At 36.0% G+C, this 144,179-nt stretch overlaps 1 protein-coding gene across 1 annotated transcript; it reads right to left on the minus strand.

Moving 5' to 3' along the window:
- Positions 1 to 2,972: 2,972 nt before the first annotated feature.
- On the minus strand, positions 2,973 to 84,281 carry LOC105749262 (chondroitin sulfate proteoglycan 4-like). Its single transcript, XM_031965015.1, is given in 15 exon segments — positions 2,973 to 6,043; positions 8,343 to 8,526; positions 31,508 to 31,674; positions 40,458 to 40,589; positions 44,035 to 44,233; positions 55,599 to 55,775; positions 59,545 to 60,012; positions 62,286 to 65,831; positions 67,274 to 67,437; positions 83,740 to 83,838; positions 83,841 to 83,876; positions 83,879 to 83,905; positions 83,908 to 84,005; positions 84,007 to 84,052; positions 84,055 to 84,281. Coding segments are annotated over 15 exon segments (7,500 nt in total). The 5' UTR covers positions 84,191 to 84,281; the 3' UTR covers positions 2,973 to 4,022.
- Positions 84,282 to 144,179: the final 59,898 nt, after the last annotated feature.

The raw sequence follows: 144,179 nt of genomic DNA on the forward strand, positions 1-144,179 counted from the left end.
CTTGGATACACTATCTTGTATAATCTTTGCAATGATCCTGAGTATTCTAGATATTATTATCCTCATTTTAGAGAAGAAAATTGAGGCTTGGGGAGGTTGACTTATCCACAGTCACATAACTAGTAAATTATTGAAGATGGTATCGGAATTCAGTTCATTTCTATCCATTAATGTGAGTCAAATCTACATCTACAAAGAAACAGAGAACTAGACATTTTCTTTGTATTTGAGTAATGTCTTGTGTCTAGAGCCTCAGACTCCTAATTTCCCATTTAAAGAGCATTTGTATAACATGTTGACCAAACTCTGTTTGCTCCCTTCAGAAAAGTGTCACAAGACCCAAACTCAGAGGGGTTTGAAGAAGGTTGACCACCACTTAGAAAATATAGCAATGACAGAGAGATGCACTCCTGAAAGAACCCTAAGGCTGTCTGCCTCTGGAAATATTGCTTTCTGGAGGTACATGCCATCAGAATCTAAGGAGTGCAAATCCTTCTCACAGCAAGAAAATACTTTTACTTTTCCCTGATTTGTTATTCTATTCTCCAAAAAGATTGTTTAAAATCTTTTCTCCTTAAACTTCTAAAACTATCCATTCTTTCTGCCTTCTCAGTTGAGGAACTAGAAACATATTTTATTGAGAAAATAGAAAGATGGCAGAGTGGAGAAAGCAGCAGACCTGAAGTGGGAGATCTCTTCCTAAATTCAAATCTGGCCTCAAATACTTGTAAGTTGTGTGATCTCAAGTCACTTAACCCCATTTGCCTCATTTCCTCATCTATTGAATTAGCTGAAGAAGGAAATGACAAACTACTCCTGTTTCTTTGCCAAGAAAACCCCAAATGGGGTCATGAAGAGTTGAATATAATTGCAAGGACTGAACAACATCTTCCATTACTTCATTCCACTTCTGAGAAAAGAGGGAAAAAAAGAAGCAAGTTTTAATTAAGTGCCTACTATGTGCCAGGCAGCATTTCAAGTGCTTTACAAACATCATCTCATTTGATCCTTACAATAATCTGGAGCATTAGGTCCTATTATTCCCATTTTAGAGCTGAGCCCTATAGAGCATGTTGGAGACTGGATTTAAACTAAGGTTTTCCTGACAGTAGGTATAGTTAGCACTCTATCCACTATCCCTCTTTTTAGTCTCTTCCCTAGGCCAGCCCTTTTCCATCTTTTCATCTTCTCTGGGAGATTGCCCTGAAAACCATTCTGCCTCTAATCTTCAATCTCTTGCTTCCTACTGGTTCCTTTCCAACTATCTTCAACAAGTCCCTCAGCTTAAAAAAAGAAAAAAGCCGAGATTCGCTACACACTGCTATCTTGTTAAATGATTACCGATTTCTATCCTCCATTTGTAGCTAAATGCTAAGAGTCAATTATTCTATTTTCCTCTACTTCTCCTCTCACTAACTGGTGCCATTATGTTCTATTTCTCTCATCAAAATGAATGAAAAAAATAAAATCCTCTTCTCCACTTTTTAAGGGTCTCCAAAGGTCTCATTAAGATGTAAAACTGTCTTGGAAACTTCATTAATAAACAGAGATGAAAGGTTCTGTGTGCTGGGTGGGGGACAACACCACTTCCCTATTTTATTTTATGGTTTTTTTTAGCTTTTTATTTTCAAAATATATGCAAAGATAGTTTTCAACATTCACTCTTTCAAAACCTGTTCCAAATTCTTTCTCCCTCCCTTTGATGGCAAGTAATCCAATATATATTAAACATATGCCATTCTTCTATATATATTCCCACAATTATTATGCTAAGCAAGAAAAATCAGATCAAAAAGGGGAGAGAAAGAAAACAAAAAGCAAGAAAATAATAACAAAAAGATGAAAATATCATGTTGTGATACACATTCAGTCTCCAAAGTTTTCTCTCAGGATGCAGATGGCTCTCTCCATCACAAGTCTATTGGAATTGGCCTGAATCACCTCCTTGTTGAAGAGAACTACGTCCACCAGAATTGATCATTGTATAATCTTTTTGTTGCTGTGTAAAATGATTTCCTGGTTCTGCTCATTTCACTTAGCATCAATTTATGTAAGTCTCCCCACGCCTTTCTGAAATCATCCTGCTGTTCATTTCTTATAGAACAATAATATTCCATAACATTCATATACCATAACTTATTCAGCCATTCTCCAACTGATGGGCATCCACTCAGTTTCCAGTTTCTGGCCACTACAAAGAGGGCTGCCACAAACATTTTTCCACATGTGAGTCCCTTTCCCTCCTTTATGATCTCTTTGGGATATAAGCCCAGTAGAAACACTGCTGGATCAAAGAGTTTGCACACACTCCCCTATTTTAAAGGTAACTACAGCTGACATGACATCTGTTAGTCTATGTGAGAATAGAAACTTGAGGTATTATTGCCTTATCCTTGTATCCCCTGCCTTATACAGAAAGGCCCTGAGGCTCCCTGAGACTTTGAGTGTGATGTCTCTCAACCATCTTTTCCAGTTTTCCTGCATCTTCTCACTTACAAAGCATGGAAACCAAGCTGTAATACATATTATTCTCCAATTGATTTTGTAAATTATGCATGTTGTCTCTCAAAATGGATGAGTTTAAACAGCTCTGGCTGTTTAACAGAGTTAAATAACTGGCTAGGATGCAAAGGCAGAAGTGCTGAAAAGAAAGGGGGGAAAAGTAATTTCCATATGGAGTATACCTGGGTGGGTCAAGGGATACTTTTAGAGGACCCCACCCCATCTCTGTAAATATTCCTATCAAGTATCTTTTTTTTAATGTGCTCCACCAGCTAACAAAGGGCTTCTCAGTTCTTTGACCTACTCTTTCGAAATGTCTGTATGTTAAAAATTTAAGGGACATTAATGTAATTCACCAAAAAAACTGCTTATAGTTAGCATTCTGGAGACAAGTTTTAAAACATACTACTGTGGAATTTCCAACCCCTCCCTTTTGTGGTATGCTACAAAGTACACTTTACACATATACTCAATAGCAAGTTTATTCATCTTTCACAGTGTATACAAAGGGAGGGAACTTTTCACTAGTTTATACAAAACAGATCAAAATATAAAACTGATACATTCAACAAGCCTCAGATCTAAAAGCTCAAAGGAAAAATTTCTGGCCTACATGTTGTTATTCTCATTTTACTTTGGGAGAAACTGAGGCTTAGAGAGTCTGAAATAGAATATTTCTTCCCTCTACCAGACCACTTAAATAATAATGTTGGCAATACAAAACATTTCACATAGTCAAAGGCACAGGTAATGCAGTGTTAACTTGTGAAATCAATCCACAAAAAGTCTCAATTTTGTTTTAACTTTGTGATTTTGTTTAACTTTTAAAGTGAAGTGTGCTATAAAGTCTTGGTTTGTAATAGAAACTAGCAGATATTTCTAGATGTGTACATAAAGTCTGTAGAAAATGTCCCAAATGGGTAGCCAGTCCTGCTGGCCTTCTCTCCCAAACTATGGATGATAATAGAGACATTTATTGCATTAAGAAATGAACAAAGTCTGTCTAAAAGTTGTAGCTCAAGGTTGAAAGAAACAAAGCAAATTTTAAAATAAACAACATAGAAACAGGTTCAATGTTTCAACAGATTCTCCTGCTTACTGAAAAGGTCCTTGTATTTCCAACTGATTCATTGGGAGTGAATCCATTTAGAAAAAACCCCAAAACATCATAGTTTTCTTGCATTTTCTTACAGCTTCCAAACAGACAAATGAATTGATTTGAGAGAAGAGTTGCTTGGAAGAAAAATATTTAATCACTTTCACCAGTATTGAAAAATTCAGATGGAGAAGTTGCAAAAGAGTTACAAAAGAATTCTTTAGTAAGGGGTTTATACAAATAGACTTTTCTGTTTCAAAGAAAATACACTGTGAATAAGCTCCATCTTCCTTTTCAGGAACACAGAACCTCTTATAGAAGATACACAAAAATAAATAACATTAAAAACTAGCTAAGGACGCTACCACAGATTTTTTTTGCAGATGATGGGAACTCACACCACTTTGCAAATTTTCATGCCTGTCTAGACCCAATACTGATTGCGCCTGAGCATTGGGTTGGTCTTTCGGCAGTGCTGGACCATTTCTGGATCCAGATTCCTCCAGGCATCCCAGAGAGAGATTTTTTCCACTGGCTTAGCCCCTGGGGCAAGCAATTGCTGACATGTTGGGGCCAGAGAAGGGCTAAGTGCTGGGCTGCTGGAGCTTCTTAAAAGGGGTGTCACTGTGACCGAGGGGATGGTCAGACTCCTCTCTGGACTCAGGGTGGGAGTCCTGGGCTCCGGACTAGTCTGAGAGTTGACAGAGGGGCTAGCTTTTTTTACCTTGCGGCACATCAGGCAGATACAGAGTGACATCACAGCCACTATTAACAGAAAGGTGGCAACAGCAAGGGGTAAGATGACCATGAGGGGATTGCTGCTTTCTCTGGGCTGAGCTCTGGCTGTCCTTGAGCCGGTTTCAGTAGAGATCTTTGGCCAGGCAAACTGGGTTACAGGAGCTGCCAGGTCTCCTCCTTGCTGATTTCTCCAGAGATCTGAATCCAATCTCCTTGTCTTCCTGGGGCCTTCAGTCTGTGCTGTGTGTCCTTTGGAAATCACAGACTTCTCTTGGGAATCTGGAGATGTCCTCAGGGCATCCGACAATGGTACTTCTGCAGTAACATTTTGTACAAACAAGGGATTGGACATAACAATAGTATAGGGAAAGTAGCCTACAGCTGGCTGCACGTGGTCTGCCTTGAGCGTGAAGGTGAAAGAATCATTAATCACATCCACACCAGTCATGTTAGCATGGGGATCGAGCATCAACATGCCTTGGTCAATGTCCATTTGGGTAAAGAGATCAATCCCTTCTGGCTCAGCATGGCGACTGACTCTTTTTATAAGTCTGCCGTGGACAGGTGGCTCAGTGACTTCAAATGTGGGAACACTCTTTGTTAAATGAGCAAGTTCAGTAGCATCCAGGTCCTTCCGTCTCAACTGATAAATCATCCTATTGGGAATCTCCAGGCTAGATGAGACTCGCAGCAAAGGCTGCACTCGGATGTGGAGGGTCTGGTCTGTCAGATTATTCTCAGTTGTAAACAACATGAACTGCAACTCGTCCTGGGAGGCGGTGAGATTTGTCATGTGGTAAGACAGTTTTCCAGAAAATAAATCTTCCTGTTTGAAGTGAGTGACCTGCTCATTTTCCATGACCAGGTAGCCGTGCTGGAGGGGCTGGATTAGTTTGTAAATAATCTCGGTACTTTTCCCGTTGGTCATGGCTGACAGATGTACATTAGTGAGGGAGATAGAGGTCTGGCCTTGGGGAAGGAGCAGATCAGTCAGATTCACAAGGGTGACAGAGATAGGTATAACCTCTAGGTGGAAGAGTTTATATAGTGGACGGTGTTTGCCATCTGTTACACTAAAGTAAAACACCCCAGACACTGGACTTCCATCTTGCACGAACCACACCTGGCCACTGTCAATGTCTGCCTGGGTAAATTGATGAATGGGGAAGTCTAGATAGGGAGCTCTTGCTAAAAAGCCATTGGTAGGGCTGCTGATGATTGTGTATCCGATCTCTTCTGGGGAGTTGTCCAAATCTTCCACTTTCAGATTGTCTGGTCCCAATCTGAACATATTGCCCTGAAGCACTTTCAGAGAAGGTCCTTTTGTCTTCAACTTGGGTGCTTGGTCATTCACAGGAGAGACCGTGATATTAAATACCTCTTCGAGAAAGTTGGCCTCTGGTTTTGTGGCAGATTTACTCTTCTGATTCAACCAAACTGAGAAAGTAAAATTATCAGCTAGGGATTCAGAGTCATCATGCTGATAAGTGATGCCATATTTATTAATTATGTACTGTGAGAAATAGGGTTTTTCTTTGGTAATATTCCTCTCTCCAACTACAATTGTACCATGGTGGGGAAGAGATGTAACCTGGTACCAGACTTCATATGTAGCTCGCTGAGATTCAGGTAATTTAACGAGGAGATTCGATGCATCTAACTTAGATCTATCAATTAAGACATTCCTTCCTTCCTGGACAACAGCTCCTATAAGAAGAAAAGAACAGTATTTTACTGAAACAAATTTGTATGTGATAAATTGACTACCTCCCTATTCAGACATGGTCTGAATAAGGAATTTCTTTGTTTCTTAGGCATTTTCATTATCTTTGCTGTCTGATATATTAGATTCATCCAAATACTTAAAATATGCGGATCAAATCATACTATCAAATTAGCATTTCAATTTCAAAACAGTTTTTCTGGTTTTGTTGCTGAGTTTCTTTCACTTTAGTTTCAGAAGATCTGATTTCCTCAGTGTAGTTGTGTTCTCCATTAAATCAGTCACAACAACAAGGCTGATTATAAGATCACAGATTTAGAGCAAGAGTCACCCAGTCCAAGCCAAGTCCTTCATCTTATAGATGAAGAAACAGAGACCTGGTTTGCTTAAGAGACTGCCTCATGGCCATACAACTGCATGTGAGAGACCCAGAATTTGTATATATATTTGCATATGTATATATATATATATATATGTGTGTGTGTATATATAAATATATATGACTCAAGGCCCGCTAACATTCCACTGTACCATGCTGCTTTTCCTGCATGAATTGTTGTGGCTCCCACAATCAATCACTAGGGGTTGAACCTCTCTGAATTAGGCTAGGCTGGTTCTTTGGTGACAAATGCAAAGTAAGCCACCAGCTCATAACTGAAACCTTTTCAGCTTGCTAAGGTCCATAAACTCTATGCTCCACAGGCTGAGAACTCTAGGTCCTTTCCATGAGTTTGCATACTACTCCGAGTGGGACTGTTGTGGAGGAATCTTAGTTTAGGGGATTTTAATTTCCTGATCTATCTTCTTACACTAAACACAGATTTAGGTGCAAATTTCCAAAGCCAATCAATCAGCAATTGTTTATTAAAAGTGTTTTATGTGGCAGACACTGTGCTGAATATTGAATGTGCTGTCCCTGCTTTCAAGGAGCATACATTCTAATGAAAACCAGGGGAGAAGATTTTATATGTGTGTGCATGTGTGTATATACATATATATATATATATACACATATGATATATATAGTATGTATGTGTATATATGTATATACATATAGAGTATATGTATATGTGTATACATATATGTATATATATAAATATATAGTATGTATGTATATATGTATCAGAGCAGATAAAATTCAGAGTAAGTGAAAGGTAATCTTAGATGTCACTAAGCTGGGGTGAACAGGAAAGGTAGAAAAAGTGAGGTTTGAGGTGAGTTTTTAAAGGAAGCAAATGAGTCTATGAGTTGGAGATTGGGAGGGAAAAGGGGACCAGCTAGTCCAAAAGCATGGATGCAGAAGATGGAAGTACTGTGTGTAGGAACTAGCATAACTGAAGGCTAATATGAATGAAAAAGCCACATAAAACTATTCTGTCATTTGCCACAGGGAAGTTATATGCCTGAGGTGGGGGGGGGGGGGAAGCACTAGACTCTGGTTCAAGTTCCAGGTCTATGACTTTAATACCATGGATTTTCAGTTTCCTGATTTATAAAACAAAAGATTAATATCCACAAAAACTTCACAGAGGTGTTGTGAAGACCCAATGAAAAAATCTTTGCAATGTATTTTAAAACATAAGGCTTCTATGTATTCTTCTTTCCTATTATTATTTTGGGAATTTTAGGTTAAGGGTATATCATTAAATGCTTTTTAGATCTTTATAATAAAGAGTAAAAAGTTATCTAAAATTTTTTTCTTTTCTAATAACTATATCCACTGGCACAGTGGATCTAGAGTACTGATCTTGGAATTAGGAAGACTCATCTTAATGAGTACAAATCTAGCCTCAGACATTTACTAGCTCAGACCCTGAGCAAGTCACTTAAGCCTGAATGCCTCAGTTTCCTCATCTGCAAAATGAGCTGGAGAAGAAAATAGCACACCATGCCAGTATTTTTACAAGGAAAACCTTAAATGGGGTCATGGAAAGTCAGACACCACTGAAAAGTGACTTAATAACAACAACAACAAAAACAACCCTGTTATTCATTGTCTCTCAGCAACAGCTGTTACATAATGTCCTATTTAGTCCTAATGATTTCTAAAAATTTTTCACAAAAGAAAACAAAACAGGTTTGGACAAAGCCCCCAGTTAAGGAGATTGATAGTAACGTACAAAAGAACCCTAATTACATATACCAAAAATATCGAGGTTAATATCATTAGTGTGATTAAAAAGCCAAAGGGAGAGATTCTGAGCCATGCTTTTTCTTCCCACTCACAATATTGGCCACAGCTAATCATAAAAACAAAACAGCCTCACATTTTAATTACTATACCTGTGTTTGCAAGCAGGTGACTGTGCTGGCCAGGCTCATTAATATCATATGAGATTATAATAGGAAACACCTGGGGTTCTAAAATAGTTGGAGGTGAGGACACTGTGAACGTAAAAGAGTCTTCTGCATTCCAGACTTGAATTTCACTGTTCATATGCTTGTATAATATCAGGCCTTCATTAACCTGTTGAAAATTAAAGAAAAAAGCAATCATTGGCTTCAAAAAAGGTAGGAACAAGAAAGACAATTAAACTAAAAGAAACGATGTCCATGAATTTTATTCACATTAATCTTCTTTTGTATTCTGATTATTGCAAAATCTCCTGCCTTAAGAGGGACTTCAAGGGCCATTTGGTCCAGCTCATACTTGAGCAAGAATCCCTTCTACATCACACACCTGACATGCTGCTTTTGCCAATAACTAGATTTATGCTTTGAACAATTCAGTTCAATTCAATTCCATTCAATTAAGTCAAGTAAGCATTTATTAAACACTTGTTAGATGACAAGCATTGTGTTAAGTGCTGATGATTCAAAGACACCAATGAAAAAAGATCTTGACTTCAAGGAACTTAATACTCTATTGAAAAACCTCACAGATGATTAATCAGTCAATATTTATTAAGCACTTGCTGGGGTATCATGTCCTGTGTTATATGCCTTTTATTATGCTTATCACGAGACATAAACAAAAATCATACAAAAATGAATGTCTAATGTGTCTCAATATCAGTACATGATGCCATTTTGTTTCTCAAAGACTATTTGATAAAGTACAATGTCTTGAAAAGATATCCCTATCATATGTAATCCAAATCTATTGTTTGGATTAAGTAACACCATCTGAAATGCCAACATGGAAAGCACATTGGTTCTGGAGTCAGAGGACATGAATTCAAATCCAAGCTTTTCCATGAACAAATCCAAGCTTTTCTATTAACTATTTCTATGTCCTTAAGTAAGCCATCTTACTTATCTGGCTCAGTTCCCCATCTTCAAAATATGAAAGCTGGATCAGATGAGCTCTAAAATCCTTTTTAAAATATTAAAGTTCTCTGATCTTAAAATTAAATAATGTTTAGAATAAAGAGAATTATTATAGCTTCTTGGGTCTAGATTACAATATTTTGGCCTTGTCATAATTTTAGCCCATTAGAATTAAGAGGTTAGGGTGTTTTAGCTCTGATCCAGCCTTCTGTAGGTAAAATTTATAAAATTAGGGAGTTGGACTAGGTGACTTCTGGAGTCCCTTCTGGCTCAAGAGCTAAAATCTAATGTTCCTATGCATTCTGATGTTTTTGGTTAGGAGTATGTACAAGTAGTGAGATAACATGGTAGGTAGAGTGCCATTACTGGAGTCAGTATGAGTTCAAATCCAGTCTCACATACTAACTAATTGTGTGACCCTGGGTAAGTCATGTAACAGGTTTATCTCTGTTTCTTTATGTATAAAATGAGTTGGAGAAGGAAATGACAAGCCAATTCACTATCCTTGTTAAGAAAACCCAAAATGGGGTCACAGAGAGTTGTACATAATTAAACAACAACAAATAAATTAATTAAACCCACATATGGGTTTTTTCAGTGACTTACACAAAAATTATATGAGGCAAGGTGTGGTCCAGTTACAATAATATGCTGTAAAATACACTTCACTGAATTCATATCATAGCCCACGTGCAGAAAATCGTTCTTACCAAGCAGAATGCTGGTTTTTTTTGAAGATGCATTAGCCCTAATAAGACACAACAAGGGTCTCTATTATATTATTTAAAGCTTTTCAGGTTTTCGATTTTGTAAATTTCCTCAAAAGAAGATCTCAGGGATAAGCATTTGCCTTTTCCCTGGGCTGAAAAAAACTCCAAAAGGGGAAAATGACAACAAAGTATGGATGTTGAGCTGGAGAGCTAGCTGGATTCCATGAGAGAGGAAATCTCCAATAAAAACATGTGGAGCAATACAACTTCATCAGGAAATAATTTTACTGGTTAGTAACTGGAATTTTTATAAAAACATTCAGATTACTACCTTCAGGTTCCTAGGTAGATGACCCATTAGGAGGGAGTCCCAATATAGATCCACCTTGCATATGTAAAAACAAGTTTACATAATAGTGCCGGTTATTGGTTGGGGTTTAGGGAAAGTTAAGTGGCTGTCCCATGGATTGCAAACAATGGTTAAATGAGATATTTGTGTCTGGTGCATATTAGGCATTAATGAAAATCTTATCCCTTTCCCCACCCCAAACATTAGGAAGTCAATTCAACAAGCATTTATTAAGTATCTACTATGTATGAGGAATTATGCTAAGCACTATAAATACTGAGAAAGGCAAACAAAAATCCCTGCCCCAGAGCAGCTCACAGTAAAAATGACAGACAGCATGGAAAAAAAAAAAACTTTGTATAAACAAGATATTTGGTATATATTAGAATAATCAACAGAGAGAAGGCACTAGCATTAAGGAGGATTAGGAAAAGCTTCTTACAGAAAATAATATTTTAACTGGCACTTGAAAGAAGCCAAGGAATCCAGAAGGGAGAGAATTCCAGTATGAGAGACAATGAATGAAAATGCTTGGAAGGAAAAGATGAAGTATCTTGCTTGAGGAAGAATAGGAAGTCCAATGTCACTAGAACTCAGAATATAGAGGTTATAGCATATAAGAAGACTGAAAAGGTAAGAAGGGGCCATACAAAGGATTTTATATTTGCTTCTGGAGGTAATATGAAACCACTGGAGTTGACTGTGGTGGAGTGGGGGTGATGATGATGGTGGTAGTGCTTCTCTTTAGAAGAAAGTTTTTTAAATCTGAAAATCTGGTTATCCAGTTCCTGTAGGGATTGTACTTTTGAATAGTAAAGTAAACTTAGCTTTCTCAAAGCAGAAGGGATATAGTTTGCTAGCAAGAGAAAGGAGTTATTTTGGATATTGGTTGATCTTTGATATTTATATCAATGGAGGGAAAGAGCTATTATTAATGAAATATGAGATACATAACCACCCCCTGTAAAAATATATGAAGACTTTCCAACCATTACATCAAAGATTCTTAAACTTTTTTGTGTGTCATAATATAACATAATATAATATATGTAACCACTCCCTATAAATATATATATACTTTCCAACCTTGACATCAAATATTGTTAAACTTTTTTGTCATAATATAAGACAATATACATAACATAATATATATAATACTCCCTGTAAATATATATAAAGACTTTCCAACCTCTACACCAGAGATTGTTAAACTTTTTTGTGTCATAAGCCTTTTTACAATCTATAACCTACAGACCCCTTCTCAGAATATATATATATATATATATATATATATATATGTATATATAAATAAATTCAGAAATGCTAAAATTTTGATTAAAAGTTAATGAAAATAAAGATGTCAATTTTTTCCCATGCAAGTTCACAGACCCACTAAAATTTATCCAAGAGCTCTAGGAAAATAAAAATGTAATTTTTTCCCCATGCAAGTTCAGACCCACTAAAATTTATCCAAAGACCCCAGGTTAAGAACTCTTGCTTTAGAAAGAATTTGAACTTATGAAGGAAAGAATGTTTCAAAAGAACCCTTCCCAAATAGATAAATGGTCAAAAAACATACATAAGCTGCTTTCGGAAGTGTGTATCACATTTTCATATGCTTGTTTTTGGTTTGTGTTTTCTTACAATCTAAAACAACTTGGAGGTTTCACTTCATACCTACCAGGTTTGCAAACTTTATAATACTAAATATAGAAGTGATAATTTAATCCACAGGATCAAATAAAATTATCATAGAAAAGAGTATAGAGAGAAAAAAGAAGAGGGTCCAGACATAAGGTTTGAGGAATGGCCCCTGAAGGGGTAGAAAACAAATGATGAACTGGTAAAGGATAATGTCGAATGGTATAAAAAGAGAAAAGAGAAGCAGGAGAGAGAAATCCCACATTGGTCAAGAGAAAGGAGAGTATTCTAGGAGAGACGGTTGTCAACAATTATAAAAGGCTGAAGAGAGATCAAGGAAGATGAGGACTGAGGAAAACCCACTGGATTTAGCAATTAAATACATCAATGGGTACCTTTAAGAGATTCTGCTTCCTGCCAGAGCAGTGATTATATCTGAACAGTTATATAATTTATAATTATTTCTTAATCACTAAAAGATCCAGATCTGTCAGATCAGGGTCTAGTCTGGTTCCATTCTTGCCTATAAAATATGTTACACTGGATGTGTTACAGAGGCTATATAAAGACCATGGATTCCACTAGTCTTTGAATGCAAAGTTAGAATTATATAGGGGACTGGAGGCTCCATTTCTCTGGGCCTTAATCTTTCGAGTTATTTTTAGCTTAAGCCAGAAGTAAGCTAATTTTCTTTCCTTTCTAGGGGAAAATGTTACTGGATTAAAGTTCCTTTAGGACACTGACTATTTCTTATTCATATGTCTATTTCCCTTAAGACCTAGAACAGTGCATAGTCAGCTTATTATCAATTTTTTTAAAAAGTGAGCATGGAATATGGTAGATGCAAATGGAGCACCTATGAACCTAGAAGAATCATCAGAAGGGTTAGTTGAAAGTCCCCATGGTGTAGTTATTATAATCTAGTATTATAATACTAGATTTAGACTCTGGAAGTTCTGGGTTCAAGTGTCATCTCAGTGTGATTCTAGATGAGTCATTTAACTTTTTTGAGACTTAGAGTGACAAAGCTGACCCAAAAAAGGAAAATGACAGATGTTTAAGGGGATATAGGAAAATAGAAACATTTATGCCCTCATGGTGGAGATGTGAATTGGAATAGTCATTCTAGAAAAGTTTGGAACTATGTTCTAAAAGTTACTTTACTTCATACACCTTTTGACCCATCAATACCATCTATACCCTTAAGAGATCAAAGAAAGAGAAAATGGACGCACATGCAGAAAAATCTTTATAGCAGCTCTTTTTGGCAAAGAACTGGAAAGCAAGTGAGTATTCATCAATTAAGGGAAAGGCTAAATAAATCATGGTACAGGAACTTAGTGAGATACTGTAAGAAATAACAAAAGGGATGATTTCAGAAAAACCTGCAAGACTGATATGAACTATTCAAGAGTAAAATTAACAAAATCTAGAGAACAATTTGTCTAATAACAGTAAAAGTGTAAGGACAAACAAGTGTGATAGACAAGAACTCTGATCACTCCAATAATCAACAATCATCATAGGGAGTCAGAGATGAAACATGCTACCTATCTCCTAACAAACCTAGTAGATTCAGGATGCAAAATTAGACATATTTTTGGACAGGGTCAATGTGGGATTTGGTGACTATGCATATAATATTACAAGAGTTTTGGTTTTCTTTTTCACTGGAGGCCCTGGGATAGCTGTGAAGTGGGATAGAAAGAAAATAAATGATTGTTACTTGAAAAAAAAAGTTTAAAGAATGAAAAGGGTTATAATATAAATCTGTATCTGATTAATATGGAGGATCATATAAATTTCTAACACTGATGAATGACTATTAAATCAATGAGGTATCAAGGTGAATTGAACTATGCTACAATTAACAGAAAATGTTATTACTAATGTGTATAACCTGGAGTAGGGATGAGGGGAAAGGAAGCATGCTAAATGGTATTTGAGGTTCCTTCCAGGTGTATATTTATGATTTCTTCAATGAAATATTAAAAGTCAACTGCAAAGCCAAAGCATTTTAAAGAATTCTCTAGTAATAGTGACATAAGTCCTAGTTGCTCAAACTATGGGTCACAACCCTATATGGGATCTTGTAATTGAATTTAGGGGTTGTGAAATTATGATTTATTATCAGTAAATGTATTATTTGTATGTCTATTTTATCTACACACCCAGGATCACATAAAAATTTCTCAGGCTAAAAAGAGTCACAAATGGAAAAAGTTTAAGAAGCCCTGATATAAATAAACAAATAATGAAATCCACTATAAGTTATTTGGAGATTGCATGGCACAGTGATAGAATGCTGGAGTTGGAAGCATTAAGAGCTGGGCTCAAATTCAAATTGCTCACTTGCAACATGGCCTTGGGCAGGTTAGTTAACCTATCTGAGCCTCAGTTTCCTCATGTGTAAAATGAAGAAGTTGCCTAGAACTCTAAAGCTCCTCCTAGCTCTGAATCTAGGCTTCCATGACACTTCTGCTACCGACATGCTTGAAAGACAGAAGGCAGAGTACTAATGGTTTCAAACAGCCAACCCACTTGCAAATATCCATCTGCTCATATATGGCCTAGTTTCTGCATATGGTCTATAACTCACAAGCAATGAATTTTAAAGGTAAACTATATTTGTTGAAAGAATGAACTGAAATAGGATTCAACCCCTACTATACCCCATCTGCTGATAAGTGCTCTCAAAATAGGGAAGAACCAGTCAAAATCAAAGGATCTTTTTCTGGATTCTAATTCATACAATTAAAACACAAAGGATTTAATGATCACATTATACTCTCTATTAACTCTGACTAAACTGATTCCTCTCCAAATTTTGTAATTTACTTTCTTCATTACTATACCCAAGCTTTGAAAATCTGCAGACTAATTTCCTTCAAGCTTGAATAATTTTTCAGTTTTAATTTGCAATGGAAAATAAATGTTGCATACTTTTTTTCACTTTTAGTATTGTAAAGTGACATATTAACAAAAGAAAAGAAAGGAGGGAATACATGAACAATAAATGTAATGAAATTTCTACTTTATGGAAAAGAAAAAAGGGCCAGGCATCATCAACCACAAAACCAGAACACTTCATTTTTAACTGCTCAATCAATCTAAATGAGACCAGCAATTACTGGAGGGGGGAGGGAAGGGAGAGAAGGAAAGGAAGGGAGGAAGGGGAGAGGAAATCAATTAATCTAGTCCTATACATGGAAGTGATTAGAGATGCTATGAATTGGAATCTTTTTTGACTCATTCATTATTTCTAGATAATAAGATATATCCCTTTTTAAAAGCTCAAATTCCATTTTTGTAGTCTGATCATTTTACTTATTCTCTGTGCTTGAAATGCTCAGTTCTTTAGTATACAATTTTTTTTTAGCACAAATTCTTAAGATTTTCTCATTTGTGCATGTAACATGACAATTATAATTATTTCTTTTAAAATGATATGGTAGTGTGAAAAAATTGAAAATTGATTTTAAGATAAGAAACTACTTATAATAAACTTGTTATATTTATTTCATATAAGCATAATATTTATTAATTCCATAGGCTTTTATTAAGGCCCTATTCACCACATGCCACCCAATGTACTAGGCAGTGTAAATACAAAGAAAAAAAAAACAATAACTATATAGTTGTACCCTCAAGAAACTTTTGAGGGGTTATGTTAAAAAAAGCATTTATAATTAAATTAATATAATTATAATTAAAGTAATTAACTTTACTGATTTCCAATGGTTAAAGACAATTGACAGGTTCTAAGGGAAGAGAGCTATTGGGGAAAATCTCAAAGTACAGTAAAAAAGTAAATCTGGATTACAGAGAAGGATGGGAAGACTTATAAGAACTGATAAATAAAATAAGCAGAACCAAGAAAACCATATATTCATAGATTACAACAGTATTTATGGAAAGAATAACACTAAAACAAACCGACTGCTGGGAAACTGAATACACTAGCATAAGCTTAAAGAAAAGAGAGAAGGCACTCCTCTCTCATCCCCCTGCTTCTTTTTTATTTATTAATAACATTTTATTAAATATTAATTTTAAAATAAATCTAAAAAATCTTTATCAATAAATATTTTTATTAATAAATTTTATTTTATCATTAATTTACCTGATAAACATTAATTTATTGATTTTCATTAATTTTTATTGATAGATTTTATGAACTAGTATTTTAAATTTAATTTTATTAATAAATAAATCATTTAAGTGTTTACTGTATGTCTGCTACTATTCCTTCTAAGATGTTGACATTCCTTTTTTTTTTTTTTAGGTTATGCTCGTACAATCATGATAAACGTATTTCCATATCAGTCATATTGTGAAAGAAATAGAAGAAAAAATAAAAACCATAAGAAAGAAAAAACGAAAGAAGGGAAAATAGTATATTTTGATCTGCATTCAGATTCCATTATTTTTTTCTCTACATGTAGATAGCATTTTCCATCACAAATGTTTTGGAATTGTCTTCCATCATTGTGTTGCTAAATAGAGCTAAGACTATCAAAGCTAATCATCACATAATGTTGCTATTACTGTGTACTATACTTTACTGATACTATACTATACAGTACTATACTAAAGTACTGATACTTTATTCAGCATCAGTGCATATAAATCTTTCCAGATTTTTCTGAAATCAGCTTGCTCATCATTTCTGTTGGAACAACTGTATTCCATTATATTTATATACCACAATTTGTTTAGTCATTTCTTAATTTATGGGCATTCACTCAACTTCCAGTTCTTTGCTACCACAAAGAGAGCTGCTATAAACATTTTTGTACATGTGGGTCCTTTCCCCTTTTTTATGATCTCTTTGGATTCCCATGATTCTTTGCAAAAATTAGTACTCATGGGCATGGAACACTAAATGCAATAGAAAACTTTTTCTTAGTTAGTTTTGCCAAACTTGTTTGTTTCCCCCTTTTAAAAAATTCTTTGTTATAGGAAGATCAAAATGAGAAATAAAGGTGATATCCAAAAATGATATCCAAAAATAGTAGTAGAAATAAAAATTTATAAATGACAACAAACCTAAGGGGGAACAAAGTTAAAACCATGTTAGGTCTAGCCATAGTTCATTGAAATTTTAAATCCAAAGGGGCTGGAGAAGAATCAGGAAAGTTTGAATCAGTAATGAAACCAAAGACAGGAAGTCAGCATGGAATCCGGGCAAACACATGAAAAAGGGAAGCATTAGGCAGCACTGACAAGTTGTTTTATTCCATGTTGTTTCCCTAATTCAGATGATATTCTTTTAAAGTAATAATATGCTCATTGAAACCTATTCTTTTTTTTAAATAGTTGCTTTTTCCAAATACATGCAAAAATAGGTTCCAATATTCACTTTTGCAAAACCTTGCTGAACCCTATTCTTGATCTTCAGCTTTGGATCAATACCATTCCTTCTCCTTAGAAGAAATCCACAGAATTCAAGGTCATGGCTTAGTGGGATAACTTTGGTGGAAAGCTGCTCCCAATTCCAGAAAGTTACCTGTGGGTTCTCATATCCTCTCTTCAGGTCTGTAAGTCTGGCTGTGTTAAGTACAGATGGTACTGGAGACACTCTAATGTCTCCCTATATTTAGGTTCCTCTTAAACATATATTCTTTTTAACCATATTCAATTATTGGGCAGAGAAGGATTCCATAGATTGGGGTTGGGATAGTGAAGACTAAAGGGAGGGATATTAAGTAGGTACAGAGTAAGGACCATAGAACTCATCATTAGTGATAGAAAAGCTACCTGTTATCTTTTCTCCCTCCTTTCCTTCACCTTCTGCCCTCAAACCTACATCCTGGAGATCTTTCCCACCATCTACTCTACCCCCCTTCCCTCTGAGATTACTTTCAGTTTACATTGAATATGTCTTGTGTGTGTGTGTGTGTGTGTGTATACATATAGATAGATAGATCTCCCTATAATATCTGGCACATAGTAGGTGCTTAATAAATGTTGATTATTAGAAAATGAGATCCTTGACAGTAGGGATCATGCTTTGCCTTTCTTTGTATTGATAGTGCCTGGCACAAAAGAGCTAGAAAAATACCTATTGACTGACTTTTCACCAGGAAAACCTTCTTGGTCCCTAGGTTATGGAAATAAGAGTCAGACAAGATCCCTTCAGGACTCTGGTAGTTGACCTCCCTTTTGTAGACTTTTGGTTGCTTGCAAATGTTTTGTAAGTTGGTCTAGACAGCTTTTCAGCTCACTCAGATACAGAGTTGAGTACATACAGAGAAATACTGGGGATGGAATTTATATTGTTCATGTAAAAAGGCATAATTTGGGGTTTAAAAGGCAAATTACACTATTTTAAAATACATTTTTCTTTATTTCATTAAATATTTCCCAATTACATTAAAAAACTTTTTTTTAAACATTTATTCTTTAAAAATTAAGCTCTGTGGGGCAGCTAGTTGGTGCAGTGGATAGAGCGCTAGCCCTTAAGTCAGGAGGACCTGAGTTCAAATCCGACCTCCTAGCTGTGTGATCCTGGGCAAGTCACTTAACCCCAATTGCCTCAGCAAAAATAAAGTAAATAAGCTCTGAAATGTCTCCCTCCATTTTATCCATATCCTATCTCTTGAGAAGGCAAGCAATATAATATTGATTATGCATATGAAGTCATATAAAACATATTTCCATAGTAGCCATCAATCCACATTATTTTCATAGATTTTACAGTAAGTACGGAAGGGAGCACCTAAGATATCTAATTTGTAATAGTGTAGTATATAGTGGGCAACAGGCATGGAAAAGTGAACTGTGGCACCCCTGTCAACTGGTATAGTAGAATAAATATCAAGAGAAAGGAATATTAATTTCATACTGTGACGGCTTTCATGGCTGTACTGTCGTGCAAAGGTCCAACTTCTCACTTTTCCTGACAAACAGTATTGGAGTTCTGGTGGGAAAACCAGAAGTTCAGCAAATCCCTTCTAGTAGTTCCTTTACAGAAATTCTTGCAATCTCTGGTCTAGTCAATGAGTAAATCCAGGCACTGTAATAGGTGCCCCGAGGACAAAGTTAATCACAAAATTGCACAGATGGGGATAAACTTCACTGCTTTACAACACTAAAAGCATAGTTTAGCCCACTTGTGTCAAAGAGAAAAGGGGGCCATTGATCCATATATCTGTTTATATGATCCTTGTGGGGCATATATTAACTTAGATTTGAAACCTAATTTTATTTATATTTTATTGTATTTTTGAGGCAGTGGATAAAACATGGAGCCTGGCGTCTACAAGGCCCAAGTTCAAATCTGGCTCCAGACATATGGGATCACCTAGTAAGTGTTTATTATTAGAATTACAAGTAATTCTATTTAACTTAATCCAATAGAGAAGGAAATGGCAAACCACTCAATATTTTTACCAACAAAATCTACAGTCAATCACAAGGAGTTAAATATGACTAAACAAATGAACAACAAATTGTATTTGCATTTATTTTGTTAAATATTTCTTAATTATAATTTAACCTAATTCTGGGGTGCGCTTAGAATGTTGTGGGCCACATGAGTCAGAACCATAATATGACACTTCTGGTCTTGCATTTGGCTCAGTTACCCACGGCAGAATCCTGCTGAGATGTGTTTTCATATCCATACAACATATGTCTTCTCAAATGGGTTTCCATCCTCAGTTTTTCTTCCCCATTCCCTATATGTATCAAGGGCCCTTATGAGTTTACATCTGGGGATATAAGGCAAAGTGGCTAGATAATCTATTCCACGCAGTGCTTTAAGTGATGCTAGGAGAAATGTGTAGCCATGAACACCACCAAGTGGGTCCATAGCAATCCTAGGCAGAATAGAAGGAGGCAGGCTCCAGGTGGGCTGAGTACTTTTCAATATTCCCTCTCTTAAATATGCAGGAGTCTGGTCTCCTGGGTCATCAATAAGAACTAAAGTGAGCATCCAGGAACATTTCAATCATCACCAGGCACATACAGGATTCTAGCTGTAATTCTTCATTCAGATTTGAAATTGGGCTGAAATAAGGCAATCTTGAGTCACTGGACAAGGGGGTATACTTGTCTAAACACAGTAAGGAGATACAACAAGAATATTACTTGCTGATTAGGTTACAGGGGCAGAGGGAGAAAATTTTGGAACATAAGATTTTGAAGGGTGAAGGTTGAAAACTATCTTTGTATATATTTTGAAAATAAAAAGCTATCATTTCAAAAAAAGAAGCATCACCATAAAAAAAGAATACAAGGCTATATAGCAAAAATGACTTGGTTTCTCGGAATGAAGCCTGTTTTATCTCTATCTGGAAATATGTCTGGTCAGTATGTCATCAAGGCTTGGTGACTCAGATATCTGCCAAGTCTAAAAGGCACTAACTATATGGGGCTAGGACCTTAAGTTCACACATCAGGAAGCTGTTTCAAGGAAACTGGGAAGAATCAGGGATGGGGAAAAGGAATAAGGGAAACTGAGTCAGGAAAACACTGATCCTGTCACAAACAGGCACTTAGTTTCAGTTAAAGTGAAGAACAAATCCAAAAAGTTGGTTGAGGTCTCCCCAAGTCTCACAAAACTGGGACTGACAACACAGTTGTAAGGATGTTTAATTTTAAGAGTCAGGAACAAAAACAATAAGTCTGGGTTTGGATGGAAAGAGGGTATTCTCATGACTGGTCAGTTTGTGGATGGCTGGGTAGCAGGACTGAGGTAACCTGGTACCTTCTGGGCTGTACGGACACATACTGACCTACCCATAGACACAATGGGCAAATGCTGGAGGGACCACGATATGCTGGGATTCTTCTGAAGGTACACTACTGGATAGCCTCAGGATAGGTTTGTGGCTATCTCTATCTGGGTTACTTCACCACAGCCTGACCCTTCAAAAAGGGATCCATTCAGGCAGGGGAATGCTATAGCAAGACCTGGCCTAGGATCCAGAAAGAGCGGAGATAATCTGCCATGGTCCCTGGCTCCTTATATATATAGCCTGTAGTTGTTTTTTTAACGGAATTTCTGACTTTACTGATGTAAGGAACTTCCTCTACCAAAGCAGACAGACTGACTTTACAATGTGGCCTGAGAGAATCGCCTGGGGGCACTTGGAGATTAACAGTGACTGGCCCATCATCCTAAAACTCAGGACTCAGGTCAGGCCTTCCGGATTCTGAGGTTAAACGCCGTATATTGTTCATTTAGTCCCGTCCAACTCTTTGTGATTCCATGGATCACACTGTTCACAGGGTTTTCTTGACGAACATACTGGAGTGATTTGCCATTTCCTTCTCTGGTGGATGAAGGCTGACACATTTAGTTAAGTGACTTGCCCAGGATCACACAGCTCCAGGCCCAGCACTCTAGCACTGAGCCACCTAACTGCCTATGAATAAAGACTGGAAACTTCAGTGTGTTTCATAAATCTCATGAAATCCTCCATATTGTCCAATAAGGAGTATTTCCCATTAGACAGCAACTGGCCCCATGGGCAGCACATACTTGCCAGATGAGACAAAAGCTACCTTGGATTGGGCTGTGAGAATGTCAATCTGCATTTATCTTTTAAAATTTTTTAAATTTATTTTTAAAAAATTATTAAAATTCCTTAAAATTTCTGCCTAAGACAGAAACCCCAGAAGGTAGTCTTCCTTTCTAGTGAAAGGATCCTAAGAGCAAGTTGTGCTGTCAGTAGAGAAAACAACTAACTCCATAACCACTCAGTCTTTCATGAGACCCTACAAATGTTCCCCAAAGTGTGGCTGGTGCTCAGGTCTACTATGGCCACAGCATCATGGGAGACTCAGGAGCTCTGCTACTGTGATGGGGGAGGAAAGAGTTTATCTGGGTGTGAGTGTATGTATGTGTATGGGGAGGGTGAGAAATAAAGTTATCAATCACTGGCTAAGAAGGCCCCAACCTCTGAGAGCTTATGTGTGCCAGGGATTAAGGGGAATTAACAGGGAAGAGCCCTCCTAGGGAGAGAGCATAGATCAAATCCTAATCACAAAGAACAAACAGAGGTTATACAGGGTCAAGCCAGATTTCACTAGAATACCAAATGCAATGAGCCACGGGGGGCAAGGGCAATGTGTTTGTGCCAGTAGTTCCCAAACTGGAGAGTTACCATGGAGACAGTGGAAGCCAATACATTTCCAAAGGGAGTAAGCAATAGGCTTAGTGATATGACAGACTATCTCCAGAACCTCCTGTTCCAGTTGGTTTCTTTCACTCTTCATTTTTTTTTTTAAAAATTTTATTAAAGCTTTTTATTTTTCAAAATATATGCATGGATAATTATTCAATGTTAACCCTTGCAAAACCTTGTGTTCTAATTTTTCCCCCTTCTCCTACCCTCTCCCCTAGATGGCAAGTAGTCCAATGTATGTTAAATATGGTAGAAATGTATGTTAAATCCAAAAGATAATTATACAATTATTTTGTCACATAAGAAAAATCAAATCAAACTGGAAAAAAATGTCACTTCATTTTTTTTGCATTGGGATTGCTGTAAGACACAACTTTAACTGGCAATGTTTTCTGAACCTTAGTTTCAGAAAGGTAGGGTGCTGGAGTAGAAAGAATACTAAATTTGGAGTCAGAAGTCCTGACTCCATTATTATATTATATTATATTTCCTCAGGGATCATCACCTATACATCACCATCCATTCCTGAGCCTCAGTTTCTCCATCTGTGAAATGATGGTGTTGAGCTAATTACCCCTCCAAGGTCCCCTCTAGCTCTAATAAAGTCTTTTAATAAAAGAGGGAGTCTCTCATACCCAAGAGTGAAGAGCACCAGAATGGAAATTAGGAGATGTGAATTTTAGCCCTAATTCTGTTCTACTCACTCACATTGGACAAGTTACTTTATCCTTTCAGATACTAGTTCTTCATCTATAACCATAGAAATACTGGATAAGATGAACTTCCAACTTAAACACTGTAGGATTCTATATCTGGATTATCATTAGACATCTATTCACATAACAACAATACATAATTTCCAGAGGACAAAGTTTTTGTACAGGTGACTGGACCCATCTACTCCTGTGTATGTGTAGTCATTAATTTTGTCTCATTAAGCTTTGAATTGTAGAATCCAAGACTACTGAGCGATGCTTAAGTGTAATTATTACAATTAAGTGTAATTATTACAAGTCAGTTGTCTAAGAAACTGAGTTTCAGTTGCTCTCTTTCGTCTTCAAATCTATGAATATTTTCCTATGAATTATGAGGCAAATGTTTAGTAGGTTTCTGAATGGTTTCACTATAATATATATAATCAATGAATCTGTAAGAGGGGAAAAATTGACAAAGTAACTTAGTACTGCTGAATCTTAACTCATTTCACAATTATAGTGAACACCACCCCCAGATAGCAACTGATTGCTCACCATTTCTTTCATGGGTGCTATTTTTGCTTCATCAGTGAGGGAGATTGGGCAGTTAATAGGTATTTACTACTTACTTTTTGATTAATTTAAGCTAAAATGTTCTGGGCACCTTTACCATCACCAACATTACTAAAGAACCTACTCTACCATTTCTCTCACTGCTAAAATATTATCCAGCTTACAAAGGCCTGTAGCAAACACTGTAAAAGGGATGACTTTAAAAAGGGATAAAGTTAAAAAGTGGGTGGCAACTACAGCATTATTTGACACAGGCCACGAAACCACAGACATCAGGAAAAGATTAGCATTTCCATCTGCTGGCAAAAAGGAGACAAGGGAACAAAGGAGGAGAATGGGAAGGGAGGGAAGAGGAAAAGACTAATTATCCACCCGCAACACAATAGTTAAAAGAAATCCACTTTGCTGACGAATACACTATATATTCTCAAACACAGATCCTATGTAATATACATTACCATACTATTAAAATTAAACTCAAATGTCTTCTTTGTTAACATGTACTTTGTGGTTTATCTCTCTTGAAATTTTTTGTGCCTTACCTCCCAATAATTCTTTTCTTCTACAACTTTAAAGTTTTGGGGGATTTCTAGAGGAAATATTTTCACAATTTTCCTCAAACATTATTTGCACTGTTAGCCATCTCTATTATTTATTCCCATTATTAAAACCTTACTTTTAGGGCCAAAAAAAATAATTAAGTGCTGGAAGGGACCTTACATAATATCAGAATTGCCTCTACTTCCTACTATTCTTACTGAAAAGTATCCTCTGAGAAGCCACCAGTGCATGACTGACTTCATTTCTCAATCCCACGATCTTTTTTTTTTTCTCTCTGATATTTTTGCACTTTACACACTATTGGGCACCCCCACCCCCACCCCCACCCCCTGGTGACTTTGTATTCCTTTGGCTTCCATAACCCTGTTTTTTCTTCTTTCCTCATCTACATGTATGTAACTTTTCTTTTCAGTCTCTTTTTGCTGGATCATCATCCATGCCTTACCTTCTACTCCTTAAAGCATGGATGGCCCTCAAGGTTCAGTACTGGACTGTTCTCCTTTGTCTCTACACACACACTCTCTCTCTGTTGGCGATTTTTGGTCTTTTTACTTCCTTTCTGCAGACAATTCTTAAATTTAGATATCCAGCTCTAATTTCTCATCATCCAGTTTATCAGGAAGAGAGGATTAAGGGAGTGAGAAGGCAGGAAGGGTTAGGAGAAGATGAAAGGAAAAAAGAGGGAGAAAAAAGGGGAAAAAAGAAAAAAAGGATGGGGAAAATTATAGGAGAGAAGAAAAGGAGAAAAAAGATAAGAGACTAGGAGATGACAGAGAGGAGGGAGAGGAAAGAGTAAAAAGGGAAAAAAAAGGTTAGGAAGAAAAAAGAGAGAAGGGGAAAGGGAGAAAAAAGAGACTAAGAAAATAAAAGGGAGAAAAGGGAGAGAAAAAGGAAAGAGGCTAGGAAAAAAGGAGAGAAGGGGAAAGAGAGAAGGAAGAAGAGACCAGAAGAAGATAGAGTGAAAGAAAGAGGAAAGAAAAGGAGAAAGGGAGAGAAGGCAAAATAAATCCAAGGAAAGATGACAGAAGGGGAAGATATAAGATGGGAAGTAAGGAGATAAATGAGAAGGTAACAGGAAGGAAACTTTAAAATAAGTATGAACTTATTAAGAGAATTAATAAAGTTAACAGCTATGATTACTAAGATACAAGGAAAAAATGTATTATTAGTATATATTTCTTTACACCAGTATTAAGTGTCACTCGCAGGTATCAGAGAGCAAAGAAATGTGTGAGTGTTTATGTGTAATGTATGTGTGTACACATGAAAACCTGACACTTAGCAAAGGCCTATTGACTGACTGACTATGAGAAGAGTAAGGAAGGAGTCTGCAGGTGTCCTTGCAGGTACACTGGGGCCATGAAACCCTGAGGCACATCAGAAAAAAAATGTAACCTGGAATGCTTCTGATCTGATGGGACTTATTAAGAATCGTAACATTTTCAGGGCCACAAATCACAAGGTAGTGAAAGGAAGAAACAAGTAAGTTCTATAGTTAGTGGCTAATACTTCCTAGTAGAACTTAAGTTCAAGGGCACATATCAGGGCAAGCGGGAAAGGAGGAACTGGACAGAAAGGTTGGCAACAATAAGGAACACTGGGATACTTAAAGCACGTGTATGTTAGATACTGCTAACCCTACCAGCCTTGACTCCCCCCTATCTCTCTCTCTCTTTTCTCTGCTGGAGAAGTTAAAAGAATATAAATTAACTAAAAACAGGAAAACAAAAACAAAAAAACAAAGGTCAAAGAAGATCATGGGAATGGGGGAGGAAGGCTCTTAGAGATGAATCAATTTGCTTCCTCCACTGTATCAGCTCCTTCTAAACTTCAGGCTCAGCTGAGCTGACTGCCTAATTAAGTCTTTCCTAGACTACCTTCTTCCAGCCTGTATTCAGTAATTATGAGTATCATGACAGGTTCAATTAGTATCTCTTAAAATACTTTCCCCTAGCTACCATACCACCATCCATAAACCTCTTAATTAGAAAATGGCCTTGTTTATTCCCCATATACAATACCGGCATCTCCCCTTTCCATGTTTCTACACTCGGTCTCCCTCGGCTAGGGATGTCCTCCCTTCTCATTTCCCTTCCTTAGAATCTCAGTTTCTACAAGTGCTGTCTTCCATATCAGGGCTCCTTAAGTTTTTCCACTCATGACCTCTTTTGGTCCAAGAAATTTTTAGGCAAACCCAGGCCTATAGTTATATAAAATAGATAAGCAAATAAAAAATTTACTGATAATAAATCATAAATTAATTTTCAAAAAACTCTTTGACTTACATATAATTTTACCATTCATTAAAGATGAAAGCAAATTTGCATACTAATGAAATGGATGCGCTTATTTAATTTTACATAAAGAATTAAATCTTGGTGGAATGTTTGATACCTTTTCTGTTGTACAAATCTGTCACAATCCCCACATTCAGTTACATGACTCCATATGGGGTTGTGACCCACAGTTTAAATCTTTCTTTATCCCTCCAGATACCAGTATCTTTCTCTCAGCATTTACCTCATATATATCATGTGTATGTTTATATATGTATGTGTTATCTCCTCCAAGAGAATGCAAGCACTTTGACAGACAAGAATTGCTTCATTTTTGTTTCTGTATTCCCAGCACATGATAGATGTCTGTAGACTGAATGACTTTTATGACATCACAAAACTTCATCATCAAGACCTTACTACATAATTATTTTGGAAAATGATTATTATTTTTTTAATAAAACAATACAAAATAGGTTATTACATTTCCATTCACCCCAATAAAGTATTATGACTCAGTACTTAATACACTCAATAGACTTGTAGACTGAATGACTTTTGTGACATTACAAAACCACATCATCAAGACCTTACCACATAATTATTTTGGAGAATGATTATTTTTTTTCTTATAAAACAATACAAAAATATGTCATTACATTTCCATATACCCCAATAAACTATTATGGCAGCACTTAATACACTTAATGCACTTGATACAAGATGTTCTTCAAAATACCCTGTGATATTTAGAAATTAATGGTTTAATAATTTAGCCTTGACAGTATAGTAGATGAGTGACAAGCCCATGAGGTAACAATAACAGCAATATGTAGCTTACCATGCACCAGGCACTGTGCTTAGTGCTTTGCAAATATTAATTAACTCATTTAATTCTCACAAAAACCCCAGGAGACAGTTGCTATTATTATCTTCGTTTTACAGATGAAATTGAGTTAACAGAAATTAAGTGACTTGCCCAGAATGAAACAACTAGGAAATGTTCATGACCACATTTGAAATTGAGTCCTCCTGATTCTAGGTCTAGCACTCCATCCATTGTGCCACCAGATCCTTCTAGATAAGAGCTCAAATTCCCCCAGCATCAGTCTTCCAGCACCCATTTGGCCACATGGCCACTTGAGGAATTCACATAAGTGCACTCAGAGCAGCCCTGTTTCTGTGTCCCAAAGAAACCTTCCTGAAAAAGGTAGACGTCAATGATCTACCCCTTCTCTATAGCACTCAAACAGCATTTTCACTGCACAAATTTTCAAATGATTATAGGCTGTTCCGTGCTTTGCTTTCCTCCTAACTGTCCTGAATATGATTTGTTTGTACGTATCTATTTGTTTGTCTCCCTCAGTAGGTTGTAAACTTCAAGGGCAGAAACTTTCTTGTCTCTCTCTTTGTATCTCTAGTATTTAGCACAATGGTTGGTCCATAGCAGAGACTTAATAAATGTTTACCAACTGACTTTTCTAATTATTTTATGCATATCAGTCTTTTTTTCCTGATACAAATAAGGATAGAGCCAGGTACTTCAGAATTGGAGATGTTTAGTCTAGAGAAGACTAGACTTACTGGAAACAGGATAGATGTCTTTAAGGATCTGGAATCCATGTGAAATAGAGGTTAGACTTGTTCTGCTTGGTCCCAACAGGCAGAAGTAGGAAGAGGAAGTTTCAGAGAGGTGGATTTAAGTTTAATGTCAGGAAAAACTTTCTAACAACTGCAGCTATTCGAAAGCAGAATGAGTTATCTCAGGAAGCCAAGGGTATCAAAGGCTGGATGACCTTGCAAGGTATGTTATAGAAGAAATTCTTGTCTGGGATCCATTTGGGATAATGTGATTCTAATAATAACAAAAATGATAACTAACATTTTTACAGTACTTTATAATTTAGGAAGTATTTTTCTCATGAAAAGTTCCTAATATGTAGAAAAATCCAAAAAGGCTACGGGATGTCTTGGAAGGTAATGAGTTTATCAACGGTAGAAATATTCAACTTATGCCTAATGGACCACTCATCTGACATACCATATTACTTCAGGCAGAAGTTGAACTAAATGAAGTCACCTAGTTATTTGTGACAGTTTTCTCAAGGGGTTTGAAGAAGAAGGTTCCTTCCAACTATAAATTTAAAATCTAATGTTCCTATAAATTCTAAAATACATTTCAATACTTATACTGAGAAGCAGCTGATGTTTCAGTGACAAAACATTAGACCTGAAGTCAAAGAATACCCGAGTTCAAATACAGCCCTAGACACTTCAAGTGCAAGTCATTAAACCTCTGTCTGCCCCATTTCCTCATCTATAAAATGAAGAATAGCACTTACCTCCCATTTGTTGTGAAAATCAAATGAAATAATATCTGTACAGTGTTTTGTAAATCTGAAAGCACTATATAAACAAAGTATTTATATATTCTCTCCACCACTACCCATCACCCCAGTCAGTACAGCAAAATGGCAGGCACAATAGGTGTGGAATAAATCCTTGCTGTTTAGATTAAGGCTCAAGTTCCTTCTGAAATCTTTAAGCAGCCTAGGGGACTCATTTATTGGGGAAATCCCTTAATTGTGTTTGCCTCAGTTTCCTTATTTTAAAATGAGCTGGAGAAGGAAGTGAAAAACCACTTCAGTATCTTTGCCAAGAAAACCCCAAATGGAGTCACAAAGAGTCAGGCACAAATGAAAAACTGAACAAGGAGTTTTTCATTTGTGCCTGACTCTTTGTGGAGTCCATTTCCCCTATTTACCAATGCCTTGTGAATTCCTAGAGCCAACAAGACTTCCTGGGAAATCTGGATATATGTGACCTGGGATCCCTAACAGTGGGCATCAATAACCCATTTCAGTCATTATTCTTCTTATTAGTGGTGGGGAGGAATGTCTTCTCCAAGTACTGCATATTTACCTAAGTCTCTTAGATGAAGTGCAGGGAGAAGTTCATTGTAGACAAATGACACAGGTTCAGATAATGGTTCTACCATCACTTAATAGCTGGGTAACCATGAGCAAGTAACATAACTTCTGTGAGATTCATCTATTTCATCTGTAAAATGGGGATGACTCCCTCACAGAGCTGTTTGTTATAAGGACAGAATGAGATAATGGATGGGAAAGTGCTTTGTAACTTGCAAGCTGCTCTATACATTATATTTGTTTGTTTTTTCTAGCTTCATTTCCTTTATTTTTTATTAAAGCTTTTTATTTTCAAAACATAAGCATGGATAATTTTTCAACATTGACCCTTGCAAAACTTTGTGTTCCAAATTTTCCCCTCCTCCCCATCCCTCTCCCAGATGGCAAGTAATCCAATATACATTAATGTTTTTGTTTTTTATTGCATTTGAAGCATCAACTAGAATAAAGCCAAAGTAACCAAGGCTTCCATTCTGAGTGGCTGATACCCCCTTAATCTCATGACATAATGTGGTTTGTATTACAACACTCATTTCTCTTTGCGAGTGCAGAACTGATACTTCCTCATCTCAGTCTCACACTTGGTGTCTCTGCCAACCATATGACCTGCTCCCTAAATACATTGCCAACAAAGGCAATGGGGAAGCCAAAGACAAACTGAATTCTGCCATATCAGCCTGAGCAGGGGCCGCTCCAAGGTCAAAGGTGGGCATGCGGTAAAAATCTATTACTTTTGTTCAATTTCACATTCACTCAAACAGCATTTAATTTACATCTTTTCCTTCTGCTGTTTATTCAATTCACAGGCCAACAGTGAGAACATTTCAGAATTGAAAAGTAAACACATCAAGAAAGGAAAAATATATTTCCCCTTAAAATTCAGTTATCTTTTAAATCACAATAATCATTCATGTTTATATATAGCTCTAAGGTTTCCGAAATGTTTTTCTCACAAGAACCCTGCAGAGTGGGCAGTGTGAGAATTATTAATCTCGTTTTACAATCATTTCAGTTTTGCCTGCTTTCCTATGACTTCATTTGTGTGCTTTTGAGGGCATATGTACTGGGGTAGTTTGCCATTTACTTTTTCCACCTCATTTTACAGATGAGGAAACTGAAGCAGACTATCACTTGTTCAGATCACACAGCTAGTAAATCTCTGAGGGGGCCAGATTTGAATTCAGGAAAGTCAGTCTTCCTCACCCCAAGCCCAGAACTCTATTCACTTACCTGCCTTACAGTTGAGGAAGATGAATTATAAATAAATTACACGACTTATTCATAGTTGCAGAGCTAAGACATGTTAAAGTCAGAATTCAAACCTGGGTCTCATGATCCTTACTTAGCCCAGAAGTCCTTCTAACAGATCACAATGCTTCTCTATGTGTGATATAAACCCTTCAGATTTCACATAGCTCTTCACATAAGAATGCCTAACAATAAAATCACATGAAAGCATAATCTGTCTACAGGTTCCCAATGTGGCTGGAAAACCAACCAAATCCCTTATGCCCCTTTTAAAGCATTCTTCTTAGAATCATAGAATCTTAGAACTATAATGGACCTCGGAAGAAACTCTACCTTTTACCATGGTGCAACCATTGGTAGAACAACGGATTTTTAAGCAGAAAGATCTGATTTCAAATCCAGCCTCAGACACTTGCTGTATAACCCTGGACAAAGCATTTAAACTCTACCTGCCTCAATTTCCTCATCAACAAAATGGGGATAATAATAACAGCAACTTCCCAGAGGTGTTGTGAGGATGATGCAGGATAATATTTGTAAAACACTTTGCAGTCTTTAAGAGTTATATGAAATTTAGCTACTATAATAATTAACTGTTCTTAAAATTATAATTAAACAAAATTATAAATAAAAATATATATAGCATACAACATTTAAAATTATAATTGTTATAGCAGCTAGAATGATAATGATGACAATGATGATGATGGTAATAATGATGATGAAGAAGAAAATGGTAGCTCAGAGAAGTAAAAATATTTCTCCAAGGGAAATTTGTTTAAATTGGGTAAAAATCTGGCTATGAACTGTATCTCAACCATGACACATGCTTTCTCCATACTTAAGCATCTACATTTGTTTTTTTTTTTTTTAACAGTGCCAAACCACTTGCCTTCCTATTGCCACTAAAAACAGACCTCAAATTCTCATTTTAACCATTCTGTGCCATAGGAAGTCTTAGTGAGTTCTAAAAGCATGGAAAGAGGAAGAGGGACAATGGCCAAGTCCCACTCCCCATCTTCCATCAGAGTAGGGTCACATCAGAGTCAGGATACTTACCGCCTGTTGTGTAAATGCAGAAACATCCCGTGTGTCACTGTCCAGTCTAACGAGCCTCCCAAGTTTTGGGGGGCTCAGAACTGTGAAAGTGACTGTTCGGTTTCCCACACCGACCCCATCATTGGTCACAGCTTTCAGGACATGAGATGTAATGGGTTTGGTGGAGCCTAAGAGACAAACCAAGATAAAAATGTAGAGTAAATAAGCTGGGCCATGCTAGTGCTCCCTCTAAAAAGCCCATACTGGATGATCCAGACCGTTCTCTTATTCTCAGAATCAGGAAAAATATCCTTTTGCCTCTCTGAAGAAGGCATCTCTGCTCCAGTATTTCAAGGAGTTGTGATTTCATCAGTAAAGGGACATCACCATCCTTCTGTGCCTTACTTAGTAACCAGCATTCACACCTTTCAACAAACAGCCCAAGGTTTCAGCCTCTTTCTTCCTTTGTACAAGTAATGTCCCTTATGGGAATTGTACACACAGTAGGTGCTCTATAAGCACCAGTTGACCAATCTTAATGCCATTAACAAAGTTTTTAAATGATAGTCTAGTCTAGGTTCATCATCTCATTAGCCACTTTAATTCAAGGGAGAAGTGTTTCGCACTGTGTAGGGATGGCCAGACTTGTTGCTTAAATCTAACCACAAATCTAAGAGCCTAAAACAGGACAGAGGCTATTAGCATACTACAGGGTAGATGGGGGCTGGAGCCTTCTAAACATTTCTCAGTCCTCCTTTAAAAATGGCATTTCTGAGGAAGTTAAATGGGGATGGGGATTTTATTGGATGGAGAGTTAACTTCAGGGGATGGAGGCCAGGAGTGAGGGCTGGAAATATCACAGGCTTGGAAATACCCCTGCTCTCTGCTGGTTAGAACCTTCACACTAGTTCGATCTGCTTCCTGCGCCTTAAACCCTGGAATCCACTGCCATCTGCAGGCCTTCAGAATGGATGGGGGCAAGAATTAGAAAAGGGTGTCTTGAGGAGGCAGGGCAGTCCCACGTGGCTCCGTGCCCCAAAGCCAAGTTTCACAAAGTCAAAACAGGTCTGAATTCTATGCTTCCTAAACATCCACCCAAGTCATTATTCCAGTCCTAGGAATTGGGCAGAAGGAAGGACACCAAGAGAATCAACCCACTTGCATTTTCCCCTCTGTCTCCCTATCACACTAATTGTTACCACAATCATCAAGTCAGGACAATTGATCTGCAGGGCAGGGGAGGCAGCAGCTGTTGCCAATAACCTTGATGAGGGCACAGCCTCTCCCATCCCCCACCCCCAAGCTGCCTGTAGCAGCCTGTAAAAGCAGAACTCCCTACGTTTCTTGGCAGGGGTTTCTAAAGCAGTCCCTAAGCTATGGAGCTGACTCGGACATGTGCAGCATGTTTCATTATGGTGTGCCCTCAAGGAATTATTTTATTTTATGTGAACATTTATTGAATAGTCAATCATATTATTCATCAAGCTAAAGAAACTAAAATAGCTCTGATTTTTATTTTAAAAAATTAACTGTACTTTAAAAGAAAGTTTTTCTCTTAAATTGAACCCTTCCTTTAAAATTCAGAATAATCTTTTCAGTCTTTTTTTTTTTTTTTAAACTAAAAAGAAATCCTTTTACCTGTTTCTTATTCTCCCTCTTCTTCTCCCATCCAACCCAAGGGAAGAAAACAAGTATTTAAATAAGCACCTACTATGTGCCAGGCAGTATTTGATACTCCACAAAAGCCCTGGAGGTAGGTGCTATTATCATTCTCATTTAACATAATTTGAAGCAAAGAGATGTTAAATGACTTGCCCAATATCAAACAGCCTGTAAGGTGTCTAAGGTGAAAACAGAACTCAGGCTCCCCTGACTCCAGACCCAGGGCTCTAGCTACATAGAGATCCATCTTTCTGAAATTTAAAATTTAATTTTTTTTGCCTTGTCTGTACCAACCAGAACACCAAGGCAGCGTGCTACAGGTAGAAATAAAGGATAATAGAGAAATCAACGGGAGGGAAATGTCAAGTAGAAAATTTTTTTTTCCTGTTTTGACTGTAGCAAGTTGGAGAGAAAAGGATGTCTGGGCCTGATTCCCAATAGGATCTGGACTCTGACAAACAGAACCACCACCTAGAGCAGGTAATACTTTCCCTGAGGAATATCTAGAAGACAGTCTTAGCATGTCCAAACTGCGGGGTGACCCTGTCACTGGAAGCACCTCTTTCTTTGTCCTTCCTTAAAACTTCAAAGTCATTTGGGGCAAATAAATGTGAAGTGAAAAAAGGAACTAGAGGTCTCCAGAACCTGCTAAAGTCACTCCTGCAGGTCCCCATCATAGCTAGAGGGCAGGTCTTCCTGATTCTAGGCCCAAGGTGGCTAGAACCTGCCCTCTAGCCTCCCAGTTGATGGCTAAATGGATACCAAATGGAATCTAGAACATTGCAAGATAGATGGGATGTAACATCTCTCTTAACAGAGTCAAGATTTTAGTCACTTTTTTCTTTTGTAAGAATAATGCCTTTATACTGGATTGCTTGCTGTCTAGGAGAGGGGGTGGACAGAAAGGAGGGAGAAAAATAAGGAGCTCAAGGTTTTGCTGGAGTGAATATTGAGAGCTATCTTTGCACATATTTTGAAAATAAAAAGCTATTTTTTAAAAAAGGCCTTTTGTGGGAGCTGTGTGCACACTAGGTGATCTGAAAATACTTGTTGATTGATCTAAATGCCATATCCTGCAAACATTTCTTGGAGGGCTTAACAGGATAAGCCGAGACCTCTGGGCAGTTAAAGCTCTAGCTTAGACAAGGGGTTCTTAATATCTGTCTATCTCCATATATACATATATGTATGTATGTGTATATATATATATATAACATATATATACAGAAAGAGAGAGAAACAGAAAAACAAAGAGAGAAAAGGAAAAAGAGAATGAGAGGGGGGAGGGATTGTGTAATAGATCCCTTTGGCAGTTAGGTAAAGCCTTGGACCTTTTCTTAAGAAAATGTTTTTAAATTACTAAAAGAAATTCTATTTATTTTTAAAGATTTGAGGAAATAAGGATAATTTTTTCCCATTCAAATTCACAGCTCTCCTAAATCCTAAAGAGTCCCAGATTAAGAACCTCCTTTTCTAGAGAATTTGTTTACTCGGGTGTCTTTTGCTATGTCTGTGCTTCTGCATTTTGTGCATGTCTGTGTAAAGAGCTATATTATAAACTGTCAGAATTCTTAAAACATAGTATTTGCCAAATGTTGGGAAGAAGGATAATCCATCCTAAAACAAGTGGCTGCCAAGTTCTCCTGAACCCCCCCTTATTCTCTAAGAGTGTCCATACCAGCAATCACAGAATTCTGATTTGAAGTCAGGAAATCTTGGTAAAGAAACAGGGGGTGTAGTGGATAGAGCACTGGACTCAGAGTCAGGACAGACGCTTCAAATCCCACCATGACCACATTAGCCATAGGCCATTAGACTCTGGACAACCTACTTCACAAGTACACAGCCCCAGTCTCCTTCTATGTAAAATAGGGATAATAATAGCACTTATCTCATGGGGTTCTAATGAGGAACAAATAAGAATGTAAAGCACTCTGCAATCCTTAAAACTCCATTAACCTGTTGTTTCTTCTTCCCTTATTCCTTTGTAACATACTCACTTTTCTCCCTCTCTTGCCTCCTAAGACCACATTAAGGGTCCAAACTACTTTTAACCTAAGCTCGTATCCACACCAGGTGGGTGAATGGCCTGAGAGCTCCTTATCTGCCAGGTAAGACATCGAGAAGAAGCAAAGTATAGTCAGTGATCGGGAAGGTCTCCAATCGAGACCTACAGCTGCCACATACTGGCTGGGTTACCCCAAGGCTCCAGGGGTCCTCAAACTACGCCCGCAGGCCAGATGCAGCAGCTGAAGACGTTTATCCCCCTCACCCAGAGCTATGAAGTTTCTTTATTTAAAGGTCCACAAAACAACCTTTTTGTTTTTACTATAGTCCAGCCCTCCAACAGTCTGAGGGACAGTGAACTGGCCCCCTATTTAAAAAGTTTGAGGACCCCAAGCAATGCGCTCATTTACCTGAGTACCTGAGAGTACAAGGACTCTACCTGCACATAATCAGTCAACAAGAACAATCCCTTCCAGGCCTGTTTAGCTACAATGTCCCATTCCCTCTTGGAGATCTTTTCAAAGTACCTGTTAACTTGGAAAGACTTAAGACCTATGACCAATCCAATGACCAACCATCCTTCCAGAGGACTAATGATGAAGAATACTATTTTGTAAATATCTATTATTATGACAATCAATATGTATTCATAATACATGTGTATATCAATATGTATTCTAATAGGGTAAATGACATTTCAGCAGGTATCTCACCCCTATTATTTCCTGGGAATTACTAGATGCACTTAGGGTACCAAATGAGTAAGAAATGCAGAGTTAACTAGTAATGATTGTTAATAACAACAGTTAGCATTTACGTAATGCTTTAAGGTTTGCAAAGAAATTTAAAATTATTTTATTTTTATCCTCACAGCCACCCTAGGAAGTGGATGCTATTATTATCCCCATTTTATAGGTAAAAAAAACAGAGGCACAGTTAAGTGACTTGTCAAGTGTGTGAGGTTGTATTTGAATTTAGGTCATCCCAATTCCAAGCCCAGAACTCCATCCACTGGGACATAGTCCATGCTTCCCTTCAAGATGAGAAATCAATAAAAGCTCACTCCTATTACTAAATCCCCCTAACCCTGGTCTAGAAAAAAATTGGAGACAAGTCTAGAACATAGAAAAGTAGCCTTTAAAAATCCCAAAAAACAAAGAACAACTTGGTACAATCACTTTCACCCCCAAAATTTGTTTTTTGTTTTTGTTTTCAAATTCACAAAATCTCAAAGAGGATTCTATAAGAGAAAGGGAAGGAAACAAGTTTTTTACTAAGTGTCTACTATGTGCAGATTGCTATACCTTTAAGCACTTTAAAAATGTTATCTCATTTGATCCTTATAACAACCACATGAAGTAGGTGCTATTATTATTCCCATTTTATACTTGAAGAAAACTGAGGCAGACAGATAAAGTGACTTGTACAAGTCTAAAGCCATACTTAAACTCAAGTTTTTCTGAATGGCTCATGCTCTATCCATTGGGCAACCTAAACCCTATATGGGTTTAAAACCTGTATAAATTTTAAACTTTTAAACTTATAGGCTTGAATCCATATAAGTTTAAAATTTTTATATAAGTTTAAACTCAAAACATCAAATATTCTTATCATCATATTTCACGGACTATAGAAATGCTTTCAAGACTTTCTAAGCTTTTGATAGAAATTCTTTCAAGCTACTTGGCACAGTGGGAGTTACCATGGAAAGGCTAAAAGGGATGTGAAGGAAGACTTGACAGATAATTAAAAGAACAGAAGGGAGTTGTTAGCAAATTTCTCTGACTCAGATTTGTACTGACAAACTATGCTGATATTTTCCTGAGACAAGGAAAAGACAAAACCACAGATCAGGCTGGGGAGGTATGTAACCAGTGGAACAAAGATAAGAATTTATCTTATTTCCTGTGCATGTCACTGATTAACAGCCACAGTTCCCATCTTTAAGGAATTTCCATTTTAAAATGGGCAAACAATGTGAAAGTCAAGAGGATTGGTTTAATGGGAAACTAGAGCTGTAGATTTGAATTCAAATCCTGCCTTTGCCTCTTATTAGTTCAGCTCTTAGGGATTCAATTTTCTTAGCTATACAATGGAGAGGTTGAATTAAATGATCTTTAAAGTTCCTACCAGCTCTAAAACTATTATCTTAATTTATTTGATACTGCATTAACTACACACAAACCAATCTAGCAGACTGATTATTTCTTCCTATAAAAACCCAAGTTTCGGTCTATGATCACTATACTTCTGGGAAGATAACCTTCATCTATTAGCTATGGCTTTTAATAGCAATATGGGGAAATGACCATAGACCATGAGGATCAGAGCCTCAATGAGAGACTGCTGTAGGTACTAGTCTGCAAAAGATTACTATTCCATCACTAAACTGATTCTCAGTTTGGAAGAAGTGTTGTGGTTAAAGTATTTTTTAAAAAAAACAATTTAAAAAGGTCTACTTCATATGAAGTAGTATGTGGTCATGTGCAAAAATTTGGGTGGATTTTGGTGATATCTTTATGATTTGGAGTGAGTTTCTCATTTAAATTAAAGGAGGAGTAGAATAATTTCTTTCTCTTATATGGTCAGGGAAGACTGGAGGAAAAATGTGATTTCAAGAGAAGAATTCATAAGAGGTCAGAGAAGTAAAGAACATTCAAACAGAGGGCATGGTAGATGTTTTAGGCTAAATGCAGAAACTATGAAACACTGGAGAGTTTCAGGATAATCAGTGGTAAGGGGAAAAATTTGTCATTTTTTTCTTTTTTGTGTCTATTTTAAAGAATAAGTAACAGAAATCCAAAGGGCTTGGCTTTCTAATTATAGTGGCCTTGTAACTTTCTCTTTAAATATACAATAGTACACATACATTTAAATATGTATGAAAGAGTCCAAAAGCATGGCCAGAATACAATTAAACACATCTAAATTAAGGTGAACAGGCCCTTTCCTATCTATGACCTTAGACAAAAACCAAAAAATTGGGGGGACTCACAAACTCCATCTGCAAAATAGAAGACTGGACGATAGAGGAAGCAGCATGGTAGAAAGTATTGATTCTGAAATCAAAGACCTTGGGCTAAACTTTTATTTAAGCCATTTATTAACTATGTAAATTTGAGCAGTCTTTTGATCTTCCTGGATCTCAGTTTCTTCAAACATAAAATGAGTTAGACAAGATGCCCTTGGAGGTCCCTTCTACCTTCAAAACTACAATCTTATAAGTAAGTTATTTCAAAAATCTTCAGTTCAAGAACCTTTCAGAATACTTTTACAGTCAAATTTTCTAAGTCTGTCATTTTCAGGTCATCAGTACAGAGATACTTCACCACTCTGAAGTAGTTTTTAACTAAACTAAATGATACTCTAAGAGCCCCCAAAATGAGTCATTATTATTCTTTTAAAATAAATGTAGAATCTTTTGAAATCAGTTTTTCAAAAAGCTGATACATTATTGTGATTATTTCTGATACATTATTGCTCTTGATGGTAACATAATTCCCTTGGTTACCCACCCAAGTTAACAACCTTGGAGTCCTCCTTCACCTCCCATCCCCATCCATTTTAATTAGTATCCAAGATTTGTTGATTCTCTCTCCACATCCTTCCCATCTGTTCCCTCCCTATTTATCTCTACTGCCACATTAAAAAAAAATTAAAAAGGTCTACTTTATATGAAGTGTGCAAAAGTTTGGGTGGATTTTGGTGTTATCTTTATGAGTTGGAGTGAGTTTCTCATTTAAATTAAAGGAGGATTAGAATAATTTCTTTCTGTTATATGGTCAGGGAAGACTGAAGGAAAAATGCGATTTCAAAAGGAAAAATTCTTAAGAGGTCAGAGAAGTAAAGGACATTCAGACTGAGGGCAGTTTAGAATCCTACCTCCTTCCCCTAGACCTTTTAAATAGTCTCTGTTCCTGGGTTACCACCTCTTTTTGTTTCTCAGTTCTAACTCATCTGACAAAACAACTGGCAGATTAATTTTTCTAATGCGCACCTCAGATCACACCATCATCCTAGTCAAGGTTTTACACTATTGACTGAACAATGTACAGACACCTTAGTTAAATTAATAAACATTTATTAAGCTTCTACTTTGCGCCAGGCACTGTGTTAAGCAGTGGAGATACAAAGAAGGGGGGGGGGGGAACCCTGCTCTCAAGGGTAACAGAAAATGGAGGAGTAAATGTGCAAGAAACGATGAACAAACAAGATATGTGCCGGATAATAGTCTTAGAAGGAAAGCGTCAGCTTTAAGGAGAACTGGAAATCTTGCAGGAGGTGGGAGAAGAAATGGGGAAGAACCACTGACATGGCCCAGTCCGGACAGAGTGACCGGTACAAGGAACAGCAAGAAGACCAAATCACTAGACCAACCACAGAGTTACACAGAGAAAAGTTAGATGTGAGAAGGCTGGAAGTGTAAGAACAGACTAAGAGCTATAAAGAGTCTGAATGCCTGAGCTCGGCGTTCGAGGGCCCTTCACAACGTGGCTGTAGCATACTTTCATGAATGAGCTATTCTCCGTGACATATTCTATGCTTCAGCTAAACTGGCCATCCCTTGAACATTTCTTCAACCTTCCCACCTCTGTGTGTTTGCTAATCACCATCCCTTAAGCCGGAATGCCCCCTCTAACTTTCTCACCTAATTTGTGTCTGCTGACATTTTACCATTTTAGACTCAATCAAATGCTTCCTCCTCCACAAAATCTTTTTTTTTTTAATTTTTAAATTTAATTTATTTTTATTTTTTCACAAAATCTTCTAATCTCTATTAAAGATCAATTAATCTACTTGATCTGTGATATATTTTACAGAGATCACATCTTCTCAATCTTTGTACCTGCCCCAGCACCGAGCACAGGACTGTATACAGTAGGTACTTAAAAAGATCATGGGATCATAGATCTAGAATGGTAAAGGACTACAAGGGCAGATTTGACTGACGAAGACACTGACTCTCAGGGAGGTTAAGTCACTTGCCCAAGAACACACAGCTGATGTGATACAGTCAGCATTTGAATCCAATTGCTCTAAAATTGGTATTGTGGCATGCTCAAATGAGATGGGGAAGGGGCACAGGCAGGGGAAGGAAAAGGACAGTAAGACTTTTTTTTTCTAGATTCCTACAAAGAAAAAACATCCTATCTTTATAACAGAGACATGGAAAAACATATGTACAATTCACCATCTCTCACCATGTCAAAATATAGCACATTCTGACTATGTAAATGGAGCATTCTAATCAAATGGAATGCATAAACTTTGCCCTGAAAATTCCCTTCACTTAAAGTCTTACCTGGAAAGACTCCCAGTCCTTTGTTTGTTTCCAGAGTAAGAACCAGAGCCTGAGCTGTGATGCTAAAAATCTGTCGGGGTGCAAAGTTCAAACCATCAGTGACCTGAAAGCTAAAGCCACCAGACATTGCTCCTGTAAGAAAAATGACATCCTTGTCACTTCAGTTAATCAACAAAACCAAACTCCTGAAAATCTACTCTTGTTTGTTAAAGGTAAAAGAGAGAGGCAGAGAATACACAAATTCTATAATTATTTTTATGATACTTTTAAAAAAAGCATAACTGAAGGCATAAAAAGAATGCATATGTATATATATATAGTTACAGATATGTTTATAAATCTATGTGTATGTATATGTGAATATATGCACACTTATATTTTACATATTCTGATAACTGTGAATATGTAAGTCTTTTGTAATGAAATTACTAGCTAGCACTGACTAAGGTTTTTAAAATAGATTCAGAGAATCTTAGGTAAGCAAAAGGTATCTCAGATGTCATCTAGTCTAATCCATTTATTATTTTAAAGATGAAGAAATGAGCCCAAGGGGGATAACTAATTTGCCCAATTGAGGAAGGATTTGAACCCAGGTCCTCTGAATCCAAAGTCAGTGGATTTTCCAGGAACTTATATTATTTGAACTGAAAACACAAGGCCAAGTAGTGGAACTTGTGAGACAGAAAATTTTGGTATAAATAAATAGTAAAAACTATTGAATGCAAGAAATGGGGAAAGGAAGAAGGGAGGGAGAATTATATGGAAAAATTTTATCAACTGCCAGCAATTCTAATTATTTATTGGTCCCAATTTAGCTGTTTCTACTAAATGCACATACCAAAGGAGATGGATAATCTCTCTCATTTCTATCTGGGGAACAATGAGCTTTCTAATGTTATAAATTAACATCTGAGCAAAACTGAGTCCGAAGACTTCCTCCAGGAGAGCTTTACCAGTGCTTTACCAGTGTCTTCCCAAAATTCAAGTCAAAGAGAAGATTTACAAATATAAATATTTACATTATTTTCATCCTTTAAGAAATACTCATCTAGGACTCGGCTCTCTTCAACAATGAGAAGATTCAGACCAGTTCCAATGATCTTGTGATGAAGAGAACCATTTACACCCAGAGAAAGAAGTTTAGGAACTGAGTGTGGTTCACAGCATAGCATTTTCATTCTTTTTTGTTGTTGTTTGCTTGCATTTTATTTTCTTTCTCATTTTTTTCCTGTTTGATTTGGTTTTTCTTGTGCAACAAGATAATTATTTAAATATGTATGTATATATTGGATTTAGCACATATTTTTACCATGTTTAACATTTATTGGATTACTTGCCATCTAGGGGAGAGGTGGGGAAGAGGAGGGAAAATTGGAACACAAGGTTTTGCAAGAATTAATGCTGAAAATTATCCATGCATATGTTTTGAAAATAAAAAGCTTTAATTAAAAAAAAAAAGAAATGCTCATCTAACAGCAAACTTGGAAACACCATATTTTTTTTGTCTCATATGTGCTCTTGCTTTTCCTCACTTGCTCTCTGGGTCATTATGTGGCAAAGGTAGAGAGAAGGTATCACCAGATATTACAATTCTATCACAAGTATGTGTTTGCTTATTAAAATTATCCGTAAAGGCAACTCTCTATTCTAACACACCTCTCAAATTCTCATTATCCAATCAAGCCAAGTTAATTTTCTTGCCTTATAAAAAAGGTTATAGCCTATTAAAAAATCCCATATAAACTCAAAAGTTCTCTAATAAAAATGAGAAGACTGTATTTCATCTGAGTATCGTATTTAGAATGTACAATGGAGCTCAGAAGGTTATATATAATGAAGCTTGAAATGAAAGTGACTCCTCTTTAGCATTTTACATTCTGGGCATTTTATGAATACAAAAACAAAATGGAAACTGGTGAAAGAAAGAAAGGAAAGAAAAAAAGAGAGAGAGAAAGAGAGAGAGAGAGAGAAAGAAAGAAAGGAAGGAAGGAAGGAAGGAAGGAAGGAAGGAAGGAAGGAAGGAAGGAAGGGAGGAAGGAAGGGAGGGAGGAAGAAAAAAGAAAGAAAGAAAGAAAGAAAGAGCGAGAGAAAGAGAGAAAGAAAGAAAGAACTACAGCAAGACAGATGCTGGAATATGACACCAGACACACCATGATGCCCAGGCTAATTAGAACAAAAATTAAGGTAAAGGAGGAGGATGTGAAAGCTGTGTGGTCCTGTGGTAAGGGAACAGATGGGAAACTAAGGGGGCACACAACCCTATCCAGATGCAAGCTTTTTGTGTGATCCCTAAGTAAGTCACTTAGGCTCCCAAGCTTGATTTCATCAACCTACTTGGGAGGCTATGTGGAATAATGAATTAGATTAATGGCAAAGCACTTTGCAAATATAAAACGTTATGGAGGCAAATGAAGAAAATTCTTTTGTTGGGTGGCAGATAATGGATTGATGCACTAGTGGGCTGGCCAGCTGTTCTAAGCAACAGAGACATTTGTGGTTAAGAGCTAATCCATTATATTTTCAGAATGAACATGAGGGTTGCTAATAGCATTCAAAGTGGATTGGAGTCCATGTTTTATCTTCCTCAATCTTTATTTCCAACTGTTATAAAAAATAGAAAATGATCTTGTATCCTGGCTAAAAGCTAACCTGAATATTGACATCTTGAAATATTAGTCAACTCTCTGAAGGTTTCTAATTGGGAAGCTGCATCAAATGCTTATTTGGGAGAAATTTTAAAGGATTTAACATCTCATGTGCATAGTATAATCCTGGGATGGCCAATGGTCCTTAGACCAGGATGCTGACATCTTAAGAAATTATAAATACTTCAGGCTGCATCTGCTATGCATCCTGCATCATGTTTTAAACTTTGAGTTAGTCATGTTAATAGAACTCAGGGTTAATAAAGACAATTGAGAAATTTGTCCCTTTTTAACCCCAATCTTCTTTGATTTCACAGAAGAAAAAATAGTGTAAGTTTTTAAAACATAAACTGAGTTATGCACAAGTATTACAAGAGCAAATTGTTAGTAGAATGGACTGGATGAATAGATAGTTGACTCTTGATTGTCTATGTTAATGAAAGGAAATAGTAGCACAGATCATCCCCAAAGACAGATAATCTTCATAAAAAACAGAACATCCCTTGTATTGGGCTTTAGAAGTTGTTTTACACATATCTGAATATGGAGATATAATATTCTAGGAATTTACATTTTCAAAAGAGTTAATAAAAATACATGGATATGACTCAAATCCTTCCATGTATTTTTTTTTATCAAATCCTTCAAATCTATCAAATCCAATACTTAAATTAAAAGGGGAGGTGGAAGGTAAAAATTTGAATGCAAATTTTGCAAATAACTATATCCCCCCCCCCCCAAAACACTATCTGCAACATTACTAAAAATTACTGTATGGTTCTTAGTACAAATCCTAGAAAGGATTTAAGTAGCTTGTAGTCTTTAGTCTGAGACAAAGACAACTTTAAATGATAGGAAAACATAAAAATGATTTTGAAATTAAAGTAGTATTTTTTAAAGCATTACTTGTGCCTCCCCCCTTAATTACATACCGGTGTGTACAAACACTAGGTGGCCTTCATTGATGTGAGCTTGGGTGAAATTTAGGATGCTTTCATTTGGAAAAGATTTCAGAGCCAAGTGACCATTGCTCGGAAGGGTGATGGAGTAGAACAGTTCCCCAGGTAAGGAATCAATATCTTCTGCACAGAGATCATTTTGGGTTATTTCAGTAACAGAATTCACCCAGACCTTAAAAAAAAAAGCATCATATATCTTGTATGGAGTAAATCAAAACATAATTATACTTTTTTAATGGAAACTATTTCTTCCCACCCCCAGATGAATGACTTTAAAATTTCATGGCAGAACCACATTATTTTGAAACAGGAGACTTTCTACCATGCAAAACATGCTTTACAAACAAAGCTTCATATTATGTGTTTTATCTGACATTTTATATACATCAGAGAGTTTCAATCATAACACAGAGCCATAGAATCACCATTTAAGGTCATGGAATCCAACCCATGAATATCTGACAAGGCCAACCTCTGCTTGAAGACTTATAAGGAAGAGGAGTCCACCATTTCTCCAGACACCCAATCAACTTTATAACTTTAACTCATATCTCTTTTTTCCTTCTCTTCTTCTTTTTCTCTTTCCTTTGTTCCTTCCCTCCTTCCTTCCTTTCTTCCCTTCTTCCCTCCCTTTTTTCTTTCCCTCCTTCCTTCCTTCTCTCCTTTCTTGTCTCTCCTTCTCATCCTCCTTCCTTCCTTCCATTTGTTCTTTCCTAAACAAATATGGCATTATTCAATATCTCCTACTTTCTTCACTAGGATTGTATTTGAATGATTTTTGACAGTTTCCAGAAATCACATTGCTTCTCAAAGGATTTTTTTTGCAAAGCTTAACAGCATTAATTTATCTTCTAAAAGTTTTTTTCTCCTTAAAATAAGGTCAGAAGAAAAATAAAATAAAAGGAATGATTTTCAGAAGCAGAAAATTAGGGAAGGAGAAGAAGGAATCATCAGCTTCTGGGTTGTTCTAGGTGAGTTCATCTAAGATAGATCTGCTCACATATTTCTCCTGGCCCTGAAGTTCATGCAGGTAACAAAAGATGAGCATGTTCTACCTTCAAAAGAATGTACTAAAAGACTCTCAAAGATATATATTCAAAAACCAAAGTCTAATCATCTGAATCACATAAATTGCATTTAGGTTACTGTCAGTTCCAGGCAAATTGTTAGTAAATCTAATTTCTGGGCTGTGGAATGAAGGCTCATCACTTATCATTCACATGGAATAAATGTACACTAAAGTATTTCTTTCTTCATTTTTTTTTTTAAATGGTGGTGGAGCCTTGAAGGAGAGGGAGTAAATGTGGTGGGAAGTGACCAGATCTATGGGTTCTTTGTTACAGGGACCACGAAGAAGCTCCTTCTAGAATGCAGAAGGACATTTGCTCTGCAAATAAGTAAATAAATAAAAATTAAAAAATAAAACAATCTAGAAGGATAGTGAGCCTGGGACTTTGAGAAGTTAAAAGAAATCATCAGTCATAAAATACAGGATCAAGGCAAATCTCACACTCACAACTTCCTTGTTTTGAAGCCAACTCTTGCTTCTGAATCTCTTAAAGGGTCTTCAAGTCAGTGGGAATGTGGTTTAATTTTTAATTTTAATCAATTCAGTTAAAAACAGTTGCTTGAAAGAAAAAAAACACAGCATCCAACCTAACAAAATCCCAAGTTTCCTTACTCTACCTTTAAATCTTTAAAAAAAAAAAAGTCCAAGTTCAATTCAGACATCTTATCCTCACTTGTTTGGGAACTCACTTGGATTCTGGAAACTGTTAATACCATGTCCTCCCAACTCTTCTCCAATGACTAGAAGAAACTCATTTTTTCCAAGGTTACACGTGTAAAAACTAAATGAAGTATGTTTTTCACTACAGGCCTTCCACTATGATATGGTCTTTACCTTTTTTGCCCCAGCATACAAATAATTCCCTGAAACAAAGAGAAAACCTATATCTCCTAAATTAAAGAATCAGAGATTATTGCTCTTTATTCTAATCTCTTCAAAACTTAAGTACTTCAGTATATCATCCACCGAAGTCCTTCTCTGATACCTAATTTTCATTCTAATTACTTCAGAAACACTTATTTAACTTAGATAATTCAATTTATCCTCTACTAGGATTTTTTTTATGACTCACTGTAATTTGGAGATGATCTCAAAGGTTTTGCCAGTACTGCACATGGACCGGCTGGTTTTGCCCATCTGGAAAGATCTTAACTATGAGCCCAGTGACAGAATATATGTTTTTCATCTTAGAATCATCAGATTTCTTTCTTTCTCTTCTTTTCTTTTAAGATTGCAATTATTCAATAGGCCACTTGTTCAGTCACAGAGGATTTATGAGCTGAATAGATAGACAGGGAACTCATATCAATGAGTCAGATCTTCTGCAGTATTAAAGAAGCTCAAATTATATCAGAATATCTTAAGATAGGTACATGTTTTTATGTCTGATGTTCATGTTATAGGAACTCCAGGGAGGCAGAAAAATGAAAAGAAGAAAAATCAAGTAAGACTTCCATGAAACTCAGAAGTAATTATTCAAGGAGCAAACACATGAAAAATATCATTTTGTCAAGTTCTTTTTAAAAACCAATATTAAACTTCATTAGAAAAAAGTGGTTAACTTTTGAATATTACTTTTTCTGGTACAGAGATATTTTCATGTTGTCTCCTCCATTCTACTGTGAGCTCCTTGAGAGCAGAAAATGAATGTTTTTTTGTCTTTTTCCATATCCCTAGTGCTTAGCACAGTACTTGGCAATAGTAGGTGCTTAACAAATGCTTATTAACTGAGAGATGCTATTTAAGAACACCTAACTAAAATATATTGAGGAAGCTAAGGTTTCATTTTACACTTCATTCAAAAAATTTTCATTGGTCGTAGTATCTGCACTGCTAAGATTTAAACGTTTCATTTAAAACAAATAAAAACATTTAAAGTTCCCCTTCTATTTTTACAAATACATTGAGATATTGGGACATTCACTCATAGAAAAACATCTGCAAATCTATTTTCCCAATCCAAACAAGCTCATAATTGTCTTGGGTGGTACTTTTTCTAGGCTATGTTTCCAGGCTTAAGTGCTGGTTTTATTAATGAACAACACTCCTTATAAGTAATCAGAAGTTTCTATTCTACATATAAATATTAAAGAGAGGATTAATATTAGAAACATTTACAAAATAGAAAAATATATCCCCCTTTTGGATACAGAAAGACAGCTTAGATAGATTTTGTCACTTTCATCCATAAACAAGATCAATTCAATAAAAATGTACAGCATTTACTCTGGGAAAGGAAGGCTCATTATACAACTGCTGAATAGTTTATCAAGATGTAAATGATTTCCCAGGATGCTGGAATGGATGCAGTCACACATCTGTCAGCCATAAATTCTACTGTTCAAAGAGACTTTCAGCATGGAGAAGAGGAAAAATAATCTTTTTATAAGCTAGAAACTTATTAGAAGGACAAGGTATGCCAAATGACACAATTTTTAAAAAATACTACAATTTTTCTTGTCAGTGCAAAGGCACTAATACTCATAATTATAAGCACATATTATAATTTTACTTTGAATTAAAATTTTTCATCTTCTATCTCTAATTTCTTTGCCTTAAGGATTAAAAAAATGCATCATGTTAATTTGGTACAACTTGGTCTTTCAAGGTACTTTTAAATTCTGGTTATTCTAATGTTAAGTACAAATCAAAGGACCTGAGTCTCCTCAGCTCAGCTATGCCAAGGGCTCATAGACCAGTCCCAGGACTTGTAGCCAGTTTTCACTCTTTCTGTAAGACAGACAGAGACCTTGGCCAAATTCCGGCCACTCCACATGATGACTGAGGATTAATGAATGAGAAAGGGATGGGTTAGTAATTACATGATTGCTTAAATTCCTTGAGAAAATGCTAAAAGGCCTGATAATGCATGGCAATAATAATATATAACATGATCTGAGATTTTAAAAAAGTAAAAATGTTCTTTCTTTTGTAATAATCCCAAGTCTTTACCTCTAGCTATATTTCATGGTATCTTAGATTGATTGCAAAGGGACCCCAAAGGTCACCTACTCTTTCTCATTTTATAGAACAGCCAGTTAAGTGCCTTCCCCAAGGTACCAAGTGGCAAGACTTGAACTCAGGGCCTCTACCTCCAAATCCAGTGCTCAAAGGAAATAAAACATAGAGGAACTTTTCTGTTGGAAAGATGGAGAAAGAGCCTCTCTAGTGTATTGTGTTGGTAAAGTTAGCCCTCAGGATGAACTAATTGATAAAACTTATGAGAAGTTTCCAATTAAAATAAATTCCCATTTCATCTACCTATTCATACAGTCCAGATTGCCATCTAACCTATAACATATTACCCCTCCCTCGTGCCAATTCTACTTCCTACTACCACTGCTTCTGGAAAAAGCATATCAATCCGCTACCCCCATTTCATCCCTAGCATTCCACACCAAAATTCTCTCTCCTACCCCTTATTTCCCTAAATGTGTCATCTCTCTATTGCAATGCAAGATTTTTAAGGGCATGGAACTGCCCTTATATTTATTTTTATTATTATACACATCATTACATATATTATATATTATTTTATTATATTATATTATATTTATTATTATTATTATTATATTTAAGTTCCTAATACAGAATATGGGGACTGGCACATAGAAACCATTAAATTTTCGTTCCTCCCTTTTCCTTCAAGTAGCTTACATTTTCATGGGAGAAGATTTAGAAGACTAAATGACTGACTTCCAATGTTTGAATTCCAGATCTGGAAGGAGGTTTTAGGATAGAGAGTTAAGGCATGATATAAGAAAATCCCAGAATAGAACCTGAAGAGGAATGTAATCAATCTTTCATTCATACATTCAGCATCTCTAAAAAGATATGACGGACATATGGGATGAGATGCTATGGAGCCTGGTTTCTAATTTCACAAATAGAGGGAATTTCCAAATGATGAAATTCTCTCCATAAATGCATCCTTCTACCTTCTCTGCAATTAAGAGCCTTGGAGAACTACCTAGGGAAATTGAGATTTGTTCAAGATCAAACATCCAGAATATATCAAAGGCAGGATTTGAATCCACGTTTTCTGGACTATGAATCCATAGATTTTTCCATTATACTATTTCTTGCCTTAGGCAAGAAATAGAAATATGAAACATTTAAAAAAGAACCAATTTTTCTAAATATGGATGTCCTTGATATGGAGTTTAATCATACAGAATCCACAATTTATTAAGGCATCAAGAAGACAGCCTAAAGTCTGTTTCCATATTTCTCATGGTCAAAACAAAACCTATACTGAGCCTTAAAATTGTTTGTTGCTGCTATTTGTCCTATATTCTCAAAAACAACCATGATATCAGGAAGATAAAACCATGTCTTAAAATAGAAATTTTAATGAAAATCAATTATAATAAGAAACAACATGTTCATCATGTATAAGGCATTTTGTTCTTGGAATAACTGAATAAGAGGAAAAGAAATCAAATGATCGGGAAAATCATGGAAATTATGAAAATTATGGAATTATGGAAAAAAGCAACTGTCAAAATATCAATAGCCACTGGACCATATTGCTAATCCCATCTCATATGCAAAATCTTTATGAGAATAATTGATGTTTATGCATTCAGGAATTGGTGATGATATAAAAAAAGAAAGAAGCAGGATTTAGTGAATAATATTTTGTAACAATTTACCTCTTTACAATGACAAAATTCAAAAAGTATAAAGAATGGAAGATTTCACTATAGTTATTACTGTATGACCACAAAAAAGCATGTGAACAATATGATACCTTCAAGGATTCCCCTCTAACAAGAAGTCTACTATGATTCTAAAAAGATTCCTTGAAAGATATAATGAAAGATAACTGTTCAAGTCAGGTATAAAATAGTTCTTAGTGGTGGCTTGCCTAAGTTTTCCAGGAAAATTTCTCAGCTGTCTCCCTATCTCTATCTCAAACCAAAAAACTTTTAATCAGCATTATGGATATTAATCTATTAAAAAAAACTCCTGACTTGCATCAACCCTGACTCCATCTGGAACTTAGGGTGGAAGAGGGATAAAATGAAATGATAAAAAAGCATCTTGAAATACAGAAAGCATGATGATATCCAAAAGGGAAATAACATAGAAGCAAAATGAAGAGTAAAAAAGCATTCCACAGTTAACATTATCTAGACCCACTGTTTTTTTCTTGGTAGAATATAAGGGCCTTGATGGTAGGGATTATGATAGAGGATGAGTCCCCAGTAATAGTAGGTAATTAATAAATTCTTCATGAATTGTTAAATTCCATAGTGTTGCCTATTAACCCAATTTTAGCACCTTTCCAGAATTATACATATACCAGTTCCATTCCCAAAAGGGTAATATGAATGGGAGACACAGAAGACAAATTAGTATGACTTCTATTCATCTAGATCCTGACCTAGAAGCTTACTAATTGCATGCATGGGACACGTAACTAGAGAGCTACAGAATACCATCAAATACAAGAAAAGACATTCTTGATTCAAAAAAATCACTTACAGATAGTCATTTCATATCATATATTTTAGAGAAATCTTTCCCTGGATTCCTACCCCTTCCCCCCCCAAAAAACTAGGCCATGTACCTTACATAGAGGCTAAGGTACAAAATGATTCACTTTGTAAAAGAATTCCAAAGCTTTAACACAAGAGAATTTTAGTAGAATGGAATTTTAATTTATTCCACCATTGTATTTGTGGCCCCACTTGGGAGTTTTCTTGGCAAAAATGCTGGATGGGTTTGCCATTTCTTTCTCCAGATCATTTTACAGATGAGGAAACTGAGGCAGTTAAGTGACTTGCCAAGAGTCACATAGGCCAGATTTGAACCAGGAAGAACTCAGGCTTTCTGACTCCAGGACCTAGACTCTATCCACTACCTCACTGCAGTAATTTTATCCTGTCATGAAATGAAATAGTCCATAGAATATTAAAAAGAAGATATATTGCAGGATAGCAATTCATCACAGGAACATTTCTTGCTGAATGCCATCAAAGAAGGTAAGAAAGAGACAATAACAATACCAACAAGAGCTGATATTTATATGGTGCTGCTCTAAGGGTGCAAACCTTTTTGCATCTAACTTCCCACTTGACTCCTACAAAAGACCTATAAGGTAAATACTTTAGGTAGTATTAACTCCATCTTGCCTTCACCTATAAAGATGTAAAAATTGTATCTGTATAAAACCATGGCTATATAACTAGTAATGGCAGAGAGCAGATTCTAAAATCAATTCTTTCCTGATTCCAAGTCTAGTGTTTCTAAAGTTCCACCGTGCTACCCTCCCCAAGAAGAAGGCAAAATATAGTAAGTACTAAAAGAGAGGAACAAAGTGTTTCTTGGCTTCAGAAGAGAGAGGTAATCCATCATCTTCTCACTTAAAACCTCCAAGTGGTTCTAGAAGCAAGCTTATGACAAGTTTGATTAATTTATCCAAGACTAGCTGAAAGTCAACATGATATAAGCATTATCCAGTTTTTTTTCCAACCTAAAATGACAGAATCATGTTGTTAGAGGGAGACTTAAATAGGTCATCTTCCCAACCCCTACTCAAAGTACGGATCTCCCTTCATCTCCACCATTCAGGCTCAAAAGCTGTCCTTCCTTCCTCAAGCCCCGACCTCCCTCAAAGCAGATGATCCAGCTTCATTCTTCCCTGCAAATGAGACCCTATAACTTGAGCTGATCCGTTGCCCTTCCTCCAGATATTAAAAAAGACTTTAAAGCATGATCCATTCCTTCCAATATTAATTAACCACCTCCTCTATGCAGAACACTCTGCTAGGTACTGAGGGAGATGTGAAATTCTTGCTCTCAAACAAATTACAATATATAAGGGGTAAGATACAAACATGGATCCTGGATTTAAAGTGTGAAAAAATATCTTACAGACTACCATTTCCCCCTTATTTTATGGATAAGGAAAGTGAATCTCAGACAGGTTGTATGATTTGCCTAAAGCTATACTATTATTATCCTGACTCTAAATTCAACATTCTATCTGCTACACTGAATTGCTATGAAATTATTACATGACAAGTTTACAACTTAGAAACATGCATATTTACACTTAAATAAACAGATTGGATGATAAAAGAGTAGAGGTGGCAAACTTACTGCCTTGTTACTTGTGAGTGGTTTCCAAATCAGACAAAAAAAAATGTAACCAGGAAATGTTTAAAAAATAAAATAAAAATTCATCACAACATAGGTAATGTTCACTTGAGGTTTTTACAAATGAGGTTAAAAAGAGTCAGGTTAATTAAAAGAGAACTAAACAATAATAAATGTTATACTGTATTTTTATTTATTTTGTTAAATATGTCCCAATTACATTTTAATCTGGTTAGGTGCTGGCCTGATATGTCTGACGCCCCAGCACTAAGCAACCCTCTTTCAGTTATAGAAAAGATACTGACTACCATTGATAGTGGGGATTTACTTACCAAGAAAGCCCTATAAGCAATGGAATCACAGGTCTGATCCCTTTTCCCATCCCTAATTTTAGGAAATAAACAAAAGCAAAGCCCAAACTTTCCTGCAAACCTGTTCAAGACACACTACATGCCCTTTTCTACTCCTTTTAAGATCTATACTTAACTCTGCTAAATGCAGTCAAATATTGATTGGCTGTGTTATTGGACGTATGCATTAGCTCAAATCATTTAAAAGTGTCACTCCAAAAGCTATCTGAGATGCATTCTATTATTTCTAAGAGCTTTTAACCTTCCTATGATTAGGGGCTCCAATTGCCCAGCTGGTAATGTTCAATCCCACGTGGGCAGGGAGCTGGGAAGAAAGCGTGCTAAACCATATGGGAGATTTAACATTTTACCAGCAGGTAACTGACAAAACAATGTGCATCCATTCATAGGAGCTGACTTATCTGTACCATAAAGGAAAATACGCATTCTAGACTCACACAAGCTATACACTGCGCAAGACCCAACGAATTCTAAGACAAAACCGAGGGGGTATCACAGTTTTTGACAAGATTGGCCATGGAACACAAAAGGCTACCTTTTATTTTTCTCAAAGACAACTCTTAGGGTGAACTGCAGAAATTAAAGTTCTGTACATGCAATTTTAAAGAAAATAGATGGATAATGGGGCTTGTCTGTTAAAAAAAAAAAAGTACTGAAGGAAATGGCCTTCTCTCAGGAGGACAAGAACAAAAGATAGCAGAGTGAAGAAGGTGGAAAGAGGAAGAAGAGAGTGCAGAAAGGAAGGAAAGGACAGGACATTAGAAAGAGAGCAGGAAGAAAAGCTGAAAGCTTTTTAACCCACATGAGACAAACTATAAAACAAGGTTCTTAGCCTTTATGTGAATCCTCTAGCAATCCAATAAAGTCTATGGGCCCCTTCTCAGAAAAAATGTTTTTAAATGGTGGGGGGAAATGCTAAATTTCAGTTAATGGTTAATGAAAATCAAGATAATTGACCTGGGACTCTCAGCTATAAAAAGGATTAGAGGGTGGGTTTGGGTTTTGTTTTTTGTTTTTTTTTTGGATGAAAGGGGAGTACTTTGAAGCAATAAGGCTTAAGTGATTTATTTGTCCAGGATCACACAGCTAGTAAATATCATATTTGAAGCCAGGTTCTCCAGATTCCAGGGCAATTTCTCTATACATTTCTCCCCAAAGGCTAGTTTTTAAAGTTCTACAACATTCTAACTATTTCTCAGAGAGATGGGTAGAATTTATAGCTTCTTATGTCAGAAAAACAACTACTTGACATGAAGTAGCTAAATGCTACTGATCATAGAAAAAAATCCAAATTTCTTGAGAAGTAAGATAGATATGGCAGAAAGAATGGTGGATGAGGAGTAACTGGCTCTGAGTTCTAATCAGAGATGTGTGCTGGTAAATTTTAACAAATTGTTGGGGGTGAGAGGAATGTAGGCATGATCAGTTTAATCTGCTTTGTTAACACTTTCTCCATCACATTCTAAAGTCTATAAAACAATAACTCAAGCCATGAGTTGTAGCATTGGGCAATTTTGCATTTTTAATTTTAATTTTAATTTTAATAACCAGTTTTCACAAGCTCCAGCACACTCTCATTTAGTTCTCTCGTCTGCTCGGTATTATTGTAGAGTCTTGGGGATGTTGATTTATCTTTCTGTTTCAAAAAGTAAGAGTATTAATGACCTCTAAAATCCCTTCGAGTTCTAAAATGGGCAGGTCTGACTTAGTACTCAAGTCACTTTAGTTTGGAGCTAAAATGAAAGATGACAGTCATTAAGTGACTCAACAATTATAACAAAAAGAAGTTGACCTAGTCAAAATACACAAAGAATATTCAATAGGGATACTAGAGTGCTTAGCTTTTGTAAATGGAGCCCCTTTTGCTTCCATATGGAAATAAGTATAATCAGCAGGGCAAGGTGATACCTAGATGTGTCCCCCAAATCTCAAGGGCTTTAACTCTATATAGGTAGGAGTTTTATGCTTTTAGGTAACCAGGAAATTATGCTAATATAACCAAAAGCCAATGGGAAGCTTCATTAAGGGAGATACAGCTTTTCAGTCTTCCTTAACTTCCAGACTGAACCAAACCCCAGGGACATCCTTGAGCCTTTGGGGAAAAATTAGTCTAATTCATGCTTTGAGAGAAATCCCCGTAGAGAGTGATTTTATCACAAGCTCTCCATTCTTCAACAATCTGGTACCAACTGCCCTTTTCAACGTTTCTTTCTCATAATTTTCTATAAAAACCTTCTGTACCAGTCAGATTGATTTATTACTCTTTATCCCTAAACATAACTTTTCATTTTTTCCCTTTGTTGTATTGTTTCAGTCATGTCCTATTCTCCATGACACCATTTGGGGTTTTTGTGGTAAAGATAAATGGAATGATTTGCTATTGCCTTCTCCAGCTCATTTTATAAATAAGGAAACCTAGGCAAACAGAATTAAATGACTTGCCCAGGGTCACACTGCTAGTAAGAGACTAAGGGCATATGAGAATTCAAGTCTTCCAGGCCCAGCCTTCTAGCTGCCCCTCATTTTCTAGACTAATGAGTTTTTTTTTTAAACATTATTCCCTTTTTCTCTCTAAATTCTATGCAGCCTTCAAAGCAAAGCTCAAATCCCACTTCATCCATGAAGCTTGCTCAGACCTCTCAGTCAGGCAAAGGGCAGTCTTTCCTGGCCTTCAAATACTTGCAGTGCAACATACATTTACTTTATCAATCACTTAACTTTTTCTTCTGTTGCAATCTGTCACTTCGTTTATTAGACTGTCATCCTCTTGATAGTATTATGTCTTCTACTTTTCTCCCTGTATCACAGTGCCTAGCTATGTGTCTCCACAGGTATTAGGCCCTGAGGAAATATTGCAGAGGATAATAGTTTTTATGATAATTATACACGTTCCCAAGTCATCATATTCACTATTAATAAATGTTTACAAAGAAAACTAAATTAGGAGCCCTAATGTTTACATTAAAAAATCAAAAGTAAGGTATACTTACCCGCAATATGTTATTTGCTATTATGACTGGAGCCTCATCATTCACTGACTGAACCTTCACAAAGAGAGTTTGGGGCAAACTCTGTTTCCCAAGTTCTGTATTATTCACAAGGACTGTAAAACTGTCAAATAATTCTTCACTCCCATCATGAACATAATAAATTAATTCTTTTTTCACCTAAGACAAAAATAAAAAAAATAAGCTAACTATTTATGGGATCATTAATTTTTTTAAAGTTAAATAAACTGCAACCTAGGAGACCCTGGTTTGATTTTTTTGTTTCTCTCCCAAAGATAGAAATCCCTTTGTCCCCACCAGGATAACGTAAATTAAGTTTAATTTATAATAACAGGATATTTTGTGTTTTTTGAAATAACATTGAGCTCCAGACACATGGAAAAACATAAGAACAACCTTTTCTCCACCAAAAACAAACAAATAAATAAATAACAAAGGCACTAATAAATGTGGTATAACAGAGAGCTGGGGAGAGAATCTGGAGGGATGGACCCATACCCCAAGTCTGCTAAAAGCTAGCTGTGTGACTCTGGACAAGCCACAAGTCTCTGTGGACTTTAATGTCTTTGGTAAATGAGGTTAGATTAGAATTGCAGAGCCTTGGAATAGGAAGGGAAGTCCTTCCTCCCTTAGAGGTCATTTAGTCTAACCTTTCCTTTTAATTGTTTCCTCATGAACTAGAAATTCATTAACTAACCTGAACATTTTCATATACAAACGCTAGAAAGGGAAAACTGTACATAAAACTACAAATCTAGTCCATGGAGCACTTTTCTTTTAATATATATTAAACATAATGTGGTAGTAACCACATTGCCCTGATTGTCTGTATTCTCCTATGCCCCCCATTTTTATTTCCTCTTTGTTTTTAAAAAGTTTCTTCAACACCATTTTTTTATTCCTTTTTCTACCTCTACTACTCAGTTTCCCTAGGATGCCTCCTTACCCACTGAAATTTTTATTTATCCTGTTTGCCTCAGTTTGATTAAACTGTAAAAATGAATACTGAAATTTTTATTTATTCTATTTGCCTCAGTTTGGTCAGCTGTAAAAATGAGGACAACAAAACATACTTTGCAGTGTTATTGTGAAAATCAAATGAAATCATATTTGTAAAGTGCTTCTCACAGTGCTTAGCACATAGTTAGTTCTATATAAATGTTTATTCCTTTTCCCTTTCCATTTCAGCAATAGCTTCATGAAAGAACCATGAGAGAGAACTCACTGCTTTGGGATGTAGCTTATTCTATTTTGGATAACTGTTAACTGTTAGGAAGGATTTATTTATTTGTTAGTTAATCAATTGATTGATTAACTAATTGTGATGGCATAGAGGGTCAGGCCAGAGAGTCAGGAAGACTCCTCTTCCTGAGTTCAAATCTAGCTTCAGCCACTTACTAGCTGTATTGTCCTAAGCAAGTCACTTAATCCCATTTACCTCAGTTTCCTCATCTATAAAATAGGTTAGAGAAGGAAATGTTGAACTACTCCAGTATCTTTGTCAAGAAAACCTCAAAAGGAGCTGCAAAGAATCGGATACAACTGACATAACAACAACAAAATATGTTGAAATTTTCTCCCCTTATGAATGGTTTCAGAAAAACCTGGGAAAGTTAATATGAACTGTTACAAAGCAAAGTAAGCAGAACCAGGAGAGCACACTACATCATAACAGCAATATTGTAAATATGTAAGTCCTCTGAAAGACTTAGTAACTCTGATGGATACAATGATCTATCAAACGTTCAAAGGACACATGATGAAAAATGCAATCCATCTCCAGATAGAGAACTGACAGACTCAGAGTGAAGATTTAAGAGTAGTTTTTTTTCTCTTTCCCCCCCTTTTTTTTTTAACCTAGAATCCAACTAATGTAGAAATGGATTTTATACTATTTCACATACATGAAGGATATCATATTTCTTGCCTTCTTAATGGGTAAAGGATATATATATATATATATATATATATATATACGTATATATATATATATATATATATATAAAAGAATATAAGGAAATTCTACATAAGGAGGGCAAGAATTTGAAGCTGAAAATAAAAATAAAATCTCTTTTTAACAGTTACATATTGGTACTAGGGTTAGCCTCTAAAGCACTTCCAAGTAATTCTATTCCTTCTTTCATATAAAAGCCTGATAGCATCTGCCACATCTCCCATAATTCTTCTCTTATCCTCAATTATTCCACTATTTCTCATGTCACGTTTCTCAAATTCTCTCATTTCTATGTCTGACCTCTTTGAGAAATGCTATAGATACTGATGTTGTTCTTCCAGGGGGCACAAAGAATCATATAAAAAGCTCTAAATTAGTAGTGTCAAATTCAAATAGATATATATCCCTACAAGCCATATATTGATTTAGAAAATCACAAATTATTATAATCTATGTTGCAACATATGTTTTTCATTGTTATTATTTTTAAACACTTATTACATTTAAATATAGTTCTCCAGTGTCCATGTTGGACACCTCTGCTTTAGATGGGGCCTCACCAGCCCAGGATACAGTGAGATTAATACATCTTTGATCAAAAATCACATTTTGTAACACTGATAAATGATCACCTAGGCTAAGAAAATGATCACTGCACATGAAATTAGAAATCTACATTAAATGCAATGTGACAGTAACAACACTTTCCTGGTTCAACTGTGTTCCCCTTTGGATTCCATTTTTATTTCTTCTGTACATTTTTTTAAATGTTTCATTAACACTCTTTAAAACCATTCACAGCAGATTATTACTTAATATTTAGCCTATTATGTCACAGCTACCAAAGTCTTCTATATCCTGTATTTGTATAACTGATATTTAGAACTAAAATACCCAGCTTAAGATTTTTATTTCTGATAAATTTTATCTTGGAAGGCAGCATGACATAAAGTGGAAAGAATCAGTCCTACAACCAGAAATATCCAGGTTCAACTCCTTTGTGAGATATACAGTTGGTATATAACTGTGGGCAGGCTACTTAACCTTTTAATAGCTACTCTCCAAGACTCTAACTTGAAGCCCTATCACCAGAGGAGAAAGTTTCAACATGGAAAATTCCTTAATGCCAAATCAAGAGTAAAAAAAAAAAAATACACATACACAACAATATATAACACTAATTATATTATATTTACATATTAACATTATAATTATAAATGGATTATAAAGTTAATATGAATATATTAAATAATGAATTTATGTAATATATAATGGACAATGGCATCTATCTGCATATATATCATATAAATATTTAGCTGATCTATTTTCATACTCATTCATATCCTATTTCCATTGATCATGCTTTCAGGATTGATCTCATACCAAAATCTCTTTTGAAGCTGGGTTTTCTCTGGAACTTCCTTTTGGCTGTTTTTTGAGTCAATATTACTTCTCTCTATTGTTTTACAAATGCTTATCTAGGAAAGTTACATATTGATGTTTTGGGTCCATTGTCCTACTCCATCAAAACCCAAATGTGTGTCATCTGTAAATATGCTAATTATCATCATTGATTTAAAAAAAAAAATCCAGGTTCAAACATAGAACTTCAATGATTTGTGCTTAGAATTTGAAAAGCTAACAAAGAGTCTATCAAAGCCAGCTAAAGTAGATAACTTTTAAAGAACAGATATGCTTAGTAGGGAAAAAACAAAAACTAACCTTGTTTCCCAATTTAATGGCACTTTTCTTTTCAATATAATCTGTATCCCACTCATTATTTCAGGACCTAATCAAATTCTAGGAGCTTCAGGGAACCCACTCTTTGCACTTAGTCCTAGATACAAATTGCTCCCTCATTTAGGACTTCAATAGTCACAACAAAAATAATCTTAATCCTTTCTTAAATGATAAATTATATAAAAATTTTTTCTCACCCCTAACATAGACAAAGACATTCCCTTTGGTCCTTACCTGCTTTCTGGTAAATTTCATTAGTTTTATTTTTGGAAAATGAGAATTTTCAATATAACCATGCTTTGGTGATTCAACTAGGACAAATTCACAGTCAACTCCCACAAAATAGTGATTTGGAATTTTAAGGAAATCCTCCAGAAGGGCTCTAGAGCCACCTTCTAGTACTGTGAAGTTCTGTATGACCAAAGGAATCAACCTAGGGAGGATCTCCACCAAGATTTCTACTCCACTGACGGCTTGGATACCATTCGTAACATCCAGCAAAAAGCGATCTTGCTCTTGGTCAGAAGCTGTCTGCTCATAATGGATGTGACCATCATCAATATCCTGCTGTGTAAAGGATGAAGGAGAATTCTCAGCAGCATCCAAATTATCTTCCGGGACAAATTTTTGGAGCTGTCCATGGACTGGAGGATTCTTAACGATGAACACTAGCTCTGATGGAGAATTATTTTCATGTACAACCTTAAGTACACATGTGCAAAAACAGAAACAGAGAAAAGAATCACATTAAAATGGAGATAGGAGGCAGATTCTAACTATGCACCCATCCCAGTTTTACTACTTTCTATCTGTGTGACCTTGGGCACAACTTCTTTGTGTCTCAGTTTCTTAATCCACTTTAAAAAAAAAAAAAAAAAGGGTTAAACTAGAGCTCCTCTCTAGTTTTAAATGATCATATGGTTAATATGCATGAATGAGTTAAGTTACAATGCAGTCAGTCAAGAATATTTGCAAAGGACCTAATTCAATCTATTCAAAGCCCAGTGCACTACAGCAGGAAACTAGATTCACAAAATTGTCCTTAACCTTCTCAATTATCTTCTCAAAAGAAAAAAAAAAACAGAGAAAGCTCTGATGACTCTTCATAGGAAATCCATGGCACAAAATGCAAGCCCTGAACACTTAAGTGATATCATTCCCCTACTCAATAAACTCCTGTGGCTCTCTATTCCTCCAAAAGCAAATCCAAAATGCTCTGGTGGACATTCAAAGTCTTTCATAACCTAGCATCCTCCTGCCCTTCTGATCTTCTTATTTGTTACTTTCACTGTGGCACTGGCCTCCTGGTTACTTCACAAATGAGATATTCCTTCTTTAGGCTCTTCTCATTTTCTGACTATCCACCTTCCTGGAACACTCTCCCCTCTTCCACTCCAGATACTGACTCACTTGGCTTCCTTTAATTCCCAACTATAATCCTACCTTCTAAAGGAAGCCTTCCCTAATCCCTCTTCAGTTCCCTCCACTGCTTTTCTTCTTTTAATTATTTCTTATTTATCCTGTATATCGCTTGCTTTGTATATTTTTGCTTACATCTTAACTCTCCCATTACACTATAAGCTCTTTGAGAGCAGAAACTGTCTTTTGCCTCATTTTGTATCCCCAGTACTTAATATAGTGTTTGAAACAAATTAGACACTTAATATATGTTGTATGAATTGAATTTATCTTTAAAGAAAAAAAAAAAAACTGATTCTGTGATTCCCTAAAAACCAGGATCAAGTCTTTTTTTATTATTTATTTATAAATTTTCATATTATTTTATTATTTATCTATTAGTATCAAATCATTTTATTTCGTTTCAATAAATACTTATTAAAAACTTGTTAATTTATTTTTTTCAATTTAAAACTTGCTTTTTAGGTAATAACAGACTGGGTTCTACCATAGTGATCCATGTGAGACCCCTGGTGGTGGTGGTTAAATATTACTAAAAGAAATTTTAGAAAAATTAGAAAGGACTGGAAAAAACTCCTTGGTGTTGCATCCACTTATTCTAAATTTATGATTCAATCAACTTCTTGGACTGGAATTCTATATTCCCCACTTAAAATAAAGCTTGTATGCAGAGGATTATAGTGTTAGAGCTAGGGGGGAAGGGACCTTAGAAGCCATCTAATACAATTTATATCCTCTCATTTTCTAGATGGTAAAAATGAAACCCATGGAGCTTGAGTTAACTAAGACCCTACACAAGCATTATTCTTAGGAGTGGGATTTGAACCCAAGGATTTAGAGAAGATGAATAACTGCCTATTTTCATCATTCTCTCTTATAAATCATAGTTCTTATAGATTTATAGCTATAAGGAGCTTTTATAACTCCTTATATAACCTTTTAGCTATGACCATTAGAGATGTACTGGCTAGGTCTCAAATATAAATTGCAAGAAATGGGGATTCCTTTGTGAAGTAGAGGACTTTCATCTCTCATATCCTTTGCTCTGATGGTATGGAAAATCCCAAATCTATCAATCTTTAGAACTCTGTACATCACATTTTGTGGCTACCTATCTAGGAAGATATGTTATTTTACTGCAATTTTTAGGAGTTTTAGAATAATTCTACTTTCTTAAATTGATCTAAGTGTTTAAAAATAAAGTTGTTACATTTATATAACTTGAGATAAAATGAATTATGGTACTGATAAAAATACCTTAATAAGGACTCCTTCTAAGAATTCCTTCTTAGGAATTTCTTCTAAGAAAACTCCTCTTTCCAATAAGGGGAAGCAAAAACTTAGAACTTTCTCATCATACACCTATATGACATTCTCCCCTTAAATAAAGGTCATAATTTCAGGGCAAGAGTTAAATGGAGTTAGTATATAAATATCTTTCACAGGCTTAAGAGACCAATTTCAGTGGGTGGGGAAGACTGATTATGATTGGTGCTATAGGTTCCTGAGTCAATCTATAGAGGATCTAAATATGTACCTATGTAGTCTAAACTTACCTGAAGGTTTCCTCTGCTGAGTTCCACTGATTTGCCTTCTTCAACTAGAAGGCTCTTGCTGTGAACAACTTTGGGGGGATGCTGGTGGCTTTCCAAGTACACCTGGATATGAATCCCCACATCCAGGTGTGTGTCTTTAACTTTTGCAGTCAAATTGAACCTATCAGCAAGAACGCTGTTGTTATAATGCTTATAAATCACATGCCCTTGCTTCAAGTCGTGTTGGGAAAATGAAGTTGATGGCCTGTTTTTCACCAAGACTCTGCCATGCTGTGGAAGCAAAAAGATCTCATACTTGATCTCCGCGTCGCTTCTAACATCCTGATTTGTGCTAACACTAAGGTTAGCAGTGGTGAGCGTATTTTCTCTTCCTTTTAGCACAAGCAATCCTGTATTGTTGGCTATCTGCAGGTAGGGATCTGAAGCACTGACCTCCAGAAGGGAGAACGTGTAGTGAGTGCCATCTGTGACAAACAGCACAAATCGGGCACGTTCTGCTCCATGGTGCCTGAAGAGCACTCGTCCCTCCTCTAAGTCTTCTTGTTTGAACTGGTAGAGCTTTTGACTGGGATCACTAGCTACTACCAGATCCCCATTTGGAATACCTCGCCTGGTATACAGCAACTGTCTATCATTAAAATCTGAATCAGGATCATGGTAACAAAGATCCATCAAGGTCAATAAGCGCTGACCATTTCTTACCACATGAAATACTTTATCCACCACACGCACAGGCTTCTCATCATTCTTCAGTTTCACAGAAATATTTACTTTGATTTCGAGACCTAACCTGGTTTCCTCATCTCCTGGCTCTTTGGCAGATGCCATAACAATGAATTCATCATACACAGTTTCAGAGTCATCATGGACATACATCAAACGTTCATCAATAATATCCTGATTGGTGAAATTAGTAATGTTATCATTACTTTCTAGTGAATCTGAAAAATTAATAAGTTTCAGCTTCCCATGTTGAGGGGTCTTGGTGATTTTATAATGGAAAATCTGGTTCCCCAAAGCTTGCACGAATAATTCTGTTTTAGTGATTAACTTCCCTTCCCCTTCAGTTACAGAAAATCCTTTGTTAGTTAAAATAACATGATCTGCTCTGATATTTATTGTGAAGATATAAACTTTTGATTCGACATAATTAGTAAAAATAAAAAATTTGAATGAATCTTGTGTGTTTTCCTGTGACTTCTCAAGTAGTTTGTAAGCAACTTCAAGATCTAAAATATTTTTTTGGGTGAAGGTGGAGTTTAATTTCAAAATGTTGCTACCAAGCAGCAATTTTCCTTTCTTAGGCAGGGAGAGTAATTTAAAATGAAGATCATTATCAAGTAACTTCATATTCTCCATCCTAACCATTAAGTAATCTGAAGTCAATATTTTTTTATCCATTGTATCAATATCTAGGGGACTATTTTTCACTAATTTATACTTCAGCCACTGTATGGCTATGGGAAACATCAGTTCTTTGCTGACTTTATTTTCAATGCTAATTTTAAATGTAAATCGATCAGTGACATTTTCCAGTTGTGATTCTTTAAATGTACTGCAGTATCTTACCCGATCTCGATCAATGGAACGTTGAGAAAAAGTGTTGACAAACTTCCATTCCCCACTGGAACTTCGTCTTTGAATCTGACCAAAAAGAGGAGGTTGGATAATGTCATAGCGTATCTCTATCCCCTGCTCCTCAGCATTAATCTGTACTGACAAGTTGCTCCGGGTAATCAGAACCATGTTGCCCTGTTGAACAGCCACACCAGTGTTATTTACTACTTCATAATCCCAAGGGATGGTTTTGACACGTAATACAATTGTATTACTAACCAATTCCCCATCGCTTACTCGCAGAACAATACGAGAGTTCTGGAGCCCATGATGCACATAGAAAATTCTTCCATGTTGTAAATCCTCATTTGTAAATGTATTAATTATTTTTCCAGGATGCTGAGAGTTTTCTAAATAACCAGTGTCAACATTGAAGTTTCCAAGTACTGAAAAAGTCAGGTCCAGTGGGTTGGTATCTGGATCCAACACTTCTATCATATTAGACATCAGTTGTTTCTTGGAGTTCTCCAACAGAAGCAGCAAATTTCCTTCTGGAAGGAAAAGCTCTGGGGGGTCATTTACTGGAGAGATAGTAATATTAAACACATACTGATCATTTATTTGAAAATGGAAAGGAATTTCCTTCTCTTTGCTGACAGAGACAGAGAATACAAAGTGATCTCTGGTGTTCTCAGAGCCATCATGGATGTACAAAACCCTTTCTTGCCACAAATCTAACATTGTAAAAGTTGCCTTTACCTGGGATTCAGGGGCAACATTTAATCTTAAATCTCCATGGATAGGTTTTTCCTTAATTTGAAACAGAACTTGGGAATGATGAATTTCTAATTCTTTAAATTTCAAATTCATCCTAATATGTTTACTTTCAATTGGAGCACGTCCACCTTCCTGTACTATCAAGTTCTTTAAAACCAAGAAATTGCTGCTGTCCTCTTGAAGAGATTTGAAGCTTTCAGGAAAACTGCTAGGAGAGGGAGCTCTTGTCCAAAGTGCCATTTTTTCAGTCGTTGTGACGGGAATTCTTGAAACATCACTGTTTTTAGTATTACATCCAGCTGAAATATCTTTGGAAACAAGGGCATTCTTTAGTGATAGTTTTTCCAAGTTAACCTTCAAGCCTCTTAAGCAGCCTTTAAAGGAGCCGCCTCTGGCCGACTTCCTAGAAAGAGAGGCAAATTCTAACTTCTTAATTTCTGCCCTGACGTTATTATCAACACCCCCCACAAAGAGCGGACCTTTACATTCAAATGCCCTGCTGTCCAGAGGCAGGGACACTTTCACTCTTTCTTCATCAACCAACAAGCTGAAATGCCTCTTAGTGAAGTGCAACTGAACAAAGTGCCACTCATTGCTGCTGATTAAGCTAAGGGAAGGAAGCTTCGTTTTAGTTTGATTCCTTCCAACATGTACCTGAATGACTCCGGCTTCTATTTCCAGAGCAACAAAGTCCCCTGATCTTCCAGACTGATAAAGAAGCAAACCCTGGTCAGTTCCAGTCTGAAAAGTGAACTCCCAGAGTCCTTCTCCCTTGATATTACACCCAGGGAAAGCCACATAAGATTTGGAGCTAAAGAAATTGATAGCTTCATTTTCACCTGCAAAGAATTCATCACTACATCCCAATGAGACTTCATGAACTTTCTTAAATCCAGGGTAGGACCGAAGGTTGTTAAGAATCTCATGCTGGTTAAATATCACATCCTCCATACATCCTCGGAAATTAGCGTGTCCTTCTTCCAAGTAAGGAACATCAAGACCGCTGCTCCCTCCAACATATATTCCTTGTTGAACAGTCAATCCATGTATCTTCCCTGATATTATACCACTGGTCCTATGGAGTTTGTCAACAATTAAAGTAACAGTATCACCGGCATAATGTACTTCAACCACGTGCCAAGCCAAGTCATCCAGGTATGATTTTTGTTGAGAATGTAGCATTAATTCACCTGCACCAAAATTCATTCTCACCTAGAAAAAGGGAGATTAGAATTAGCCAATCACATTTTTCTGTCTTTTAATATTTATAATTATTTTATTCATTTATTTATATTTAATTATCTACTTATATTTATCATTATTTTAATAATATTAATATTAACTAAAAATTAATATATTTATTTATATTTATAGTTGAGCATTGAGCATTACAGAAGCAGTGTAATAAAATTGGATGCTACTATAACTCTCCCATTTTTATAACCTAAAAGATAAATAAGGAAAGACCAAACTTTAAGGTTATAACTACTGAAGTAGGCTGACAAAGGCAGATAATGTTATCAATATTAAAGCTAGTAAATAACAACAATTTGTTGTTATTTACTATAATGCTCTAAGGCTTCCAAAGAGCTTTACAAAGAGCTTTACAAATAGCTTTACAAATATTCTCTCTTTTTTTTCTCCCAAGAACTCTGGGAACTCCCAAGAACAGATGGGGAACTGAGGCAGGCAGTGGTTAAGTGACTTAGTGATTTGGTCAAAATCACGAAGTAAGTGACTAAGGTTGGATCTGAACTCAGATCTTCCTGCCTCTAAGTTTAGCCTTGTATATACTGTGTCACCTAGCTCTCTATGCCCATTAGAATAAAAAATATTGAACCATTTTTTTTCTTTTTTCCATGATTTTCTCCTCTTTTAAAAGCTATGTTAAACACCCTACAGTCTCCCATATTTATGAATATATATATAAATGTTTATTATATACATGCTCTTATGCATATTTATATTATGTTTATGTTACATAAAATACATATTATATTATGTATATGTATTGTGTATATATATGTACACATACATATACACACAAATACACATTTGTTATTGTTGTTCAGTTATTTCAGTCATGTCCAGCCCTTTGTGACCTGATTTGAGGTTTTCTTGTCAAAGATACTGGAGTGGTTTGCCATTTCCTTCTCATTTTACAGCTTACTGAGATAAACTGGGGTAAGTGACTTACCCAGGGTCTCACACCTAGTAAATGTCTGAGACCATATTTGAACCCAAATTTTGATTCCAGAACCAACACTCTTATCACTGTGTCACCTAGCCATGTTATATATACATAAATACAACATTTTATTATATATATTATATTTATTTTTATATAGAATAAATATAAATTTTATTATCTGTAGCAATATTAATTGTAATTATTTGTAATATTAATTGCAATTATAATTAATTGTAATATTAATGTCATATAGAAATATTATCTATAGTACATATTAATGTCATATAGAAATATAAATATTATATAACATCTATTCATTGTCATATAATAAATGCAGCTACTTATATATAATGTACTCATTTTAATTTACATATACATAAATACAAAGGTTTATTATATATTATATATTCATCATGTTATATATAACTATATACCCAAATATAAATATTTTAAATAAATGCACCTGTAGGTTTCCTGAAATGAGTTCCACTGCACAATAATCATCTTTTCCAGCTGCTAGAAAAAGTAATCCATGTGGTTTACTGGTCTGAAATTTTAAGTGAAGGGATAAGTCCAGAGAAGTTTCTATGCCGTTCAGTTCCACAAAGCTTTCACCAAAAAAAGATGCTACAAAAAAAAAAAAGATTGACTTTAAAATTTGTTTAAAAATTAACTGTGTTCATATTGAAACACAATTTCTAAAAATATTAATAATATAAAAAGCAGATTTTTTTAATGATTGAAATTTGCTTTACCAAAAAAAAGGAATATATTGAACTCATACAGGATATTCCAAAAGAGTTAATAAAATTATAACTTTAATAATTTAAAACAGCAATAAGACTTTTGAGACAACTTGTATTTCCCCCCCAAAAAATTATATGTATATATAATTTTTTTTATTTTAAAAATATATAATTGTCTCATTTGTTATGTTTTGTATATGGAAATGTTCTCTCTCTCTCTCTCTTTTTTGAATGTAGACATATACACACATTTAATTAAAAAAAAAAAACCCAACAATTCTGCTTTACCTGGATTACAGGATCATGAGTTAGAGCAGGATTTTTGAGGCCATTTAGTCCATCCCACTAAATTAACAGATGTGGAAACTGAGGTACAAAGAGGATTAATGAGTTTCTCAAGGTCACTTATTAGTCATACCATCTGTGAGCTGGAATCTGAAGGTAGGTCTTCCTCTAACTTCAACTTTGGAACCCTCTCAATGACAACACATTGTATTAGAGCAGTAAAAATAAGTACATGCTGCCCTATATCATCCTTTCACTTCTTCTCAAGGAATCATATATTCAGAATTTTTAGAGCTAGAAGGAACCTTCTTTCTTCTTTTGTAAATCAGATAACTGAGATTGAGATAGGCTAAAAGATTTATTAGGTCCAGAAATATAATTTTTCCCTCCTGCTGTCCTTTCTAGCCTTCTTTGCACTAAACAAAAGAGATTCTGAATGAAAATATACTAGATTACTTGACATAAAAAAGTAAATGAAAGTTTCTTTCCCCACCCCCCACCCCCCATTAATGTGATCTCAACTACATTAACAGAAGTATAATGGATAGAAAAAAGAGGTAGATTAGTGTTTCAAGACTCTATCCTGGTCCAGACCATATCTGGAATCTTACGCTCAATTCTGGGTACCACATTTTAATATATATATATATATATATATATATATATATATATATATCAATTAGCTAAAGAATGTTTTTGTTTTGTTTTGTTTTGTTTTCGAATAATGGACCTAGAAAGGCAGAACACCAGAAAGGTGGAAGTTGCAGAGAGACAGATTTTGGCTTAATTTAAGGGAAATTTTCCCAGCAACTAGAGTTATCCAAACGTGAAATGGACTACACCAGAAAGTATGTTCATTACTAAAGGTCTTCAAGTGGAACTTGGGTAATCACACGGGGATGAAGAAAATACTACTATTCAGGATTCAGAGCAGATGTCTCTGAGATCCTTAACAATTCAGATTTTGTAATTTCTCTGTCTAGCACAAGAAGAGAAAGAAGATGGGGGAAAGAATGAAAAGAAAAGTCAAATAATTGTTCCCTACTTTGTAAAAACATTTTTTTTAAAATCCTAAAATTTTTTCTATAAAAGTTCTAAAAACATTTTTAGTGAAATGAAGCATCAACCTCCTGGAATTCCTATGATCCTTCTCTCACATTATATTTGATAAGTCAGTATGGTGATGGTCACAATTTTGAAATCAGGAAATATTTTCTAAATCAGAAGATCCACTCCCTAAAATAACTAAGTATGCTGATTAATAATACCAATATGTTTTCCTACATTTGACCTCACTGGCAATAATTCAAATATAGCCTAAACTGGAAGCAAGGAAAATTCACAGTCTCAGGATAGTTTAACTAAACTATCGGATTAAAACAGATTGCATGTGTTCAGACTCAGTCATTTGGTCTTGCCGAAAATAAATTTCCAATAACTCAACTGACTATAATTTTGGAAATCCCCCTTATAAAGCTTAATTTAGGGAGAAAGGCATTTAGGGGAAAACATTTATAAAGCACCTATTATGTGCAAGGCACTGTGCTAAGTGCTTTACAAATAGTTATCTCATTTGATTCTCACAACGCTAGGAGGTAGGTGCTATTCCTCTTATTATTTAACAGTTTAAAAAATTAAGGTAAAGAGAGATTAAAAATTATTTGCCTGGGGTCACACAGTTGTGGTCAAATGTATACAAGAGACCTTTCTAACACCAGATTCAACCACACAACCAAAGAAGTATGACACTCAGAAATGTCATACTTTTATTACATGAGTCCTTTTTTTAAGAAAAGATCTGGAAAGAACACAGAAAGCATCAAACAACATAAAATAATGAAACTGCTCTTTGACAGGAAGCAACTGGTTACTGATGTGATTTTTTAAAATCACTTCTCTATGCAGGCAGGTCATAGATTCATTAAAGCAAAAGTCAAAATCAAAACAATGAAAAGGCTAAAGATAAGAATGTAGTAATGGATGAGCGAGATGGTCTCTGGGGTCCCGCTAAGCCTACGAAGATACAACATTTTTAAGACAACGAATTTTAGGTTCTTTCTCTCTTTTTTTTGTTTGTTTGTTTCAGTCATTCAGCCAAGCAATGCATAAAATAATGCAAAAGGCCACCCTTGAACCTCAGGTTGAAACCTTGATCTAAAAACATCACCTTCAATGTAGACAACTTTTAAATTGGCAACTGAGCCTCAAGTGAGGTTGGGAAGAGAAAGGGCAGAGAGACAGAGACAGAAAAAAGTAGAGAGGAAAAAAAAGGAGCAGGAAAAGGAAGGTGAAGAAAGGGAAGAAAGAAGGGGAAAAGGGGTGGGGGAAGAGGGAGGCAAAGGAAGGGGAACAAGAAGCAAAGAATAAGAGAGTCTAAGTTGCAAAAGAAGAGAGGTTAAAAAGAAATGGATAAAGGTATCCAGTATGACAGGTACCTCTTCATGGCTTTTCCTGAATCCAAGTTCAATATGTATTTCATTACTCCACAGGACAGAGCTGCTGAAGAAAAGCTCCATCCAGCCCCAGCCTACTGCCCTAGAACTCCCATCCCCTTTCCCTCCCCACCTTTCTCCCTAAGCCTCCCTGTTTCTGACCCTGTCACTACCCCTGACACTGAAGTGATTTGTCATTTCCTTCTCCAGTTCATTTTACAGATGAGGAAACTGAGGCAGCTTTAAGTGATTTGTCCAGCATCATTCAAGCAATATCTGAGGCCCAACCTGAACTCATGAAGATGACTTCCTGACAATGAAATCTGGCACAAAAAACACTGTGCCACTAATAGTAGATTCTACAGAAACTGGAAACTGAGTGGATGCCCATCAGTTGGAGAATGGCTGAATAAATTGTAGTATATGAATGTTACGGAATATTATTGTTCTGTAAGAAATGACCAGCAGGATGATCTCAGAAAGGCCTGGAGACATTTACATGAACTGATGCTGAGTGAAATGAGCAGGACCAGGAGATCATTATATACTTCAGCAACAATACTATATGATGATCAATTCTGATGGACATGACTCTCTTCAGCAATGAGATGAGCCAAATCAGTTCCAATAGAGCAGTAATGAACTGAACCAGCTACACCCAGCAAAAGAACTCTGGGAGATGACTATGAACCACTACATAGAATTCCCAATCGCTATATTTTTGTCCACGTATATTTTTGATTTCCTTCATAAGCTAATAGTACACTATTTCAAAGTCTGATTCTTCTTGTGCAGCAAAATAACTGTATGGACATGTATACATATATTGTATTTAACATATACTTTAACATATTTAACAAGTATTGGTCAACCTGCTATCTGAGGGAGGGGGTGGGGGGAAGGAGGGAAAAAAATGTAGCAAAAGGTTTTGCAATTGTCAATGCTGAAATATTACCCATGCATATATCTTGTAAATTAAAAGCTATAATAAAAAAAATAAAAAAGTAGATTTTAACCTGTTTTTGTTTTGTTTTATACTTTCCATTGCATTGGTATGCAACAATTTGCCTGTATGTAGAGATGTAGCTGCTTATAAAACCTAGCATCATCTAAATGGAATCTGAGAGCAAGTTACTGGATCCTTATCTCATCCAACATTCCTAAACTTTTCTCAAATACTTTCTAATGATAAGAGACACAAATGCTTTATATAATGTAGGAGTACAGATTTGCAAATAGTGGGAGAGAAAGTTACATTTGATTTTATTTCTAAAAATTTTACCCCTCCATATCTACATAGGGAGTTCATGACAAAAAAAGGGGGGGGGGCAGGATTTTAAGGTAGTTTTTTTTGGTTTTTTAAATGCCTTTGGGCCATGTGTTTATGTGCTCACTGCATTTCATAATAGGCACTTTTCTGGTAATTCTATAGAGTGTCTGTTATACAATGCTTTTTTATGCCAATTATTTTATGCCATTATGACCATAATGATGACAATTAAGACTAAGCTATTTTCATAAACTAATTTCTTGGAATGAACCAAACAAGCCTAACCCAGACTTAATCTAGACAACATGCATTTTTTAGTCATGTGGTTTTTTTCTTATGTGGACTGTTAAATCCATTTCCTTTGTGTGACTGAAGAGGCCCTGTAATATCTCAATTTAGAAATGAGAAAGATGATTTTTAATAACCAACGATTTGGGTAGATGCAGAGTTCCCCCCTTTTTCTAAAGTCCTGATTTCAAAAGTTCAGTCTCTTAAAGGACATCACTAATAATGAGATTGGATTAACTTTCTTAATCTTATTCAAACCCCACCTAAGTGGGGAAGCCATGGTGTTCTACTCAGGTTAGATGGGGATAAATTCTTTGAACACATTTCCCAAGACAGGTGATAGTCTAGGTAAAGGGATAGTGTCTCCTTGATGTGTTGTTACTCTTAGTCACGCATAATAATATTCATTCTCTCATTAATTGCTAATCAACCAGTTTGTTGCTGTAGAGCTGTCCATCTGGGGATCCAACTAGAAGTGATCATTTTGGTAATGCCTTCCCTCCTTTCTTCTTTTTACCTTCTCTTTCTCTTTTTCTTTCTTTCTTTCTTCCTTCCTTCCTTCATATAGTTTCCCACCCTTATCTGTGAGTTCTCTGCCCAAAGGAATATAATTTTTTTTTTTTTTTTTGATGGCTGAAACCTCTCAATCCTTTGGGATTTACCAAATAGATTTCAGTCTGGCCATTGATTGTGTCTTAAACCCACATCACTCTGGTTCTCATTGATTAATAGGTTCCCTACCAACCCTAGTTGGACCCAGATTAACTCAAAGTAAGTGTAAATAGAAATTGTCTCTGTTTTGACCAAAAACCCTGAGGATCTTTCCCTCCTGGAATGGATTTTTTTTTTTTGGGGGGGGAGGGGGAAACTGGTTAAAAGAGGCCATTCTCTGCCTCAGTTGTTACCTAGCTTTAATCACAGAATGGTGTAGTTTCAGTCAAACTGAGACTGTTAAAGACCTTAACTTAAAACAATTTAAACAACTTAAAAAGGCCCAAGTCTCCCCTTGCATCTAGAGTCACTAGACCCAGAGGCTTCGGAGGAAAAATTTAGGTTGGTGACTTTGCACAGTTCATCCTCACTGAAATCCAATCACTTGCATGTCATGGCAGCACCTCCCCATGTCAAGAACAAAGGACAAACAATAAGAATATAACCAATAAGAGTTGATTGCCAGCCTCAGGGAACACCTCGCTCCCCAAGGGCATATAAACTGAATCTACCTCTATGACTGCCTTTGACATTCAAGAATATTATTGTCCTTTTTATTAAAATGCTTACATTATTAATACAATAATCAAATTACCCAGAAATTAGGATTCTCTTTTTAAATATCACCAAAATTTAGTTCTTATCTTTGTTATAAGACAGGTAGGCAGAACTGTGGGAAAAGTGCTGGACCTGGAGTCAGGAAGATCTGAATTCAAATCTTGCATCAAGTTGTAAAGAAAATGCTACATTAGTAAAAGGAATATGTTCATTTAGGAGTTGTTTTTAATCAATGAAACTTTAGATCCCTATTGTGAAAATACCAAAAGTATTATTACCTCTGAATTGCTTTCTACTATATTGGTACCACAATGTAACTGATTTTATTTTATATTCATTTTATAATTGGGTCTGCATTTACCTGGTTTGAGTTTTGCTTAGAAATCCAGTTGGCTTAAGGAGAGCTCAGGAATTCGGATGACTTAGCTTAAAGTGAGTTTAGTTTAAAACAAAGCTTCTTACAATGTGAGTCTCAATCCCATATGTGTTCATATAATTGAATGTGGAGATCATGAAATTATGATTTATTATCAGTAAATGTTTAATGGGTCGTACAAAAATTTCTCAGGTGAAGCAGGGTCATGAGTGGAAAAAGTTTAGGAAGTCCTGGTTTAAAAGAAAGGTTGTTATCTCTCATGCTGGTATCCCCTTGGATACTTCATGGACATTCATTTGTTTAGACCAACAACATTACCATTTCCAAAAGATAGAATTTATTCTTTCCTGTTTTTGTGTAGTTAAGGGAATTTTTATCTCTTCCAGGGAAAGAGCACATCTGTTAGTTAATGGTCCCCTAGCAAAGACTACAGGATACAGATGGGCTTCCATAAAATTATGAACATTTCTTAATTGTTAGAGAGGGAGCCATTAGCCTTACCTGAATGCCATCCCACTTTTCTCAGTACAGTCAATCATAATGTTCCTGCCTGCAACCCTACAATCTGTCATCATTTCTTCACGCCCAACAAGACCCCTTTTTTGATATACCTTATTCAAAAAGGCCCATTCTTCTCTAGGGGCCATTACTCTTACTGAGGGAGCCAGTCTGAGCTGTTTTATTAACAGTTAAGTGCATTTTTCCCCAAGGCCATTCCTCGACTTCCTTTTATTGCATTTTACTCACCACGCTATCCTTATTATATCCAAAAAGTTTTAAGGTGGAAATTAACTCAGATATCTGCCTATAAGATCCCCTTCTCTAATATATTGGAAGTTTTCAACAACATTAAAGAAGCGAATTTATTTAGTCCTCTAACTTTTCACGTCTGAACTGAAGAGTAATGAGCCAAGCAAACATTTGACCTTGACTGGACACTGGGAACATTTGTTGGATGGCTGCACTATAGGCCATTATCCAGGTCTCCAGCAGGTAGGAGTTGGAAAGAAAGGGTTTGCCTAAACATGCACAGGGCAAACTTCTTCCTCTGTCTACCTGTTCTCTGCAGACACATCACAGACATAAACAATATATAGCTGCCTTTATCCTTGAGGGTATGCTAGGGTAGTAAGTTCTACCAGAATAAATCAGGTTCGATTTATTTCCTGGGAAAATCTGTCCTACTGTCCAGTCCAAGACTACTTCTTCACTAGGATTGCTATATAACATTCAAGGCAAACACATAAAAAGTGAGTGATCTTTAAGAAAAAAAAAAGATTGGAGGAGAAATGGCAGGAATTTATATATCAAGAACAGAAGACATGGAATTCAGAGGAACTCTCTGGGTAGGGTCAAATTGCATATATTTTGATATCTATGTTGCTTTCCTGGAAAGAATGTAAACTCAATAAGAGTAAAGCAAACACTCTTAGATTAGAAACAAAAATAAATGATAGCTGAGAAGCAGACTCACTAACAACAAGGTTTCCAGTGAATAGAAAGAGAATGAAAAATCTTGAAGTTTCAAACAACTTAGCCCAGTTTTTGCATATTCAACATCACAGTCCTATTGACCATCTTCCTTCTCCTGTCTCCAGAGGGTCAGAGGTATTTGTCTTTTAAACCTTCAAACACCAGATGTAAACAATTAAGAGCACTAGCTTTTGAGTAACAGGAAATGGGTTCAGACCCTGACTTTGCCATTGGCCCTTAAATCACCTTGGACAAGTCTATTTCCTCTGCTGGAAATCAGGCGGATGGTAGATATCTTCTAAGGTCCTTTCCAATGCTAGATCTAGTATTCCTTCCCCTTTTTACACATTATAGCCAAAGCTCAATACTTTCCCAATGTTCTTTTCCTCTGAGGAAGATCCCTTATTTCTCATATGAGCTTTTATTCAAAATCTATGGAATAGCCTTACTTTGTATAGAATACTTTTTAAAAAATAGAAACTATGTATGCAACAGAACAGTTTTGCATCTTATCCTTCTCTAGATACCTGCCTCTTAAACTGTGGCTAGGTATCTTGTAATGTAGGAATGGTGAAATTATGACTTATTATCAGTAAATGTTTGATTTATACACCTATTTTATATACCTATAAATACCTGCCTCTTAAACTGTGGCTAGGTATCTTGTAATGTAGGAATGGTGAAATTATGACTTATTATCAGTAAATGTTTGATTTATACACCTATTTTATATACCTATATGCCTAGAGTCACGTAAGCATTTGTTGGGTGAAAGGGGGTTGTGAGTAGAAAAGTTTAAGAAGCTCTGTTATCAATGTAGACAAGGGATTTTTTTTTAAGTCCATACTTAACTGAGTTATTCCTCTATCTAGATCTTAAACTAGAAGAGATTCCAGAGGAGGAAAGAACTAACAACCTTTCCAATCCATTCCCCTCTCAGGTTTACCACATTCTCTGCACCTAAGCAACTAGATGGCCCAGTTGGACAGAGCACTAGTCAGCAACTCCTGAGTTCAAATGCAGACTCAGACTCTTATACTGGGCAAGTCGTTGAATCCTGATTATCTCAGTTTTCTCACCTACAGAATGAGCTGGGATAAAAAATGGTAAATAATTCCCGTATCCTTGACAAAAAAAAAAAAAAAAAAAAAAAAAACAACAGACATGACTAAACAACAAGATTCTGGGTTCTCTCTCCTCCAGTTCCCCAACCTCCACTCCCACTTCCCCCAACTTGGTGGGTCCAGTTACTTGTTAGTGACTTATAGCAGCTTACCCTTCCCTATTGGTCTGAGTTAAAGATATTTTTTATTAATTAATTATTTTTGTTAACTTATTTTTTATTAATAGTCTAAACTTTGGCTGTCCAGAGAGATTTATCACACTTATCACTATGTAACTACCCCTTAAAGTATTATTTTTAACCTTTCTTAGAATCAATTACCACTGATTGGAGGTGTTATGCCTCTGTCCCTCATGAAATAAGGTCCTGATCATGGAATTATAGCAATGTATTGATAAAATCAAAAGGCCTTTCACTGAGATTCTCTGCTAACTCAACTCTACCCCACTCCACCACTTGTTCTCTTTTCTCCCCTCCTCTCACTCCCAACGCCCAACTGACACAGAAGGGCATACCTGTTGGCTGATGAGGCGAAAAGATTTCCAGGTTTGGCTCCTACTGCTGTGCCCAGTCACCTGGAGTTAAACTTCCAGAGACAAACTATAGAGTCTGAGCCCTGCCTACCACACAGACATTGGGGCAATTTGGATGAAAATCTGGTCTCTTACATTTAGTGTTGAAGTCACTCCATCATTGCGTGTTGGGCAATTCCCTAGATTTTATATACTAAATTATAGATGCTGCACTGGTAGGACAGGGATGCAGTGGAGCAATGCGTTCCTCAGATGCCTGCCTGTTTTGATGCAAACAAGTACCCTCCACAGCAATATTATCAGCTACCAGGCCATCTAGCTGTGCAATCACTTTGCACTAGTCTGTTGTGCCATTTAATGACTTAATGTAATACTTGAATATGTTTCTGTTTCTTCCTCTGGAAAATGATAGGATTAGACAGAGGTTCCTTTAAGTTCTGACATTCTAGTCCAGTAGTTCTTAAACTTTTTGGTCTCAGGACATCCTTTAAAATCTTGAAAAATCAGCAAATATATACTTTTTTTTTTTTTTTTGAGGCAATCAGTTTTAAATGACTTGCCACACAACTAGTGTCTGAGGCTGAATTTGAACTCAAGTCCTCCTCTATCCATTTGGAAAGATGAATAATGTCTGTATTATCTGTCTAATCATCTCTTATGCTCGACTTTCCACTGTGGATGGAGGGCCATCCACAGACTTTTTTTTTCTGGCTGAGGCAATAAGAATTAAGTGACTTGCCCAGGGTCACTGGGCTCTATCCACTGTGATGCCCCTCCTTTTATAGACTTTTTTTTTTTTTTTTTTTTTGGCTAAGGCAATAGGAATTAAGTGATTTGCCCAGAGTCACCCAGCTAGAAAGTGTTAAGTGTCGGAGACCAGATTTGATCTCAAGTTCTTCTGACTCCAGAGGCAATGCTCTATCCACTGCCTTATAGGCTCTTTAAAATGATTGAGGACTCTAAAGAGCTTTTGTTTTAATGTGGATTACACCTATCAATATTTACTGTATTAGAAATTAAAACTTTTAAAAATATTTCTTTATTAAATCATTTAACATAACAATAATAAACAATTATTTTCTAAAACAAAAATTTTAATAAGAGTGATATTAGTTCTCATATTTTTGCAAATCTTTTTAACACCTAGTTTAACAAGACAGCTGGATTCTCATATCTGCTTCTACATTCAGTCTGTTGCAATATGTCATTTAGACATATATATATGTATATGTATATTGTATATGTATACATACACACACACACACACACACACACACACACACACAAAGAAAATTCAGCCTTAGGTAAATGAAAGAGGGAGAAGAATTTTAACAGGCCCCTAACATTTTGATTATTATGGAAATAGTTTTTAACTTGTTGGATCCACTGAAAGGATCTCAGGACTTTCAGGGGTACTTGGACCAATTTGAGATCGGATGCCCAGAAAGACCGAAGGCAAAAGAAAAAGAAAACTGTAAGGGATGAGATGGACATGGAAATCATAAAAATAGACTGAGACACAGTGGAAGAGACAGTGGAAGATACAAGGGGCTGGCACACATAGTTCGTAGGGCCTAAGAGAGTTGGACACAAGTGACTGACTGGACAAGTCTAGCTCAATGTTTAGATACTCAACTTACCAGACCAATGATAATATTGTCAACAATAATCAAAAGAGACACACTTCTATCAAATGCCCTGAAAAGTCAAGTATAAGAGATGATTAGACAGATAATACAGACATTATTCATCTTTCCAAAGTCCAGACTTTATACACATGAAAAAGCCATATGTGACTTAGAAACTTCAATATTAGATAAAAGGTAGCTTTTAATGGTAAATTAAAATGTGTCTTATTGGAGAAGTATTGTCCCATGCTTACTAAGAATCATCATCTTAGTTCACAAGAGACTTTTCCATTTGGTTTATCAAGGCAGCAGCATGAACACAAGCAGGGAATCAATGGAGTGATTAATCCCTAGAGTGAGGAACTGCAGCGCAAGAAATCCCTCAAATAACAGGAGATGCAACACATCTATAATTTAGTATATAAAATCTAGGGAGTTGCCCAACACACAGTGGTGGGATGACAAATAGTAAATGTAAGAGACCAGATTTTAATCCAAGTCTTCCTGACTCTTAATTCAGCAGTTTTTTTCTAACTACCTTGCACATATAAAGTGATTTTCAGTTCAATTATCAATTGCAATAATATGTAATTATATAATTTATATCATAGATTACATAAGTATATATTTACATGTATATAATTTATATATAAGATAATTATATAATTTATATATTGTATATAGTAAATATGTAATATATAATAAATATGTAACAAATTATATAATTTACATATGCCAACAAAACCCTTTATATCTTCAATATTCCATTTGTGTTCTCAGAATTATGAATGCAAGGTATTTTAATCCAAATTCTGGGGAATATTTTACTCCAGTAAATCCTCTACACCTATATTTAAGTGTTCACCTGGTGGGCAATGTAGAACAACACTAATTGGTTCTTCAGCCTCAACCATGTCAGGTTGCTTGTCCTCATAGACTAATCAATCAGATATTGGCCATGGGACTCACTTGTTTCTAGTCTAACAGTACAACCAAGTTCCCCTCTGAATCAGACTCTCTTGGTGGCAACAGAAACCTTCCTAATGACCTCACAAATATACCTCAACCTGACTGATGCTGATCCTAGGCTGGTCAGCTCCACTGGGCCCAACTCCTTTCTTCCAACACAAGTGAGATAAGGTGAAATTTAATTTTAAAAAAGATTGAGGAGGAAAGAAGAGCTGTAAACATAAAAGGCAGGTTTTATATATATATATATATATATAATATATGATATATATTATATAACATGTATATATTACCACAAATAGTCAAGGTTGGTCTAAGAGAGAAGAATGAAATCTGAGGAGTTAAAGTAATGGAAGAACAAGGGAAAGGGGGAGACAAGTGTTAAAGCAGAAAGATCTTGGGCTCTGGAATCACAGTACTTAGGTTCAAATTCCATCTTGGACAAGAACTACATGAGTAACCTCAAGAAAGTTATTTGATCTCTCTGAATCTCTATTCATCTCTGAAATAAAAAAATCAGAGGTTCATAATAGCCCCATATTATGGGGAACCTATTCTCTTAATATTTTGATCAACCCTATCTCAATATGATTGGTTTGCTATGTGATTCTTTGAATTTTGCTTTATGCGTTTAAGAACATTCTGAGAAAGGATTCATGGGTTTCTCAGATTGCCAAAGGGATCCATGACCAAAAAATGTTTAGAATCCCTGAACTAGATGATCTCTTAAGTCCTTTCCAGTGCGAGTAAAGATATACTTCCAAAACAACACGGATGGTGGAAAGAAAGTGGAAAGGGAAAGGAAAGGGAAAGGAAGGGGGAACTATAAAACAAAGCAACAAAAATCAAACAAGCAATTATATACCTAATATACAAAGTCAATTTTAAATTTACATTACCTAGTTTTGATAAAAGGATCATTTAGAACTGAAAGCGAAATTAGAAATCCTTTGGTCAAAGCAACTCATTTTATAGATGATGCTCAGAAAGAGTGACTTACCCAAAGTCATACTTGTAGTAAATGTTGAGGAAAGATTTAAACCCAGGTCCTTTGACATCAAATCCAGTATTTAATCAATTAACAAATATTTATTAAGCACTTGTGTGTCAAGCACTATGCTAGTATTGAAGATAAAGATAAAAATAAGGAAAACCCCTAATTACAATATGCTTATATACTAAAATAGTTCACATAAAAATACTGTTTAGAAAACAGAAATATAAAGTTAAAAATACTTAACATATGTATGTATTTTTAACTATATATATGCTTTGTGAATCCAAAAAGAACTTTAATATAAGATAACATTGGTGGGAGGGTATCAAAATTTGGGGAGATCAGAAAAGATCATGTAGATCTACATGATCTACATCATCATGTAGAAGATGGTGTCTGAGATGCATCTGAAGGGAAGAAAGGGATGAATGGCAGAAGTAGGGAGGGAATGCCTTCCAGGGTTTACCAGTAGCACAGAGATGAAAGTTGAGGTATCCTGAATGAAAAATAGCAACAGGAGAAATCTGGCTGGACTAAAAGAATGTGGGAAAGGAAGTCATGTCTAATGAAGATGGAAAAGTAAACAGAAAACTCCTCTAACTCTAATCCTAACCCTTCTCCCACAAAATACTGTGTACTTAGTATGGTTGTAAATAGTAAACTCCACCGTCTTTGTAAGATAATAAAATTGTGAGTCACCCATTTATATCTAATTTTTAATCATGTCAGTACTTGATTATCTCCTTAAGATGATTTATTTTTCTTTCTAAAAAAGGTGAGTAGAAAAATTAATTTAGATGCTTGTCTGCAATAAAATGCACTTATTTTACTCTTGTTTGGGATTCTCACCATCAAAGTCAAAAATCCCTTTATATTTTCCCAATGCTAGAGAATTTATGCTTGTGCTTTCTAGATAGCTTCATTCTCTGTACATGGCACATCCAGGTTATAAAAAAGCAAATATTTACTGGGAACAAATTTATTTAGAAATACTAATGAAAAGTTTTTTTTCCCCTATCTCCAAGTCTTTAAAATGTTAGGAAGGGAAAAGGTATGGGCTGGAGAAATTAATACTGTAATAATATTTTATCCTGGAGGCAATAGAAAACCACTGCAATTGGCTGAGTAAGGGAGTCACATGGACAATTAAGGAAAATTATTTTGATTGCATTGTGTTGGGTGAATAGATGTGGGAAGAGACTTGAGATGGGAGACCAGTTAGGAAGATGTTGTAATAGTCTAGGCGAGAAAGTGATAAGGGCCTAAACTAAGGGGATAACTGCAGGAGTTTAGAAAAGGGATTGGATGTAAGAGATGCTGTGAGGATAGAAAAATCAAGATTTATCAACTGATTGGATATGTGGGGGAAGGGAGTATGAAATATATATATATATATATATATATATATATATATATATATGAAGTATGAAGTAATAGAAAATTCTACGTAATAATAAGATAGTGGACCTGAGACATGGAAAGGATGGTGGTGCCTTCAGGAGAAATAGGGAAGTGTGGAAAAAATGAGAGAGTTTAGGGAGAAAGATAATGAGTATAATTTTAGAAGGGTTGAGTTTAAGGTCTCTTGGTTATCAATTTGAAATGGCAACTGGTGATGTGAGACTGATGCTCTGAGGAGAGAATGAGGCTGGATCTAAATCTGAAATCATCTGCAAAGAGGTGCTAGAGTTGAACTCTGGGGAGCTGATGAGGTTATCAAGAGAACTTAAAGAGGGAGAAGGTCAGGACAGAATCTTGAGGAATACCTACAATTAGAGGCATGATGATAAACCATCAAAACAAAGTGAGGGAAAAAAAAAACACAGATGAATCAGAATTAACATTCTGTGTCTTAATCTTAAGATAAAGTATCTCAAACCCAAAGAGTATCTAGGAAGAGATAACGGTCAATGGATTGAGAAAGGCTATCTGATCAATGGACATCAATTTTGGAGAAAGCAGTTTCAGATAAGTGATAAGTTTTAGAGCTATACTGCAAAAATTTGAGGAGAAGTATCAATCTTAAACAACTTTTTCAAGAATTTGCCTTGTAAATTCCATTATGCCATGCTACTTCTAACCACATGACAGAACATGTTCACATTCTTACAAAAATAATGGAGCAGAGAATCTCCTCTGGAATGCTTCAGTCTGATGGTAGATAGGTGATCCTGGATTCTTACTAAAGGAAAGTGACCCTCTGGAAGGAGCTCTCAACATGTAAAGGCTTCCTCTATAATCCATCATTAGTATGTTAAACAAAGACTATCATGATTAATTTCAGAAAGGCTCATTAACAGGTTAAACTCTGGGTATTACTTTTTTAGACACACCTCTATAGTTAAAGAGAGATGTATACCCAATTCAATTATTGATCTTTAACACAGTGAACTGGGCAAGGTTTATGGTTACTGTAGTTATGTCTAAACCTTAAATTAAATTGACCAGGATTAACACAAAAATGATACTAGGCCTTACATACATAATTCCTTTTTAAAACTTCCAAAACCTCTTCATATTGCACACCCTGAATCTCAAAACTGAGGTAATGGAGAAACCACGAGAGTCCTGGTTTAAATAATGTAGCATTTCACAGTAGTTAAACTGAAATGTGAGGAGAGAAATTTTGACATGAAACAAAGGATGAGCAAGAAGAACTCAGGTCAATGGCCAAAAGGAAATTAGGTCCTTTATTTATGTCAAAAATTCGACATGCTACATGAGTCACATAAAGTTTTCCCCAAGATCAACGTTTCTATATAGAAGAGGAAGCCAAAAAGGAACTCAAAAAAAGCACAAGTGACACAGGCATCATTCCCTGCCTCCCCTTCGGATGAAATCCGAAGCTCAGGTCCATAGCTCCCATTCTAAAACCTAGAGTTTGGGGAGAAAACAAATCTGACCAGATGCAAGTCAATACGATACAATGGAACGCATTTGGAGACAAAGGATCAATGAAGCTCCAGGCTCCACCTGTGTGAATTCTCTAGGCCTCAGTTTCCTCACGTGTAAAATGGAGAAGAGGTGACCAGAAAAAGTTTTCATCGCTAATGCTCCAGACTTTAACATTGAGATGCGCAAGAAACTATCTACGGCTGGGAGATTGCTTTAAAAGTGCAATTATTTAGTCTCCTTTGTAACCGCCCCTTCGGCCCCCATCCCACTCCCGGAGACTTGGGGAGGGGAGCTCTTTGGTGTGGTCGGGGCGCGCGGCCTCCCTTCCTGCTGCCCCAGCCCTTCCCCGTGCGCCGAGCCCGCGGGCTTAGCTATGCAAAAGAGTTAAAGTCCGGGGTCCTCAAGTTACCAATATGGCCTCAGAGTTTGCTAGATACGCTCTGGGCTCTTCCCCTTGCAAAGCTTCCGCGGGGCGGCAGGACGGAGGTGGCCCCTGGCCCCAGCCTGTCCTCCCCGGCCCCGCCTGCCCTCCAGATTCCCCGTGCACCCTCCCACCTGCCCGCCCGTGCCCGCCCCGCTCCCGGCCTGCCCGGCGCAACTAGGCGCCCAGAGAGGCCGAGGGCAGGCGAGGTGAGCAGCCGGTACCTCCAAAAGCCTGGCGCCTCCAGAAGAGCCCCAGGAGGGCGGCGAGGACGGGAAGTAGGCCAGCAGGGAGCCCCTTCATCCCGCCAGGAAGCGCCCCCACGCCCCGGGCACATTCCAATCGCGAACCGCAGCCCGGCTACCTGCGCGGCTCGGGCCCCTCCCCACGGGCGCTCAGACCGCGCAGCGCGGGCCCGACCGGGCCGAGCCGAGGGGCGCCGCCCCCTCCTTGCACCAAGCCCGGCCGGGGCAGTGGGCGGAGGAAAGGGGAAATGAAGGAGAATTTTGAGCTGCAGCTGTTCCACTTTATCAGGCCTCCCCGCAGTGGAGAGGTCCCCTCTGGAGGTCTGGGCTGGACTTCAGACCTGAAGTAGCCTCTGCTGAGGAGAGAGCTGCCGGGGCCTTCCCCGGGAGGTAGCCCTGGAGGGCCTCTGCTCAAAGGTGCGCACCTCATAAAGTATATCCGTTCTTAAAAGTGATTTCTTGGGCATCAGTCGTGCGCTTAACCCTAACATTTGGTGGAGGAGAGGATTCTTGGCCCTCAGGTATTACAATTTTCAATGAGTTTGATAAAACAAACCCCTTAAAGTTTGAGGTTGTTTTTGTTTTTTTAAATCATCAATAACTTCATTATTATAGCAAACTACCTATCAAGAAAGCAAATATGCGTTAAGCTACATACTCCAGGCATTGTGTTAATGGCTGGATGAAGCGCTGTCCTGAAGGAGCCCACATTAAAATGAAAACAATTATGTGCAAAGAAGATAGGTATGTGTAGACATATAGATATATATTAAATAAATCTATAAGATAGATTATCTATCTTATAAAATAGATAATCTATCTTATAAGAGAGATAAGATATTTTATAGATAGATAATAAGATATCTGTTTTATTGAGTAGGGATTCTGGGGAAATCACTTAACTTTTTTCATTGTTCCAGGAAACTTTTTAGAACTTATAAAGAAAGTACCAACTTGGTAGAATTTATTTAGCAAACAACTTAACAGCATGTCCCCTTCCTACCTTTCTAGTCTTCATACACCTTCCTCCCCTTCTGAAACAAGGCATTCCCTACCAGGCAGAGTGGTCATGGAGTGGAAAGGCAGCATCCTGCCTAACACTAACTACTGAGAGGTTAAGTGGTCTTAGTGGAAGGCCACTCAATAATACAAGGTAGTATCGATTCTCTAATAAACCAACTGACTGAAAGAACTATAGGCCTTAAAGGTAGGTAGACATCTCTGGTCTGGTCTGGTAAAGGAAGTATTTATGAAGAACATGTTGCACTGAGTCAGAACTCATGGCTACAATTTAATTAAGGAAGGAGAAACCGAGGGAGATAGGATAGCATTTCTGATAGTAAGAATAGTAACCACTAAATGACACAATATGTCAAAACAGAATCCCAAAGTTGGAAAACACCTTAGAAATTATAGTTTAGTGGGAATACTACTGTTTATTTGGACATCAGAGGATCCAGGTTTCTTTTCTTTTTTTAAATTTTTTTTAATTATTTTTATTTTAATAGCCTTTTATTTACAGGTTATATGTATGGGTAACTTTACAGCATTGACAATTGCCAAACCTCTTCTTCCAATTTTTCCCCTCCTTCCCTCCACCCCCTCCCCCAGATGTCAGTATGATCAGTAGGTGTTAAATATATTAAAATATAAATTAGATACACAACAAATATACATGACCAAACCGTTATTTTGCTGAACAAAAAGAATTGGACTCTGAAATATTGTACAATTAGCTTGTGAAGGAAATAAAAAATGCTGGTGGGCATAAATATAGGGATTGGGAATTCAGTGTAATGGTTCTTAGTCATCTCCCAGAGTTCTTTCTCTGGGCATCATTACTGCTCCATTGGAAATGATTTGGTTCATCTAATTGCTGAGGATGGCCAGGTCCATCAGAATTGGTCATCATATAGTATTGTTGTTGAAGTATATAATGATCTCCTGGCCCTGCTCGTTTCACTCAGCATCAGTTCATGTAAGTCTCTCTAGGCCTTTCTGAAATCATCCTGTTGGTCATTTCTTACTGAACAATAATATTCCATAATATTCATATACCACAATTTATTCAGCCATTCTCCAATTGATGGGCATCCACTCAATTTCCAGTTTCTGGCCACTACAAAAAGAGCTGCCACAAACATTCTTGCACATACAGGTCCCTTTCCCTTCTTTATGATCTCTTTGGGATATAAGCCCAGTAGTAACACTGCTGGATCAAAGAGTATGCACAGTTTGATAACTTTTTGAGCATAGTTCCAAATTGCTCTCCAGAATGGTTGGATGTATTCACAATTCCACCAACAATGTATTAGTGGAGGACCTACGTTTCAATACCCATGTTATGCCCCTTGTTCTTTAGCCTTCATTAAATCTTTAAACTTCTTAGGATATCAGTTTTGTCATTGTATAATGATAGGACTTAATCTTGGGCCTAAATGATCTCCACACAAAGTTGGCCATTCTTCTAATACTCTTCTCTGAACATATTACAGTTTATCAGTTATTTTTTTGAAACTGAATAAGAAGGTTAAATAGGTCCAGTGGAGGGGGGTGGGGGAGTGAGCAGAAATCTAGACCTTCTCCACAGCTACCTACTCCACTGTCCTTCCTTGTGGCCACTCTGCTTCATCCTGAAACTTTCTCAAGTCCCAGCCCTGCATTGTCTCAGCAGTCTAAATTTGAAAGACATGATGTCCTACTGAGTGCTGAAGAACCCTGCCTAACCTGCAAGCATGTTAACATCAGCATAACCATCTCAGTAAATAATGCCAAACCTCCAACATTTGTGCATTTTGTCCAAGGGATTGCCAAGTAATTTCTCCCAAATATAACCACTTGCAGTTGAGAAAACAACAATTTCATGCTGTTTTCTTGAGAACTGGTCTGTCTCTGACCTTTCTTTGGATCTCTAGTGTTTAGAAAATTGCCTGGAGCATAGTAGGTACTTAATAATTGCTGGTTGATTAATTGGCTGAAATTTATTATTATCTTGCTAAGAAAGACTATACCTGCTGTTAGCAACTTCAATTTATTAAGATATAGATTGAGTTTTTAATAGCTTTTTAGGCTTGCTAAGAGCAATCAGTGAGTGACATTGCAAGGTTGGAAAGGAAAAGAGGAGGGAGTCTCAGCGTGTGAAAGTCTGAGCATCCCAATAATTAATAAAGATCAGATTTGTTCCTTTGAGAAAATGAGTTTCTCTGTGGGTAGTAATTTCTAATAGAGGGGAGACTTTCTTCAAGATAATATCAGTCCAGGGCAGCTAGGTGGTGCAGTGGACAGAGCACCAATCCAGAAGTCAGGGGGACCTGAATTTAAGACACTTAATACTTCCTAGCTGTGTGACCCTGGGCAAGTCACTCAACCCTAATTGCCTCAGGGGAAAAAAAGCTAGTATCTGTCTGGCTCACCATCCTGTTACCAGGAAGAAGGGAAATAAAGAGTAGCCTGGGAGTCCCCAATAACATACCTCCATAGATCTGTTCATTGGCCTCTGAGGTGGTTGTTTTATCTGGGGAAATGCTTCCCCCAAATTCACAGTATTCATCTTTATCCTTTCCCACAAAAGCAATAAGGTTATTGGCAAAATATCAATTCTTGGTATATTTCCCCAAATTTAAAAAATTGCCTTTAAAATATGACAAATTTGGCACCTTAAAGGTATTCATTTCATTAATTATTCTTGATACTAACCTGGAAAGTTTGCCTCTAATACAAAACTTCCCCAAATGTTCAATGGGACTTTGATAAAATGAATTGAATGTGAGTGGGGAATGGGGGGAAGGTAAAGTCAAGGCAGCTAGGTAGTGCAGTGGATAAAGTGTTGGGCTTGGAATCAGAAAGTCTCATCTTCAAGAGTTCAAATCTGGCCTCAGATACCTATTAGCTGTGTGACTCTGGGCAGATCACTTAACCCTGTTTACCTCAGTTCCTCATTTATAAAATGAGCTAGAGAAGAAAATGGCAAACCACTTCAGTATATCTCTTCCAAGAAATCCCCAAATGAGGATCACAAAAAGTCAGACATGACAGAAAAACAACGTAAATGACCATCTGGCTTTATCTAGTACTTTATTCATTGTTCTACTTAGCTACCTAGTCTAGAAGAATAATGGTTGAGACAGGTCATAACAGAGAAGACTTTTGAGAGTCCCTTGGACAGTGAGGAATCAAATCAGTTAAGACATAAAGCAGTTAATTCAGATTATGAACTGGAAGATCAAATATTGAAGCTGAAGCTTAAATACTTTGGCGGTATAATGAGAAGATGTAACTCATGGAAAAGGCCCTGATGTTAACAAAGATAGAAGCATGAGGAAAAGGGGATGGCAGAAGATGAGATGGAAAGATAGTATCATGGAAACAATGAACATCAACATGGACAGACTTTAAGAGATAGTGAAGGATCAAAGGGCGTGGCATGCTATAGTCCACGTGATCTTGAAGAGCCAGATGTGACTGAAGAACTGAACAACAGCCGATGTGAATTCACTGAAGGCAGATGAGTGTGTTCAGTTCTTTGTCTCTTCCTAACACTCAGAGCTAAGTGTTTCATGTAGGCTTGTTAAATGATTGATTTGGTTACAGTGAGGGAAAGGGGCAGCTGGATGGTAATGAATTTCAGAGCTCAGAAATAGCTACTCCAACCAAGAAGTCTACTCATCTGCCTGGCTGCTTTGGAAAGAGTAATAATTTACCCACTGAGAAATCAGAAATAAAAAATGAAAGCACAAAGGAGAAATTTTAAATTATTTAACACTTTAGAATTGCTTCAAATTTTTTATATATACAGGCATTTGTTACATTAATCAAATAAATAAATGTATATAAAGCACTTTAAGCACTATGTAATGTGAGCTATTATTAATAACAAATGTTTACTGAGCATCCATGCTGGGCACTAAGGATATGGCTTAAATGAATAAGGTATGTTTCCTGAAATGAAAAAAAAAAAAAAAAAAAAGAGAGAGAGAGAGAAACTGTATTATTATCTTTTCCATCAGAATATGATCTTTTTGACAGCAGAAACTGTCTTATCTTTCTATTATCTATTTACACATAGTAAGTATTTAATAGATGCTTTATTTATTAATTCATGTATTAATTTATTCATTTATTCCCTTAGTTAAAAGAGCTTACCTCCTCAGCAGTCTCTATAGTAAGCCAATAAACATTCATCATTCGAAAGTATTTATTTAACACTAATATTGAATTTCCCCAATATTTTCATCAAACCAGTCTTGCTGTTTTCACGTATTCTGGCCCAGATGAGCAAATGCAGTGCTGTACACTAAATCTCTGAAAGCTGCCCACTCCTTTTCTGCTCCACAGTTGCCAACTATTTGCTAGTTTAACTCACCCTCCAACATAACAACAACCTGTTCCTTCTCAGAGAAATGCACTAATTTGTTGACATTAATTCTTCCATTAGTCTTTTTGCCTTGGGGCCACCTTTGTTGAATAAAAATATTCAGCTTGGAGAAGATAAGTCTATGATCAGTCCAGCACTCTGCAGCACACATTACCTTTGTCATTTACATGTTCTGTCTGTCTCTTTTCCTTGCAATCACAGTCTATTACATGCCAATGTTTGCTACAAGGATACATCCATGAAATTCTATTGTGTTTGGATAAACAAAATACATTGTTGGTCATGAGATGCACAAGTCTTCAGTAATAAGTGACTATTGCTGTTGCTTTTTCCAATTCCATTCCTCACAAGTACTGCCTGCCATGTCTGGTAATCAGCCTACTCTAAAGTCACAACAAGCTTGTTCTCTTAAAGGTCTCTGGTTCCCCATAAAATTTTTCTTTGACCTCATCATGGTGAGAGCAAAGGCATTGATGATGGTATGGAATTTTCCTGCAAGTGGCAATCACATTGTCATGAATCTGTCATTTGCTCCTTGGGAAGGCATATGAGCTTCTTTATTAGATTAATTTTGAATGCAAAACCTACACCAGTTTCATGATGCTTGTGCTAATTTTGTCCTAATAATTAGCACCAAAAACACACAGGTAAAACCATCAACCAGCACATCATCCATATGTGGCACCATTGGTTATAGCAAATGGTGAAATTTTGAATGCTGTGGATACAGCACTATACATGGTAGGATACTTACCAGGAATGTACTTATTGATAATGAGGTTAAGACACACATTTCCAGAGCTAGCTCAATGTTTGAAACACTCTGAAGGAATATGTGAGAGGGGAGAGGTATAAGACTGAGTACCAAACTGAAGGTCTACAGAGCGATCTCATTGTTATATACCTGGGAAACCTGGACACTGTACCAGCGCCATGCCAAAAAACTGAATCACTTCCATTTGAATTATTTTAGGAAGGTTCTGAAGATCGATCTCCCGGCAGGATAAGGTATCAGACACTGAAGTCCTTTTTTGAACTAAACTACCAACCATTCAAACTCTACTGCAGAAATTGCACTTCCATTGGGCCGACCACACTGTTCACAAAGGGCAAGAAATCACAAGGTGGTCAGAAAATGTGATACAAAAGACACCCTGAAGATCTCAAGAATTTTAGAATTGATTGCATGGCACAGGACTGCCAAGGAAGATGCTGTGTTCTATGAGCAAAGCAGAATTGAATTAGCTCAGAAGAAATGGAAGATGTGCAAAGAGAATCCACCCCCCAAATCTTAAGGACTATTTGTATCCAACCTGTAATCCAATCCAGAGCATTCCAGGATCATATTGGTCTGATCTGTCATAATCAGACACACTAATAATGATGTCATTTTGGTCCTCTTCGAGAACAAGGGACAACAACTAGAATCCCAGTCCAAATGCTCTCTTTTACAGCAAACTTTCCTTAAACTCTCTCAACTCTAGTGCCTCTGTTAATTAATCCCTATTCATCTTGTATGTAGCTTACTTAGGGTATATTTGTTTGTGTGTTGTCTTTCCCATTAGATTATGAGCTCCTTGAGAACACGAACTGTCTTTTGCCTCTTTTTGTATCCCCAGCACTTAAGCAGTGCCTGCCGCATAGTAGAAGCTTAATAAATGTTGATTGATTGATAGGTCTTTCTAACTTCAGGCCTAGTCTCTTCCCATTGTACACTGGACATATTTCTAAGTTTAATCTTTATTATTTATATTTCCTTAAGTCCAGAAGCCAACCAAACAATAAATCAAGTCGTGTCCTGTAATTTTCCAGTTTCTAAGGTATAAATGCTCATTGAAAATTTAATAATTGGCTCTCACGAATTGGTAGAGTTGGTTCCAACACACCACTGCCACAGACAAACACAATTTAAGAAGAGGCAAAAAGATAGCATTCTAGTCTGATAACTTTTCTTTTCTGGGAACAGAAAATAGCACCCTTCTGATTCCCCTCCTGGCCAGAAACAGTCTCCTTGTGAGAAGAATGAACACAGAAGGTCCTCAAGATATTTGGATCTTCATCTAAATAGACCTGTGGGGACACACATAAGCTACACAAGCAACATCAGATACACCCTAATAATTGTATTTCTTAAAAGAAAGAGCTGATTACTATGTCTTTCATTTCAGAATCACTAGTCTGTATAATCTGGTGATCAGCTGCTTTTAAATCAAAGGTCAAAATCAACAAATTTGAAGAAATGACAAAGATAAGAAGTCATTTCATGGAATTATTTGAGCTCCATCCCAATCTAATTAAACAAGGATGTGAACAAAAGGAACATGGATAAAAGTAAAAACATTGACTCAGTCACCATTTCTTAGGAGAGTTTAATGAATATAAAAGACTTCTCTAATGAGGAGGCTGGGAGAGCTCAGAAACTGCCTCAGTCAGAAAATATTTGTTCTCCACGCCAATCTGAAAAAAGTGGCATGCAAAGGGAGCATGCACAACTCTAGAGAACAAGATAATTTGCAAAACATTACAGAGAGAAATGACAGAGGACTGTAAATGGTATTGGCCCACAAATCAACAAAAAGCAGTGGTTAAGAAAGCTAGTCAGCAAAAAGCTTGTCATGAGACAGAATTAAATCAGATCATTCCAAGAATATTCATAAATGAAGCTGGAAGGAGAAACATAAATAGATGTGAAATAGATACATTTTGCTATCATTCTATTTTTTAAAAAAACCACATTGCTACACTAAGATTCTAAGCTTTTTTAGCAACTCAATGGGCCATATGAGAAAGTGGAAGGGGAAGTTGAGAAGGCCAATGGGACTAAACTAAATAAATACAAAAGAAAACTATGCCAAAAACAAGAGAGTTTTAAGGCATTTAGAAAATAATAAGTAAAATGTGAATCAAAACAATTTTGAAGTTTCATTTAACACCCCCCCCCCCGCCCCCCCAATTTGCAAGGATGATAAAGATAAGAATAGACTGGGTGGAGGGATTGTAAATATCAGGCACATGAATGCACTTGTTGATGGAGTGGTGAACTGGTTCAACAACTTAGGAAAATAATTTGAAAATTAAGTAAAATATTAACCTTTTTACCAAAAGATCCCCCTACTAAGTATCTTCCCCAGGAGATCAATGAAAAAAAAAAGAATAAAAAATAAAGGCTCCATATATTACAAAATATTTTAATAATAGCAAAAATTAGAAACAAAGTAAATGCTCACCAACTGGGGAATGGCTAAACAAATTATTGCTCATTAAGACAATGAAATAGTGCTATGCTCTAAGAAATCATGATGATGAAGATTATAGAGAAGACATCTGAACTGTTGCAACATAAAGTAAAAATAATCAGGAAAACAATATACACATTGATTACAAAAATATAATGGAAATAAAGTCAACATTTAACGGTCCAAACTGAATACAATAAAATTATAATGTTATTTGTCTTTTGTTTTCAAAGAGGATCAATGACATCACGAGTGATGTCTTTTTTCCCCTGAGGCAATTGGGGTTAAGTGACTTGCCCAGGGTCACACAGCTAAGAAATGTAAACTTGAACTCAGGTTTTCCTGGCTCCAGACCTAGCACTGTATCATTGTACCACCTAGGTGTTCATTGAGATATATAAGAAGGTACCTCCTTTGTTTCTTTACATAAGTGAAGAATTATGGGTATGGAACATTGCATATAATATTGGATTTGAATGATATAGTTTTACTATCTAACTGTTTGTTGCAAAACTATTTTTTTCTTCTTTTAAATTTTTTGTTGTTGTTGTTATAAGAGGTGGCACTCAGGGCAGAGGGAAAAAGAGGGCTATATGGGCAATGTGGATAATTCAAAGCAAAAGATATCAATAGGAATATTTTTTAAGAGAGCACCACAGAAACATAAAATTTGAGATAGTTGAAATTCAGTTCCTTCATTTTATAGGTCAGGAGACTGAGAGCCAGAGAGTTAGATATCTTGCCTAAGGTCATACAATTAGCAAATAGCAGAATTAAGATTCAAACCTGGATTCACTAACTTCAGGTTGTCTTACTAGTGTTTGTCTCTGACTTCCCTTGGAAAGCAGGATGGGCTGCTTTGTCTTCCCTACCTTCTTACAGATACTTTTCCTCTTGGGGCCTCCATTTCTTGATTTTTAACATAAAGAAATTGAATAATCTCATATGTAACTAGGATTCTAACATTAATCTCAACAACAGAATTGGAAAATCTTCAACATATAAATGGGATAGTTTTGAATAGTCTTTAGGGAAGCTTTAAGTATTTAGTTTTCTTTCCAAGAGTTGGGTAGTGATCCCTGGGTAAATTAGAGAATGTTAATTAATGAATTCTCCAAAGGTATTTGACTAATACCTGCCAAAGTGAGAGGATTTATTATTATTTCCCTTAAGAAAAACTGCTATTCCTCTTCCTGAAATCGGGTCCAATTTATTTTTCAAATGCTTCAAAAACAGCATGGTCTCTAGCCAGTTTCTGTGCTGTAAAAGCTGTCTGGATTCTGTAGAATCAGGATGCCAATATCATGGCAGACTCCTCATTTGTCATCAATTATCACCTTTTCTAAATATGAAACTATTAAAGTATATTTCTCCCAAAATTATATCCTATTTGATAATCAATGATTGCTCAGTTTAGCTAAAGTGAAAGTAGATTTTTAAAGACAAAAAAAAAAAAAAAAAAAGAGATATAAAATCATCAGTACCAGAGTAAGTATGTCTTATTCATTCATTCATTTAACCAATATCTACTGGGGCCTTCTAGGTGCAAGTCACTATTTATTCTAGGTGATATAGAGGATACAAAGAGGTATGTGCCCTCAAGAAAATAGAAACCTAATGCATTAAAAAATACATATTAATTGATACAATACAAGAGACAGGTGGCACAGCAGATAAAAAATGTTCATCTTCCTGAGTTCAAATCTAGCCTTAGACACTTACTAGTTTTGTGACTCTAGTAAAAGTCACTTAATCCTGATTGCCTCAGTTTCCTGATCCGTCAAATGAGATGGAAGAGGATGGCAAACCACTTCAATAATTCGCCAAGAAAAGCCCAAATGGGGTCACAAGACAGTAGGATACAACTGAAAAAAAAGAACAAGAATAACAAAAGTGAATTGTGGAAAATAATAAAAGGAAAATGAAGATGTCAAAGGACTGGACTTCTGATTAGCATAATGGTATATGTCATTTCCCTCAGCCAAAGTTTTCCCTAGGTGCAGTAGAATTCAGTTGATTTTGAAACTCGTGGTTTCTCCTAAAAATATTCGTTGTAATTTATGTTTCGATTTTACAGGAAAAGCAAAGTCTGGTTTTTTTCTTGGTCCTTGAACACACTTCTGTTTGGTTGAGGAATTAGATCTAGTCAAGCACTCAGGATAATATTGAACAAAGGAAAGGTTTAATTCCCAAGACAAAAAATGCAAAACACAAAAGACTTCCTTTTCAGCCCATAAATGATCAAGACAATTCTCATTTCCTTTATAATGAACTTTCATCTCCCCAGAGACCTGTAGCATATTTCATCCTTATATTTAGCCACAGGGTTGAGGATTTTCATCAAATAAGAAAAAAAATCTTTTTTTTTTTTTTTTAATGACAATCCTTTTGTAGTCTTCCCCATCCCCAAACTCCAAACCTTTACAATCCACATAACTCACAGAACAGGGTAGTTCCTCTGCATCATTGTTCTTTCATTTGCTACTCCTTAGCTGACTCCTTGATCTTAACTTCTTAGAACCCACAGTACCCTTTAAGGCTCAGATCAAATGCCAATGTAAAAAGCCTAGCATAGTGACTGGCACATAGTAAGTACTAAATAACTACTATTATTATATGATTTCACCAGCACAAATGACATTAGAGAAGATAGCATTTGGTGATGTATCCTAATGACTTGCAACTGAAATCTTCTATATGTGTTGTTTCTGTTATAATGTGAGAAAAAACAACTTAATTTTCTTTTTGTATCCCAACATAGTTCTTTGCACATAGTAAATGCTAAGTACTGAGAAGCAAAAATATTTTTTCATTCATTCATATTATGTACCAGGCACTGTGTTAAGTGCTAAATATAAAGACAAAAATGAAATTAACCTTGCCCTCAAGGAGTTTATTAGAATACTCCAAGGTTTCTCACAAAAATTAAGTTTTTAGACTTAGCAGAAAATAATGTTTACAGGCCATTAATCAATATTTAGATCTTTTGGGAACAGACAAGGTCTGTTTTTTTCTTGGCCCTAAAATATACTTCTGTTTGGTTGAAGAATTTAGTACTATTTAGGGCCTTCAAGTTCTAGTCAAGCACTTAGGATAATATTGAACAAAGAAAACTTACCCATAATCAAAAGTGGCATGCACCTAGGCTTGAAGGGGAGGCTATTTATCTCTCAGCAAACTGCCACTCTCAGTCCTCAGCTTCATTAGAAAGCTTCATTATCTTCTAACTTCACAATTGTTTCTCTGCTAGATTCTCGGATGGGTTGCCAAGCCACCCACACAGTGATGAGTTTTCCCAGATGGCCAATTCAGATTAGTGAGCATGTATCCACAAGCCCACCCAAGAGGCCAGCTCCATGTTGGAGCCCATGGAGGAGCCCCCTGCTGTGGGATAAAGCTCTAGGGTAACTCAGCTGTTCATTCCCTTCACCAGAATCCTCTAAACTTTGTAGAAATAGGAAAATCAGAGACTGCTGTGGCCATCCTTCCCCCTTGAGGGGCCCTGGTGCCTCAAACATAACACAAGAAGGCACCAGGACTCATTAGGAGAGTACATTTTTTTTTTTTTTTTTTTTTGCTGAATTGACTTTTTCTTAAGTGAAGCCATTTTCTGGTTCTACTAGCTAAAGTAGAAGAAACCACAGGAAACTATATTTGACTATATTGTAACCAGAAAATTGGCTTAGCTCTGCTTTCCAGAAACTCATTTGCTGCTATGTTATCCCTCTCCTTTATGCTACTTAAATATTTAATTTAACCCTGTCCTTTTTGTCCTCCAGCTTGGTGAGATGTGAGAAGCAAAATGTCCTCTAGCAACCCTACAATGCTCCTGAAAAACTGATATTTAGAACATACTGTACAAGAGAAAAATGTTAAGAGCATCCTTTCCTTTGTTGACTTTTGTGGGGTCTCTTTTTGGAGCACCTGTGGATAATCCTGAGCATGAGGTGTCATACAGGAAATAGGAAAATCCCTGGGGGAACAGCAGAAAAACATCTAAATTCTAAAAAAAAATGTAACTTGAGTACAGAAGAATATGTTAGAAGTGGAGAGAGTTCAGAAGTCATTTAATCCAACCCCCTCACTTTACAGAAGAATCACAGCACCATCAGAAAGACTAAGCGGCTTGTCTTCTGGTACACAGGGAATAACAGGATTGTAGATTTAAAACTGAAAGGAGCCTTAGAGCCCATCTAGTTTAATTCTACCATTTCACAGATAAATAAACTTAGTTCCAGAAGAGTTAAGTGAATTGCCTGAGATCACACAGCTAAGATACCACATAAGAGGCAGAATTTGATGCAGAACTTCTGACTCTAAATCCTTTACTCTTTCCACCATATTGGTCTGCCTTAACAGAATCCCAATCTTGTTGCCAGGAATAATGAGCTCAGGTTTTATACAGGCTCTTTAGGAGCCATTTATCTATCTCTCTCCTTGCTTCTTCCTCTCAATTATGTCATCTTAGCCTTTCATCACTTCCCCAACTATGCTTTTTGGGTTCTTTCTCTATTAACTTTTCCGGTAAAGTTTCATGGCATGGCTAATAAAAGGCTGAGATCCACAGCTTCCTCTTGCCTTCTTCTTGGAATCTCAAGCATGAAATGAAGAAAAGGTTGCTATTTTAAGTTTAAAAGGTTTTTCAGAGCCATAGTATTTATAAGACTTTAAAGACAAGTAGCACTGCTCTCTCAGACTAATTCAATTTTAAGGTACTGACTCACTATTATTATCAAAATTTCCTTACTTGGGAATTCCATATATTATTGAATCCCCACTTACCCAGTTTCTTTCCAAATAAATGTGAGCTGTCATTATTATTATCTTCCAAGAGCAAACCTTCCCAAAGAGCTTTGAATTTTAACTGGGATAAAAAGTTTAAATTAAAGATGTGTAACTCAGGGTGTGATTGGAGATTGGTTGGAGGGAAGCCCACATTGGATAGCCCTATCTCTTCTATTGGGGTCATATCCATGAACCAATCCATACCTTCATTTCTCCAGAATAAGGAGGAGATGCAGCATCCAGCACTGAGAATTTATTAGGAGAAGAGGAACACATTTATTTGGCTAATCCCTATACCAGGCCCCTGTCCCTTCTGGGTCATAGATTCAGAAAAGAGATCTGATAATGGCTTCAACTTTAGTATCAAGTTTTCCAGAATTCTTTTGAAGATTTCTATGGGAGCTTCTAGCTTCTGGAGGCTGGCTATTCCCGCCCTAATTGTTAGGAAGAAATAGCCCAATTCCTTCATTTTCTAGATGATGAAACAGAATTAAAATCACTTGCCCAAGGCCACACAGATGTTTAGCAGAGCCATGCTACAAACCAGGTCTCTTGATTCTCAAGCCAATACCCCATTTCCATTACACCATTTTGTCATGTGCTGAATGAGCTTTGTTATTTATTTGAGTATGGGAGTAACTCACCCTCCAAAGAAGGTGGAAGGAGTTATTAATTCTTTCCCTTACCCCATTTCCTACACCAACATAGAGACATGCCTTCTGCACTATTCGTATTCTAGCCAGTACAAAGCTGTTAGGGAGCAATTAGAAATCTTTAATGAGCAATCTTTAAATATTATTTTGCTTACATTGAAAGGAAATGCAGATGTCAATGAAACAGTCTTAGTATCATTTTTTTCTCACCTTAATACACTTACAACTTAGTTCATTCACCCTCTTTTGAGTATTTCTCAGAAAGTCAATAATATTAACCTGAGTATGAGTGTTTAGTGAGAACTATTTTTCCCAAAAAACATTTAGTTCAGCAATGGGTTGCTACATGGGTTTCATATAAATACTAGACATTCTCCAGATATTCTTCTCCAGATGGAAGTAGGCACTTAATTTTTTAAAAATAAGAATACTAAAATATTATTTGCTTATTAAAATATTTCTCCCTTTTCCAACTATATAGCTGTGTGAGATCAGTTTTCTTCATATAACCTGTAATGGGCTGAGGTTTGAGTTGATGCACTGAGGTCCCAAGTATGTGAGGCTAAATAGTAATTAGGCTATATACTCTATTAATATACATGATTGGATAAAGAATGGTCCCTGCCCACTCTCTGTGCAAGTCCTGATGTGTTGTATAGGAAATGACGATTTTGGTGGGTGGAGGCAGAGAGAGACAGGAAGAGAAGCTGGGAGAGATTGGGCCTGGGTTCGATACTCCTAGCTGCTGGTTGTGTGGCTGCTGGTCTAGCTAGCTTCTTGACTCAGCTGCACACATTGCTATCGCCGATTCTCTTCCACCTCCGATCCTTCTTTACTGAGAATAAAGACGGACGGTTTTCCCCTAACCTGAATTCCTGACTCCTGCTGATTTAAAAATACGCGATCTTCACAATAACCAAAATCACATATTTAAGCAGACTGCTCACACCTTTGACACATAGAGTGAGGAACCATCATATTCACTGCCACTTTCAAAACTTCCCTCTGCCATCATCACTCAGCAACCAGTTCACCTGGTTTAAAGTTCACTACATATCCTTGTCAGTGCTATCTATGGACCCACAGTTGCTTCCTTGGTGGGGCAGGATATGGGGCCCAGTAGATTAAGGGATGTAAATGAATAGAATAAGGAAAAGTTTGAGCCTCTGCTTACAACTTATTCTCCAACTCCTGCTTACCTAGATCCCACTTTTCTAGGCACATAAGAGGAAGAAATTGAGGATGAAGGGGAGTTTGTAAACAATAGACAAGTCCATAGAGCAAAATAAGGAGGTTGAGAACTGAATAAGGTTAGAAATTTTCTGAAATTAAGTTTCTGGTAAGTTAGCAATTGCCCAAACAGTTGGCAAAAGTTCATATGAATTAACATTTTTCAAACTAGAGTAGCTTCTTCCATTTTTTAATCTGTTTCTTCTGCTCTTGATGCTTAGAAATCTGCTGAATTCACAAATCTAACATCAAACTCATATTAATGATATAAATCTCTTAAGTTTTATTAAATCAACTCTCCCTTGTCCTCAAAAGACCTTTGACTAGAAGGATCAAGTACAGGACCTCATCTCAGTGCCACAGATGACCATAAACCAGACCTCAAGAGCCACCAACCAAAAAACCTCTCACTTTCACAGTATCCAGTGGTAAGCTCAGAAGAACATATGAAAAACATGAAGTGGCCAAGAAAGGCCATGAATCAGATTCAATGGCAGGGCTGGTACGGGAGAAAGTCAGTACTCAGAAAGATATAGTCAGAGATGTAATTCAGTCGCCCAACACCTCTCCTTCTACAATGCTGACTCAGGTTTGGACCCAGAATATCTGTTTTTGCTTTCTGCTGGTCCAGACTAAGTTGATCCATCATTTTGATTTCAATGAGCAGCAGTTTGGTTTAGTTCTATGCATTATTTTTCCATGAGAATGCTTGATATTTAAAATATATTTAAATATTAAATTTACATTTCTTTGATTTATACATTGCCTTCTCTTCCATTTTCATTAACTCTACTTTAAAAAATCTTTTAGAGGGAGCAACTCACTAACACCATAGTATGAATTAGTCTATTTCCACTGCATCAATACAAGAGAAGAGATGAGAAGTGGGACTGTCCAAAGGAGGAGAAAATGTGCAGAAAGGGAAGTAAGGACTGGATTTTGCTTTCTTGTTTTCTTTATAATCTTGCCTACAGGTCAGGAATCAAGAACATACATGTTATTTCTAAAGGTTTATTTCTAAGTTAGGTTTCATCAATTGGCAGACGACATGAGGCACATGAGAGGAAGAAATTTGGGATAAAGGGGAGTTTGTAAACAACAAACAAGTCCATAGAGCAGAGTAGAAGGGGGTTAAGAACTGAATAAAGTTAGAAATTTTCTGAAATTGAGTTTCTAATAAGTCAACAATTGCCCAAATAATTGGCAAAAGTTCATATGAACAAACATTTTTCAAACTAGAAAGTAGCAAGCCCTCTGATCATTTAATCTGCTTCTTCTGCTCTTGATGCTTAGAAATCTGTTGAATTTACAAATCTAATCTCAAATTCATATTAATGATTTAAATCTCTAAGTTTTATTAACTCAGCTCCCTCCTTCCTAAAAGACTAGAAGGATCAAATACACTTGGAATTTCGGTGACTATTTAATGAAGAATTAATCAATAAGGCTTTATTTGATACCTGTTGTGTCCAGATACAGCACTAAATGTTGGGGATTTTCCTTTACCAGGGTTAAACAGAAGGCTCTTGGACATGGGGAAACTAAAGATTAGAATGAATGAAGAAGACAACATCTAAACTGACATGAGAGAACTGGTTTCAGATCTTGGGCTAAGAAATAACTGACTGTCCGGGGGCACCCTCTTGTGGCAGTTTCCATTATCAGTTTTAATTCTTACAGCGTCAACCTTGCTGTTTCTTTAATTATACTATCTACGTAGTATTCTGCCAAGTTTCTTCTTAATAATGAGAATTCATGTTTCAATCTTAGTATCAAGTTTTCCAGAATTCTTTTGAATATTTCTACTGGAGCTTCTAGCTTCCGGAGGCTGGCTATTCCACTTCTGTGTAGTCCTAATTGTTAGGAAATTTTAAACCCTCAAATACATAGAGACAGGCATACTTCCTTCCCTGAAGGATAAATACCACTATCCCAAACATTCCCTGAGTTCTCTAACCTCCCTTTCTCATTCCGAATCAAAAAGTCATTCCTCAGCTAATTATTGAATGAATGAAAGTAAAAAAGAAAAAAAATCCAGATTTCTGTTTTTTATACACCTGTAGCTCTGTAAAATAATCCAGCTGTTCCTCTTTATTCTTATCCTGGAGAAACAAGAATGACATTTAACCAAGAAGCAAAGGGATACTTTCCTGGTACATTAAACAAGGCACTGAATCAAGTTATCTTACCTAAAGCTCTATAACAACATTACTATGGTCATTGAAATGAAATACTCCCAATTTTCAAGACACTGGGAAAACAGAAAAGCCAGGCTTTCTCACTCTTGTTCTAAACACCCAAATACAAAAATTGTTATTATTCAAACGTGCATCTAGATAATCTACTCAGCACATAAACCAAGTGTTAAAGCAGTGATTTGAGCAGAGCTAAATCTGTGATTCATTCTTGGCTCCACCAATAATATATTGTTGTATATGATAAATGCCATCTTCATCCTACTGGTATAATAAGGTTGGAACTTCAGAGTCATCTTTGACTTTCTGCATCCTTAACTCACCACATCTAATCAGCTGCCAAATCTTGTCAATTCTACCTCATTAGGAATCCCAGTTAATCTATGCTTTCCTTTCCCACTGTTACCTCCTTACTTCAGACTCTTATCATTTCTTCCCTGGACTATGGCAAAAGGCTCATAAATTCTATTCTCTCAAACTTTTCATCCTCTAATCTCTTCTTTTTGTAATTAGCAATTAACTTCTTTTAAACTTTTTTTTTATTAAAGCTTTTTATTTTCAAAACATATTCATGGACAATTTTCAACATTAACCCTTGCAAAACCCTGTTTTCCAAATTTTTTTCCTCCCTTCCTTCTACCCCTTCCCTTGGATGGCAAATAATCCAATATATGTTAAACATGTTCAATTCTTCTATACATATTTCCATAATTATCATGTTGCACAAGAAAAATCAGATCAAAAAGGAAAAAAATGAGAAAGAAAACAAAATACAAGTAAACAACAGCAAGAAGAGTGAAAATGCTATGTTGTGATCCACCTCAGTTCCCACAGTTCTCTCTCTGGATGCAGATGACTCTCTATCACAAACCATTGGAACTGGCCTGTGTCATCTCATTTTTCAAGAGAGCCACATCCATCAGAATTGATCATTATATAATCTTGCTGTTGGCAATTAACTTAACAGAGTTTTATGCTCATATTACTCCTGTAATTCTCAGTGACTTCTCATAATCTAGATGATAAAATGGAAATTTCCTGACCAGTCATTCAAAGTCTTCCAAAGTAGGTCTCCCAAGTTATATACCCTACCTTTTTCATACTTCTCCCTTCATATATTGTACATTCTAGCTAAAGTGGACCACTAGCTATGTATCATATTGTGGGAGGAAAACAAATGAATTAAGATGACTGAAATCAGCATCCTTTGCCACATAATGTAGCACACTTCTTCACACTGCATGGAGGAGTTCCAGAGAATAGTTGAGAAGTATCCGTCTTTCTTTACTAATTGATACCTATGAAATGTCAAATCTGCTGAGGTCACTAATTCTGTGAGGAAGATCTCCCTTTCCTGTGGTAAATGAAGCAGGCAGATAAGACATGAATCAATCTCCTTGACCTCATTGTATGGGAGTTAATTGATTTTCTTCATTCTATAGTAGTAGGGGCTGAAAGACTGAATCAGGTATAAATCTCCAGCTCAGTTATCAAGGTCTAGTAAGCTAGGAAGGACTCTATTATATTAACCATACACACATGCCTCCCACCAAACTAAAGTGTTGCTAAGTAATGGTGTCCATTACCCCCAAATTTCAACCTACAACCCTTTTCTCCAACTACCCCCAGAAAAGACAAAATTCTTTTTGTTTAGAATGACAAGAAAGGACTTACCACTTGAGGGCGCACTTATCTTGAAAGAAAAGAACATTTTGCCACTCTACAATCCTTGAAAAAATACATCAATTCTTCAAGGATGGGCAGCCTCATCAGTGTATATTTTCCCACCAGTAATAAAGTCGGCAGATCCTTGACAACTTAGATATTCTTTGAAGTTGTTATGGCTGAAAAATTCCTCCCTCTGCTGCCAGTTCAATAATAGCCTTTTTATAACTTTAGCCAATTGCTAGGCTCATGCCCCAAGGCTTTTCAAATTAAAAAGACCTATCTGAGCTTATGCTCTACTGTCATAGCCTTCGAGAATCCAGGGTCATTTGGACACATGCCATGAAGAGACATTAAGGGAAGACAATAATAGTGATGAATAAACCTATTGTTTGGGTCCTTTTTCTATGAACAGGTTAGTGAAAAAGTATTTATTATTAAATTCTTACTATATGTAAAGCCATTGTGCTTAGGGCTGGAGATAAACACACCGAAACTCAGGATGATCTGTACTTTCAAGGAACTTATGCTATAACTGGGGAGACAATACATTTAAAAGAAAATTCAGCTATAGGATGAATGGAAAGGCCCAAAGAGTATAAGAATACTAAAGCAGGACAGTTAACAAGGTCCAAGGTTCTGCCAGGATCCAGATGACAGTGCCAGAGGTAGAAAATGTATGGAGATAGAACAAATTGTAAGGCGTAAAAGACATTGGGAGGCAGAAAATAAGCCTTGGTGGTCCTCTGTCTCACCAAAAGGAATAGAGTTCATGATTCCCATCTCACTCAAGCCATGTGAGCAGTCAAGCTTCTACTAGAAGAAGATGGGAAATAGTAATAAGCTGGTTTTTCCAATTCAAATAGCCTCAACCAAGATTCAGTTCACAAGTTCTAAATTGCCTGTTTTGCACAGTTCGCTTTTTACCACGCCAAGCGAAATAAAAGGGATATTGTGTTAAAAGATGCCCTGTATATTTTTGTGGAGAAGGCAGTTGCTTAATATCAACATTCCAATATGAAATATAAAAAAAAAATTGGGAACAAATTTCATAATGAGAATCTTCTGAGTTTAAACCGGAAACCTAAGCTATTTTGGCTCTGCAGGGGAAACTTTGCTTTACTTGGGTGTTTAGAAACTCCCAGGGAAGAGAAATGCTGACATATGAGCCTGGCTTCCTTTTAATTGGCCGTGTTTTCACAACATGTTTTACTTTCAGAAAGGGACAGTGGAGGATAATGAAGGGCACAAATTTTTTATAACCAAATTTATTCCATGAAAATTGCTCAAATGGGCTTAATTGAAGCTTTGATACCCAAGCAATATTTCATACAGCATGACAAATCTATATCACACAAAGGTGTTACATTGTGTGGGATAAGATGCTATCTTGATATCAGACTGTTTTTTTTTCTTATCACCAATTTCTGTGAATTGTAATTTCTTTATTGGCTCTGTTTAGGACTTCTCTGTTCTTCCCTCCCTTCCATCTATTAAATTTAACCTATTTCAAGATCAAATCCCATGCCTTCCATTAAGCTTCAATCTGTATTCTTTAAACCTTGAATGATTGCTTTATTTCTGAATATATATTGTACTTAAGGCCTCATCTAAGCCTTGATTTATACTGCCTTGCATTATTTTCTCTTTTTTCCATATCTATTCATTTTTATCTCTCTAGCTAGATTATAAGAATCTGGGACTTGATTTTATAGTTTCTATAGCGTTTAACATAAGCTAAATATATTATGGTGGGTATTCAATAATAGTTGAGGAAACATGGTATGTCTAACCTGGAAAAGAAAATATGGATTAGCAGAAAAAAGCATTGAATGCAGACACAGAGAACCTGCCTTTGAAATCCAGTTCTTCCATTTAATTAGCTGTGTGACCTCCAGAAAATCATTTAACCTCAACTTCCTCATTTAAGAAAAGATAGGTGATTTCTAAGGTGACTTTCACCTCTAAATCCTATGAGTCTATACTTAATGAATTTCCTGCAAAGCAATAAGAAAAGAGAACTACCTTTCCATTCCTATAATACTTCTCTCCCCACTCCCCAACATTTATATAAAGGAGAGTCCAATTTTATTGTATTGAAGGCGACAGTATTGTCAAGCCCAAGACTTAAACTTATATGAAGCTTCAATTTGTATTATATCTTTGATTCTAAAAGTTTGAAATGTTTTACATCTCATCAATCAAATCATCTCACTGGAATACAAATACTAAGATTGAGATAATCCCTATTCTTAAAATATGACAAGCTCTCTCTCACTAACCTTCAAATTGCTATAGAGGATAGAAAAAGGAGTGGTTATTTTATTATCTTCGTTTTATGAATGAAGCACACATGAATTTATACCTGCCACTTCTAATCAATCAAATATCTGAACTGATATTGTTGTTTTTTTAACTACTCAGATGATTTAAATGAAAGTTTAAGTCTTTGATTTATTTACCTCCCAGGACATTGAAAGAAATTACAAATGTAATTAAAGAATTGTTGATACTTATTGATACTAATATTTGAGAAATTACATGGAAGATGTGTTACTGGGAGACAGACAAATATCTCAATTGAGAAGCAGCTATGACAGACTTATGAAATTGAGGTCCATCTGCAGCAAAATTCTAGCATGGATTAAGTCTTCCTACTCTGAATTTCAATTATACACTGGTATGTCTGGACCACACTAACCCACTATATTGTTGTCTATTTTTTTAAAGCTGTATTGGCCTTGTCTTTCTAAACAATATTCCCCCAACAGATAGCAACAGAATGGGTTCACTAAGAACAAGTCACACTGAACTAACCTCATTTGCTTTTTTTAAAATAAAACTCTTAGATTCAAAGGTCAAGGGAACGCTATAGATATATAATGTATCTTTATTTCAATAAAGCACTTTTTAAAGTCTCTTATGATTCCTAATAGAAAAGAAAGGAAAATAGACACTTGAAGATAATATAGTTAGGTGAATGATTGACTTGACTCAGAAATTAATTTCTCTATCCACCATAACACAGCTGCCTCTCAATCCTATGTCACCTTGTATTATTAAAAGAACAATGGGCAGAAAAAAGAAAGTTATGTACTCCTTATGTACTCTGCCCTAATCAAATCACTTTGAGAGTATTCTGTCAGTTCTGGATGGTTCATTTTAGGAGAACACTAACAAATTAGAGTCCATCCCAAGGAAAACAACAGGATGGATTACATGAGGAAGAGTTGGGAATACTAAAGGGAATGTAATAATGGTCTTCAAATATTTGAAGCCTGTCATATAGAAAAACTTTAACTTATTTGTCTATTTTCCAGATAATACAGTAAAATTAATTGTGGGAGGCTTTAAAGGGGCAAAGACTAATTAGGTGATGCAATGGACAGATTGCTGGACTTGGAATCATGAAGATTCATCAGGAAGAATCATGAGTTCAAATCTGGCTTCAAACACTAGCAGTGTGACTCTGAGCAGGTCACTTAGTTCTCTTTGCCTCAGTTTCCTCATCTGTAAAATAAGCTGGAGAAAGAAATGACAAACTATTTTAGTACTTTTGCCAAGAAAATCCCAGTCAGACATAAAGAACAATAGCATAAAGGTATAAATTTTGGCTCAATATGATAAAGAACTTTCTAACAGTACTATTTGTTTCAAATTATAATAATGATCACATGAGTTCCCTGTGATTGAAAGTAAATAGAGCAATGGTTTTTAGAGTGCACCATGACTATAGCATAGCATCACAAGATATACTATAACATTTTGGAGATTTGTCATAGAGAAAAGAAAATGCATGGATTTTTTTGTCTGTTTGACATATGTTTTATTTTTCTAGAAAACATATTATGATATGGTAGTATTTAAAAAATGAATGCATTATATTTTTACATATACAAATTAAGTTAATAACATGTCAGAACTTGAATTCTCAAAGCACTCAACAAAATGGTTATTCTCAGTGAAGGAAAGGAATGGAAAAAAACCGTTTATTAAGCATCTACTTTATGCCAGTGCATTATAAATATTATCTCATTCAATCCTTGAAACAACCTTGGGAGATTATTGCTGTATTTTACCTATTTCACAGTTGAGAAAACTGAAGCAGACAGAAAAGTTAAATATATCCAAAGTCACAAAGCACAAAGCTAATAAGCATCTGAGGCTAAATTTGAACTCAGATCTTCTTGACTCCTGGCCCAGACCTATGCATTACACCACCTAGTCATTTTATTCATGTACAACTGGTGTGGCTAACTTAAATGCAATATTCAATTTGCCTCAGATCCTCATGGCAAAGAATACAGAGATATGAGTAAAAAACAAGACCCACTGCAGTAAAGGATGAAAAGTTATCTGTCAGGGAAGCTATTGAAGGAATTCCTATATAATAGTTGAAGTTATAACTCCTCAATCCCTAAGGTTCCTACCAATTTCAAGGTTTTATTACTTTGGGATTTTACATGATATACCATGTTTACAATGTGGTTTTTAATATATCCATGAAAAAGTAGTGCAGGTATGATCATATTTTTAAAAGAAGTCATTTGTGTTTGTATAGGATAGAGTGACTTTCACACGGATAGAAATGAAGTTTGTTATCCCAAATCCAAGGCTTCTTGTTCAAAATGCTTGCCCCTTTCCATGATGTCACACAAGGAAATGACACAGAAGGAGATTGAACACACCAGAAATTCATTTTCTTGAGTCTTTTCTTAAGACTATGCTATCTCCTTTTCCTTGTGTATTTCCTTTTTTTTTTTTCCAGTTTTCTTTTTTTTTTTTTTTAAATTTAATAGCCTATTATTTACAGGATATATGCATGGGTAACTTTACAGCATTAACAATTGCCAAACCTCTTGTTCCAATTTTTCACCTCTTACCCCCCCACCCCCTCCCCTAGATGGCAGGATGACCAGTAGATGTTAAATATATTAAAATATAAATTAGATACACAATAAGTATACATGACCAAAACGTTATTTTGCTGTACAAAAAGAATCAGACTCTGAAATATTGTACAATTAGCTTGTGAAGGAAATCAAAAATGCAGGTGTGCATAAATATAGGGATTGGGAATTCAATGTAATGGTTTTTAGTCATCTCCCAGAGTTCTTTTTCTGGGCATAGCTAGTTCAGTTCATTACTGCTCCATTAGAAATGATTTGGTTGATCTCGTTGCTGAGGATGGCCTGGTCCATCAGAACTGGTCATCATATAGTATTGTTGTTGAAGTATATAATGATCTCCTGGTCCTGCTCATTTCACTCAGCATCAGTTCGTGTAAGTCTCTCCAGGCCTTTCTGAAATCATCCTGTTGGTCATTTCTTACAGAACAGTAATATTCCATAATTTTCATATACCACAATTTATTCAGCCATTCTCCAACTGATGGACATCCATTCAGTTTCCAGTTTCTAGCCACTACAAAAAGGGCTGCCACAAACATTCGTGCACATACAGGTCCCTTTCCCTTCTTTATAATCTCTTTGGGATATAATCCCAGTAGTAACACTGCTGGATCAAAGGGTATGCACAGTTTGATAACTTTTTGAGCATAGTTCCAAACTACTCTCCAAAATGGTTGGATTCGTTCACAACTCCACCAACAATGCATCAATGTCCCAGTTTTCCCGCATCCCCTCCAACAATCATCATTATTTTTTCCTGTCATCTTAGCCAATCTGACAGGTGTGTAGTGGTATCTTAGAGTTGTCTTAATTTGCATTTCTCTGATTAATAATGACTTGGAGCATCTTTTCATATGACTAGAAATAGTTTCAATTTCTTCATCTGAGAATTGTCTGTTCATATCCTTTGACCATTTTTCAATTGGAGAATGGCTTGATTTTTTATAAATTAGAGTTAATTCTATATATATTTTGGAAATGAGGCCTTTATCAGAACCTTTGACTGTAAAAATATTTTCGCAGTTTATTGCTTCCCTTCTAATCTTGTCTGCATTAGTTTTGTTTGTACAAAAACTTTTCAGTTTGGTATAATCGAAATTTTCTATTTTGTGATCAGTAATGATCTCTAGTTCTTCTTTGGTCATCCTTGTGTATTTCCACAAGAAATGGATGTGAAGGCAAAATCAAATGCAGATATATACCACACAAAAAAATTTAAAACATTAACTTAGATGGTGGTTGCTTGTGCAAGAAAATTCAAAATATAAACATTTTCACCTAAAATAGTTCATGTTTTATTCATTTTTTAACCTTCACATAATAAGAGATTCATAGAATTTCAGAGTTTGCAAGAATTTTAAAGATAATTTAAAACAAGTGCCTCCTTCTACAATTACACAAACTGTGACCCTGAAAGATATAATAACCACTTCCCAGGGTCTCATAGCTAGGTCTGCCTGTGCTTTGTGATTGAATGGACTTTTATTCTGTATACTTCTGATACAGCCTTATTTATGCAAGCAGAAGGTAGAAAATGCATTCAGAGCATAACATGCTCCTTACTTGCAAGTTAAGCCAGTTTTTTTCTTGATGTGTAGTAATAGTTGTATTCATCATCCACTCTCCAAATATTGGGTTGATCTGGCTATAGAACGAGTCTTCGAAGGGCCTGGAGTCATGCTGAACTAGGGGATGAGTCCTATCAGATTTGGGTGACTTTAATAATCCAAACTTGAAAGGAGCTGCCATTTCAGGCATTGTCAAAAGGAATAGAGTAAGAAGGAAAAGGAAGATATGGGTTTAATGAGGAGGAAAAGAAAACATTTCATGATATTTAGATAAAAAAGACCAGATCACCCTGTAATATTTGTACAGGAGAGACATAGAGTTAATAATAATAATAATAATGAACTTTAAGGTTTGCAAAGTACTTTTCATATATTATCTCACTCTATCCTCACAACAATGCTTTCAAATAAGTGCTATTATTAATTCCCATTTCACAGATGGATGGAATTAGCTGTTGTTTCCTCACTGCTGTAGAGGGGAACAAGACCATTTTATTTTCTGGTTTTATTTAATGTTGCCAGAAATTCAACTATTAATCTGTAGAAGATCGAATGGAGAGGTTAAGGTACCATTTTTTTCTCTGCTTTCTTCTCCTGAAGGAAGTTGTCCTCTTCCTAAAATATTTAGTAGTCATTGAGAGATCTTTATAATAGAAGAAAATAGGAAAATATGTTGAGATACCATTGAAAATACTCTGGTAAATGGAGACTAGAGGTCTAAAACAATCAATTAACTTGATATGAATTTCCTAGTTTTTGTGAAATACAGGTATAGTATCGGATAGAACCTCAACAAATCATGGGTGAATTTCCTGGAAAATATCTACCTGGATTTAAAGTATTTTATGGATCCACATTTCAGAAACCAAAGCTCATATGCCCCCTCAGATGTAGGATTAAGAAGACACACTAAATGGAAAGCAAAAGCATTTAATGGAATTACAGGAATAGAATAACCACCTTACAGGCACTGAAAGAGGGACTAGACAAAGAGCACTGACTCACCAGTAGATGACTAGGGATCTAAAAAAAAAAAAAGGTGCTCTTATTTCCACATGAAGAATCTTTATCTATGAAGATGACACTATGGAGCCAAACTGTCCCATAGAAGTTTGTGGGGTTTTTTAAATGGAGGCACTCAAATTTGATGAAGACTTTTAAAGTTACAAATACAAGCGTAACCTCTTCTGGTGAGACAGCTGTTTAAGAGTGAGCCTCCTAAGGAAAGATGGTGTGCATTATTTTCTGAAAGGTAAAGGAACTCCCAGCAAAAGAGATTCTCTGTGGTAATATGACTCATTGGGGAGAATCTCTCCATTCTCTTTTTATTCAAGTCTATTTCATATCCAGCAATTTGTAGTTAAAACATTTATGCCTCATTATATTTATACTTAGGTTTATGGGCATAGACTCTGTGATTTGAATTTATTCTCCTTTCAAAACTTCTGAGAGTAATCCATATCCACAAAGTTTTATCATTATGGAAAAAAAAAACGCCAGAAGAATAACTCAGAAATGAAATCCTAGGATGTGGCAACAAAGAGGGAAAATGTAATGAAAATTTCAAGGACATAGGTATAAATAAATATAAGGCAAGATGGCAATGGAGATAAGAGTCAGAAATGAAATCCTAGGATGTGGCAACAAAAGGGAAAATGTAATGAAATTTTCAAGGACATAGTTATAAACACAAGGCAAGATGGCAATGGAGATAGAGTCTGTCCTGTCCCTCCCAACAATTTTCTGTTATAAGGATGAGGTGCTTTTGGGCAGGAAGGACCCAGTTACCAAGCAGAGTAGTGAGGAGAGCAGAGCAGTCAGCAATGGGAAAGAGGAGGGTGCTGTGTCTGAATCCAAATTGTAGGTTCATATCATAAAAAGAAGGCCACAGGTGAATCACAAGTTCCCTCACCTGATTGGACTCTGATTTTCCTAGTGAATAGCATTTGGGGATATTTTTCATTTCTAGGGGTAGGAACTAATGGAATGTTGTTAAACTTTTGGGATTGTGCCTATAGACTATTTATGGATCATCTGGCTTCAGGAGCAGATGTATATCCAGAGATATTTTGTTTTTTAAATATTTGTTTGACTTTATTCTTTCTAATGATTTTTTGGTAATGAGTAGAAATAATGTACACAATAATCATAATTGTGTGGCTAAATCCATTTTTACCTTATCAACTGTCAATAAACATTTATTATTGTGCTAAGTACTGAGAATATGAATAAAAAAGAGAAATGGGGGAAGACAGTAAACAAGGAAACTGAAAGAGTGGAAGACAGAGGAGTCTGAGTGGGTGAATGATATTTTGCATCAACTGATAGGAAATGAAGAATTAACTGGAATATTCTGAGCCCTCTATAAAGGGAGGCTTTGGGAGGAGTTTATTGCTCTAGCCTCCAGCTCTCTAATCAGAGAGGAGAGAGAAATGAATATTCCAAAAAGTGTTGAGTAACAAAGTTGAATTTGTCTTCATGATGATGAGATTTCACATTTTCCAAGAGAAGGCATAATATTCCAGCAAATCAGCTGATGGGAGATCATGTTCCCATGAGTAAGATTCATTGAAATATGGAGCAGGAGGAGGAGGAAGAGGGATGAAGAGGAGCAAGAGGAAGAGGAGGAGGAAGAGGAAGAGAACAAGAAAAACAAGAACAAGAACAACAAGAAGAAGAAGAGCTTAACACTCTAAAAAGATAAGAACACATGATGAACTAATGGAAAATTAAAAAACTAGGGTAAATCATCCTGCAAGAAAAATACAAAAAACCTAGAGTGGGGGGAAAAGAAAACTTAGAACTAGAGGATATCCATCTTGTGCTGGTTGAGGCTGTTCAGAGTAACTGATTTGGAAAGAGGATATTCAGGAATCAAAAAAGGCAAATGATAAGCCTCTTATGAATAACTATGAGAGTGATAACTGTCAGTGAGTCATAAGACCAAAGAAGATGTACTGGAGGCCTAGATAAGATTCTTTTCATCTAAGGAAGTTCAGTGAATGATGCTATAAGCTTAAGTTTGGGGACAGAAGTAGGACAGCCTAGCAATGCAGTTGAGGCAAGACTAGAAGGAGGCTCTAGAAACTAGAGAGAGAGTAAAAACAGTGGATTCCTAAAAGAAGAAAAAACTGTTCATTGGTCTAAACTTTTGTAAGATTACATCTTTATACTTTGACTCACCTGAGGTATAAAGTTTGTATCCAGTGAACTAGATAGATTATGATATTGATGATGAAGATGATGATAAGATAGATAGTTGGAGTAAGTGCTTCCTGCATGTTCTAAATTCTAGGGATATTAATATATGCAAAAAAGACAATTCCTGCCTTCAAAAAGCTTATATTCCAATAGAGGAAGATAATATATAAAGAATAAATGAAAAGAAGCAGAGGGTTGGGGGAAGTCTCTCTGAGTGAAAGGCAAGTTTGCTAGAGAAGTCCAGAAAGTGAGTTGAGCCAGAAATAAAGTAAGCGTGGATAGGACCCCTTGTGAAATGCTTTTTCATTGGGAGTTTATCCAGAGATGGACTGAAAAATCAATCAATTTCTTTCCTATCCATCCCTATCAGCTCCTTCCTCACGGAAAGCACCACATCCAGGCTCTCTGTGTTCTCTCACAGTGACTACTAGGTTTACAACAGAAAAACCAGTCTAATATCAAAATGAACAAAGTCATTTTATGGTCTATGAATAGATAATTTGATTTGGTTAAAATAAATAACATATGAAGACATACAGAAAATAAAGTGCTTCTTAACCAGGGAGCTGTCAAAAATGGAACATAGATTTAGAAATGAACAAGACCTTAGAGGTTCTCTAGTCCAACAGCCTCATTTTACAGAGGGGAAAACTGGTTAGTCAAAAGGATAGATGACTTGCCTACATGTAGAATGTGCTAAAGATCACCATTGAGATCTGTTATTTGACTCAAAATCCAATTCTTTCCTATTGTACCACAGAAGATCCAGAGGCAATTGATTATAGAATGAGCTTCTGCAGTTGGCTAGTTCCTTGTCTCTGCAGCATGGTAACATTGAACCAAATCACAAAATATTGAAGCCTGGAGAAAATGCCTTCTGAAACATTTCTACAAGTTCTTCATTTTACAGAGTAGGTCTTGTGAGGTCAAGTAAACTTATGTAAGACTTTCCCACAGCTGGGAAATGGCAGAGATGATAATCAAATTCAGGTCTTCTGTCTTTCATTTTAGTACCCTTTCTACTCTATCATCCTCTGAAGTACAGGTAAAAGAGTTCTGAATTTGAAGTTAGAGTTACTAGGTTTGGATTCCTATTCCTTTTGAACTAACTAATTTCTGAGTCCTTTCCACCTCTAAATCTATGCTTATCTGAAGCATATATCATTGTTCAATTAATCCTGATTTCCTTTCATATGCATAAAATCTCGTGTTTGTGCTGAGAATTTTCTATAGATTTAGTGTCAGGTTGTATCACATGAATCCACTATAACAGCCATCCAAAATCAAATCAATAACTACATTAATAGAAAAGAAATACTTAGATGGTTGATACCTGCTATACTGGCCGAGAGGATATCTAGGTAGGTACCTAAAATTAGAGATGGTTGTGGGTCTTTTTAAACACCTTAGGCATTGTGAAATTACACTGAATATTACTTGAAAACACTAAATCTAAGTAAGGAAGGAATTCAATTCAATCAGCATTTATTAAACAACTATTATGTTCTAGATGATAGATACACAAAACAAAGCACAATAGTCCTTGCCTTTAAGGAGTTTATAATTCCATTGGATACCAAATTATCCAATAGTGAGCTGTATTATAAAGTCCTTTTTACCATCCTTGGTTAACATTGGCTACCTCTAGAGAGGATATAAAATTCCTCACCAAGGTACAAGGCAGATTCCCTGTAGAATGATATTGGTTTCTTCATTACAGACTTTACTTTATGCATTCCCTCTACAAAGATACATTTGTTGGAAAATTCCAAGACAAAATCTGCCCTTTATTCCTTTGCCTTAAACTCTATCAAGTTTAATAGCCTAATAGTAACTCTTAATGTAATCCTGCTGAATTCACTTTTTGCCAAAGTAAATTCTATTTCTTCTTAAAGTGTACTCTTGGGCAAATGGAGCTGCCAGTAAAGCCACAAAAGTGTACATATTTAATAGAATTGGTCAAAGTCTTAATAAATTCATTTCACTTATTCTTATACTTTTTGCTTTATTCCCAAAATAAGAATAAAAGTTGAGCACATAAATGAACAAAATAATAAATCTATAAATAGATAATTTTTGAACTGAATCTGAGATTTCATCTGTATAACTCCAAAACTTTCCACCATGGAAACTCCATCTATCAATATGTAATGGCACCTGTTCTGCATTGTAGTCTTGGGGAGTTTTTGAGGGCAAGCATTAAAGCCTTGGCTCATATAGTCAGTATATGTTAAAAGTGGGATTTAAAACTAAGTCTTCTTTACTTAAAGGCCAACTCTCCATCCATCATACTATGCTATCTCACAAATATTTATATAATTAAGGGTTTGGAATTAGACTTTCTGTGTTAAGCTGGTAACAGCTTTGGGGTAGTCCCCAGTTTTTATGAAGCTTCCTGGTTTCTAAATGATTAAGTCAAAGGTAGTGAATGGCTTACATTCCATGTTTTGAGAGAGAGGTTCTATAGTTTAGGAATATAGTGACATAAATGGACTATGGCCTAACAACCATGAGCAATCAGATGAAGCCAGAGAATCAATGCGTTTTTTCAAAACAAATGGAATAATGTATGTAAAGTCCTTTGCAGACCTTAAAACACTATAAATATGAGTTATGATTATTTAAACAAAATATTTTTAATGGCTCACAGTGGGCAAGGCATTGAGTTAGGTTGTACAGCAATGTTTCTAGAATTATAGCTTGGATTACCATAAATAATCTTCTCCCTCTACAATCAAATTGAGTATTCCCATTCCTTTGTCCCACTTGATCTTCTAGGTTTTGGTGAGTAGAGTCTTTCCTAGTCACCAGTAGTACTTCCTATGGTTTAACTCAGGAGTGTAGTGGTCAGGAGGGATTGGAAAGGAATTAGAGTATAAGAAGCTGAGAACAAATAGGGCCTCCTGCATATGTAAACTTCAAGGGAAATTTATTACTGTGGACCAGGTCTCATAATCGTTTTTTCTTTTTCACATGCAGAATTATATAATATCTAAGTATCATTAGATATTTTTTTTAAGTTTTAAAAATTATATGATTCTATTCTACAACCCTATTCTTTGTATACTATTACTAGTTCTTACTTCTGGATTTCTCTTTTTTCATTCCTGATGCAATAAAATAGTATCATTCTCTCCTATCCAGCTAAAGACAACTGGGTATTATAGCAAATAGAGTGTTTGACATGGAATCAGGAAAACCTGAGTTCAAATTCAGCCTTAGACACTTAGTAGCTGTGTGATCTGTTTGCCCATTTTCTCAACTGTAAAATGGGAACAATTATGGTATCTACCTGCTAGGTTATTATGGGAATCAAAGTACTAGCACATAGCAGGTGCTTAATAAGTGAATTGATTAATTTACTTCTCTCCTCACCATCCTCAGTTCTCTATTAATTTAGGTTCAAATACACAACCCTTCGAAAGTCACATGAGGGATTTTGTTGCAGCTAACAATGGGGAAAACAGAAGAGGAAGGAGACATTTCCCTTTGGCTCCATATCATCCCACTCCTTCCATCCAGCCCCTATTTTTTTTTTTTTGTTGTTCATTAAAACTTAAACTTTGCAGGGAAAGACAAAAAAACAATTGGCACTTTTCCAAAATAGATTGGGCTGCATGGGGGGAGTCCCCCATCACTGGAAGAATTCAAGTGGAAACTAGATGACCAATTGTTGGGAATGCCATAGGAAAGGATTCTTGTTTAGGTGAAGAGTAGATAAGGTTGCCTCTAAAGACTGTTTCTCTTTTGAGATTCTAGGATTCTAAAATTGGCTTCTCTCAGACTCTGCCCTTTGACCCAATGAAATTAATTCTGGCTGAAAGATTCCCTGACCTCCCTTTCTCCTTTCCCTATATTAGAAAAGATTCTTTGAAATGATCAGAACATCTTTCCCTTTATCAGCCCGTTCCAAGTGACTGGCACCTGTTTTTGTACAACATGATTTATGCTGATTTGTGCTTTTGGCCCATCTTAGGTTTCATGGATGCACATAGCAACCCCACACTTCATTAGTGGGAGGGCCAGAGGGCAAACAGTTGACAGCCTTGCTGCTAGACCTATGAGCCTTAATTAGCATTTTGCTTCTGAACTCCTTGTATTAATTGCTTTTTAAAAGGCTTTGAGAGCACTTGGATCTTTTATCAAGTGTGGATTTCTAAGGATCTCCTCTGCCTGGATATTCCTTTTCATTAACTTGATTCTCATCTATTAGTCTATGCTATGATGTGTGTGCTTAGAAAATTTTCCTGACTGACCTCCAGCTGCACGTAAAGCCTGGTTTGCAGCCCACCATCAGTGAGTTCTGCCCTTTAAGACATAGGAAATATAATTCAAGGTCATCATTTATCAATAATGTCCTTGAAAGTAGAGAAGCTTATTCCTATTGAGCATACCATCAGGAAATCCATTTAAAGAGCCTGCTTTTTACAGTTAAAAATGAGCAACTTGTCTCTCCTGTACATTGGGCTTAATAGTGGGTACAAAGGAAAGAACATCAAATTCAGGGTCAGAGGACCTCAAAATTCTGGTTCTGTCATTATCTTTGTGGCCTTGGGATATTTATTTGAATTTTCTGAATATCAGTTTCCTCACCTATAAAAAAGGAAGTTGGGTTCAATGATACATAAGGCCCTTTCTAGTTCTAAATTTGTGATTCTGCAATGCCTGCCAAAATGTCAAGGCACTAGAGTAATTTGAGTCACAGAAAAAAAGATGAAGAGATACAGTGGGAGCTACAAATGCTCAAATGTAGGATTGGTGGTGGTGGTGATGGTAGTGGTGGTATAGTGTGTGTGTGTGTGTGTGTGTGTGTGTGTGTGTGTGTGTGTGTGAATGTGTGTGTGTGTAATGAGAGGACCAGCAAGAATGAATGAATGGATCATATGGAGAAAAATCTTCTTCCTCTCCATCCCCTGACTCAACATAACTAAGAGCTGCTTGTAGACAACAGAATGGCCGGATGTGTTTTTCCATCTTCCTTTTCCCTTTCCTGTCTTCTAGTAAAAGTATCAATGAGCTTAAGAGGAAAAGAAATTAGAGAAGAGGAACATCCTGAGCTATCACAAGCTAGATAAACAGTTCTTAAAAGATTAAGCATTGGTAATGTTTTCTTTATAAACTTGTTGGTTCAGTTATTTGTAAGTAATTTGAGTCACTGAAAGGTAGTTTTTTCCTATGTCCCTAGGAAATGAATTTTCCATGCAGTCATTTTCTGCAAATCATGACATTTGAGGATGGTTTCTGGGACATCTGGAATCCTTCACAGAAATTCCAGGAAGACCAGAGGAATCTGGGCATCATATCAACAGAAAAGGAAAAGAATTCCTCATCTGGGAGAGTTGCCATTACCTAAAGAACAACTCTTTCTAATAAAATGCTAAGTTGACTTTTGATAAAAGGTCAACAGTCATCAAAGAGTCACCATAGGTTTGAAGTGATAAGTTTCCCATCACTAGAAATATTTAGGCAGAGACTATCCTTGTCCACCTGTCAAGAATGTTATGGAGAGGATTCCTATATTGGATTGAGGTTGAACTAAATGACTTCTAAGCTCCTTTCAGACTCCATGATTCCATTATTTAATAGAATGTCAGAATTAGAAATAACTTTAAAAATTATCCACCCCACCCCCTTTACATTATAGGTGAGAAAACTAGTGTCCAAAAGTGAAGGGGCACAAAATGGCACAGACAGTATTTGAACTCAATCAAGTCTAGCACCTCTAATTCCCAGGCCTATTTCACTATACCAGGGTTCTTGCCTCTTTTTCTTCATTATTTCTTAAGGCAGTAGAAACTGATTGAGGATCAGTCTCTCCAGGACCTTTTTTTAGAAACCATTCACTTTCTGAGAATTTTTCTATTTTCTATCTCTCTTCCATCAGGGTGCCTCCTGTGTAGTTGTACTGTTGTTGTTATCCTTCCTGGGCAAACATATCACCAATTTTAATAATTTTCCCCTATCTTTTGTAGTATGGCTAATATTTTCTTAATTAAGAAATAGAACATTTGCTTTTTACTTTTAGTGCTATGACATGTAAGTCCTTGCTTTGGGGATTTTCAATATTTATTTTCATGGGTTTTGCAGGTGGCTTCCATTCTTAACATTTTATGATTTCACATGTGTCATTCTTCTACTTAAATTCCACCTTAGTGTATTGTCTTAATAAGCTGCAATGTGTGGTGGGATCGATATCCTAAACCCTTCCTCTGTGCACTTTAAGTAAGTTTTTCCTAAACAGGTGATGGAATCATGCCCAGGATTTAATTAGCACAAGAGACCAAGACTTAAGCTGCAATTCCTCTAGCATAGCTTCTTGGTAGCTTCTAGCCATATTGATAGGGTTTTCTAGTCACTGAAATGAATAAAAGCCTGATCCATGTGTATGAAAAAAGCCCACCCATAAAGGACTGAGCCCTGCAGACCTGGTAAATGTCCCAGGACTCTATGAGTCACCACATCCTGCCCTGCTGACTAGATGCAATTTCACATGGAAACAAGGGATGCTATATGTATTCAAATTAAGTGCTACAAAATCCTTGCTAAATATCCTTTCTGTGCTATAGTTAAGTAAATCTTCTTTTGTTAACTGTTAAATAACCTACAAGTGTTTCATTTTCTTACAATATCAAATCTGAAACAACAGAGTAACAAGTACATTCCTCAGACTGAGGCTGAAAATATCTGGTGACCAGATACTTTGTGATAAGCCCCTCTGTTTTGAGCCAAGCTAGTCCTTTGACTAGCAATTAGAAGTTACAGTTGATCACTTAGCCTGGCCTTGAAGCCTTTCCAGCTTGATAGAACCTGATAAACTTTGCAATTCATAGTCTTTGAAAATTTGTGATCTCTTCCACCCTTAGTAAAACATTAAGACTTGCTAGAGATAATAGTCTAATAAACAGTCACTTGTTGTCTGTCTCATAATGAACTATTTTTGATATTTCAAATCTGCTCTATTTTTCTTTTTCTTTATTATTATTATTATTATTATTATTATTATTATTATAGCTTTTATTGACAGAACATATGCATGAATAATTTTTCAACATTGACCCTTGCAAACACTTCTTTTCCAACTTTTCCCTTCTTTGCCTCCACCTCCTCCCCTAGATGGCACGTAGTCTAATACATGTTAAATATGTTAAAATGTTAAATCCAATACACACACACACACACACACACACACACACATTTATACAATTATCTTGCTGCACAAGAAAAATCAGATCTACAAAGAAAGAAAAGAACTTGAGATGCAAGCAAACAATAACAGAAAGAGTGGAAATACTACATTGTGTTCCACACTCATTTCCGATAGTCCTTTCTTTGCATGTAGATGGCTCTCTTCATTACTGAACACTTGGAATAGGTTTGACTCATCTTATTGTTGAAGTCTGCTCTACTTTTGAATTCCACTTAGCAATTGGGAGGGAGAATGGATCTTTCTTGGCAACTGCCAGGTGGCTCCAACCAGCTAAGATTTGTTGTAGGAAGTGGATATTTGTGTAATAAATCCAAATACTCATCTCCAGTGTTCAATCCGCATCCAGTTTTCACAGGAAATTTCTGATAGCAATGAAAGAGAAAGCAATAAAAAGTTGAGTTCTTTCTTTAACAGCTCTTCCCCTGTTCTTTTTTATAATCATATAATGCTTCCCAATTTTAGGTCATTGTCTCTGGGAATGAAAAGGGAGACAGAGGCAGTTGGACAAGATATTTGAAGTTAACTACATGGCCAAGCTAGAAAATCATTTAATGAGGGCACAGCGGCTGCTGAGAGATAAGGAAGCAGTTAGATACTTATCTGATCTGAACTACTTGAACATATATTCTGCTTTCTTTCAATTAGATCTGAAACATGACAAAGGATTTTCTGAGATTTGTCAAAACAAATAACTAATATCCACTTCTTCAGATTCCCATAGGGAACCAATGATACTATAGCTAAGAACCTATAAATCACTCCTAGGGACTATTCCTACTATATATAAGAAACCAAAAACCTTAGGGAAGGGTAATGTTTTTATTGCTACTATTAACTCAAGACTAGTAGGTAAACACAGTGGATAGAGAGCCAAGCCTGGAGTTGGGAAGTCCTGAGTTCAAATCAGGCCTCAGACACAGTGTGACCTTGAACAAATTCCTTAACTCTGCCTCTATTTCCTCATCTGTAAAATGAGCTGAAGAAGGAAATAACAAAGCACTCCAGTATCTTTGCCAAGTAAACTCCAAATGAGGTAAGACATCAGTGAAATGATTAAACAAGACTAATTCAAAGTAGTAGCTTCAGAAGCAGGAATGAGGCAGGGGAAAATCAACATTCATTAATTAAACATATATTATGTACTAGATCTATGCAAGATGCTAGAAATACAAAAGCAAAAGTGAGTCCTTGACCATGAGGAGCTTACAGTTCAGCAAGGAGAGACAACGTATGTGTGCAAAATAGATTCAATACAAAATAATTTTGAGGGAAGTTACTGATCTCCAGCTACTGGGAAAAGAGGATCAGGAAAGACTTCATGAAGAAAGCATTATTTTAACTGAGCTTTGAAGGAAATTACAGAGTCCTAGAAGGTGGAAGTGAGCAGAAAGGGTATTTTAGACATAGGCAGCAGCCAATGGAGATGGGATTTAGGGTGAATTTAGAGATCATTTAATCTAACTTTTAACATGATACAGGAATCCCCTCTACAACATCCCTAACTATACAAGAGATGTTAGAAGACTGATTTGACCACTTTATATAGTGTACAAAGTGAAGTAATATGTAATAAATCTAGAAGAGTAGAAGGGCTCCAGTTGTAAAAGGCTTTAAATGGCAAGCAGAGGAGTTCATGTTTTATCATAGAAGTAGTAGGAAGCTCCTAGGATTTATTAAGTAGAGGAATGACAAATCTACACTTTAGAAAAACCCCTGGGGAAGATGATGATCTGGCAAAGGAAACAAGCAGTGATGAGACAGATAAGGGAAGAACCAGGAGAAAGAATAATATTATGAAAACCCAGAGAATAGAAAAAGATTGTCTTCCTTCATTGACAGTCCAGTTGAGATTAAATTGCATAAAGTGGATCCAATCATGAAGATTACATGACTTCTTCTAACTCCATTAAGTACCACATGTAGACGGGTAAGTGGGTGGAAGAGGAAAGTAATCCAGGGTGGCATGGCAGGAGCAGATGAGAACAGGAGGCAAGGAATTAGAGCAAAGGAAGAATAAAGTTGAACTACTTAACTGAGAGAGAATGAGAAGAGAGGAAAGCCAAGCCAGAGGAGAGATGATCACCTGGAAAAGTACTAAAAGATGGAAATTAGAAGCAATAGTAAGACTGAAGAATAGTTTTAGGAGGGTTAAGGAAGTTATGGTCTGATAAAGGAATTTTGAAATTCTTGATACTGGAAATGAAATAGTTGTGAGTACTGGCAAGATCAAGAGTGTGACCATCTCTGTGAATAGTTGAGATAGAGTAAGAAAAGATTATTGGATTTAAATACATTAAGAAACTGAGAGATTATGGTCTTTTCAGGAACATAAGCATTTATGTTGAAGTTTCAGTACAAAATCAGGAACTGAAATGGAAAGGTAGCTTAAAAGTCACATACTGAACTCTTTGAGAAGTAAAGGAGAATAATTTGGGGTATGAAATTTAGATAGAGTGAACCTTAAAGTAAAAGAGATTGCTGAATGATGCAATCAGAGGGGCAGTCTGGAACTGGTAATGGGGGTAAGGAGTTTTCCGATTCTATTTTCACACTAGATCATATTGTTGCTAATGAGAAATTAAAAGGATAGCCAAGTTTCAGTGCTGGGGCAGGAGGTTTGAGTAATAGAAAATGAAAGGAACATGAATGGGAGAAGTTTAAAATAAAAGAAAGTTCATTAATTATGGATTAAAAATTCCAGGAGGCACAAAAAAGAATCAGAGAGGATCAGAACATGATATTGGAGAAGTAGGGCTTAGGTGGATGGGATTTTTAAAAAAGGAAGCAAAGTTTGAGGAAAACATTAGCTTACTCTTAGGCAGCTAGAGATTTCATATTATTGATATTGGGAAAGTAAAGTTGTTTAATGTTTTCTAACCATAGGCAAAGAGCCTAAACCAATGAGAATAATTCTTCCCTGATATCTTAGTGCTGTCTTAGTTTCTTATCATTGCCTCTGCTTGGAATATGACCTTCTACTTGGTAGTCACACAGGCAAAAAAAAAAAAAAAAAAAAAAAAGGCTGTTCTCTTCTCAGAATTGTTAAGAGAAAACTGGCTGGCTTTCTCTTCAAGGAAATGTAGAGTGTGAACTGCAAAACTAGAAGAATAGACTTAGAGAATAGAATGTGAGCCAAAGCTTAAGATGTAGGAATGAGGAAGTCTTGGTCAAAGACAGAATGAATACAATTAGGGTAGAATATATAGACTACAGACATATTCTATATATATACATGGGCTTTACATAGGTTATATGTAAAATAGTATATACATATATACAAAATATCATGACATAAAAATCTAAGAGATAAAATTTCTGGATAATTAACCATTTTGTCGATTCTGGTTAGCATATGATTAATAAAAGGATGGTCAACTGGCTTTATATCATAACACAAAGCCCTTCAAGGAGGCTTCTTAATGCTTATATACCATTGGAAGAGTGTATGTGCCCAATGGAAGTAATTAATAAGAAAATAAATGTCATAAAGAGAGATGGACTTACTCCTATGATGGTATGTGAATGACTCTGATTATGTCATTCATGGACAAAGAGATGCATCTCAAGGCAGTCTACTCTCCTTGGGCAATCTATATAAAAGGATCCATCCTTTATCTAGTCAATGAACAATAAATAATTGTGGGGTAAGAACTCCACATATTATATATTATATTCTCCTAGTAAGGTCTTCTGTTTGGGTGGGGTTAGAAGCATGTATCCAGAGAATTTGGGCAATTTCATCTATTAGCAATGTCCTTCGCAAGGATAAGCTGGATAACCTATAAGAATTTATTTCTGAATGAGTAAATAGTAAGGGGGAAAAACCCTAGATCTCTTCCATCCTGATATTAATTGGCTATTAATGTAAGAGATAAATAATAATCTGTCATATATTTACAAATACATGGAATCTTGAAAATCTGATCAAAAAGGTCTTAAACTAGAAATGAGAGGGGGAAAAGTTTTCCACACATAACCACTAAGCCAAATACCACAGAAAGCATTAATTTTACAATATGGGAAAAATCAGTAATTCATAGGAAACAACACTCAGAAAGAAAGATATTATTACCAGAAATTTCCTCTAATAAAAATACAAAGATATCCACAGTATGGGTAATGAACAAAGTGAATTGGAGATTTAATATAATTAGCTGAACTTGTCTCCATGGGTATCACTGAAACTTGAGATATGACTCCTAATTAAAATATGACAAAAGAAAGATATTTCCTATTTAAATGAAACAGAAAATGGTAAGATTGGCCTTGATTATCAAGAAGATACATTACTGAATGGTATTCCACAAAATGGAAATGGAAAGCATTAGCACTTGCCACAAATATATCAGCACCATGGCCAGAGGTCAGGGCAAAGCTGGATGGTTGAGCAACAGAAAGGATGTAGTGCCAAGTCACCTGCAGCCTAGTGACATCGTGCTATACCATTGCAATGTGTGTGGCAGTGGGAAGGGAAAATACATTACTATCACAGATATTTAAGAAAGAACTATGTTTTCTAAGGTCAATACAATACAATTATGTTGAGCCACTTTTCTGGTCCTTGCAGCTCAGGATTGTTTATAGAATTGTTTAAGACCCAAGAGTAAAAAATGTTCCATTTACCAGGTTTTTCTCAACATAAAATTCCCTTTCCAGATACATGTTGTCTCTTCTCTGGTGCACAAACCTATATAGAAACAAATGAAAGAGAGCATATGTGATTGTTGCCAAGGACAGAGTTTTGCTAAGAGGCATTTCAGAGATATATTTAGTTCTATTTTTATATTATGTTGCTTGTTATATTCTTCTCTGTTATCTTAAGAGTGAATTTTGAAAACCTGAATGTAGTGGCAATTTTGGAAGAAAATAGTTGGATGGAATCAAAAGTGAAAGAAACAGATAAGATAGTAGGAAGATGTTCTACAGCCTACCTGGACAGAAGAAGGGAATAGATGATGAACTACAGAAACAAATCAATATGAGATGAAGGTAATATAATAGAAAAGGGGAAGTCCAAATACTTGAATATCTGATAGGATGCAACAGGATAAATGGATTTGAAATCAGAGGAGTCAGATTCTTGGTTCAAATCCTGACTCTGATATTTATGTGACCATTAGCAAGTCACTCAATCTCTTTGGGCCTCAGTTTCTCATTTGTAAAATTAGGGTATTGGATTAGATAGCCCCTAAGTTTCCTCCAAATTTTTATTCTCTATGATCTCTGCTAAAAATAATGCACTGAGCAATTCTTGATATAACAACAAAAATTTCATCTTTTAGGATGTGGAATAAGCAAAAAAGGAACATCATTATTATTATTATAGATCTGTTTCTACCCCATTGAAAGAAACTGGTTATTGAAACAGAAACCACTGGAATCTTGAGAAAGAGTAACTATGCCATCTTACATATGTGTATGTATATATATATATATATATATATATGTATGTATGTATAGATGTATGTATAGATCAAAAGCTAGATAGATGGAAGGCTATTATAAGGGGAGTCTAATTTTCTTTAGGAAGAATTTCTTTCAAGACACACTTCTGAAATTGTTTTTCTATTTTTTCATCTTGGATTTACATCTCTGAAATAGACCAGAGGCTGTTTTTTCACCCTTCGTGGTACTGATTAGTCTTGTTGCTATTTCATGGTATTCCTTTGTTCATCTCTGCTTGGCTCTGGCTAATCTACCATCTTGTATGGTTTCCTGGAGCCCAGAATTTCCTTGCCAGGCTATTTATTCTATCAAGAAGGGCACAGTTATCTCACAAGCTTTTCATTTCATTAATTTCTACTGAAGCATGAGGTCTATTTTGAGACTTTTCTCTTGACATTTAAGGCTGTATGAGAATATTATTCCTTTAGGTAGTAAATTGATCATTCTTCTCCCAGTTACCTGCCAATTTTAACTTCTGCACTTCAAACACTCATCTATGTAGGTCCTTTTACAACAGTACATTCCTGTGGTTATCCATCTCAAGCCTCTGTTCTGACCAACTCTGCCACAGGAACAATTCCTTTTATTATAAGATAGCTCTTTATCATGGCAGGCAGCCCTAGTATTGTGAATAAGGAACTGACTTTGGCACTGAGAAGACTTGTGTCAAGTCCTAAATCTAACACAGAGGGAACTGTACAACCACAAGCACATCATTAACTTCTCAGTCCCTTCAGACAAATTTTTAAAGTCCTAGATTACAATGAGATGATACTCGGGAATTCCTTAAAATGACAAAACTGTAAATATGAAAAAAAATCCCTTTAATACTAAATTGGTCTTACTAAATTGGACATGTTTATTCTTAGTACTTATATCTAACTTATTTAAATGAATGAAGCTTTGTATAATAATATTCTCCTTGTCTTCTTCATGTGATCTTATGTAATACAAAATGGAATAAATAGAAGATATCAGAAGACAATTTTGAATGCTGATCTGTAACTGCATTGATACACTGAGGTCCGAGCACTTAAGGCTCATTACCAATTGGACAATACTCTATTAGCATATGCTTGGAGAAAGAATGGTCCTGCCCACTACTTTGTGCAAGTTTGATCTGTTGGCCTATAGAGAGATTGAAGAGGATTTTAGAGGGTGGAGTAGAAGGAGGTGGCTCCAGGCAGGAGAAGAAAGAGGAAATTCCTGTTTCCAGGAACTCTCTTCTCCCTTTGATAAAGAATAAAAATCAAGGACTTTCGCTTATCCTGACTCCAGTTGATTTTAAAGTATCCAGGTTGCTAACACGGTCTTCACACTGATCTGAGTTTTTTAAACTTGGCTTTTTAAAAAATGGATGGAGTTTAACAGGTTAATGGATGGATTGAGTAAGGCATCCCAAATATAAGAACCACTGCTATGTATCCCAAAAAATCTTAATGCAGTCTTAAACTATTAAAGCTTAAGACTTTCGGAACACCTTGAGTAAAGATAGGCACAGAGGAAGAAAATTGAAGGATATCTAATAAGGACAGTTTCTATGAGTAGCACAGCTTATATGAGATAAGACTGGAAAAGTATTGTGTCAGTTATAGAGAGCTATGAATGCCAGGTGAAGGAGTTTGTACTTCATTTGAGAGATATCATAGATTTCATAGTTTGGAGCTAGACTTTAGAAATCATCTAGTTCAACATTTACATTTTATAGATAAAATGAAGTCCATAGTTAAATGGACTAAAAGGTAGTTAGAAGAGATTGACTACAAAAGTGAGACAAAAGCCCTGCAAAAATAGAGAAAGGCATATTGAAATATAGAATGAGACAAGGCTGCCAAGGAAAATTAAGGACAACCAAAAATAATTTTGTAATTATATTGAGGAAAAGAGGAGGAACAAAGAAGACATAATAGTCAGTGTGGCTGAGGTAGTATTAAAGGTAGTTGAAACCATGGTAACTGATAATGAAGAAAGGATAAAACCACTACCTTATTTTGCTCCTATTTTTCTTCCAAAGAGAATAATCTTTGGACTGAAAAAGACTGAATCAAAATGGCTAATAGGAAGATTAAATACAAGATATGGAGGGAGATATTGAGAGAGCATTAAGGTACCTGGAGTAGTTCAATCTACCAATTCCAAAAACATTGTATCTCAGGGTCCTGAGAGAACTGGCAGTTGCAATTAATAAGCCAATGTCAAAGGTCTTAGAAATATATGAGAGTAATGCCATAGGACTGTTGAACTGAATTAAATTGTATTGAATCCATTAACAAACATGTAAGCATTAATTAACTTTTCAGATTAGCTAGCTAATTGAGAGGAAGGCTCTGAAGAATCTAGATATCAGCCAGATGAAATTTTGGGTCAAGGAAAAAAAGTTAAGTCAGAACTGCTGTTGAAAAAAACAAGTAAGATCCTAAAATAGAAGACCCCCAAAATGAATATTGTATAGTTGATGATAAAATAAAGGAAGAAAGAGCAGTACATTCAAACCACCAACCAAGATGCTTCAGCTACATTGCTCATCTATCTTTGCAGAATAATTTTCATAAAAAGATTATAGCATTCTCATTGGTTATAAAACTCATTTAGTCCCCATCCCTACCTTCACCACATCACTACTGAGCAATTGGGCTGGTTTTAAATACAAGCCAAAGAATGATGCAATTATGGACCCCAAAATATCAAAGAAGTCATTTATAATCCCATATCTGGGTTTTCTCCTTTCACTCTAATAACTCCCTGACATTCATAAAACCCTAAAAATCTGCATTCTGCAGCTATTTACTTTGTTAGGGAAAGTAAAGATGAAAAAGAAAACCATTTAAGTGTTTTTATATGAAGTTCTACCTAATCTCCTGAACCATCGTCCTGATCTTTAGTGCTTCACAAAAGCCTTGCTTATTGTTCATAAAGCAGAAATAAGGGATAGGTTTGATCTCATATGTGGACTACAGAGTATAAATAAGAAAGCAAAGACAATGTGGGGAGGCAGATTGTTTTCTTGGCTCTTATTCATCATCTCAGTGAACTTTGAGATAGAACCCAGTGACATCTCTTATTTTGATCCCACTTTATATGGCTTTTTGCTTCTGTTCTTGTGATAATTCTGACTAGTAGCACTATGGTTGCTGATATTATGTATAGTCAGATCTTAGCTCTCCCACTATTAGTCCCAGTCATAGCAAATAGAGGTATGGGTCTTGGGTCCCGAGTAATATAGAAGTCCAACCTCAAAGACTATAGCTACATATTAGTATCATAGTAACCTCAATTCCATTGCTATATATCTCTGCTCCCTGTGCCATTAAAATAATCAATAGAGGCTCTCTCTGCTATGTGAATACAAGAATTTGATTTTTAGAAACCAAAGGATAATTTATTTCATGGTAGGCAGAGAACTTCAATCCTCCTTTTCTATCTATCTGTTCCCTGAGCCCTGAATGGTTGACATTTAATGGGGAGAATAAGAGGAAACAGAGAGGGAAAACTGATGTGCTTGTACCTAAATGTCATCACTCCTAGAATCTCACTAATATGTTTCCTTCACTGGAACTTCTAGGGCCTCCTAAACTTCTAAGAGGGATTAGAAATATTGCAGGTATCAATATATCAAGCACAGGGAACAGCAGAGGCTAGTTTGGTTAGTATATAGAGTACATGTATGCAAAGGTATTACATTTCCCAGGAAATATTTGTGCATTTTGACAAGGGCTCCCTGAGCAACAGAAAAAAACAGGGAATGTGATAGTGAGATTATGAAGTACTGTGTCTTTGCTTATGATGTGCCTAGAATGCATTTGCCCCTCTCAGCCTACCTATAGTCTTTTTTTTTAATAGCCTTTTATTTACAGGTTATATGTATAGGTAACTTTACAACACTGACAATTGCCAAACCTCTTATTACAATTTTTCCCCTCCTTCCCCCCACCCCCTCCTCCAGATGGCAGGATGACTAGTAGATGTTAAATATATTAAAATATAAATTAGATACACAATAAGTATACATGACCAAACCGTTATTTTGCTGTACAAAAAGAATCGGACTCTGAAATATTGTACAATTAGCCTGTGAAGGAAATCCAAAATGCAGGGAGACAAAAACTACTTATAGTCTTAACCATCTTTTAATACTAAGTTAGGAAAAGAGATACTTTGAAGCAAACAGAGACTTTCAGTACCCTTTTAATCACATGGAAGCTGTTATGTATAGGCAACCTTGCCCAGGGAGAAGATGGAAACTAACCAGCTAACCTTTAAAGCATGGCACCAGAAAGTCAGAACAGAGTTCAGGCACCATGCTTGAACACGCTGCTTTCTTCATTAGGGATTAACACAAGCACATTATCTCTAATGGGGGTCCCAATTTGACTCCCAAGAGCTGAATGTGGTACAGCTGAAAAAAAAAAAAAAAGAATGGCACTATTGAATCCCATCATGGAGAATGATTAAAGCTCTCTTGCAAAAAGAAATAGTTACACTGTGTTAGAAAAATGTACATGATTTTGAGTCCTGTAGTTGAAATGCCAAATCATCTTCTGGTTTTCATTGTTCTCATATAAAAGAAAGTGAAATATAATGAGCAGATACATTACATTTGTACTTAAAATACTACATCTAAAGTAGAAAGAATAGAGATCAAGTATTGGCAAGTGTTTCATTTCTCTTATAATATATTTACTATCCTATGTTTTCAATTGATTTTCCACCACTTGGAAACTGATTTGCTAGATAATCTCTTTAGCGTCAATCAATTTGTCTACCAATCAACCAATATTTATTGGGTACTTTGTATGGTATATTGTGTTAGGTACCATGGGATAGTACCAAGAAGCTCAAAAGAAAATGCCTTCTTCCATGCACTCACAAAATAATTAAGAATATTTAAGACATATACAAGTAATGACTTGATAAACTGTATATGTAATACATTATGAAAGATACAGATAATAAGTGCTAATAGAAACTCTGAGGAGAGTCTCTTGTATTCCAACTAATTACTGAACTTTTCAGTTATCTGAAATCATTGCTGGGAGGAGATGCATCTTTTGGCCATCTTTGGGGCTTTTGCTGGTGGTCCCTCTGAGGTCTGTACCATTCCCTCCTGGGACTCCCCAGGACTTCTCTAAGCATATTGTCATGGACATCTAAGACTTTCTACCCTTCTCAGATCAAATCATTGAATATTTGAATAATTGCTTTTCCTTCTGTCACCAGAAATACTAATTTTTGTCACTTTACTGAAATATTCAAATAGGAATCACAAGTTGAGAATCAAATTGCTTAGATATGTGAGATCTTGTCTCTGGTTTTCTGTCTGTCTAACTAGCTAAGTCCCTTTTTATCTTTTTATCTCTGTCCTTTTTTTTTTTTTCTGTTTCATACACAGGAGGTTGGGTGGTAGAGTGGAAAAACTACTGACTACAGGAGAGTATATGGATTCAAATCTCACCTTTGATATTTATGTATCCTGTGGCAATGTCCACCCAGACATTAAACCTGATTTGCTTACATATCTCTAACTGAGATTTACATGGGGCTAGTGAAGATAATAAAAAAAGGAGTGGCAACGGTAACAATCATATTCTTTCAAAGGGTCCTTTACCAATGCAGCCTCTAAGCCTCAAAAAATGTGCTTAACATTTATGGGAAAAAAATTAGTCACAACAATACAACTGACTTCTAATATGAAACATTTACTAAACAATAAGGCAAAAGCAAGACTGATAATTTGTTTTTCAGTACTGTCTGACTCCATGACCTTATTTGGGGTTTTCTTGGCAAAGATATTTCCAAGAAAAGCATTACCCTTTCCTTTTTTAGGTCATTTTATTGTTATGTCCTGTTTGTAGAGTCCCCGTGCTGGGGTGAGAAAACATACCATCTTAGTGGACAAGTGATGAAGTAAGACTCCTGAGGATGGTTAAAATATGGAGTCCATTTATTCCAAGTTCTTTCACCCTTTTATGACCAAAACAATATTGTGGCTAAGTATATACTGCGTAGTGGGACCACATAAACAACTTGCTGTTGTATGTAGTTTGCCACCTGGTATCACTCTTCCACCTGGTATTACTCTGCTTCAATCACAACACAGGTTGTCACTGCCCCCTGACTTCTTAGGAGGACCGAGAGCCGTAGGGGAGATGGGGAGCCTAACCAGACATTGTCAGCAGGTTCCCTCTGGGCTGAAGGGTCTTATACCTTACCCAGAGTTTCTCCACTATCGGAGGCCCTCTACATTTTATAGATGAAGAAATTGAAGTAAACAGGTTAAAAGACCTGCCCAGGTAGTCTGAGTTTGTATTTGAATTCAACTCTTCATGATTCCAGGCCTGCTGCTCTATCCACTGCACCATCTAACTGTCATAATAATAATAATAATAATATTTGTTCAAGAGAGGAAAGAACAGAACTAATCCAAATATAATATCCATCTATAAACTGAGAGCACCTATAGAAATGTAGTAGAAGGAACAAGAATGAGGAAATTCATATGCCTAGGGTAGCTCATAATTCAGGATGATAGACCTTAAACCATCTGTTAGGCAAAACTGCTTCTTTGTTATCTGTTACTCTTCTAGAGGATCTACTGACTAGCAAAGTTACTTCTATACTACTTTCTGGCTGATAAAACAGTATCAAGCTTTTTTGGCACCCAGTCACCCCTGAAAGAATACTGAGAAAGTGTTGCTCTTTTTCAGGTGACAGGTAGCTTCTTTAATCTGGAGAACTGCCAAGATCCACAGACATGTGTCTTTGAAGATTTTTTGCCTCTCAAGCTATAACCTGGAATCAAGTCAAAAAGTCTTTCCCAGCCAGCTCTTCAAATAGAAAGGGATTCTCTTTTTTCTAAATAGGTCTCGGAAAAACAATGCCTTTCTTCCAAACAGCACCAGCTTAAGCAAAATAGGGACAAGACTTCCTGTAAGCTCAATTCTATAAAGTTCTGTATGCTTTCTTCTATAATTGATTGCTATTGTCACAACATGCATCGTTTGCACCCAACTTTAACATGCATCGTTTGCATCCAACTTTTCCTTCATTCAGCATAGTCTACTTCTATCTTCAATTGTTCATCTTCTGATCTTCTAATGCTTCAAATTAAGTCCTCCTTATAAAATGATTCATCACTTATGGTGTGAAATGCAACAAATTTCACCTCTGTTTGGTATGACTCCAAGAATCCTTATATAATCATTCCATAGTCCTCAAAAACTATTTTGATTTATAATTTTTTTGAAACTCTGAAAATAGTCATATGTACATGAAAGATGTGCTATAATAGCTTGTAGTTATCTTCCATTCATTATCCTGCCTTCAAATAAGTCCTCTCAGGACATTTATCAAAAGACCAGTGGTCTCTCAAGCCCTTAGAACAATCTGTATGTGTCTCTTTCTTCTCAGGCATTTCTATCTGAGGGACTTTGTTTCTTCTCAAGTTGTTTTTAGCCGTGTTCCTCATATAAATGTCCATATCTGAAAAGAATTGTACTTACTATCTGTGTGGCCCTAAGCAAAACCCCCTAACTTCCTCCTAGGTCTATTTCCTACTCTGTAAAATGTGGGATAGCCTCTGAGGTCCTTTTCAGTCCTGTTACTATAATCCTATATGTGTAGCATAATTCTATGTATATACAATTACATGGGTACAAGATTACAATATCACATGTAAATAGCTAGTTTCTTATTGATCAAAAGGTATTATGAATAAGTTGTTTTACATTTTGGGAAATGAGGTCATGTATATGGAGAACAAAAAAAAAGTCCCAACTTTGCTTGATAGATGAAATTTGATGATCGCTAGGCAGTAGACAGATTGCATACAGCACATTTTCCATCAACTACAGCCTAAATTTTCATAAATCAAAATTACCTAGTCTACTTGAATAATAAAGAAATACTGGCTATGAATTGACTTTTTTCAAAATGAAGTAACTGCTTTTGAACTTTGGAGAGAGATCATATTTAACTTTCTGAAAAAAAGAACTATGTGACCTTGTCTCTAAAAGGAGGAGGGCATTGAAAGAAGCCATATGTACTTTTTTGCTTAGAGGCAGCTAGTTTGTACAGAGGGCAGTGCTGGGTCTGGATTCAGAAAGATTTATATACCTAAGTTCAAATCTGGCCTCAGACACTTACTAGCTGTGTGATCCTGGGTAGGGTACTTAACCTTCTTTGCCTCAGTTTCCTCATTTGTTAAATGAGCTGGTAAGTAAAATAACAGACTTTGCCAAGAAAGTCCCAAACAGCATCATAAAGAGTCAGACATGACTGAAATGATTGAACATATAGAATGATTAAACATATAGATGCTCAAAGTCAACCTAACTGATGAAATAAAGAATAACCTAAAGTATAGACTAAGAGAGGGACAAGATATGGCAGAGCAAGGAAGAAGAGGTGAGAGACTCCTGATTAATCGTGCTGTTGCAGGAATCCAAAGACTGATCAAGGCAATGATGCACATCCTTGTCTTATAAAAACTTTATGCAACTCAAAAGACAAGACTGTGGTTCCATTTGAACTATGCTGCGCTGTAAAATCAAAAATACTGACCTAAATGCCTGACAGTTTTCTTAAGGATTTGAGTATATTTCTACTAATTATTAGAATTATCTGTGAGGTTGTTGTTATCTAAAAGGTAAATGAAAACTGCTAATGATGCTATTAAATATTAACCCCTCAACTGATGGAAAAATAATATCAAGTGTTTCTTTATATGATTCCAATATTATCAACATATATACCTTTACACACAAAATAATGGAGAAAACTAAGATAAAGGTCAATCAATATTTAGTAAGCACCTGCTATATGCCTGGCACTGTGCTAAGCATTAGAGATATAGGCAAAAGACTATTATTTCCCTCAAAGACGCAACAATACAATGGGGAAAATATGCAAACAAATGTATGCAGAGCAAGCTGTATACAGGATAAATAGGAAATAATGAACGGAGGAAAGACACCAGAATTAAGAAGAGTTGGATAAAGTTTCCAATTAAAGATAGTTAAAGAGTTTAGTTGAGATCTAAAGAAAGTCAGGGAGGTCAGGAAGCATGGGACTCTGCTCTTGCCTGTGACACTTACCTGTGTGGTCTAAGCAAATCATTTAACCTCTAGATATCTTAAGCACCTTCCAAGGACATCTTACCAAGTCAGCTTGTGCTATCCAGGCTTGTGTCATCAAAAATGTATCTATTCCTATTAATCACCAACATTGCCTTGAGTGAGAGTCATAAACTCTCTGCCTCACTTTCTCTTACATATTCAAGGGAGATGATAATAAGCTTTGCTATCTTCCAAGAATATTATACAAATTTATAAACTTGTGTCCTTTAAAATAGTTTTGGATCAAGGGGCTTTTGTTACTTTTGGCAAGTTTAGTTAGAAATCTAGTACCTGAAGTTATAATGTAGTGCCAAATAAGTTCTAAATATAGAGATGACAGACAGTCTGGATGTTTTAACTTGATAAGGCAATGAGCTATAAAATTATGAACAATGTACTCAGGAAATGGATTTTTAAGCAGTAAGATTCTCCCACTGCCAGCTGAACTTGATTCTCAAGTCTATGCAGCATGAGCGAATAAATTTAGGGTTGTTTTTTAAAAGGAGGATAGCAGGGAGAGACTTGAGGACGACCTTTAGTATAGAGTAATAGAAATCACATTGAATTTCGGATCCAATTTTAATTTAGACTTTTCTAATTCCTTTTGTCTCATATTTTTATTCAGAAAACTGGAAACTCTGCCCTACTAAATAGTGGAAGATCTTTCCACTTATAATTACTATGGCCAGTATGAAAAAAAAGCTAATTTTGGTTAAGCACAACAAACTGGAAACACCATCTAATGTCAGCATTGATGATAGGCCAGCCTGTTCTTTAATTTCCCCAAAGATATTTCTAAAAGAAGGCTAATTTCATCAAGAGACTGCCTACTCTTATGGGTCCTGCTCAATGTGTCTTACTGATAGAAGGAGCTCCCATGAGCTCTGTGGTGACCTCTGCCAATTCAGGAGAACATATGGTCTGAGATCTTTTCCATGGTTTTAAGATATTTGCAGTACTACTCAGACACTGAATGAAGAAAGAACCCTGCAAATCCCCTCCTGTTATAGCTAATTCTTTTCTAGGTTACAGTGCTACAAGGAATATCTAAGATGCTTTTCCTCCAGAGGATTTTCTACATTTTTTGCAGATCAATCACATCCAGAGCAGAGAAAATCACCAAAAACTGACAACTTCAGGAATGAGGATGGGAGTTGATGATGAAGTAGGGGTTAATTAATGTCACTAAAAGGGAAAGAAAATAAATTTCTTTTAACTTTTTTCAAAGAGAGGTAAGAGGGAATGCTTCAAGTATGAAACAATGCATGTACTTTCAGATGAAGTCACTGTATTACTGGTTTTACTTAATTGTTCTATTTTGTTACACGTGGAAATAATCTGTTAATGTAAGTAATGTAAAAATAAAATCTCAATAAAGGTTAAAAAACAGACACAGATGACTTTGTGTGAACTATGCCTGGGACAACTATAAGTGTATTTTAGATTTATGTGACCAGTTATTATTTCAAGAAAAATTACTTTTAAGGAAATTTCTAAAAGGCTCATTCTTAGCTGTATCATCTGTCTCCATCTTGGATCTGGAAAACATGATCCCATTATCTATGCCTGACCTCAGCTCTATTGTCCTTACTCTCAAAATAATGTGTTTTGTCTGTTCTAAGGAGCCATGAATTATCTGTACAAGCTAATTGTTTCTCATTTTCCTCCAATGAGGTAGGAGTAAAGGAAGAGAATCTATTATTCAAAAGGAGTAAAATGAAAATGTATCACCACAATCCTCAGTATTTTGACTTTTTGTTCAGAGAATGATCAATATAGAATTGTCTATCTTAAGTATGTCTTGACACTAAAGATACCATAGAGTGTTCTCATAGAAAGACTATTTAATCTGGAGTCATACAAGTCCTGACTTTGCATTTCTGGTCTGATTCTTGCTACCTATATGATATTGAGTTTCAATGACCTTAACTGCTAGCTGTGTGACCAGGAGAAAGTTCCTTGTCTCTAACTGAACCTCAGTTTTTTCAACTAAATCACTTCTAAAGTCTCTCCCAGCTCTAAATTCCATGATTCTGTCTTTGCCAAACAATTAGACATTGTCTACCTCATTTTGGATCAGATGAAATTTGTGATTTCATTTGTGTCTGAGACTCTTGGTAAGGAAATCCCTCCATCGATAGAGAGAATTTCAAAGAGTTGGCAAGGGCCCTGAGTGTTTAAGTGACTTGAACCAACACACACAGCCAATATATGGCAGAGACAAGATCTGAACTCAGATCTTCCTGATTCTAAACCTAGCTGTCTAGCTACTAAGCTACAGTTGCTTTTCATCTTTAAGATCTATCTAATTATGGATTCTTAATTAACAAGCATTTTTCATCAAAATAATTATTTATGTTTAGATTACTAGAGAAATGACCTTGAAAGAATCCCAGAAAATTCCTTAATTAAATTGCTATTGGGAGGTTACTAACAACTAGCTCACCAGTTGATTGACAAGGAATTACAGGGGAAATCCATTCAAGAGTCCTGAGGTTTTGTTGGGGTTTTTTTAATAGTATTTTATTTTTTCCAATTAAATATAAGGACAATTTTAAATATTTTTTTTTAATTTGAGTTCCAAATTTTCTCCCTCTGTCTTTCATCTTCCTACTCCCTAAGACAACAAGCAATTTAATGATTATATATATATATATATATATATATATATATATATGCAATCATGTAAAACATATTTCCATATATTATGGGTGAAATCCCCAAAGGTAAAGGGAAAATCCTATTGTGCATTGTTCCACTGAAAGTTTTGGAAACCCCTGACTATTTTCTTCTCTGGAGGCTTGCATGATGATGATAAAAACCACAAAATAAAGGCTCAGCATCTGGTCAGATACTTAGCTGTGCTTTAGTTTCATGTAAAAAGTCCATCATAATCAGAGTCATGGAAATAACACAGTGAAAGCATTGGAACTAAGAGGAGTTGGGAAAGGCTTTCTGTAGAGGGTGGGATTTTAGTTAGGACTTAAAAGAAGCCAAGGAGATCCCTAGCTGTAACAGACGATGGAGGCTGGTCCAGGCTTGGGGAAAAGCTCTGACCAGAGCTGAGACATGGGATATCTTATTGATGTAACAGCTAGGAGGTCAATGCTACTGTTTTGAAGAGTGTATGTTGGGGTATAAAGTATAAAAAAACTGGACAGGTAGGAGAAGGCTAGGTTGTGAAAATATTCAAATGGCAAGGAGAACACTTGGAGGTTTGCTCCTGGAGGCAATAGGAAGCTACTGGAGTTTACTGAGTAGTGTGGTGATATGGTCAGACCTTCATTTTAGGAAAATTACTTTAGGGGCTGATGGAAAATAGATTGAAGTGGGAAGAGACTAAGGCAAACCCATCAAAAGGCTATTGTAATAATCCAGACTACTGTTAGTAGTAGTAATAGTAATATAAAGATGGGGTTGAAACCTCTTTTAACTCTGATTGTTTAACTTTGTGAAAATATGGTTCAGTTAAGAAAATGATCAAAATACCATAGACCAAGTACAAAAAATGGAGAAGGAAATGGCAAACCATTCTATTTTCTTTGCCAAGAATATCCGAAATGGAGTCATGGAGATTTGGACACAATTGAAACAATTCAACAATAACAAAAGTGTGGGAAAAGCCTTCAAACTAAAATAACTAGAATGAAGTTGCCCAAGACTTTTATTTCAATAAACTAAAAAAGCTTGACCATACCACAAGAATTGTCTACAAATTATCAAGGGAGTAGAGAAGGGAGATATCCCCTAAATTGAAGTGAGTATGGAGTTTCCTGAGAAGGAATGATAAAAGGGAAAAATTAGTCCAGAACCAAGTTGGTGTTTTCACTCCACCACCCTCTTTTGATAAGAACACATTCCAGCCTTGAAGGATGTAGAGAATTTGGAACCTTACATATTTCCATTGTATTATACCCTCTAGAGACATCAGATGCTTCCATCTTTTCATTACTGTCCTAAATAACATCTTGAGATCAGCTAGAGATAATGTCAGCTTCTCTAGGAGCCAAAGACATACTCAATTCACAGCTCTACAAGAACTCCAATAGACCATCCCATGCTTTAGGGAAACTTCATGAAAAAAGATGGGGGAAAGAACCAGAAGCCAGGAACTGAGTTAACTTTTGGCAACAAGGCTTTCTAACTTAACGTCTATTTCCCCTTATAATTTATATGTACTCATAGGAAGAATGTGACATAGACATTTGGCAGGTAGAAGATGTTTTGTACCAACTGTTCTTATCCTTTCCCCTCATTATATATTTCTTTTATTTAAAACAACAACAACAACAACAAAAACCCAAACTGACTAAATAATTCACAATTATTAACTTTGAGGCATTCGAGTATGATGGTAGGGACTCCAGTCAATTGGATTAGAGATTTTTCCCCTGCCTCTTAGAGATATTCATAATATCCCAGGAGGAAGATAGTGCCCAAGTTCTGTGGTAGAAATGAGAGTTGGGATAAGGATACCTCAGATCATACTTAGGCTAGGGTAACAATAGTAGTAATTATTATGATAATGATGATGGATGACATTTATATTGTCCTTCATGACTGTAATAAATTTTCACTTTCATTATTTCATCCACTTTCATTGTCATATGATTCACAAATGCTTAGGTCATATTTTTTAAAAGTTTTCTTAAAGTTTCTGCCTAATGTAGGACTTAACAAATCTAGATAATTGGGACCTGTTATCAACCTAGCTCATACATGAGAACTCAGAATGGTGCTTTTATTGTGTCTCACTGGAGAAAAATAGTGCCAGGTGATTTGGGAGTTACACTTTTTATATTATTTTTATTTAATTAATTTAGGAATGCAGCTCTGAATTTAAGGCATTCTGATACAGACTTACCATCCTATTCAGACCTAAGTAGAGAAAAAGATTGTGTAGAACAGTGGAGAGAATATTGGATATAATATCACTATTACCAAAGAGTCTACTTATAAGTACATAGTGAAGTGAAAAGCTCAGGCCAATGTCAGAATAATTAAAGCAAAAAATTGTATTGTAGGGAGGAGATAGAGGTGTGAAAAAGCTTTTAGTCCTGAATTATAAAGTTAATTGTCACAAATATCTATTTTACCAATAAAGAATCTAATGTAAGGAATTGTTATGACATTTGTCTATGGTCACACAGATAATGAGCAGAGGATTCAAACTATGATGTGCTTAGGGAAGAAGTCTTGATATCTGGGCTTGTTGGTCATAAGGAATGCTCTATAGGGCATGAAAGGAGTCCTAAATCCTTAAATAGCCCATTTGGAGGAATGCTAGAACAACAGTTTCAAAGACAGTCCTGACTTGGAGAGAGAGATTCTTCAATGGATCTGAGGAAGAAATGTTACTTGAAAAGCTGGAAAAAATTCATGTCCTGACCTTACTAGTTCTGCTTTTGAAATTCTTAAGAGTTAAGGGAAGGATGGCTCATAATCTAATCATCAATAAACATAAGTGCTCCAATATATCCAGCTAGGAATTGGACCTATGATTGCATTATATATAAAGACCTCTTGAAAAGGAAATTCCTGTACCAATGCAGGTCACCACCTTTTCTAAAATTTATAGTCTTAGAGAATTGCCTAGAATCACTGAAAAATTAAGGTGTAGATGGCCAGTATGTCAGAGGCAAGAATTACACTGTCATCTCCCTAACTTCCAGATCAGATCACCTCTCTATTCACCATACCACAATGTCTCCAACACAGAAAGCACACAAAAGAGCATCATATATGAACTGTGAACTTCCATGTAATCCTCCTCTCAAAAAGGCAGTATGACAACAGACCTCTGTGAATGCAGTGCTAAACTGAAAATAAGGAAGAACTGGGTGCAAATTAAACTTTGGACTCTTCCTAAGTTTGTGCCTATGAGAAATTTCAGATGGTTTTCCTGAGCTTCAGTTTGGGGATAAAATGACTTCAAATACCTATCATGGTATTGTTGCAACTCAAATGAGTTGACATAAGTAAAAAAACAAAACTTTGTTATTTCCAAAAGAATTATTTTCTTGATGGAGAAGGCAGAAAATAATTTTTAAAAATTATTATGGACTTGAGTAAGAACCAAATTAAAGATATCATGATATAGAGACTTGAGAGTGATCAGTGGAGCTAGGAAGATGCTAAATGCAAGCCTGACTTCTAAACCAATCAGTGCTCTAGGTCAGAGGTATCAAACACTTGTCCCTCTTTCATTCCCCGAGGCCATCAGAATCAGATTAAAATGTGAGACTTATTTATTTATTTGTTTATTAAGGTTTCCTCCTCCCCCCTCCCCAAAATATGCATGGATAATTTTCAACACTCATCCTTGCATACCCTTGTGTTCCAAATTTTTTCCTTTTCCTTCCTGTCACCCCCTCCCCTAGACAGCAAGTAATCCAATATATGTTAAACATGTTAAAGTATATGTTAAATCCAATATATATACATATTTATACAATTATCTTCCTGCACAAGAAATATCAGATCAAGAAAGAAAAAATGAGAAAGAAAACAAAATGCAAGCAAACAACAACAAAAAAGTGAAAATACTATGTTGTGATCCACATTCAGTTCCCACACTCCCTCTCTCTGGATGCAAATGGCTCTCTTCATCATAAGATCATTGGAACTGGGCTGAATCATCTCATTGTTGAGAAGAGCCATGGATTGGGATATATTTAACAAAAAAAGTAAAAATCCAATAAAATATAGGTGTTGTATTTTAAAACTAAGTCAATATGCAACCTATGGAAATCTTTATGTATAGATCAGTGGCCCCCTTTTCCTTTTTGAGTATGCTACCTCTTTTCTAGGCAACTATCAGTCAATCAACAAACAGCTATTAAGTACCTACTATGTGCCAGGCACTGTACTGAGCTGGATTCAGAAAGAGCTTGGTTTACATTAGGGAAGTACTTTCCTCATATTGGAGTTCCCTGTGCCAAATTAATCACGTATCCAGGTCCTAAACTAGTATGAACTTAGCAAACACAAGCATTTCGATATGCAAAGAAAAGAAAAAGAGAATTCATCCGAAACCACAAACTTCTATATCATAATTTATTTTTAAATGGTATATTAAATTTAACATTATGGTGTTACGCCTGCTTGTCTGTGCCCCTTTCTGAACTTCCTTGTGCTCTCTTTTGGGTATAAAGGGATTGTTTCTTCATCTGTTGGGGAATACAAGGAAGGTAGACTGAAGTTTCTCACATCTCTGTTTAATTCAATTGTAAAAACTTCCTAAGGGGAAGGGAAGATTGTTGTTCTTCCTCATCCTTCCTAGCCTCCTAAGAAATAGAACTCTGCAAACATTCAGGTGTCAAGGCCCATAACTCTTTTCTGAAATTCCTCTAGGTGTATTCATTCCATTTCCTCCTTCCCTCTGATCACAGGCGACAGAGGGAATTCTCCCAATGCAGGGATTCCCACCTCAGTCTTTTCTGGAGTGAAAGGCGGGTGATCTTGCTAGATTACCGACTGTTTTCAGCAGCTGACCCAGACGACATCATCACTTCCTGATTATATTGATATGTGTTTCTATTATTTTCTTATTTGCGCCTTGAGGAACAATTCCTTTTTGTTGTTTTACTGTAAACAGCATTGCAAGGCCTTGGATTAAATCATAATGGTTTACCATGCTGTTCACGCACCTTTGTCCCCAGAGAATGTGGTGACGTGAATTTACAGGAACATCAGGGTATTTCTCACCAACAGTTTCCTGTTATTGATATACTTTTGTTTAGTTGTGATCTTTATTTTTTTTTACCCTTTCAGTTTCTCAAGGGAAAAATAAACAGGGGTATGACCGTTATCACAGTCCTGGACTGTCACAGGGGAACTTGGCAAATGTCTTTTTAACTTGGAACTCTGCACCACTCAATGCAGAACTGCATTGGTCTGGCTATTGTTTATTGGAAATTGGCTTTCTTAGTTCTATAACATACTTCAAATATATCTATCATTACATTTGCACGTATTTTAATGTTGTATTTTTCAACATATAGAAAATATATGTAGCAGATAGATATATATCTACATGTAACATCCCACTTGATCTTCCCAACACTCCTGAAGGCTAGATATAATTATCATCGGAAACTTTTAATAGAAAAGACATGTCTTGGTGGCTTAGGAATGCTAGCCTTTGTATTGTTTTTTCTGAAACTATGTTCAGTAATGAAACTCCATGCAAAAGTAACCCTATTCAAGTAAAAAGTTTCAGTGGTTTAAGACAAATTCAAAGGAAAACACAGATCTAAGTAAGCATTTAGATATAGATATAGACATAGATCTAGATATTATGCTTTTATGCTATATTATAGTTTTATAGTTTTATGCTATAAGTTATAATATATATATATATATATATATATATATATATATATACATATGCATATTATATATACTGAGGCAGGCAAAAGTTAAATGACTTGTTTGGGTCACATATCTAGTGATTGAGACAGGATTTGAACATAGGACTCCCTTATACAAGGTTTAGTGTTCTATTCACAATATCACCAACTGCCTCTCTATATGTTTAGATAGAACTGCATGAATAAAAAAGTACATAGTAAATGTTTATTTTATATTTATTTAAGCTCCTTTTGTTTTTATATCACTTTTACTTTGTGATATGAGAAGCAGGGTGATATAGTAGGGAAAATACTAGATTTAGAATGAAAAGGACTTAGATTCACTAATTTTCTTCTCCAACACTTACTATTGGTGTGAGCTTGGACAAATCATTTTTCTCTCTTAGTTAACTTTTCTCAACTGTAAAATGAGTGTTGAATCTGATGTCTTCTGAAGTCCCTCTAGTTCTAAATCTTTATTTCTATAATCATTTCTATATAGGAAACTTTTCCCTCAACTCACAAGTAATACACACACACACACACACACACACACACACACACACACACATTATAAAAACAAACCACAGTTCAGCAAAATCAACCAATATATTCCAATGCTGATAGCCTATGAAATACTCCACATCTACAAACCCTTGCCCCTTCAATGAAAAGTCAAATTCATTTTTCTCATTTCTTCTCTGGGCCAAACTTGGTCCATTTAATTATCCAATATTCAACTTTACTTCATTATGTTCATTTATGCTTTTGTTAGTGTGTATATTCTTTTCCTGGTTCTGTTTACTTCACTTGCATCCATCTATGGAAGTCTTCCCATGACTCTCTAAATTCTTCATTTCGTCATTATTTTTACAGCAAAATAATACTTCATTAAATTAATAAACGACAATTTGTTTAGCCATTCCTTAACTCATTAGAACCTATTTTCTTCTAGTTCTTTACTATTACAAAAAGGAGTGCTGTGAATATTTCAGTGTAGTGGAGATCTTTTTTTTTTTGTTTTATCTTTGCCTACCTCAGGGTATATACTTAACAATGAGATCATCAAATATACTTTAACAGTGTTTTTTCAGGGTCTGCTTTTCTTTTGTAAGAAATTTTTATTTCTTCAAAATATAATCAAGTATCCATTCTTCTTAAAAACAGGTGAATATAAGTTTCTTCAAATCACTTCATCAATATCATTCTCTATTAAATATAAACCAAAGACTAACAACTGCAAATTTGGTTTCTAGGATGAAAATTGTTTGGCTAAAATCACAATTTTGGTAAAAAGAATTATTATTTGGAGGACTTTATGTCGACTTTCAGGAGTGGAATTTGCATGAATGCTTTCCCCTCTGCAAGGTTTTCCTTTATAACACTTCAAATGCAAAGGAGGCAACCTTCAAAGAAAGGGATTTTTTCCTTTAGCTTACTAACTAGACTGCTTTTCCTCAAAATTGAGATTAAAGATAAGTAATTT

This window comes from Sarcophilus harrisii, chromosome 1 (assembly GCF_902635505.1).
Source record: "Sarcophilus harrisii chromosome 1, mSarHar1.11, whole genome shotgun sequence".
NCBI lineage: Eukaryota > Metazoa > Chordata > Mammalia > Dasyuromorphia > Dasyuridae > Sarcophilus > Sarcophilus harrisii.